This window comes from Pleurodeles waltl, chromosome 6 (genome assembly GCF_031143425.1).
Source record: "Pleurodeles waltl isolate 20211129_DDA chromosome 6, aPleWal1.hap1.20221129, whole genome shotgun sequence".
In the NCBI taxonomy this organism is placed as follows: Eukaryota; Metazoa; Chordata; class Amphibia; order Caudata; family Salamandridae; genus Pleurodeles; species Pleurodeles waltl.
The window spans coordinates 1,219,775,890-1,219,920,068 of NC_090445.1; positions in this window are offsets into that span (position 1 = coordinate 1,219,775,890).

Sequence of the window (144,179 nt, forward strand, 5' to 3'; positions counted from 1 at the left end):
TTCGACCCACAGGAGATTTCTTCTTGGCTTCCAGTGCAGGGTGAAGGCAGACAGCCCTCAGAGCATGCACCACTAGGAAACAGTCGAGAAAGCCGGCAGGATGAGGCGCTACAATGTTGCTACTAGTCTTCTTGCTAATTTGTTGCGGGTATGCAGGCGTCCTAGAGCAGTCAGCGGTCGATCCTTGGCAGAAGTCAAAGAGGGAACTGCAGAGGAACTCTGGTGAGCTCTTGCATTCGTTATCTGGTGAGATGCCCACAGGAGAGACCCTAAATAGCCCACAGAGGAGGATTGGCTACTGAGAAAGGTAAGCACCTATCAGGAGGGGTCTCTGATGTCACCTGCTGGCACTGGCCACACAGAGCTGTCCATTGTGCCCTCACACCTCTGCATCCAAGATGGCAAAGGGCTGGGACACACTGGAGGAGCTCTGGACACCTCCCCTGGGAGGTGCTGGTCAGGGGAGTGGTCACTCCCCTTTCCTTTGTCCAGTTTCGTGCCAGAGCAAGGCTGGGGGGATCCCTGAACCATTGTAGACTGATGTATGCAAGGAGGGCACCATCTGTGCCCTTCAAAGCATTTCCAGAGTCCAGGAGAGGCTACTCCTCCCAGGCCCTTCACACCTATTTCCAAAGGGAGAGGGTGTAACACCCTCTCTCAGAGGAAATCCTTACTTCTGCCTTCCTGGGACTGGGCTGCCCAGGCCCCAGGGGGGCATAAACCTGTCTGAGGGGTTGGCAGCAGCGGTAGCTGCAGAAGAGACCCCGGAAAGTTAGTTTGGCAGTACCCGGGCTCTATGCTGGAGACCCGGGGATGCATGGAATTGTCCCTCCATTACCAGAATGGTATTGGGGTGACAATTCCATGATCCTAGACATGTTACATGGCCATGTTCGCAGTTACCATGGTGATGCTACATATAGGTATTGACCTATATGTAGTGCACACGTTTAATGGTGTCCCTGCACTCACAAAGTCCGGGGAATTTGCCCTGAACAATGTGGGGGCACCTTGGCTAGTGCCATGGTGCCCACACACTAAGTAACTTGTCACCCAATCTTCACTAAGCGAGGGTTAGACATATAGGTGACTTATAAGTTACTTATGTGCAGTGAAAAATGGCTGTGAAATAACGTGGATGTTATTCCACTCAGGCTGCCATGGCAGGCCTGTGTAAGAATTGCCTGAGCTCCCTATGGGTGGCAAAAGAAATGCTGCAGCCCATAGGGATCTCCTGGAAACCAAATACCCTGGGTACCTAAGTACCATATACAAGGGAATTATATGGGTGTACCAGTGTACCAATCAGAATTGGTAAAATTAGTCACTAGCTTGCAGTGACAATTTTAGAAAGCAGAGAGAGCATAAACAATAAGGTTCTGGTTAGCAGAGCCTCAGTGATACAGTTAGGCACCACACAGGGAACAGATATAGGCCACAAACATTTGAGCACTGGGGTCCTGGCTAGCAGGATCCCAGTGACACATATCAAACACACTGACAACATAGGGTTTTCACTATGAGCACTGGGCCCTGGCAAGCAGGATCCTAGTGAGACAGTAAAAACACCCTGACATATACTCACAAACAGGCCAAAAGTGGGGGTAACAAGGCTAGAAAGAGGCTACCTTCCTACACCCCCCCCCCAAACAAAGGACAATAAGGCTAACCTTGGCCAGTTGAGTCTTTTTTGTCTAAGTGGTGATTAGTGGAGAGTAGCTCTGCAATAGATAGGTTACTCCCTTTATCATCCACTATATGGTTACTTCCCTAGCCAACAATGTGAAGTTATATTCTCAGGGTTCCTATTAGTATGTTTTAGTTTAGAGCAGTGGGAATTGTCAACTGGACCTATTTCAAATGATGAGAATGCCAGACAGGAATGCTGTCTCAGTAAAGCCATAGCTGGGCAAAAACGTTGTCCATATGGCTGTAAGAGAGAACAGGGTTGTTGTTTCTCTTGAGTTGGAACAGGGCAGGGATGCTGTCCTATAAGCTCCACATTAGGGTAGGGCTACTGTCCTAAGTGTTGTGAGGCAGTGCAGGGTTGCTGCACTAAAGTTTCTCTGGGAGGGTTGGAGGGATGCTCCATATTAACTAAAATGGTGCACTTTTTCTCACCAATATTAGTTACCCCACAGAGAGGTACTTCTACCTCAGGGAGTTCAGCTGTTCTAGCTGATGGTTCCCTTGGTACAGGTGCCACCCCAGGAGAGGTTCCTCCCACCACAGGAATGGTATCCTGAATGGCAGGGTGGGTGGGGGATACTTTGATGCCCTTTTTACCTGTTGTTGGAGAAGGATCCTGAGTTTTCAGGCCTTTTTCTCTCCTTTGCTTTTTCATTTCAGCTGAAATGAGAGGAAGCAATTCCTCAGGGATACCCAGCATGGCTGCATGGGTATTAAACTCTACCTCAGCCCAACCTGAGGCCTCTAGGTCATTACCTAAGAGACAGTCTACAGGTAAGCTAGGTGATACTACCACCTGCTTAGGGCCAGTAAGTCCACCCCAACTAAACTGAATTATGGCTAAGGGAAGAAACTTAGTGGAGTTGTAGACATCAATAATCTTGTACTGTTGTCCAATGATGTGTTGTTCAGGAGACACTAGGTTTTCAGTCACCAAAGTGATACTGGCACCTGTGTCCCTGTAGGCCTGAGCCTCAACACCATTTATTGAAACTGTCTGCCTGTACTTATCCATTGTAAGGGGACAAGCAGCCAGTGTGGCAAGGCCAATGCCACCAGGTGTGACAGAAACTGTCTTGGGACTGACTTCCCCAGTTTCTATGATGAACCCATAAGTGAACCCAACTATACCCTTATTGTGACTGTTGCCAGCAGTCCCACCACTATTACCACTACTGCTAGGGGCACTAGAGTTTGATGTATTAGTGGTGGTAGGCACAGGGGGTTTACCTGGACAGGACTTATCCCCTGGCCTATGGCCTTTATTTGTACATACAGCACCAAGGCTTTTTAATGTGTGTATGTTGTGAAGAAGAGGAAGAAGATGATTTATCCCCACCCCCTGAAGAGTGTTTAGGATTTGAAGAAGGATCTTTAGTTTACTTTTATCCCCATGCTTATCCTGTGATTTCTCACCATCTTTCTTCTTGCCATCCTTGTCACCTCCTGTATGAACTTTTCTGTTCACTCTTGTTCTCACCCATTTGTCTGCCTTCTTTCCCAATTCTTGGGGAGAGGTCAGATCTTAGTCTATCAAGTACTGGTGTAACAAATCAGACATACAATTGTTGAGAATATGTAGGAGGCTGGCCTGGCGTATAGTGGGTACCTTGTGGTACTTACACCCTGTGTCAGGTCCAGTTATCCCTTTTTAGTAGAATAGAGGTGTTTCTAGCAGCTTAGGCTGATAGAAGGTAGCTATGGCAAAACAGCTTAGGCTGAACTAGGAGACATACAAAGCTCCTACTATACTACTTATGTCATATAGCACAATATCATAAGAAAACACAATACTCAGAGTTACTAAAAATAAAGGTACTTTATTTTTATGACAATATACCAAAGGTATCTCAGTGAGTACCCTCAGTTAGAAGGTAAGTAATATGCACAAGTTACATGTACACAAATCCAAAACAGGTAAGTAATAGTAAGAAAAGTAATGCAAACAGTGTAGAATACAATAGGATGCAATAGGTGAACATAGGTCTAGGGGCAACACAAACTATATACTCCAAAACTGGAATGCGAATCACGAATGGTCCCCAGACCTATGGGAGCTTGTAGAGGGTTGCTGGGACTGTAAGAAAACAGTCAGGGTGTCCAAGATACCCCACCCCAAGACCCTGAAAAGTAGGAGTAAAGTACCTCTACTACCCCAATAGAACACAATAGTTGTGATAGGGGGATTCAGCAAGAACCACAAACACCAGCAAAGCACTGAAGATGGATTCCTGGACCTGAGGACCTGCAAGGCAAGGGGACCAAGTCCAAGAGTCGCGATAGTGTCCAGGGGGGGCAGGAGCCCAGGAAACCCCGGATGAAGGTGCAAGAAGGCTGGCTCTGGGTGGAAGAAGTCAAGGATTCTGCAACAACGAAAAAGGCTAGGAACTTCTCCTTTGGATGGAAGATGTCCCACAAAGTGCTGGAGGTTGCAGAAGTGTTTTCACAGAGAAATACTACAAACAAGCCTTGCTAGCTGCAAGGGTTGTGGTAGAGGTTTTTGGATGCTGTTGGGGACCAGGAAGGACCAGGATGTCGCCCCTTGCAGGAGGAGACAGAGGGGGCGTTCAACAACACAGAGAGCCCCTGCAGAAGCAGGCAGCACCCGCAGAAGTACCAGAGCAGGCACTTAGAAGATTTGTGAACTCTAGCTGGCTCAGAGTCACAAAGGAGGGTCCCACGACGTCGGAGTCCAACTCAGAGGGTTGAGCACTGCAGGACGGAGTGCTGGGGACCCGGGCTCAGCTCTGCACGAAGGAATCCTTGGAGAAGTGCACAGAAGCGGAGCAGCCGCAAATCACGCAGTACACAGGTTTGCAGTCTAGCGTGGGAAGGCAGGAACTTACCTCCACCAAACTTGGACTGAAGGATCACTGGACTGTGACGGTCACTTGGATATGGCTCCTGTGTTCCAGGGATCATGCTCGTCAGGATGAGACGGGACCCAGAGGACCGGTGATGCAGTCTTTTGGTGCCTGCGTTAGCAGGGGGAAGATTCCGTCGACCCACAGGAGATTTCTTCTTGGCTTCCAGTACAGGGTGAAGGCAGACATCCCCCAGAGCATGCACCACCAGGAAACAGTCGAGAAAGCCGGCAGGATGAGGCGCTACAATGTTTCTGGTAGTCGTCTTGCTACTTTGTTGCGGTTTTACAGGCACCCTGGAGCAGTCAGTGGTTGATCCTTGGCAGAAGTCAAAGAGGGAAGTGCAGAGGAACTCTGGTGAGCTCTTGCATTCGTTATCTGAAGAATACCCCCAGAGGAGAGACCCTAAATAGCCAGAAAAGGAGGTTTGGCTACCAAGAAAGGATGATTGGCTACCAAGAGAGGTAAGAGCCTATCAGAGGGGGTCACCTGCTTGCACTGGCCACTCAGAGCAGTCCAGTGTGCCCCCAATACCTCTGTTTCCAAGATGGCAGAGGTCTGGGACACACTGGAGGAGCTCTGGGCACCTCCGCAGGGAGGTACTGGTCAGGGGAGTGGTCACTCCCCTTTCCTTTGTCCAGTTTAGCGCCAGAGCAGGGCTGGGGGATCCCTGAACCGGTGTAGACTGGCTTATGCAGAGATGGGCACCATCTGTGCCCATCAAAGCATTTCCAGAGGCTGGAGGAGGCTACTCCTCCCCAGCCCTTCACACCTATTTCCAAAGTGAGAGGGTGTAACACCCTCTCTCAGAGGAAATCCTTTGTTCTGCCTTCCTGGGCCGGGGCTGCCCAGACCCCAGGAGGGCAGAATCCTGTCTGAGGCGTTGGCAGCTGCTGCAGTGGAAACTCTGGAAAAGCAGTTTGGCAGTACCCAGGTCCTGTGCTAGAGACCCGGGGGATCGTGGAATTGTCCCCCCAGTGCCAGAATGCTATTGGGCTGACAATTCCATGATCTTAGACATGTTACATGGCCATGTTCGGAGTTACCATTGTGACGCTATACATAGGTAGTGACCTATGTATAGTGCACGTGTGTAATGGTGTCCCCGCACTCACAAAGTTCGGGGAATTTGCCCTGAACGATGTGGGGGCACCTTGGCTAGTGCCAGGGTGCCCACACACTAAGTAGCTTGGCACCCAACCTTCACCATAGTGAGGGTTAGACATATAGGTGACTTATAAGTTACTTATGTGCAGTGAAAAATGGCTGTGAAATAACGTGGACGTTATTTCACTCAGGCTGCAGTGGCAGGCCTGTGTAAGAATTGCCTGAGCTCCCTATGGGTGGCAAAAGAAATGCTGCAGCCCATAGGGATCTCCTGGAACCCCATTACCCTGGGTACCTAAGTACCATATACAAGGGAATTATATGGGTGTACCAGTGTGCCAATGAGAATTGGTAAATTTAGTCATTAGCATACAGTGACAAATTTAGGAAGCAGAGAGAGCATAAACACTGAGGTTCTGGTTAGCAGAGCCTCAGTGATACAGTTAGGCACCACACGGGGAACACATATAGGCCACAAACTTATGAGCACTGGTGTCCTGGCTAGCAGGATCCCAGTGACACATATCAAACACACTGACAACATAGGGTTTCCACTATGAGCAGTGGGGCCCTGGCTAGCAGGATCCCGGTGAGACAGTAAAAACACCCTGACATATACTCACAAACAGGCCAAAAGTGGGGGTAACAATGCTAGAAAGAGGCTACCTTCCTACAAAAGGAAAAAGGGGAACCTCTAAAAATTGGAAGTAAGCGCCATAGTACTACAACGCATGTAGGGTAGTGAAATCTGGCTCAATATATGTAGTTAAATCTAAATGCAGGAGTGATTTGGTGGTGTGTATGGCAGTATATATCAGGGAGTGTGCCAAAGCCAAGAGACAGTTGAAGAATTCCCTTTGGAATGATCTACTTTGTGCCATGAAAGCCAAGTATAATAAAACATTTTGCAAAATAGATAGTTGCAACAAGAGCTAATGGTACCCGGAGGGAACTGCAGTCTTTTGTACACACAAAAGATTGTTTGCCTCACTTTAGTAATTTGTTTTCAGGTAGAGAGGATGCATGTTGAGGTGTCATAGATCTGACTTTTACTACCAACTGGAAGTTCAAAACACTCTTGAATTTGAGCTCAGTGAAACAGTAGATGCCATTAGGACAAGTCTGGCACACTGAGCACTTGGGCTTGACAGGATTCCTAATAATCCTTTTTTGTCCCATCCAGAACTGTGGTGGCCCTGTATAAATCATCTATCTAAAGCAATTGTGAAGGGCATGGAGATACTGTTATTGTGGCAGAGGGCCAAGATCATAGCATCTATAAGAAAGGCTGACCTAATGATCCGAGCGATTATTGGCCGATACGTTTGGTAGATGCACTACAGAAGATCTTCTGCAAACAGGTGTTAGTCTAGCTCTAAGAGTGGATGAAGGAAAATGATGTGTTGATGGACCTACAGGCGGGCTTTAGAGGTGGGTTTAGCACTACTGAACTCCAATTCAGACTTAACTGCATTTTTAGAAGACTGTAACAACAGGGGCAGATTGTTTGCCGCATTTGTTGATCTGCGTGCAGCTTTTGACTTGGTACCCAGGGGAAAGCTGTGGATGGTCTTGGATAAGATGCATATTGCCCCATAATTGTTGGCCACCCTGGTATGATTGCATGCAGAAAACTATGCACGAGTTTGGTGGGGGGAGCAAAACCAATTGACCGACCAAAGAAGGATAAGACGTGGAGTCAGACAAGGATGTGTCTTGGCCCCACTTTATTGTCATCATATATAAATGGGGCTGTGGAATGGGTGGACAGGGATGGGTGTGACTCTCCAAGAAATGCTGGGTGATGTGTGCTTGACCAGTTTTTTGCTGATGATACCCTTCTGCTCTGTAAAACTCCTCAGGGTCTGTAGCAGGTGGAGATTAATAGCTCGGGCGACTGAATGTATGATTTTTGTGCCCGCAATGTTAAAGAACTGCAAATACAATATGTATGTGGGCGAGGATCCGATTTAATTAGTTTCCAACTTTTTTATCTGGGATTTAGATTTGGCACTGCAAGCGCAAATGTCGCAGTTATCCCTTGTACAGTGTACAGTGAGCATAGCGAAGATTCACAAAAAGACAGTATCTAAATTAGTTGCCCAAGCCCTGGAGATTTACAGTGTTACTGCTTTAGAGCAGTGGTTCCCAATCTCTGTACCGTGGAGCCCCAGTGCGCCTTCAAAAGGAGCCAGGGGTGCCGTGCACCAAGGGTTTCTTATTTCGATTTGAAGAAATCATCGCTGGTTAACATCTAGACCGAAATTTGAGGTTGCAGTAAAAGCATAAAAGCTCTAAAGTTTTCCAGTAGATGGCAGCAGTGCATTATTTATAAAGAGTACAGCAGTGACTGTTACTAGTCCCTCCAGCCTGCAGCAGCGGTTCCTGCTCTCACCTGCATTTCAGCAAAAAGAGAGATGGAAGCCTCAACTGCTTCAGCTTTGGATGTGTGAGAAATGTGGGGATGAGGGCTGGCCGCAGGGCTCAGATATTCCTCTTGAAAGGTGCTAAGAGGCTTGCAATGCCCTTCTTCTCCTACAAGGTGTGAGAAGGTAGCCTCTTTCTAGCCTTGTTACCCCCACTTTTGGCCTGTTTGTGAGTGTATGTCAGGATGTTTGTCACTGTTTTCACTGTCTCACTGGGATCCTGATAGCCAGGCCTCAGTGCTCATAGTGAAAACACTATGTTTTCAGTATGGTTGTTATGTGTCACTGGGATCCTGCTGGTCAGGACCCCAGTGCTCATAGGTTTGTGGCCTATATGTATGTGTCACTGGGACCCTGTCACACAGGGCCCCAGTGCTCATAGGTGTGCATGTATATGTTCCCTGTGTGGTGCCTAACTGTCTCACTGAGGCTCTGCTAACCAGAACCTCAGTGGTTATGCTCTCTCATTACTTTCAAATTGTCACTAACAGGCTAGTGACCATTTTTACCAATTTACATTGGCTTACTGGAACACCCTTATAATTCCCTAGTATATGGTACTGAGGTACCCAGGGTATTGGGGTTCCAGGAGATCCCTATGGGCTGCAGCATTTCTTTTGCCACCCATAGGGAGCTCTGACAATTCTTACACAGGCCTGCCACTGCAGCCTGAGTGAAATAACGTCCACGTTATTTCACAGCCATTTTACACTGCACTTAAGTAACTTATAAGTCACCTATATGTCTAACCTTTACCTGGTAAAGGTTAGGTGCAAAGTTACTTAGTGTGAAGGCACCCTGGCACTAGCCAAGGTGCCCCCACATTGTTCAGAGCCAATTCACTGAACTTTGTGAGTGCGGGGACACCATTACACGCGTGCACTACATATAGGTCACTACCTATATGTAGCTTCACCATGGTAACTCCGAATATGGCCATGTAACATGTCTATGATCATGGAATTGCCCCCTCTATGCCATCCTGGCATTGTTGGTACAATTCCATGATCCCAGTGGTCTGTAGCACAGACCCTGGTACTGCCAGACTGCCCTTCCTGGGGTTTCACTGCAGCTGCTGCTGCTGCCAACCCCTCAGACAGGCAGCTGCCCTCCTGGGGTCCAGCCAGGCCTGGCCCAGGATGGCAGAACAAAGAACTTCCTCTGAGAGAGGGTGTGACACCCTCTCCCTTTGGAAAATGGTGTGAAGGCAGGGGAGGAGTAGCCTCCCCCAGCCTCTGGAAATGCTTTGTTGGGCACAGATGTGCCCAATTCTGCATAAGCCAGTCTACACCGGTTCAGGGACCCCTTAGCCCCTGCTCTGGCGCGAAACTGGACAAAGGAAAGGGGAGTGACCACTCCCCTGACCTGCACCTCCCCTGGGAGGTGTCCAGAGCTCCTCCAGTGTGCTCCAGACCTCTGCCATCTTGGAAACAGAGGTGCTGCTGGCACACTGGACTGCTCTGAGTGGCCAGTGCCACCAGGTGACGTCAGAGACTCCTGCTGATAGGCTCCTTCGGGTGTTAGTAGCCTTTCCTCTCTCCTAGGTAGCCAAACCCTCTTTTCTGGCTATTTAGGGTCTCTGTCTCTGGGGAAACTTCAGATAACGAATGCATGAGCTCAGCCGAGTTCCTCTGCATCTCCCTCTTCACCTTCTGATAAGGAATCGACCGCTGACCGCGCTGGAAGCCTGCAAACCTGCAACATAGTAGCAAAGACGACTACTGCAACTCTGTAACGCTGATCCTGCCGCCTTCTCAACTGTTTTCCTGCTTGTGCATGCTGTGGGGGTAGTCTGCCTCCTCTCTGCACCAGAAGCTCCGAAGAAATCTCCCGTGGGTCGACGGAATCTTCCCCCTGCAACCGCAGGCACCAAAAAGCTCCATTACCGGTCCCTTGGGTCTCCTCTCAGCACAACGAGCGAGGTCCCTCGAATCCAGCGACACTGTCCAAGTGACCCCCACAGTCCAGTGACTCTTCAGCCCAAATTTGGTGGAGGTAAGTCCTTGCCTCACCTCGCTGGGCTGCATTGCTGGGAACCGCGACTTTGCAGCTACTCCGGCCCCTGTGCACTTCCGGCGGAAATCCTTCATGCACAGCCAAGCCTGGGTCCACGGCACTCTAACCTGCATTGCACGACTTTCTAAGTTGGTCTCCGGCGACGTGGGACTCTTTTGTGCAACTTCGGCGAGCACCATTTCATGCATCCTCGTAGTGCCTGTTTCTGGCACTTCTCCGGGTGCTACCTGCTTCAGTGAGGGCTCTTTGTCTTGCTCGACGTCCCCTCTCTCTGCAGGTCCAATTTGCGACCTCCTGGTCCCTCCTGGGCTCCAGCAGCGTCCAAAAACGCCAAACGCACGATTTGCGTGTAGCAAGGCTTGTTGGCGTCCTTCCGGCGGGAAAACACTTCTGCACGACTCTCCAAGGCGAGGGGGATCCGTCCACCAAAGGGGAAGTCTCTAGCCCTTTTCGTTCCTGCAGAAACCTCAGCTTCTTCTGTCCAGTTGAAGCTTCTTTGCACCCGCAGCTGGCATTTCCTGGGCATCTGCCCATCTCCGACTTGCTTGTGACTTTTGGACTTGGTCCCCTTGTTCCACAGGTACCCTAGATTGGAAATCCACAGTTGTTGCATTGCTGGTTTGTGTCTTTCCTGCATTATTCCTCTAACACGACTCTTTTGTCCTTAGGGGAACTTTGGTGCACTTTGCACTCACTTTTCAGGGTCTTGGGGAGGGTTATTTTTCTAACTCTCACTATTTTCTAATAGTCCCAGCGACCCTCTACAAGGTCACATAGGTTTGGGGTCCATTCGTGGTTCGCATTCCACTTTTGGAGTATATGGTTTGTGTTGCCCCTATCCCTATGTTTCCCCATTGCATCCTATTGTAACTATACATTGTTTGCACTGTTTTCTAAGACTATACTGCATATTTTTGCTATTGTGTATATATATCTGGTGTATATTTCCTATCCTCTCACTGAGGGTACACTCTAAGATACTTTGGCATATTGTCATAAAAATAAAGTACCTTTATTTTTAGTATAACTGTGTATTGTGTTTTCTTATGATATTGTGCATATGACACTAGGTGGTACTGTAGTAGCTTCACACGTCTCCTAGTTCAGCCTAAGCTGCTCTGCTAAGCTACCATTATCTATCAGCCTAAGCTGCTAGACACCCTATACACTAATAAGGGATAACTGGGCCTGGTGCAAGGTGCAAGTACCCCTTGGTACACACTACAAGCCAGTCCAGCCTCCTACATTGGTTGTGCAGTGGTGGGATAAGTACTTGAGACTACTTACCACTCTTGTTATTGTACTTTTCATAAGAGAAAAATATACAAAACAAGGTCAGTGTATTTACACATAGCCAAAAAGTTTTGCATTTCCTCTTTTCACTCTTTTCTAAGTGCTGAAAAGTACTTCTAAAACTTTCAAAAAGTTCTTAAAAGTTTAAAAAGTTTTTTCTGTCTTTCCAAAAAGTTCTGAAAACTTTTTACTCTTTTTCTATCACTTTAACTCTCTCTAAAAAATGTCTGGCACAGGAAAAAATGTTGAACTGTCCAAACTTGCATATGATCACCTTAGCTGGAAAGGAGCAAGGAGTCTCTGCATAGAGAGAGGTTTGAGTGTAGGGAAGAATCCTTCCTTAGAACTGTTAATTAATATGCTTAGAGTACAGGATAAGGCCATAAGTGCCCAATCTGGTGAAAAAGTAGCTAATGGTTCTCAATCTGATCCAGGGACTCCCCCAGGAAAAGGTTCAGGAAAGAAACTTCTCAGCCTGCCCATTACTAGACAGTCTAGCATAGTTGGTACAGAGGTTGAATCACACCATACTGATGGTGTGCTCTCACATTATACTGGTAGCCAAGCTGTTAGGGTGCCCTCTGTAAGGGACAGGTCTCCTTCTGTTCATTCCCATCATACCTCTGTATCTAGAAATGTCCCTCCCACCCACCCTAATGACAGATTGTTAGAAAGGGAGCTCAATAGATTGAGAGTGGAAAAAACCAGACTGAAGCTCAAGAAGCAACAGCTGGATTTGGATAGACAGTCTTTAGAATTAGAGAAGGAAAGACAGAAGTTGGGTTTAGATACCCATGGTGGCAGCAGCAGTATTCCCCATAGTCATCCTGCAAAAGAGCATGATTCCAGGAATCTGCACAAGATAGTTCCCCCTTATAAGGAGGGGGATGACATTAACAAGTGGTTTGCTGCACTTGAGAGGGCCTGTGCTGTACAGGATGTCCCTCAAAAGCAGTGGGCTGCTATCCTATGGCTATCATTTACTGGAAAAGGTAGGGATAGGCTCCTTACTGTAAAAGAAAATGATGCTAATAATTTCCAAGTTCTTAAGAATGCACTCCTGGATGGTTATGGCTTAACCACTGAACAGTACAGGATAAAGTTCAGAGAGACCAAAAAGGAGTCTTCACAAGACTGGGTTGATTTCATTGACCAGGCAGTGAAGGCCTTGGAGGGGTGGTTACATGGCAGTAAAGTTACTGATTATGACAGCCTGTATAACTTAATCCTGAGAGAGCATATTCTTAATAATTGTGTGTCTGATTTGTTGCACCAGTACTTGGTGGACTCTGATCTGACCTCTCCCCAAGAATTGGGAAAGAAGGCAGACAAATGGGTCAGAACAAGAGTGAACAGAAAAGTTCATACAGGGGGTGACAAAGATGGCAATAAGAAGAAAGATGGTGAAAAATCTCAAGATAAGCATGGGGATAAGGGTAAAACCAAAGATCCCACTTCAAATCTTAAACACTCTTCAGAGGGTGGGGATAAAACAAATTCTTCCTCTTCTTCCCAACCTGCACACATTAAAAAGCCTTGGTGCTTTGTGTGTAAAAACAGAGGCCATAGGCCAGGGGATAAGTCCTGTCCAGGTAAATCCCCTGAGCCTACCACCACTAATACATCAAGCTCTAGTGCCCCTAGCAGTAGTGGTACTAGTGGTGGGACTGCTGGCAACAGTCAAGCAAAGGGTGTAGTTGGGTTCACTTATGGGTCCATAGTGGAAACTGATGTAATCAGTCCCAAGACAGTTTCTGTCACACCTAGTGGCATTGGCCTTGCCACACTGGCTGCTTGTCCCCTTACAATGGATAAGTACAGGCAGACAGTTTCAATAAATGGTGTTGAGGCCTTGGCCTACAGGGACACAGGTGCCAGTTTCACTTTGGTGACTGAAAACCTAGTGCCTCCTGAACAACACATCATTGGACAACAGTATAAGATTATTGATGTCCATAACTCCACTAAGTTTCTTCCCTTAGCTATAATTCAGTTTAGTTGGGGTGGAGTTACTGGCCCTAAGCAGGTGGTGGTATCACCTAGCTTACCTGTAGACTGTCTCTTAGGTAATGACCTAGAGGCCTCAGGTTGGGCTGATGTAGAGTTTTATGCCCATGCAGCCATGCTGGGCATCCCTGAGGAATTGTTCCCTCTCATTTCAAGTGAAATGAAAAAGCAAAGGAGAGAAGGCCTGAAAACTCAGGATCCCTCTCCATCAACAGGTAAAAAGGGTATCACAGTATCCCCTAACCACCCTACCATTCAGGATACTATTCCTGTGGTGGGAGAAACCTCTCCTGGGGTGGCACCTGTTCCAAGGGAATCATCAGCTGGCATAGCTGGACTCCCTGAGGTAGAAGTACCTCTCTGTGGGATAACTAACATTGGTGACAAAAAGAGCACCATTTTAGTTAACATGGAGCATCCCTCCAACCCTCCCAGAGAAACTTTAGTGCAGAAACCCTGTACTGCCTCACAACACTTAGGACAGCATCCCTGCCCTAGTGTGGAGCTCATAGGACAGCATCCCTGCCCTGCTCCAACTCAAGAGAAACAGCATCCCTGTTCTCTCTTCCAGCCAAATGGACAAAGTTTTTGTCCAGCTATGGCTTTACTGAGACAGCATCCCTGTCTGGCATTTCCATCATTACAAATAGGTTCAGTGGATAATTCCCACTGCTCTAAACTAAAACTTACTGATAGAAACTCTGAAAATACATCTTCACATTGTTGGTTAGCTAAAAAACTTCAAACAGGGTGGTTTACATCCCCACAGGGAAGTAACCATATAGTGGATGATAAAGGGAGTAACCAGTCTATTGCAGAGCTACTCTCTACTTATCACCACTTAGACAATAAAGTCTCAACTGGCCAAGGTTAGCCTTATTGTCCTTCGTTTGGGGGGGGGTTGTGTGAGAAGGTAGCCTCTTTCTAGCCTTGTTACCCCCACTTTTGGCCTGTTTGTGAGTGTATGTCAGGATGTTTGTCACTGTTTTCACTGTCTCACTGGGATCCTGATAGCCAGGCCTCAGTGCTCATAGTGAAAACACTATGTTTTCAGTATGGTTGTTATGTGTCACTGGGATCCTGCTGGTCAGGACCCCAGTGCTCATAGGTTTGTGGCCTATATGTATGTGTCACTGGGACCCTGTCACACAGGGCCCCAGTGCTCATAGGTGTGCATGTATATGTTCCCTGTGTGGTGCCTAACTGTCTCACTGAGGCTCTGCTAACCAGAACCTCAGTGGTTATGCTCTCTCATTACTTTCAAATTGTCACTAACAGGCTAGTGACCATTTTTACCAATTTACATTGGCTTACTGGAACACCCTTATAATTCCCTAGTATATGGTACTGAGGTACCCAGGGTATTGGGGTTCCAGGAGATCCCTATGGGCTGCAGCATTTCTTTTGCCACCCATAGGGAGCTCTGACAATTCTTACACAGGCCTGCCACTGCAGCCTGAGTGAAATAACGTCCACGTTATTTCACAGCCATTTTACACTGCACTTAAGTAACTTATAAGTCACCTATATGTCTAACCTTTACCTGGTAAAGGTTAGGTGCAAAGTTACTTAGTGTGAAGGCACCCTGGCACTAGCCAAGGTGCCCCCACATTGTTCAGAGCCAATTCACTGAACTTTGTGAGTGCGGGGACACCATTACACGCGTGCACTACATATAGGTCACTACCTATATGTAGCTTCACCATGGTAACTCCGAATATGGCCATGTAACATGTCTATGATCATGGAATTGCCCCCTCTATGCCATCCTGGCATTGTTGGTACAATTCCATGATCCCAGTGGTCTGTAGCACAGACCCTGGTACTGCCAGACTGCCCTTCCTGGGGTTTCACTGCAGCTGCAAACCTGCAACATAGTAGCAAAGACGACTACTGCAACTCTGTAACGCTGATCCTGCCGCCTTCTCGACTGTTTTCCTGCTTGTGCATGCTGTGGGGGTAGTCTGCCTCCTCTCTGCACCAGAAGCTCCGAGGAAATCTCCCGTGGGTCGACGGAATCTTCCCCCTGCAACCGCAGGCACCAAAAAGCTGCATTACCGGTCCCTTGGGTCTCCTCTCAGCACGACGAGCGAGGTCCCTCGAATCCAGCGACACTGTCCAAGTGACCCCCACAGTCCAGTGACTCTTCAGCCCAAATTTGGTGGAGGTAAGTCCTTGCCTCACCTCGCTGGGCTGCATTGCTGGGAACCGCAACTTTGCAGCTACTCCGGCCCCTGTGCACTTCCGGCAGAAATCCTTCATGCACAGCCAAGCCTGGGTCCACGGCACTCTAACCTGCATTGCACGACTTTCTAAGTTGGTCTCCGGCGACGTGGGACTCTTTTGTGCAACTTCGGCAAGCACCGTTTCACGCATCCTCGTAGTGCCTGTTTCTGGCACTTCTCCGGGTGCTACCTGCTTCAGTGAGGGCTCTTTGTCTTGCTCGACGTCCCCTCTCTCTGCAGGTCCAATTTGTGACCTCCTGGTCCCTCCTGGGCCCCAGCAGCGTCCAAAAACGCCAAACGCACGATTTGCGTGTAGCAAGGCTTGTTGGCGTCCTTCCGGCGGGAAAGCACTTCTGCACGACTCTCCAAGGCGAGAGGGATCCGTCCACCAAAGGGAAAGTCTCTAGCCCTTTTCGTTCCTGCAGAAACCTCAGCTTCTTCTGTCCAGTCGAAGCTTCTTTGCACCCGCAGCTGGCATTTCCTGGGCATCTGCCCATCTCCGACTTGCTTGTGACTTTTGGACTTGGTCCCCTTGTTCCACAGGTACCCTAGATTGGAAATCCACAGTTGTTGCATTGCTGGTTTGTGTCTTTCCTGCATTATTCCTCTAACACGACTCTTTTGTCCTTAGGGGAACTTTGGTGCACTTTGCACTCACTTTTCAGGGTCTTGGGGAGGGTTATTTTTCTAACTCTCACTATTTTCTAATAGTCCCAGCGACCCTCTACAAGGTCACATAGGTTTGGGGTCCATTCGTGGTTCGCATTCCACTTTTGGAGTATATGGTTTGTGTTGCCCCTATCCCTATGTTTCCCCATTGCATCCTATTGTAACTATACATTGTTTGCACTGTTTTCTAAGACTATACTGCATATTTTTGCTATTGTGTATATATATCTGGTGTATATTTCCTATCCTCTCACTGAGGGTACACTCTAAGATACTTTGGCATATTGTCATAAAAATAAAGTACCTTTATTTTTAGTATAACTGTGTATTGTGTTTTCTTATGATATTGTGCATATGACACTAGGTGGTACTGTAGTAGCTTCACACGTCTCCTAGTTCAGCCTAAGCTGCTCTGCTAAGCTACCATTATCTATCAGCCTAAGCTGCTAGACACCCTATACACTAATAAGGGATAACTGGGCCTGGTGCAAGGTGCAAGTACCCCTTGGTACTCACTACAAGCCAGTCCAGCCTCCTACACAAGGTAATCAATGAAGTGCCTGCTGGCCACATAAAGCCAGCGTCATCACTTTCTGAGCTGGACCAGTCGTGCCTGGTCTTTTACAGGATAATTTCAAGGAACAAATGTACCTTTTATAAAATTCTCCCTTTTTTCCTCTCACTCACTTTGGCTGTCTTGCGTTGAGGATGGGTCTCTCATTTCATGTCCTTGCACCAATAATTATGCAAAAGTATTTATTTGGCGTAATCAGCTTATTTTAGACATGACAAGCTGCAAAAGATAAATACTAAAGAAATGTACTGTAAAAGATATTAAATGTATAACCTCATAAATCCTTTTCTATAACACCTGAATGATTGATTGTGGGAGTGATGCTGTTGAACAAATTTCCATTATTTTTTTAACTTGAACTAAGACGATAAGAGAGCAAGGCATGATTAGTCCTTATCTTATTGTGTATTTTGGGTCCAACCTTCCTTGCTTTATAAGGCTGCTTAACCTCCTTAAAAGACCAAGCAACTCCAGTCACAGCTATGCCACCCCAGAAACTGAAAAGGCTGAACTATATACAGTGTCTCTTGATATGCAAGTGTAAATATTTTTTATTGTTCAGTAATGTGACATGGGGAAAATGAATGGTAGTGTGTAGAGACACTAAGTAGTTTGTTGTTTACCTGTCTCTGTTATGGAGAACCCAGTAGTGAGCCCACCTCTGTACCCCTACATGCCGTTCAGGTATGTCATCAGCCGTGGTAGTGACTTCAATTCACACACATTTCTCCTGTGGCATGGTCCAAACTATTTTGGAGTGAACCCACCTTTTTTAGGAATTTGAATGTGGTTGCCTGAGAAAGGAATTTGCTTCCAACATGAAACTGTGTACTTTATTGGAAATGTTTATACTGACTTTTTATTGTGTTCTGCTACCTAGTTTTGAGACACAATATGGTACCATCAGATTGGAGGCAATAAAGTGCCAAAAGAAAAAACTAGACAGCAGGCCTTCTCTATCAGTGCACCCAGGATCTGAAAGAACATTCCTGTCTCTATCAGGGTCTCACAACCCTGCTCAGGAACGACCAAAAGTCACACCTCTTTTTTAAAGAGCACCAGATCACAATGCAGTTAACAGTTCACTTCTCAGAGGACCCTTTGTCTTTCCAATCAGTCGTTGACACTGCAAGGGGCTCTGCAGTGGATAGGATGACATCTATGATTGTAATACCTTCATCCCAGTTATTTTCAGGGAGAAAGATGGAAGTACTCCTGACCCACCTACCAAAAAATGTAACATAACGGGGAGCCGCGGCCACTACCAGTAGGTAAAGGGAGCCGCAGGTTAAAACATTTTGGGAACCACTGTCCTATGGGATAATCATATGGTATTCTTGTGGATTAGAGATTACTTAGGCCAAGGAAAAAGGAATGTCTCTAAAGAGAGGAAGGAAGCGCCATAGTACAACAAAACATATAGGGTAGTGAAACCTGGCTTAACAGATGCAGTTAAAACGAAATGCAGGATTGATTTGATGTGGTGTAGGGTAGTATGTAAGAGGGAGTTTACCAAAGTGAAGAGACAGTGGGAGAATTCCCTTTGGGTTGATCTACTTTGTGCCATGAATGCCAAGGATAATAAAACATTCTGCAAAATAGTTGCAACGGGAGGTAATGGTACCCGGAGGGAATTGGAGTATTTTTACAAACTCAAGAATGGGGGGTCCACTATAGTAAATTGTTTTCCGCCAGGAACGATGCATGTTGGCATATCATAGATCCGACTCTGGCTACCACAATTGAAGTTCAAAACACTCTTGAATTTGAGCTCAGTGAAAGAGTAGAGTCCATTAAGACCAGTTTGGCATCCAGAACACTTGGGCTGAACAGGATTCCTAATAATATTTATCTGGCCCATCAAAAACTGTGGTGTCCCTATATAAATCATCTATCATGAGCAATTGTGAAGGGTGTGGAGATACTGTTATTGTGGCAGAGGGCGTGGAGATGGTACCCATGTATAAGAAAGGCTGACGTCATGATCTGAGTGATTATCGCCCAAATAGTTTGGTAGATGCACTACAGAAGATCTTCTCTAATCAGGTGTTAGTCCAGCTCCAAGAATTGATGAAGGACAAAGATGTGTTGACAGACCTACAGGTGGGCTTTAGAGGTGTGGTTAGTACGACTGAACATCAATTCAGATTTAACTGCACTTATTGAAAGACTATAACAACAGCATATTGTTTGTTACATTTGTTGATCTGCGTGAAGCCTTTGACTTGGTACCCAGGGGCAAGCTGTTGATGGTCTTGGATAAGATGGGCATTTCCCCATAGTTGTTGGCCATCTTGGTATGACTGCATGCAGAAAACTGTGCTTGAGTTAGGTGGGGGGAGCAGGGCCAATTAACCAACCCAATAAGCTTAAGAATGGAGTCAGAGAAGGATGTGTCTTGGTCCCACCTTATTGTCATCATAGATAATTGGGGGTGGGGAATGGCTGGAAAGGGATGGGAGTGACTCTCTAAGAAATGCTGGGTGAAGTGTGTTTGCCCTGCTCTTTGCTGAAGATATCTTGCTGCTCTCTAACACTCCTCAGGGTCTGTAGCAGCTGGAGCTCAATAGCTCAAAGAATTTATGATTTTTAGGCCTGCAAGGTTAAAGAACTGCAAATACAATATGTGTGTGGGTGAGGATCGGATTGAATTAGATTCCAACTTTGTTTATGTAGGACTGAGATTATTACCTAAATAAGTTTGCTACTGCAGGTGCAAAAGTCACAATTATCTCTAATACAGCATACAGTGAACATATCGAGTCTTCACAAAAAGATAGTATATAAATTAGTTGCCGCAGCCCTGGAGATTTACAGTGTTACTGCTTTAGAGCAGTGGTTCCCAATCTCTGTACCGTGGAGCCCCAGTGCGCCTTCAAAAGGAGCCAGGGGTGACGCGTACCAAGGGTTTCTCATTTCAAAGGAAAACATAATTGCTGGTTAACATCTAGACATAGGCCCTCATTCTGACCTTGGCGGTCTTTTCGCAAGACCGCCGAGTTACCGCCGCGGTGAAGACCGCCGACCGCGGCGGTATGCCGCTGTGCGCATTCTGACCGCTGGGAGCGTTCCGCCGGAAAACCGCCAGCAGCCACACTGGCGGTCGGCGGGAAAGTGGAGACTGGTCAACCTCCACCGCCACGCCAGCAGAACACCGCCCACAGAATTACGACCCACATTTCTGTGTGGCGGTCTTCTGTTGGCGGTCTTCTGTTGGCGGTCACCTCCCCATGGCTCCCGTCGCCTCCCGGAGGACCAACGCACAAGGTAAGTTGACCGTCCGTGAGGGGAGGGGGTGGGGGGGTGTTGTGTGATGTGGGCGTGCATGGGGGTGTGCGTGTGAGTGTGTAGAGGGGGTGTGTGAGTGCGTGTATGCGGGCGGGGGGTGCTGCTGTGTCTATGGGTAATGTGTGCTGTTCGGCAGGTGCGCATGTCTGCATGTATGTGTGCGGGTATGTGTCCCCGTTGTGTATGTGTGTGTAGGGGGTGTGTATATGTGCATGTTGGGGGTGTGTGCATGTCGGGGTGCATGTATGTGCATGTCGGGGTGGGGGTGGGGAGGGGTTCGTACCACCTCTGGGGGGTGGCAGGGGGGTGGAGGGTGTGGGGGGAGGACTCGGGTGGGTAGTGGGGGGTGGGGGAGACCCCTATCAGTGCCAGGGAAGGAATTCCCTGGCCCCGATAGTGCTTACCGCCATGGTTCGCACGGCGGTTCCCGCCCGCAAGAAACCGCGGCGGTAGGCAGGGTCATAATACCCTTGGCGGTCTTGGGACGACCGCCGGGCCGGAGTGCGCAAACTCCAGCCCCGCGGTCATGACCGCCGTGGCGGTCGGAGTGGAGAAGTGGCGGTCGGTCGCGGCGGGGACCGCCGCGGTCAGAATGCCATTTTTAATACCGCCGGTCTGTTCGCGGTCCGACCGCCGTCTCTCCGCCGACCGCCAGGGTCAGAATGAGGGCCATAAATTTGAGGTTTGCAGTAAAAGCATACAACCTCTAAGGTTTTCCAGTAGATGGCAGCAGTGCATTAATTATAAAGAGTGCAGAAGTGAATGTTACTTGTCCCTCCATCCGGCAGCAACGGTTCCTGCTCTGACCTGTATTTCAGCAAGGAGAGAGATAAAAGCCTCAACTGCTGCAGCTTTGGATGTGTGAAAATTGTGGGGATGAAAGCTGGGGGAGGGTTCAGATAGTCCTCTTGAAAGGTGCTCAAAGGCTTGCCCTGCCCTTCTTCTCCTATAAGGCAATCAATGAAGTGTCTGCTGGCTGTATAAAGCCAGTGTTATCACTTTCTGGGCTGGACTAGCCATGCCTGGTCTTTCACAGGAGACCTTCAAGGGAAAAATGTAGCTTTAATAATAGTCTCCTTTTCTTCCTCTCACTTTGGCTCTCTTGCATTCAGGATGGTCTCTCATTTCTTGTCCTTGCACCAATAATTTACACTAAAGTTTTTTGGCATAATAATCTTATTTTGGGAATGACAAACTGCAAAACACACCAACATACCAACCAAAGACATGTACTGTAAAAGATAGTAAATGTACAAATGTCTATTGTCCCATTCATAACTTCATAATACTTTTTCTAGAACACCTGAATGATTGATTATAAAAGTGATGCTCTTGAACAAATTAGCATTTTTGTTTTCATTTGAGATAAGAAAGCAAGGCAGGATTATTCCTTGTCTTGTTGTTTATTTAGGGTCCAGCTTTCCTTGCTTCATAAGGCTGCTTAACCTCCATAAAAGACCAAGCAACTTCAGTCAGAGATATGCCAGCCCAGAAACTGAAAACGCTGAACTCTATACAGTGTCTTCTGAAATGCGAGTGTAAACATTTTTTATTGTTCAGTAATTTGGCCTGGGGAGAAAATGAATGGAAGTGTGTAGAGACACTAAGGCCCTAATTACGACTTTGGTGGTCCTTTTCAAAAAGCGATGAAGCCGCGGGCACCATCATACCGCAAGTGCTGGCGGTATGATTAATGCCCTATTAGGAGTTTTCTGCTGGGCCAGCGGACAAAAACAGCGTTTCACCCACTGGCCCAGTGGAAAAATCACCCCAAAATTTGAGCTGGCTCGTAATCGAGAAGGCGGCAATGTTGAGGTGCGTCGGAAGCGGCAGCACCCATGGCGCATTTCACTGCCCGTAGTTTGGGCGGTGAAATGCGCGATCGGGCTGTGCATGGGGGCCTCTGCACTGCCCATGGCAAGTGCATGGGCAGTACAGGAGGCCCCAGGGGGCCCACTGTTGTAGTTTAGCAGCGATTAGATTAAGCATTAGCAGAAGACATCTTGTATTTAGTAACTATTGTGAACATTTCGCGGAATCCATTTTGTATTCATGGCAGCCATTTTCTCTGCCACATACTGCCATGTGCTCACCATGTGCTCTGTCCTACCTTTCTGTTAACTACTCTTGAAAATCTGCCTAGTGACAAGTTATATTTAGCATCTCCCACTTTCGCACATGCTCAGTAAGGTCTGCAGCTGTTAGTCCTTGAAAACTGTTAGCCCCTCCTACCTGTCAACTGTGCATTTCCACATGACCTTACATGTATGCAAGTCTTGCTTCTATAATTGTACCACCTCCTTTTAGCCCCTGCATGGGTATAAAAGGACCATGCTCTCTCAGTTCAGTGTGCTACTTCAAACATTACCGAAGGGTGCTGTTTGAACTGTAGTACCACCTCATGAGGTTTAATAAACTTTGTCTTTTATTTCAGTTTCTGTGCCAACTTCTTCCTACGTGGTCTGAGAACTTTGTGCAGAGAAAGGTGAACCCCTTGCACTAGTAGGCCTTGCTGAGGCTTACTTCAACAAATTGGCCCCCAAACAGGGACACATCGGCGACTCGGACGCCCAACGGATTGGTCGCGACGAAGGATTGGGATCTCGCTGCGGACGATCAATGCCTGAGGAGACACGAGTCTTGGCAACCACAGCGTTTTTCCCTTCTTTCTGATTTGATCATCCAGGTGGCGCCGGTCCTCGACTGAGATCCTTTTTGTTCATTCATCATCTAGTGACCATCTGGTCGATTTTAGAACTTGGCAGTTGGAACCTGGACACCCTGTGATTGGTAAGAGCCGTTTTACGGCACTTGCTGTGGGTTTTGATGCCTTTGTTTGGTAATGTAGTTTAGCATTACTTACTGTGGCTCTTGTGTTTTGGGTGACTAGTCAATTTGTGTCCTTTGAATTGATATATAAATTGCAATTTATATAGGCAGGTAATAAGGAGAATTTTCTCCAATTTAATTTTGATTTGAACGGCACCTTAAGTGCTACTTTGATTATAACATTGCATATTCTGCACTATTTTTTGGCATGCCTGTTTTTAGCGCACTTCGTAGGATGTGTTGCTTTTGTAATGGTACCAATTTGAGACTGGAAGAATCGCAACCAGCACCCCCAGAGGGGACGCCAAATGGAGATATGTATGTTAAACATGGTCTTTCTTCTATAATGTACAGCACATTATGGAATAAATACACTCGTGCGGATCCTGAGTTACGTTGGCCTATGCATGGGTCATTTGATTTGTGAAATATTTGGTATGTGGAACAATGTATGTGTAAGCGAAAGTCTAGGCAAGATATGTTTGACTGTGTACAAATGTGGGAGAAAGAAGTGCGTGGACGAGTGAAGCGTGAACAAGCCTTGCTTGAGAAAGAGCAGCGGAAGAATGTATATGTGAAAGCATTGGAAATGAGAAAGAAATAAATAAATGACTTAAAGGAGCTAGAAGAGAAAGAACGTAAATTACAGGTAACTGGCCAATACACAGTTAGGCAACCTCTCTATCCTATCCTTAATAAACCACATGATGATTTTTTGTTACTAGATCGCCCTCCACCTCCGTATGTTGTTCCTTCTGCCCCTCATGAGTTAGCTAAGGTCTCCAGTTCGGAGCAACAGAAGATGTGAGACAGTCGCTCTATGTTGCCTGCTGACCGTGCGTCTGAGCTTAGATCTATTGCTCGTAAAACAATTCGTAGCGTTGTCTCTGCTTCTGAACTTTTAGACAACATGAAAGGGTGGACGGAAAAGGAGCAGCTATATTTTACTGAGGCATTTGGCTCAGAAGTTATTGAACTATATCGGAAATATTCTGATGAGTTAGAGCCCGATGACGTAGCAGCTGATCATAAGCAAATCCGTGATGGTCTTTTTGTTTTCTCCCAGGTGGCTGATGCAATCAGGCGTTTGGTGATATTATGTGTTGTGGCAGTCCGTTTGCAAGAGGAGAAAAGGGCTGTGGACGTAGTTGAACGGACATCTCAGACCGGTGGGGTGCAAGCTTCCATCTTGGGAACAGATAAGACTATAATAGTTCACGCGAAACCAATGCGGGAGACCGCGCCTTTGTATGTTCCTCCTAAAGGATTGGATACAAGTGATGATAAAACTTCTGTTGATGCTAAGGGTTATTTTATTTATAATTGGGTGTATACTCCTTGGAATAGGGCAGATGTAATGGCACTTAAAACAGCATTACCTGATCTGCGGAAAAATCCAGCCGCCTTTTATGAGGAAGTTGAGGGAGCAATTAGTTCTTGTACTATGACTTTGGCTGACATTGATTTATTTTTTGGATTGATATTACCGCCAGATATGTGGAGAACTGTTCGTAAAATTGATGATCGTGTAGTTTTTGGGGCATCATGGAAAGAATTAGAACAGATGGACGAGGATATGGAACCTGCGAAAAAGCCATATCAGTTGATTCTAGATCTTCCTGCAGCCATATTAGTTAAGTTAAAAACGATTATTCCCCCTAAAAAGATAGATTGGACTGTTTTAGCGTCTTGTAAGCAAAAGGCAGATGAATCGGTCTCTGATTTCTTTACACGCTTTGAAGAAGCATTTCATGATTTTAGCGGCCAGTTATTGTCAGATGATACGGGCAGACATTTGTTTGTCGATAAATATGTTGCAAATCTGTTACCAGGAATAGCTAGTCATCTAAAAGCTAGTGAAAGTTCATGGACTACCTCTACTCCGGTTTCTCTTTTGACTATGGCTCAGTATTATGAATGTCAGGAATTAGAAGCAAAAGGTAGCAAGGATAAAAAGATTAAAGAATTAAAGACGAATGTTATGTTGGCTCAAGCTTATGGTCCGCCTTTTAGAGGTAGTGATAGAGGTGGACGTGGATCTTATGGTTCTTCTTACACTCGTTCGAAATTGTCTGTTGATCAGTGTGGTTATTGTAAGAAATTTGGGCATTGGGCTGCCGATTGTCCGACACTACGTGTTCAGTAGTGTTCACGTGGTCGGGGACAAATGAGAAATCGCTCAGGATATTCAGAACCTAGAAGAAGCACGAATGATCATGCTAGGGTTGATGCTAATGTACGAGGGCAGGATGGGTTTAGCACTTTTGATAGACGGAACCAATACCAGATGTCTAACCATGTGTAGCCTGATTTCCAAGATTCTGCTTATGCATAGGATTGCCTAGGATGGGGTAAGGAATCAGTTGAAGTTCCAGTAGATCAGAGGGGTCCCTATGTTACAGCACATGTTTTGGGTTCTACTGATCAGTTTCTGGTTGATACAGGAGGTACTCGTAGCGCCTTGTCTAAACAATTGATTCCAAGGGCTCCCCTGTCTGGCTTAACCATTACATCGATAGGTTTTGATGGAACACCTTCCCCTAGCCCATTGTCACAACCACTTGCATTCCATGTTGATAAATTTACTGCTCCATGTCCATTTATGCTTTCTCCAAATAAACCAGACAATATTGTGGGTCTTGATATGCTCAAGTATTTCAGGGCTACAATACGATGCTCTCCTGAAGGGGTGCGTGTTATTTTAAATGATAATCATCCTGTGATGGAAAGAGTTTGTCTTGTTAAAGAGGATATTGCATTAGCTTCACTCCCTAGTACTTTGTGGGCTACTTCAGATACTGATGTGGGACAAATGATTATTCCACCGGTACATATTAGTGTCAAGGAGGGAGCTGTATTGCCTCGTTTGCCTCAATACAAAATTTCACAGGAGGGCGACAAAGAACTCACAAGAATTGTGCATGATCTTATTGCAGTTGGAGTTGTTGAGGAAGTTCTGTATAATGTTTGTAACAGTCCGATTCTTCCTATTCTGAAAAAGGATACTGATACCAGGATTTACCAATTCATTATTGATTTACGAGAAGTCAATAAGATTGTGATACCACAATATCCTGTGGTATCTGACATCACGACACTTCTTACTTTGGTTCCCCCGACAGCAAATACGTTCTCTGTGATAGACTTGAAGAATGCTTTCTTTTCGATCGCTATTCATCCTGACAGCCGATATTTGTTTGGTTTTACTTTGAATAAACGATCATTTAGATTTTGCAGAGTTCCTCAAGGCTATACTGAGAGTCCAAGTATTTATAGTCAAGCGTTAAAACGACAACTTGATTCTTTTGTTTTGCCTGAAGGTGTGGCTCTCATACAATATGTCGATGATATTTTGTTGGCGGCTGATACCCCTGAGCAATGTGAAAAGTGCACTTTGTCCTTACTTTCTTTTCTTGCTTCACACCATCATAAAGTGTCACAAAAGAATATGCAGTATTGTAGACCAAAGGTAACCTATTTAGGTCACCTTTTGTCTAAGGAGGGCCGTGCACTTACATCAGATCGTATTCAAGCAATTTTAGACACACCAGTACCCTCTAGTCAGAAAGATGTTCATGCATTCCTTGGTCTTACTTCTTTTTGTAGGCAATGGATATTAGGGTTTTCACACATTGTCAAACCTTTGCTAGCACTTTTGACTAAAGATACTCCAATGCCCCTCCCATGGACAGATGAATGTGAGACTGCTTTCCGGCAGCTGCGACAAGCCCTTTGTTCAGCACCAGTGTTAGGTACTCCAGATTACATGAAGCCTTTTGACTTTACGTACATGAGAAAGATGGATGTGCATTGTCAGTTTTAGTACAGACACATGGCGATAAGCAGCGTCCCTGTGCATATTTTTCAGCAGTACTTGATCCTGTTGCTCGAGCATTGTCTGGGTGTTTTCGTTCATTTGCCGCAACAGCTGTGTCAATACGTCAGAGTGAAGGGATAGTTTTGTCACATAAGCTGTTGGTGTTAGTACCCCATGCGGTTGATGCTCTTTTAAATCAAACAAAGACACAACTTTTAACTAGCGCTCGCATAACAGGATATGAATTGACATTGCTGTCTCCTCACATTACACTGAAGAGATGTGCAACACTAAATCCAGCCACTTTGTTGCCATATCCGGTGACTCAGCCTCAGTCACAAGAAACACATGATTGTATATTCCTTACCGAAGAACAGACAAAGGGTCGTATTGATTTACAAGATACACCCCTTCCAGATGTAGACGGGGAACTGTGGGTTGATGGGTCTTGTTTGAAGTTGCCAGATGGTACGACCTCAGCTGCAAATGCAATCACCACAATACAGACGGTAGTGGAGACAGCTCGTATACCACAGAAGTCAGCTCAAGCAGCTGAACTAATAGCTTTGACACGAGCATGTGAGCTTAGTACTGACTTATGTGTGAACATTTATACAGACAGCCGCTATGCTTTTGGAGTGGCTCATGATTTTGGTTTGCTTTGGAAGGAGAGAGGCTTTCTCACATCCCACGGGATACAGATAATGCACGGAGAATTAGTGCATAACCTCTTGACTGCATTGACATATCCAAAGAAACTAGCTATTGTGAAATGTAGTGCACACAAGAAAGTGACCGATAAGATAGGGCAAGGTAATGCTCTTGCGGACCGCGTAGCACGTGAGACTGCAATGCAGCGAAGTACTACTTCTATGTATGTAGTGAAGTCACAAGCTGAACGTTGGCATAATGCTAGACAAGACGTATTAGATATACAGAAATCTGCTTCTGTGAAAGAACGTGAGCAATGGTCTGAAGAAGGAGAATTGGATGATGAGGGCTAGTGGCGGAATAAGCAGATGGATAAATGGAAATTGCCTATAGCTTTTGTACAACCTATGGTTCAGATGGCACATGGGCTGGCACATGTTGGAGCTTCAACAATAACGAAGTTGCTTATGCAAGTTTGGGAGCATCCAGAAATTTCCAGTACAGCTAAGAGAGTAGTACAGTCTTGTTTGATCTGTTTACAATACAATCCTGGAAAAGGGACACGTACTCCTGCGGGAGGGTTTGCTACACCAACTGCAACTTTTGAAGTTCTACAAATGGATTATATTCAGCTTGAACGCTGCAACAATTTAAAGTATGTCTTGGTGGTGGTATGTGCCTTCAGTAAATGGATAGAGGCGTATCCCACAAAGGATAATACTGCCATTACCACTGCGAAGGTGCTTTCGAAAGAATTTTTCCCTAGATTTGGTGTTTGCAGACTTTTATGGAATGATAACGGACCTCATTTTGTTGGGGAAGTTATTAAGTATGTCCTGAAAGGCTTAGGGATCAAAGAGAAGTTCCATGCGGTTTTCCACCCACAATCAGCAGGGTTGTTGGAAAGGTATAATGCTACTTTGAAGCTGAAGTTAGCGAAGATACAGGCTTCCACATCGTTAACTTGGCCGGATGCATTACCGTTGGCATTATTGTCTATTAGGTCAGTGCCACACTCTTGACTCTGCCTTAGCCCATACGAAGTGGTATTTGGAAGGCCAATGAACATTTGGGGAGTTCCTAAGCCAAATTCTGTATATGATGTACCTTGTGTCCTGATGAATGATTATTTGGCACAGTTAACCGACAATTTGGTTTCTGTTCATCAACAGGTTCGAGAAGCACTTCCTGACAGATCTACAGGTGAAGGCCATGAACTCCGACCTGGTGGCCAGGTGATGATTAAGTCCTTTGAAAGATCAAGCAGCTTGGAACCAAGGTGGCGAGGCCCAGAACAGGTGCTCCTTGCGACAAGGACAGCAGTTCGAGTAACGAACCGAAAGAATTGGGTCCATAGTACTCACTGCAAGAGAGTGCTACCTACCTTGGTGGAAAATGCTGTGCTGACTGATCATCGAGAGATTTTGACTACGGAGAAAGGCCGTGCTATATCACCTGACGAATCTGCAGAGGTCTTCCCGGACCATACGACTTCTGGAGTGTCGCGATATAATTTGAGACCAAGGAAATAATTTTTTGAAGATTTGTTTTTAAAAACTGGTTGAGTTACCACCCTGGGTTAGTGAAACGGAGAGCCAATGTGGCAAGGGGGGGGGGATCAGACTTGCATTAGAGTAGTGACACCCGTCTTGGCCCGTGGTGAAGAAATCAGCAGCTGCCCAGGGATAAGAGCTCCAACTATTGTTTTTAATACATTTCTGAAAGGGTCGATATCACTGTTGCTAAAATTACTAACAAACTGATCATTAGTACTATGGGGTTTGTTGTTGTTTTGGTGATTGTTGGACTTTTGCTTATGCAGGGTCATCCCCAGTCTTTTTGCCTCCTGCCTCCTATTTTTTTCTGATCTGTTGCTGTTGGCTTTTCAACTCTGAGCACTTTACCACTGCTAACCAGTGCTAAAGTTCATATGCTCTCCCTATAGATTGTATGTAATTTGTTTATCCATGATTGGCATATTTGATTTACTAGTAAGTCCCTAGTAAGGTGCACTAGAGGTGCCAGGGCCGGTAAATCAAATGGTACTAGTGGGCCTGCAGCACTGGTTGTGCCACCCACACAAGTAACCCGGTAATCATGTCTCAGACCTGCCACTGCAGTGTCTCTGTGTGTATTTTTACACTGTAAATTCGACTTGGCAAGTGTACCCACTTGCCAGGCCTAAACCTTCCCTTTTCTTACATGTAAGGCACCCCTAAGGTAGGCCCTAGGTAGCCCCAAGGGCAGGGTGCAGTGTATGGATAAGGTAGGACATATAGTAATGTGGTTTATATGTCCTGACAGTGAAATACTGCCAACTTCGTTTTTCACTGTTGCAAGGCCTGTCTCTCTCATAGGATAACATGGGGGCTACCTTTAAATATGATTAAAGTGTAGATTCCCCTAGGGAGTAGATGGACATGTGGAGTTTGGGGTCCCTGAACTCACAATTAAAAAATACATCTTTTAGTAAAGTTGATTTTAAGATTGTACGTTTGAAAATGCCACTTTTAGAAAGTGAGCATTTTCTTGCTTAAACCATTCTGTGACTCTGCCTTATTTGTGGATTCCCTGTCTGGGTCAGTTTGACAGTTGGGTTGTTTTTCACCTCGCACTAGACAGTGACGCAAAGGGGGCTGGGGTGTAACCTGCATTTCCTGATTAGCCATCTCTGCTAGGAAGGAGGGGTGGAGTGGTCACTCTCATGTGAAAGGACTGTGCCTGCCTCTGACAAAGTGGGCTCCAACCCCCTGGTGTGTGTCTGAGGCCTTGCCTGGGCAAGGCAGGATTTCACAAGTAGGTGTGAGTCCCCTTTGAAGAAAGGTGACTTCAAAGACTAAAATGGGTATAAGAAGGGCACCCAAATCTACAGACTTTAGAAACACTTCTGGAACCAAGAGGAACCTCTGCCTGGAGAAGAGCTGATAGCTGAGGAAGAAGTGCTGCCCTGCCTGTGACTGTGCTTTATGGAGCTTTCCTGCAGAGCTGCTTCTGCCAGAGTAAGAGGGCAAAGACTGGACTTTGTGTGCCTTCCATCTTGTGAACAAATCTCCAAGGGCTTGAGTTAGAGCTTGCCTCCTGTTGTTTGAAGTCTCAGGGACAGCAAAGACTTCTCTTTGCCAGCACCTGGAGTCTCTGGAGAGACTCCTGCCCCGACAAGTGGTGCCCTATCCAGTCCCTGGGCCCTTGAAAGGAAAGCTGGTGGAATCCAAGGAAATCGACTTCGGACGACTTCGGACCAACGCCGCTGCTGAATCCGGTAACGCCGCCTGCACCTGACGCCGTGACCTTCGCTGGAACGCGACGCTCTTCGCAGGCCCGACGCCGCAGCAGCCCCGCTGAAGTCCGCAACTCCGTGGGAGTCGCCGCACCACGTCGTGACCAACGCCGCTCGAAGTGCACGGATTCAACGTTTCGCACAGACGCCGCGATCCCCGACTTAGCGCATCGGCTTGTTTTCACTCTTCACCAAAGGTACTGTACTTGGGGGTTAACACGACTCGGTGTCCGGCGCTGCTGGTGTCGGCTTGTTGGGAACAACTCCGTCACTACGCAGTGTTAACATCTCATCGAAGCATTTTTGTTTCTAAGCGCTATTTTTAAGTTTAATCTCTACAAATTCATAACTTGACTTGTGTATGTTGGATTTTTGCCGTTTTGTTTAGATAAATATTTCCTATTTTTCTAAACCGGTGTTGTGTCATTTTGTAGTGTTTTCATTAAGTTACTGTGTGTGTTGGTATAAAAATACTTTACACCTAGAGCTCTGAAGTTAAGCCTACTGCTCTGCCAAGCTACCAAGGGGGTAAGCAGAGGTTAGCTGAGGGTGATTCTCTTTTACCCTGACTAGAGTGAGGGTCCTTGCTTGAACAGGGGGTAACCTGACTGTCAACCAAATACCCCATTTCTAACAGTGATTATAGCAGTAATCACTTGGTTTGTTGAAAAGAAGGCTCCTGTTCGTGAGTTTTTTGTTGCCACTACTCCAGTACCAGAGGATCACTATTACTTTACGCTTCCCTATCAGGAGCAGAAGCACCGTCAATCGTACTTCAATAATACTTTCATTCAGATGTTGCATCATACTCATAATGCTACAAATACTACTAACTGTTGGGTATGTGGAATGATACCTGCGCATCAAAAGAAAGGAGGAACACCTTTCATTCCTCTTCCTTTTTCACACAATGGTTCTTGTCAAGCTTGGTATACGCTTTTGTTTGCATCTGGAAAACGTACGGAGGGCGGACTTCTTTTTCGCCTTAATAAAGTATGCTACCAAGACAAAGATGGGTATCCCCAAGCCAAAGGAACTAAATGGGAATGGGAAGAGTATCAACCGGACAATGTTTCAATACCATATGTCTTCACAAATATAAGAGACTTTGACAAGAAAGAACAATTTGTGATTTCTGTTACAAAAACTAAAGCAGATTTATGTATACGTAGCATTGGGCGAATTCCAGTAGGGATGAGCGATTGTACCTTGATTTTAACTATTGAGGGTGTAAATAATAGTAGTTTTACAGCTTCACATAATACATATTTTGTTTGTGGTAACTATGGATATTACCAACTACCTGTTGGGTGGTCAGGTGTGTGTTATGTATCTTTTCTTTTACCCCCTGTGTTTTTGGCCCCTGCTTCATATCACCGAGATTTTAAACTGTTCAATGACATCGTTAAAAATAGATATAAAAGGGCAATAAGTACAAATGAGGTAGACCAAACGGATACTAGCCTGCAATAATATGTTGATTTTAATTTAGGGTTGTTCCCCTTTGTGGGTGCTGCGTTAAACAGTAGGAAAGTGAGACGATTGACTAGGGCTGTGGAAGCTGTTACCAATCAGGCAGCTCTGGCACTTGGGAATATTACTGAGGAGCTCCAAATTGCGAGGATTGTAGCGCTCCAAAATCGTACGGTACTAGATGTGATATTAGCTGACTGAGGTGGTGCATGTTGCATCATCGGTAGTAGTTGCTGTGTTTTTATTCCTGATCACTCACCTTCAGTATATGATGCAATATCTAAATTGCATAAAATTGCTGCAGAAATCCACACAGAGACTGGTACTTGGACTTTTTCTGGATGGTTTTGGGCTCTTGTTTCCGCCTGGGGCTGGAAACTACTGACTATCCTGTGTGTAATGATTGCAATATTTTTCACATGCTGTATCTGTATTCAGTGTGGTCCAATGTTCTGCTCCATGTGTATTACTGCTTGTATGCCTACCAAAAGAAATATTACAGAAATGAAAGCACAACATATGTTAGATAAGGAAATAGCTGAAATGATGAGCATAAATATACAAGATGAATATTTAGATTATCCTAGAAAGACGAATGTCTTCAGCTAATGCTGAAAGGGTCGTTTGTTGTAGTTTAGCAGCGATTAGATTAAGCATTAGCAGAAGACATCTTGTATTTAGTAACTATTGTGAACATTTCGCGGAATCCATTTTGTATTCATGGCAGCCATTTTCTCTGCCACATGCTACCATGTGCTCACCATGTGCTCTGTCCTACCTTTCTGTTAACTACTCTTGAAAATCTGCCTAGTGACAAGTTATATTTAGCATCTCCCACTTTCGCACATGCTCAGTAAGGTCTGCAGCTGTTAGTCCTTGAAAACTGTTAGCCCCTCCTACCTGTCAACTGTGCATTTCCACATGACCTTACATTTATGCAAGTCTTGCTTCTATAATTGTACCACCTCCTTTTAGCCCCTGCGTGGGTATAAAAGGACCATGCTCTCTCAGTTCAGTGTGCTACTTCAAACATTACCGAAGGGTGCTGTTTGAACTGTAGTACCACCTCATGAGGTTTAATAAACTTTGTCTTTTATTTCAGTTTCTGTGCCAACTTCTTCCTACATGGTCTGGGGACTTTGTGCAGAGAAAGGTGAACCCCTTGCACTAGTAGGCCTTGCTGAGGCATACTTCAACACCACGACAACCTAATTCTGTAGGAAAGTACCATCTTGTCTGGCATGTTACCCCCATATTTCACATGTGTTGTTTTAGTCTATGTGTCACTGGGACCCTGCCAGGCAGGGCCCCAGTGCTCATAAGTATGTGCCCTGTATGTGTTCGCTGTGTGATGCCTAACTGTCTCACTGAGGCTCTGCTAACCAGAGCCTCAGTGGTTATGCTCTCTCTGCTTTCCAAATTTGTCACTAACAGGCTAGTGACTAAATTTACCAATTCACATTGGCATACTGGTACACCCATATAATTCCCTAGTATATGGTACTGAGGTACCCAGGGTATTGGGGTTCCAGGAGATCCCTATGGGTTGCAGCATTTCTTTTGCCACCCATAGGGAGCTCTGACAATTCTTACACAGGCCTGCCATTGCAGCCTGCGTGAAATAATGTCACCGTTATTTCACAGCCATTTACCACTGCACTTAAATAACTTATAAGTCACCTATATGTCTAACCTTCACCTGTTGAAGGTTGGGTGCAAAGTTACTTAGGTGGTCATTCCAAGTTTGGCGGGCGGCGGTTTCCGCCCGCCAAACTTACGCCGCCACTTGGCCGCTCCGCGGTCAAAAGACCGCGGGGGCCATTCAGACTTTCCCGCTGGGCTGGCGGGCGCCCGCCAAGGGAGCGCCCGCCGGCCCAGCAGGAAAGGTCCTGCAACACAGGAGCCGGCTCAGAATGGAGCCGGCGGTGTTGCAGGGGTGCGACGGGTGCAGTTACACCCGTCGCGATTTTCACTGTCTGCTATGCAGACAGTGAAAATCATGCTGGGGCCCTGTTAGGGGGCCCCTGCACTGCCCATGCCAGTGGCATGGGCAGTGCAGGGGCCCCCAGGGTCCCCACGACACCCGTTGCCGCCATCCTGTTCCTGGCAGTAAAAAACGCCAGAAACAGGCTGGCGGGAAGGGGGTCGGAATCCCCATGGCGGCGCTGCTTGCAGCGCCGCCATGGAGGTTCAGCCCAGCCAGGGGAAATCTGGCGGGAAACCGCTGGATCCCCTTTTCTGACCGCGGCTTTACCGCCGCGGTCAGAATGGGCAGGAAAGCACCGCCAGCCTGTTGGCGGTGCTTTCCGTCGTTCACGGCCCTGGCGGGTTTTACCGCCAGGGTCGGAATGACCCCCTTAGTGTGTGGGCACCCTGACACTAGCCAAGGTGCCCCCACATCGTTCAGGGCAAATTCCCAGGACTTTGTGAGTGCGGGGACACCATTACACACGTGCACTGTACATAAGTCACTACCTATGTACAACGTCACAATGGTAACTCCCACAATGGTAACTCCGAACATGGCCATGTAACATGTCTAAGATCATGGAATTGTCACCCCAATACCATTCTGGCATTGGGGGGACAATTCCATGATCCCCCGGGTCTCTAGCACAGAACCTGGGTACTGCCAAACTGCCTTTCCGGGGTCTCTACTGCAGCTGCTGCCAATCCCTCAGACAGGTTTCTGTCCTCCTGGGGTCCAGGCAGCCCTGGCCCAGGAAGGCAGAACAAAGGATTTCCTCTGAGAGAGGGTGTAACACCCTCTCCCTTTGGAAATAGGTGTCAGGGGTGTTTGTGGCACACTGGACTGCTCTGAGTGGCCAGTGCCAGCAGGTGACATCAGAGGCTCCTTCTGATAGGCTCTTATCTCTCTTGGTAGCCAATTCTCCTTCCTAGGTAGCCAAACCTCCTTTTCTGGCTATTTAGGGTCTCTGCTTTGGGGATCTCACCAGATAACGAATGCAAGAGCTCATCAGAGTTCCTCTGCATCTCCCTATTCCTTCTGCCAAAGGATCGACCGCTGACTGCTCAGGACGCCTGCAAAACTGCAACAAAGTAGCAAGACGACCACTAGCAACCTTGTATCGCTTCATCCTGCAGGCTTTCTCAACTGTTTCCAGGTGGTGCATGCTTTGGGGGTAGCCTGCCTCCTCCCTGCACCAGGAGCTCTGAAGAAATCTCCTGTGGGTCGACGGAATCTTCCCCCTGCAAACGCAGGCAGCAAAAGACTGCATCACTAGTCCTCTGGGTCCCCTCTCATCCCAACGAGCATGGTCCCTGGAACTCAACAATTCTGTCCAAGTGACTCCCACAGTCCAGTAACTCCTCAGTCCAAGTTTGGTGGAGGTAAGTCCTTGCCTCCCCACGCTAGACTGCATTGCTGGGTACCGCATGATTTGCAGCTGCTCCGGCTCCTGTGCACTCTTCCAGGATTTCCTTTGTGCACAGCCAAGCCTGGGTCCCCGACACTCCTTCCTGCAGTGCACAATCTTCTGAGTTGTCCTCCAGCGTCGTGGGACTCCCTTTTGTGACTTCTCATGGACTCTGGTTCACTCTTCTTCCAGGTGCCTGTTCAGGTACTACTGCGGGTCCTGCCTGCTTCTGTGAGGGCTCCCTGAGTTGCTGGGTGCCCCCTCTGTCTCCTCCTCCAAGTGGCAACATCCTGGTCCCTCCTGGGCCACAGCAGCACCCAAAAAGCTCTACCACAACCCTTGCAGCCAGCAAGGCTTGTTTGTGGTCTTTTTGCGTTTAAACATTTCAGCAAGCTTCATCGCAACATGGCACATCTGTCTTCCAAAGGGGAAGTCCCTAGCTCTCTTCTTTCTTGCAGAACTCCAAGCTTCTTCCAACCAGTGGCAGCTTCCTTGCACCCTCAGATGGCATTTCCTGGGCTCCTTCCCACTCTCGACACTGTCGCAACTATTGGGCTTGTTCCCCTTGTCTTACAGGTACTCAGGTCCGGAAATCCACTGTTGTTGCATTGCTGGTGTTTGTTCTTCCTGCAGAATCCCCCTATCACGACTTCTGTGCTCTCTGGGGGTAGTAGGTGCACTTTACACCTATTTTTCAGGGTCTTGGGGTGGGCTATTTTTCTAACCCTCACTGTTTTCTTACAGTCCCAGCGACCCTCTACAAGCTCACATAGGTTTGGGGTTCATTCGTGGTTCGCATTCCACTTTTGGAGTATATGGTTTGTGTTGCCCCTATGTGCTCCTATTGCAATCTATTGCAATTCTACTTTTTGCATTACTTTTCTTGCTATTACTTACCTAATTTTGGTTTGTGTACATATATCTTGGTGTATATAACTTATCCTCATACTGAGGGTACTCACTGAGATACTTTTGGCATATTGTCATAAAAATAAAGTACTTCTGGGTATTGTGTTTTCTTATGATATTGTGCATATGACACCAGTGGTATAGTAGGAGCTTACATGTCTCCTAGTTAGCCTAAGCTGCTTTGCCATAGCTACCTTCTATCAGCCTATGCTGCTAGAAACACCTCTTCTACACTAATAAGGGATAACTGGACCTGGCACTAGGTGTAAGTACCTCTGGTACCCACTACAAGCCAGGTCAGCCTCCTACATTGGTTGTGCAGCAGTGGGATAAGTACTTGTAACTATTTACCACTTTGTCATTGTGTACTTTTCATAAGAGAATAATGTACAAAACAAGTTCAGTGTATGTACACCTAACCAAAAAGTTTTGCTTTTCTCCTCTTAAACTTCTTACAAAGTTCTGAAAAGTATTCTAAAACTTCTAAAAGTTTCCAAAAGGTTTTTAAAAGTTTTGTTCTCTGTTCTTTAAAAAGTTCTGGAACTTTTTCTTCCTTCTCACTATTTCTAAACCTATTACTATCATGTCTGAAGTAGAGTCAGCTCTTAAAATGGTCAATACTACTTATGACAATTTGAATTATAAGAGCCTAAGGAGTCTCTGCGTAGAGAGAGGTTTAGTGATAGGAAAGAACTCTACCAAAGAATTTCTATTTAACATGCTTATTGTGAATGATGAGTCCCAAGCAGGCACTTCAAATGAGAGTTTAATAGAAGGTTCCCAATCTGACTCAGGGGATCTCCTTGAGGGAGGTAGGGAGGGTTCTGACCAGGATTTGTCCTCTAAGAAGACACCCAGTAATGTTGGTATTAATGAAGGTTCACATCAGAGTAGGGAAGTCTTTATTCCTAGAGGCCAAGTTCCTAGGGTTCAGTCAGTTAGGGACAGATCCCCCTCTGTTGTTTCCAATTTATCTTCTGTGTCCAAGCATTCCCAACCCACCCACAATGAAGACAACATGTTAGAAAGGGAACTCAAAAAGTTGAGAGTTGAAGAGACCAGACTGAAGGTTAAACAGCAACAGCTGGCCTTAGATAGGGAATCTCTAGACCTGGAGAAGGAAAGACAGAGATTTGGGTTGGACCCCATGGTGGCAGCAGCAGTATTCCTGATAGTAATCCTGTTAGAGAGCAAGATTCCAGGAATCTGCACAAGATAGTCCCCCCTTACAAGGAGGGGGATGACTTCAACAAGTGGTTTGCTGAACTTGAGAGGGCCTGTAGGGTACAGGGGGCCCCTCAAAGGCGGTGGACTGCTATATTGTGGCTATCTTTCACTGGAAAGGGTAGGGATAGCCTCCTTACTGTTAGAGAAAGTGATGCTTACAATCTTGCAGTTTTGAAGGATGCACTCTTGGATGGATTTGGCTTAACCACTGAACAATACAGGATTAAGTTTGGAGACACCAGAAAAGAGTCCTCACAAGACTGGATAGACTTTGTTGACTGTTCAGTGAAGGCCTTGGAGGGGTGGTTACATGGCAGTAAAGTTTCTGACTATGAAAGCCTGTATAATCCTATTCTGAGAGAGCATATTCTGAATAACTGTGTGTCCGATTTGTTACACCAATATCTAGTGGACTCAGATCTGACCTCTCCCCAAGAATTGGGAAAGAAGGCAGACAAATGGGTCAGAACAAGAGTGAACAGAAAAGTTCATACAGAGGGTGACAAGGATGGCAAGAAGAAGGATGGTAAGTCTTCTGACAAGGGTGGGGACAAAAGTAAAAATGAGTCTTCATCAGACCCACAAAAATCCTCCAGTGGGGGTGGTGGGTCCAACCCCTCTTCAAATCAACCTAAAAGGCCTTGGTGTTATTTGTGTAAAGTCAAAGGCCATTGGACAACTGATGCCAGTTGTCCAAAGAAAAACACCAAACCTCCCACTACCACAACCCCTACTGCAAATTCTAGTGCCCCTAGTAATAGCAGTGGTGGTGGGAGCAAACTTACTAATAGCCAATCCAAGGGAGTAGCTGGGCTCACTATTGGTAATTTAGTTGGGGTTGGTCTTGTTAGGGAGACCACAGAGGCTCTGAAGGTGCCATTGATTTGGCCACCTTGGTTGCTTGTCCCCTTAATATGGATAAGTACAAGCAACTTCCCCTAATAAATGGTGTTGAGGTTCAGGCCTACAGGGACACAGTTGCCAGTGTTACCATGGTGATAGAGAAACTGGTGCACCCTGAACAACACCTACTTGGTTAGCAGTCCCAAGTGACAGACGCTCATAACAACACTCTTAGCCACCCCATGGCTGTTGTGAATCTCAACTGGGGGGGGGGGTGTTACTGGTCCAAAGAAAGTTGTGGTTGCCTCAGATTTACCTGTTGACTGTCTACTAGGGAACAGTTTAGAGACATCAGCTTGGGCAGATGTGGAGTTGGAGGCTCATGCAGCAATGCTGGGCATTCCTGGGCATATTTTTGGTTTGACAAGGGCTCAGGCCAAAAAGCAAAAAGGACCGGGTAACTTGGATCCTGGAACAATGGACCAAGTACTCCCTAAAGCTAGGGGTAGAAAGGGTAAATCCCTACCCACTATCCCTCCTTCTACAGATGATTCCCCTTTTGAGGAAGAGGAATTCTCTCCCTGTGCAGAACCTACACCAGAGGAGCTGGCAGCAGACACTGCTGAGCTTTTGGGTGCAGGGGGGCCTGCCAGGGAAGAGCTGAGTGTGGCACAGCACACCTGTCCCACATTAGAGGGTCTCAGACAGCAAGATGTCAAACAGCAGAATGGGGATGTCAGTGACAGTCATAGGGTGTACTGGGAAGATAACCTCTTGTACACAGAGTCAAGGGACCCAAAACCTGGAGCTGCCAGGAGATTGGTCATTCCCATGCAGTACAGAGAGTTCCTCCTAACTGTTGCACATGACATTCCTTTGGCTCGGCATTTGGGCCAGATCAAAACATGGGAAAGGCTTGTCCCCCTGTTTCACTGGCCTAGGATGTCAGAGGACACTAAAGATTTTTGCAAGTCTTGTGTGACCTGCCAAGCCAGTGGCAAGACTGGTGGCACACCAAAGGCTCCCCTTATTCCACTACCTGTGGTTGGAGTCCCCTTTGAAAGGGTAGGGGTTGACATAGTTGGCCCCCTTGACCCTCCTACTGCTTCAGGCAATAGGTTTATCTTGGTGGTTGTGGATCATGCCACAAGATATCCTGAAGCAATTCCTCTAAGGACCACTACAGCTCCTGCAGTGGCAAAAGCCCTCCTGGGAATCTTTTCCAGGGTGGGTTTCCCAAAAGAGGTTGTATCAGACAGGGGTAGCAACTTCATGTCTGCATACTTGAAAGCAATGTGGAAGGAATGTGGTGTAACCTACAAATTCACTACTCCTTATCATCCACAGACTAATGGACTGGTAGAGAGGTTTAATAAAACTCTCAAAGGTATGATAATGGGACTCCCTGAAAACCTCAGGAGGAGATGGGATGTCCTGTTACCTTGCCTTCTTTTTTTGCTTACAGGGAGGTACCCCAGAAAGGAGTGGGCTTCAGCCCCTTTGAACTCCTCTTTGGACACCCTGTAAGAGGTCCACTAACACTTGTGAAGGAGGGTTGGGAAAAACCTCTAAAAGCTCCCAAACAGGACATAGTGGACTATGTACTTGGCCTAAGATCCAGAATGGCTAAGTACATGAAAAAGGCCTGTAAAAACCTTCAGGCCAGCCAAGAGCTCCAGAAGCAATGGCATGACCAGAAGGCTTTTCTGATTCAGTACCAACCAGGACAGAAGGTGTGGGTATTGGAGCCTGTGGCCCCAAGAGCACTCCAGGACAAATGGAGTGGACCCCATCTAATTGTTGAGAAAAAGGGCGAGGTCACCTATTTGGTAGACCTGGGCACTGCTAGGAGTCCCCTTAGGATGATTCATGTCAACCGCCTAAAACCCTACTATGACAGGGCTGATCTCACCCTGCTCATGGCAACAGATGAGAGACAGGAAGAAGAGCGTGACCCTCTCCCTGATCTCTTTTCCACCACTGAAAATGATGCTTTAGTGGAGGGAGTAGTTTTGGCAGATTGTCTGACTGCAGAACGGAAAGACAACTGCATAAATCTCCTTGGACAATTTTCTGAACTCTTTTCAATTGTGCCAGGCACCACATCCTGGTGCGAACACACAGTTGATACTGGAGACAGCTTGCCTGTCAAATGTAAAATCTATAGGCAGCCTGACCATGTCAGGGACTGCATAAAACAAGAGGTTCAGAAAATGCTTGATCTAGGAGTGGTTGAACTTTCTGAAAGCCCATGGGCGAGTCCTGGGGTGCTTGTACCAAAGGCTTACTCAAAAGATGGAAAAAGGGAGATGAGGTTTTGTGTAGACTACAGAGGTCTCAATCAGGTAACAGAAACTGATGCTCACACTATACCCAGGGCAGATGCGCTCATAGATACATTGGCATCTGCCAAGTCTCTAAGCACCTATGACTGACTGCAGGGTATTGGCAGATCAAATTGGCTGAGGATATTAAACCTAAAACTGCATTTTCAACTACAGGAGGGCACTACTAATTTACAGTTATGTCCTTTGGTTTGAAAAATGCACCTGCCACTTTTCAGAGGTTGGTGAACACAGTCGTGCAAGGGTTGGAGGCTTTTAGTGCAGCACATCTAGATGATATAGCTGTCTTTATCTCCACCTGGGATGATCACCTGGTCCACCTTTGGAAAGTTTTGGAGGCCCTGCAAAAGGCAGGCCTCACTATCAAGGCCTCAAAGTGCCAGATAGGGTAGGGACAGGAGGTTTATCTGGGACACCTGGTAGGTGGAGAACAGATTGCACCACTGCAGGGGAAAATCCAGACAATCATGGATTGGGTTCCCCCTACAACACAGACCCAAGTGAGAGCCTTCTTAGGCCTCACTGGGTATTACAGGAGATTCATTAAAAACTATGGCTCCATACCAGCCCCTCTTAATGATCTCACAAGTAAAAAGATGCCTAAGAAGGTATTGTGGACTGCTAGCTGTCAAAAAACTTTTGATGAACTCTGACAGGCCATGTGCTCTGCACCTGTCCTAAAACTCCCTTGCTACTCCAAGAAATGCATAGTCCAGACTGGTGCTTCTGAATTAGGGGTTGGGGCAGTGCTATCACAGCTGAATACTGAGGGCCAGGATCAACCTGTTGCTTTTATCAGCAGGAAGGTGACCCCTAGAGAAAAGCGTTGGTCTGCCATAGAGAGGGAGAACTTTGCTGTGGTCTGGGCACTGAAAAAGTTGAGGCCATACCTGTTTGGTACTCACTTTATTGTTCAGACAGACCACAAACCTCTACTTTGGCTAGAACAAATGAGAGGTGAAAACCCTAAATAGTTGAGGTGGTCCATATCCCTACAGGGAATGCACTATACAGTGGAACATAGACCTGGGAGTACCCACTCCAATGCAGATGGACTCTCCAGATATTTCCACTTAGACAATGAAGACTCATCAGGTCATGGCTAGTCTTATTGTCCTTCGTTTGGGGGTGGTTTGTGTAGGAAAGTTCCATCTTGCCTGCATGTTACCCCCATATTTCACTGTATACATGTTGTTTTAGTCTATGTGTCACTGGGACCCTGCCAGGCAGGGCCCCAGTGCTCATAAGTATGTGCCCTGTATGTGTTCCCTATGTGATGCCTAACTGTCTCACTGAGGCCCTGCTAACCAGAACCTCAGTGGTTATGCTCTCTCTGCTTTCCACATTTGTCACTAACAGGCTAGTGACTAAATTTGCAAATTCACATTGGCATACTGGTACACCCATATAATTCCCTAGTATATGGTACTGAGGTACCCAGGGTATTGGGCGTCCAGGAGATCCCTATGGTCTGCAGCATTTCTTTTGCCACCCATAGGGAGCTCTGACAATTCTTACACAGGTCTGCCATTGCAGCCTGCGTGAAATAACGTCCACGTTATTTCACAGCCATTTACCACTGCACTTAAGTAACTTATAAGTCACCTATATGTCTAACCTTCACCTGGTGAAGATTGGGTGCAAAGTTACTTAGTGTGTGGGCACCCTGGCACTAGCCAAGGTGCCCCCACATCGTTCAGGGAAAATTCCCCAGACTTTGTGAGTACGGGGACACCATTACACGCATGCACTACACATAGGTCACTACCTATGTATAGAGTCACAATGGTAACTCCGAACATGGCCATGTAACATCCTTCTGATAGGCTCTTACCTCTCTTGGTAGCCAACCCTCCTTCCTTGGTAGCCAAACCTCCTTTTCTGGCAATTTAGGGTCTCTGATTTGGGGAATTCTTTAGATAACGAATGCAAGAGCTCACCAGAGTTCCTCTGCATCTCCCTCTTCACCTTCTACCAAAGAATCGACCGCTGACTGCTCCAGGACGCCTGCAAGACCGCAACAAAGTAGCAAGACGACTACCAGCAACATTGTAGTGCCTAATCCTGCCGGCTTTCTCAACTGTTTCCAGGTGGTGCATGCTCTGGGGGTAGTCTGCCTTCACCCTGCCCGATCAACCTACTAAACCAGCCAGATTACAACATATAACCAAGTGTCTCCTACACTTGTCAATATACTTCGGAGTCTTAGACCACGTAGGGTCCGTACATTATCAACATCCATGTGGACAATTTTTTAGCACAAAGCGCCACACATATATGAAGTTCAACGATTTCCCTACTTTCATACTACAGAGTACGCAGACTCCCTACTTCCCTCACATACGTCACAATTCACCTGCAATTTGCGTAAGCTGTGGAAGAGCAACCTATCACTTTCACACAATCACTAAAGCGCCGAGAACATACCCAACTCTATTTGCAGGATCCAGGATCTGGGAAAGTCATTTCTGGGCTTAAGGGGACATCATCCTTGCTACAATTGCTGTTTCAGAAAACAAAATTCATATCTCAAAAAATGAATAACTAACCAACGTTAAACTACTAGCATAACCACCTAACTAGTTCTCCAAGGAAACTAACCATCAAGCTGCTACCAGAAAACTGTTAGCGCGCCTTGTCCTTAGTAAGTAAACTTACAAGGGGACGTTTATAGGTCAATGAACCTTTTGATTTGCATGGAGTATCCTAGCTAGGCTAATCGTAATCACACTAATAATTAATACGCAATTCAAATAACATTAGTCATCAACATTAATGAATCAGAAACAATATCACCCAATGACCCTCCGGTCATGAATAACCACAACTCACTATACGTTTTAGTAGTTTTATTCCCTATTAGTTACAAATCTAATTCATGAAACCTTAATTCAACGTTATTCAGGTAAGTAAATCCATGTTAATTCGATAGAAGGCGCCAAAACATAGTCTAATCAAAACTTGCATCAGGATACATTCTAAAGCAGTAGCATAGGTCATCAACTGATACAAGAATTAATATGTCAACATGAGTAGCAGAGTTCAGGAAATCAGTTCATCAACCATTTGTCTCCGTATTGTCAATGTCATAAGGTAGAAACCTCACCTAACCCAGATTAGAATCGGCATGTGGGACTTCATGCGAAAACAGTTTAGAACATGAATTTGTAAAACATCTAAGAGAAAAACTATTAAAACAGCGCAGTTGGTACCTAGAAAGAAAAGGCACAAAAGTTAATTCAGTCACATTGTCATATCTACCTATCCTCGGTATGGATCAGCAACAAGTCAGTCTTCGTCCTCAGGTCCTCAATCGATCAGCATTGCATCAAGCTCTCAAGAGCTTGAGGCCAATGACAGAATCTCGAATCGCCTTGGCATCTCACTGTATCTGTCTCATTTCTCTTCTGAAGTTTCCCCCTTTTGTCATGGCATTATATCTTATTTGCCCAGACTATCCCCGCATATTTACTCCAAATCTATAAATTTTAATATTGTACAGTTCTCAGATTGTTGATTGGTCCACTTTGCAATGTCCTCATCATCCGGCTCGTCAGGTATCGAAAATGTTGCATCTTCTTCTCCAGTCAGTGTCTCTATTGTTCGAGTCCTGGGAAAGCACATTCTGAACGCTTTACACAGTAGTTGATACATTCTGGTTTCCATTGTCTCCTGTCTGTCGGTTCATGCAGAGGTTTCAGTTAAACAATTTAAACAATGAGCAGTTCATGGTTAGTCTGATTTGTCAGCATCTTTCATTTTAACATTAATATTCAGCTTTTGTACGAGGCCTGGCAAAACTAGGCCACGACTTTGGCTAAGTTAAGCTCTACAATATAATGCAGAACACAAGTTTTATCTCTCAATATGTCATACTACTATGTTATTTCTACACGTTTTTTATATTTCATATATGCTATTCATTTTATTCGTACATTCGTGAATCTTGGTGATCGCTCTCCGTGGGCACATTTTCCAAAGTGCACATTATTTTTCTACGTTAATCTTTTTCTACATTTTTCATTATTCAAAATACATAAACATTCATTAATACAATTTTAATTAATACATTTTGCTTTAACAATGGTAACATATTGGCCATCAAAACTAGGTAGCAGAGCACTGTACAAAGTCAGTATAAAAATTTTCCAATAAAAGTACACACTTTTATCTTGCAAGCAAATTCCTTCCTCTGGCAGGCACATTCTAAGTCCTAAAGAAGGTGGTTCACTCCAAAATAGTTTGGACCATGCCGTAGGAGAAATGTGTGTGAATTGGAGTCACTACCAGGGTTCATGACCTACCTGATGGGCATGTAGGGGGACAGAGGTGGGCTCACTACTGGGTTCTCCTTAACAGAGTCAGGTACATAACAAACTCCTTAGTTTCTCTACACACTACCATACATTTTCCCCTACACCAAATTATGTCCTGGGGTGCTTGTACCAAAGGCTTACTCAAAAGATGGAAAAAGGGAGATGAGGTTTTGTGTAGACTACAGAGGTCTCAATCAGGTAACAGAAACTGATGCTCACACTATACCCAGGGCAGATGCGCTCATAGATACATTGGCATCTGCCAAGTCTCTAAGCACCTATGACTGACTGCAGGGTATTGGCAGATCAAATTGGCTGAGGATATTAAACCTAAAACTGCATTTTCAACTACAGGAGGGCACTACTAATTTACAGTTATGTCCTTTGGTTTGAAAAATGCACCTGCCACTTTTCAGAGGTTGGTGAACACAGTCGTGCAAGGGTTGGAGGCTTTTAGTGCAGCACATCTAGATGATATAGCTGTCTTTATCTCCACCTGGGATGATCACCTGGTCCACCTTTGGAAAGTTTTGGAGGCCCTGCAAAAGGCAGGCCTCACTATCAAGGCCTCAAAGTGCCAGATAGGGTAGGGACAGGAGGTTTATCTGGGACACCTGGTAGGTGGAGAACAGATTGCACCACTGCAGGGGAAAATCCAGACAATCATGGATTGGGTTCCCCCTACAACACAGACCCAAGTGAGAGCCTTCTTAGGCCTTCTTAGGCCTCACCGGGTATTACAGGAGATTCATTAAAAACTATGGCTCCATAGCAGCCCCTCTTAATGATCTCACAAGTAAAAAGATGCCTAAGAAGGTATTGTGGACTGCTAGCTGTCAAAAAACTTTTGATGAGCTCTGACAGGCCATGTGCTCTGCACCTGTCCTAAAACTCCCTTGCTACTCCAAGAAATGCATAGTCCAGACTGGTGCTTCTGAATTAGGGGTTGGGGCAGTGCTATCACAGCTGAATACTGAGGGCCAGGATCAACCTGTTGCTTTTATCAGCAGGAAGGTGACCCCTAGAGAAAAGCGTTGGTCTGCCATAGAGAGGGAGACCTTTGCTGTGGTCTGGGCACTGAAAAAGTTGAGGCCATACCTGTTTGGTACTCACTTTATTGTTCAGACAGACCACAAACCTCTACTTTGGCTAGAACAAATGAGAGGTGAAAACCCTAAATAGTTGAGGTGGTCCATATCTCTTCAGGGTATGGACTATACATTGGAACATAGACCTGGGAGTACCCACTCCAATGCAGATGGACTCTCCAGATATTTCCACTTAGACAATGAAGACTCATCAGGTCATGGCTAGTCTTATTGTCCTTCGTTTGGGGGGGTGGGTTGTGTAGGAAAGTACCATCTTGCCTGGCACGTTACCCCCATATTTCACTGTATATATGTTGTTTTAGTCTAAGTGTCACTGGGACCCTGCCAGGCAGGGCCCCAGTGCTCATAAGTATGTGCCCTGTATGTGTTCCCTGTGTGATGCCTAACTGTCTCACTGAGGCTCTGCTAACCAGAGCCAGTGGTTATGCTCTCTCTGCTTTCCAAATTTGTCACTAACAGGCTAGTGACTAAATTTACCAATTTACATTGGCATACTGGTACACCCATATAATTCCCTAGTATATGGTACTGAGGTACCCAGGGTATTGGGGTTCCAGGAGAACCCTATGGGCTGCAGCATTTCTTTTGCCACCCATAGGGAGCTCTGACAATTCTTACACAAGCCTGCCATTGCAGCCTGCGTGAAATAATGTCCACGTTATTTCACAGCCATTTACCACTGCACTTAAGTAACTTATAAGTCACCTATATGTCTAACCTTCACCTGGTGAAGTTTGGGTGCAAAGTTACTTAGTGTGTGGGCAACCTGGTACTAGCCAAGGTGCCCCCACATTGTTCAGGGCAAATTCCCCAGACTTTGTGAGTGCGGGGACACCATTACACGCGCGCTATGTACAGCGTCACAATGGTAACTCCAAACTTGGCCATGTAACATCTAGCACATCTCTAGCACAGAACCCGGGTACTGCCAAACTGCCTTTCCGGGGTCTCCACTGCAGCTGCTGCCAACCCCTCAGACAGGTTTCTGCCCTCCTGGGGACCAGGCAGCCATGGCCCAGGAAGGCAGAACAAAGGATTTCCTCTGAGAGAGGGTGTAACACCCTCTCCCTTTGGAAATAGGTGTCAGGGCTGGGGAGGAGTAGCCTCCCCCTGCCTCTGGAAATGCTTTGATGGGCACAGATGGTGCCCATCTCTGCATAAGCCAGTCTACACCGGTTTAGGGAGTCCCCAGCCCTGCTCTGGCGTGAAACTGGACAAAGGAAAGGGGAGTGACCACTCCCCTGACCTGCACCTCCCAGGGGAGGTGCCCAGAGCTCCTCCAGTGTGTCCCAGACCTCTGCCTTCTTGGAAACAGAGGTGTTTGTGGCACACTGGACTGCTCTGAGTGGCCAGTGCCAGCAGGTGACGCCAGAGGCTCCTTCTTATAGGCTCTTACCTCTCTTGGTAGCCAATCCTCCTTCCTAGGTAGCCAAACCTCCTTTTCTGGCTATTTAGGGTCTCTGCTTTGGGGATCTCACCAGATATTGAATGCAAGAGCTCATCAGAGTTCCTCTGCATCTCCGTCTTCACCTTCTGCCAAAGGATCGACCGCTGACTGCTCAGGACGCCTGCAAAACCGCAACTAAGTAGCAAGACGACTACTAGCAACCTTGTATCGCTTCATCCTGCCGGCTTTCTTGACTGTTTCCAGGTGGTGCATGCTCTGGGGGTAGCCTGCCTCCTCCCTGCACCAGGAGCTCTGAAGAAATCTCCTGTGGGTCGACGGAACCTTCCCCCTGCAAACGCAGGCACCAAAAGACTGCATCACTGGTCCTCTGGGTCCCCTCTCATCCCGACGAGCGTGGTGCCTGGAACTCAGCAACTCTGTCCAAGTTACTCCCACAGTCCAGTGACTCTTCAGTCCAAGTTTGGTGGAGGTAAGTCCTTGCCTTCCCACGCTAGACTGCATTGCTATGTACCACGTGATTTGCAGCTGCTCCGGCTCCTGTGCACTCTTCCAGGATTTCCTTTGTCCGCAGCCAAGCCTGGGTCCCCGACACTCCTTCCTGCAGTGCACAACCTTCTGAGTTGTCCTCCGGCATCGTGGGGCTCCCTTTTGTGACTTTGCGTGAACTCCTGTTCACTCTTCTTCCAAGCACCTGTTCAGGTACTTCTGTGGGTGCTGCCTGCTTCTGTGAGGGCTCCCTGAGTTGCTGGGCACCTCCTCTGTCTCCTCCTCCAAGTGGTGACATCCTGGTCCATCCTGGGCCACAGCAGCACCCAAAAACCTCTACCACAACCCTTGCAGCTAGCAAGGCTTCTTTGCAGTCTGTCTGCATGGGAACACCTCTGCAAGCTTCATCGTGACGTGGGACATCCGTCTTCCAAAGGAGAAGTCACTAGCACTCTTCTTTCTTGCAGAACTCCAAGCTTCTTCCAACTGGTGGCAGCTTCCTTGCACCCTCAGCTTGCATTTCCTGGGCTCCTGCCCACTCTCGACACTGTCGCGACTATTGGACTTGGTCCCCTTGTCTTACAGGTACTCAGGTCCAGAAATCCACTGTTGTTGCATTGCTGGTTTTTGTTCTTCCTGCAGACTCCCCCTATCACGACTTCTGTGCTCTCTGGGGGTAGTAGGTGCACTTTACACCTACTTTTCAGGGTCTTGGGGTGGGCTATTTTTCTAACCCTCACTGTTTTCTTACAGTCCCAGCGACCTTCTACAAGCTCACATAGGTTTGGGGTCCATTTGTGGTTTGCATTCCACTTTTGGAGTATATGGTTTGTGTTGCCCCTATACCTATGTGCTCCTATTGCAATCTATTGTAACTCTACACTGTTTGCATTACTTTTCTTGCTATTACTTACCTAATTTTGGTTTGTGTACATATATCTTGTGTATATAACTTATCCTCATACTGAGGGTACTCACTGAGATACTTTTGGCATATTGTCATAAAAATAAAGTACCTTTATTTTTAGTACTTCTGGGTATTGTGTTTTCTTATGATATTGTGCATATGACACCAGTGGTATAGTAGGAGCTTTACATGTCTCCTAGTTCAGCCTAAGCTGCTTTGCCATAGCTACCTTCTATCATCCTATGCTGCTAGAAACACCTCTTCTACACTAATAAGGGATAACTGGACCTGGCACAAGGTGTAAGTACCTCTGGTACCCACTACAAGCCAGGCCAGCCTCCTACACATTCCACCAGTATTTCCATGGCAGTTTCTAGACATGGAAAGGCTGGCTGACCGTGGTGTATCAGCCAGGGTCATAATGGGTCTTATGACCTCCAGCCCCGTAACGAGGGCCTAAGTAGTTTGTTGTTTACCTGTCTCTGTTATGGAGAACCCAGTAATGAGCCCTCCTCTGTCCCTCTACATGCCCTTCAGGTAGGTCATCAGCTGTGGTAGTGAATTTAATTCACACACATTTCTGCTGTGGCATGGTCCAAACTATTTTGGAGTGAACCCACCTTCTTTAGGAATTTGAATGTGGCTGCCTGAGAAAGGAATTTGCTTCCAATATAAAGTTGTGTACTTTATTGGAAATTTTATACTGACTTTGTACAGTTCTGCTACATAGATTTGAGGCAGCATATTTTACCATAAGACTGGAGACAATAAAGTGAAAAAAGAAAGAACTAGATGGCACACTTTTACTATCAGTGCACCAAGGATCTGAAACAACATTCCTATATCTATCAGGGTCTCACAACCTTGATCAGGAATGGCCTAAAGTCACACCTCTTTAAAGAGCACCAGATCACAATGCAGTAACAGTTCACTTCTCCGGGAATCCTGTCTTTCCAATCAGTCATTGACACTGCAAGTGGCTCTACAGTGGATTGGATTATATCTATGATTGTAATACCTTCATCCCAGTTATTTTCAGGGATAAAAATTGGGGTACTCCTGACCCACCTATCAAACAAAGTAACATAACGGGCAACCACGGCCACTGCCAGTAGGTTAAGAGAGCCGCGGATTGTAGGAGGCTGGCCTGGTTTGTAGTGGGTACCTTGGGTACTTACACCTTATACCAGGTCCTGTATCCCTTATTAGTGAAGTAGTAGTGTTCTGGCAGTTTAGGCTGATAGAAGTAGCTATAGTAGAGCAGCTTATGCTGAACTAGGAGACATGCAAAGCTCATGTAATACCACTTATAGTTACACAGTACTTATACACAAGTAAATACAATACTCAGTGTTACCAAAAATAAAGGTAGTTTATTTGGGTGACACAGTACCTAAAATATCTTGGAGGCAATATTCCTGCTGGAGGTAAGTATTATACATAATATGTACACTAGACATCAAAATAAGGCAAGTCATTAGACATAGGATAGTGCAAACAGTAGGAACGGCTATAGAATGCAATGGGAGAAAATAGGTTTAGGGGCAACACAAACCTTATACTAAGAAAGTGGAATGCGAATCACAAACTCCCCCCAGACAAGTGTAGTGTGTGCAGAATCGCTGAGAGAGTAAGAATACAGTAAAGGTAAGTAAATTACCCCACCCCAGAGCCCAGAAAAGTACTGCAAGTTTCCTTAGGACACACTACACCTTGTGATTGGAATTATTGCAATAACCAACCAAGTCTGCAAACAACAATTGCTGGATTCCTGGACCTGAAGACCTGCAAAAGAAGGGGACCAAGTCCAGAAGTTGAAAAAAGTTCCAGGAAGGACAGGAGTCCCTGCCAACCCAGGAGAGGGTGCAAAAGAAGAGTCCCCAGTTGGACGAAGACTGTAGAAATGCACCCTAGGAAGATGCCAGTGGGTTCCTGCATGATGCAATGGATGTCCCACGACGTGAAGATGGATGCAGATATGATTTTGTGTTTGAAGTCGCCAACAAGCCTTGGTCACGATAAAATTGCATATTGCGTCAAAATGGAACTGGCTGGACCCAGGAGGGACCTTGGGGCTTCAACTCTGTGTGAAGAGGAAGATGGGTCTCTCAGCACTTCAGGGAGCCCTCAGGACCCAAGACAGCACCCACGGGAGTCGCAGGACATGGGGACAAAGGAGGTGCAAAACACGGTTGGTGCAGCACTACAAAGAAGGGTCCCACCCCGCTGGAGGTCAACTCAGTGATTCAACATCGCAGCACAGAGTGCTGGGGAACTGGGCCAGGCTGTGCACTAAGGAATTTTGGAAATAGTGCACAGAGGCCGCCGGAGGGGAAGAAGACGTAGTGCACAGGGGTACTGTCGTTCTCAGGGAAGGCAAGGTCTTACCTTCTCCAAATTGCATCAGCTGCACCTCAGGACAGTATGTGTCAATGGGGTCCACCCTCTGTGTTCCAAGGAGTAAGCTCGTTGCTGTGAGAGGAGCCCTAGAGAACCGGTCGTCGACTTAGAAGGTACCAGAGTGAGCAGGGGAGTGACTTCGTCACTCCACAGGAGATTTCTTCGGTACTTCTGGTGCAGGGTGAAGACAGGGAGTCCTCAGAGCGTGCACACTGTCGAAACCATTGCAGTTACTGGCTGGAGCTGAAGCTGCAGAAGAAAAGTATCCCTTGTGGATACTTTGTTGCTGTTGCAGCGGTTCCTGGAGCAGGCCGCGGTTGAGCCGAGGTCAGAGGATGAAGTAGTAGTTGCAGAGGATTCCTGCTGGAAACGTGCAAGTAGAATCTGAAGAGAACCTACAGGAGAGACCCTGAATAGCCCTGAGAGGGGGATTGGCTACCTTATCAGCTCACCTATCAGGAGGGGTCTCTGATGTCACGTGCTGGCACTGGCCTCTCAGAGCCCTCCAGAGTGCCCCCACGCCTTGCAAAGATAGATGGCTGAAGTCTGGGACACACTGGAGGAGCTCTGGGCACCACCCCTAGAGTGGTGATGGACATGGGAGTGGTCACCCCCCTTTCCTTTGTCCAGTTTCACGCCAGACCAGGGGACAAGGGGTATCTGAACTGGTGCAGACTGGCTTATGCAAGGAGGGCACCATCTGTGCCCTTCAAAGCAATTCCAGAGGCTACCCCTCCCCAGCCTGTAACACCTATTTCCAAAGAGAGAGGGTGTAACACCCTGCTCTCAGAGGATATGCTTTGTTCTGCCTTCCTGGGACTGAGCTGCTCAGACCCCAGGAGGGCAGAACCCTATCTGTGAGTGTAGGAGGCTGGTCTGGCTTATAGTGGGTGCCTTATGGTACTTACACCTTGTGCCAGGTCCAGTTATCACTTATTAGTAGAATAGAGGTGTTTCTAGCAGTTTAGGCTGTTAGGGGTAGCTATGGCAAAGCAGCTTAGGCTGAACTAGGAGACATGCAAAGCTCCTGCTATGCCACTTATATCATATAGCACAATATCACAAGAAAACACAATACTCAGAGTTAGTAAAAATAAAGGTACTTTATTTTAGTGACTATAGGGGTCATTCTGACCCTGGCGGCCGGTGACCGCCAGGGTCACCGGCCACGGGAGCACCGCCAACAGACCGGCGGTGCTCCGAAGGGCATTCTGACCGCGGCGGTTCTGCCGCGGCCAGAAAGGGTAAACCGGCGGTCTCCCGCCGGTTTACCGCTGCCCTTGGAATCCCCCATGGCGGCGCAGCTTGCTGCGCCGCCATGGGGGATTCTGACACCCCCTACCGCCATCCTGTTCCTGAGCAACTCAGAGAGCCCCCAGAGAAGCAGGCAGCTCCTGCAGAAGTACCGGAACAGGCACTTAGAATATCTGAGGACAGCGATTGACTCAGAGTCACAAAGGAGGGTCCCACGACATCGGAGTCCAAATCAGCGAGTTGGGCAATGCAGGATGGAGTGCTGGGGACCCAGCCTAGGCTATGCACAAAGGAATCCTTGGAAAAGTGCACAGAAGCCGGAGCAGCTGCAGATCACGCAGTACACAGGATTACTGTCTGGTGTGGGGAGGCAAGGACTTACCTCCACCAAATTTAGACAGAGGGGCCACTGGACTATGGGAGACAATAGGACCCAGCTCCTGTGTTTCAGGAACCATGCTCGTCAGGATGAGAGGGGACCCAGAGGACCGGTGATGCAGAAGTTTGGTACCTGCGTTGGCAGGAGGAAGATTCCGTTGACCCACTGGAGTTCTCTTCTTTGCTTCCAGTGCAGGGTGAAGGCAGACAGCCCTCAGAGCATGCACCACCAGGAAACAGTCGAGAAAGCCGGCAGGATGAGGCGCTACAATGTTGCTGGTAGTTGTCTTGCTACTTTGTTTTGGTTTTGCAGGCGTCCTGGAGCAGTCAGCGGTCGATCCTTGGCAGAAGTCGAAGAGGGAAGTACAGAGGAACTCTGGTGAGCTCTTGCATTCGTTATCTGAGGAATAGCCCAGAGGAGAGATCCTAAAGAGCCAGAAAAGGAGGTTTGGCTACTAAGAAAGGAGGCTTGGCTACTGAAAGAGGTAAGCACCCATTAGGAGGGGTCTCTGACGTCACCTGCTGGCACTGGCCACTCAGAGCAGTCCATTGTGCCCCAACACCTCTGAATCCAAGATGGCAGAGGTCTGGGACACAGTGGAGGAGCTCTGGGCAACTCCCCTGGAAGGTGCAGGTCAGGGGAGTGGGCACTCCCCTTTCCTTGGTCCAGTTTCGCACCAGAGCAGGGCTGGGGGATCCCTGAACCGGTGTAGACTGGCTTATGCAGAGATGGGCACCATCTGTGCCCATCACAGCATTTCCAGTGGCTGGGGGAGGATACTCCTCCCCAGCCCTTCACACCTATTTCCAAAGGGAGAGGGTGTAACACCCTCTCTCAGAGGAAATCCTTTGTTCTGCCTTCCTGGGCCTGGGCTGCCCAGGCCCCAGGGGCGCAGAAACTTGTCTGAGGGGTTGGCAGCAGCAGCAGCTGCAGTGGAGACCCCGGAAAGGCAGTTTGGCCAAACCCGGGTTCTGTGCTAGAGACCCGGGGATGCATGGAATTGTCCCTCCAGTACCTGAATGGTATTGGGGTGACAACTCCATGATCCCAGACATGTTACATGGCCATGGTCGGAGTTACCATTGTGACGCTACATATAGGTAGTGACCTATATGTAGTGCACGTGTCTAATGGTGTCCCTGCACTCACAAAGTCCGGGGAATTTGCCCTGAAATAATGTGGGGGCGCCTTGGCTAGTGCCAGGGTGCCCACACACTAAGTAACTTGGCACCTAACCTTCACCAAGTGAGGGTTAGACTTATAGATGGCTTATAAGTTACTTATGTGCAGTGAAAAATGGCTGTGAAATAATGTGGACGTTATTTCACTCAGGCTGCAGTAGCAGTCCTGTGTAAGAATTGTCTGAGCTCCCTATGGGTGGCAAAAGAAATGCTGCAGCCCATAATAATCTCCTGGAACCCCAATACCCTGGGTACCTGGGTACAATATACAAGGGAATTATGAGGGTGTTCCAGTGTGCCAATGAGAATTGGTAAAATTAGTCACTAGCCTGCAGTGACAATTTTAAAGCAAAGAGAGAGCATAAACACTGAGGTTCTGGTTAGCAGAGCCTCAGTGGCACAGTTAGGCACCACACAGGAAACACATATAGGCCACAAACTTATGAGCACTGGGGTCCTGGCTAGCAGGATCCCAGTGACACATATCAAACACACTGACAACATAGTGTTTCCACTATGAGCACTGGGCCCTGGCTAGTAGGATCCCAGTGAGACAGTAAAAACACCCTCACATATACTCACAAACAGGCCAAAAGTGGGGTTAACAAGGCTAGAAAGAGGCTACCTTCCTACACCCCCGCCCCCAAACGAAGAACATTAAGGCTAACCTTGTCCAGTTGAGTCTTTATTGTCTAAGTGGTGATAAGTGGAGAGTAGCCCTGCAATAGATTGGTTACTCCCTTTATCATCCACTATATGGTTACTTCCATGTGGGGATGTACACCACTCTGTTTGAAATGTTTTAGCTAGCCAACAATGTGAAGTTATATTCTCTGAGTTCCTATTAGTATGTTTAAGTTTAGAGCAGTGGGAATTGTCCACTGGACCTATGTCAAGTGATGAGAATGCCAGACAGGGATGCTGTCTCAGTAAAGCCATAGCTGGGCAAAAACTTTGTCCATATGACTGTAAGAGAGAACAGGGTTGCTGTTTCTCTTGAGTTGGAGCAGGGCAGGGATGCTGTCCTATGAGCTCCTCACTAGGGCAGGGCTGCTGTCCTAAGTGTTGTGAGGCAGTGCAGGGTTGCTGCACTAAAGTTTCTCTGGGAGGGTTGGAGGGATGCTCCATGTTAACTAAAGTGGTGCACTTGCTCTCACCAATATTAGTTATCCCACAGAGAGGTACTTCTACCTCAGGGAGTACAGCTGTGTTAGCTGATGAGTCCCTTGGTACAGGTGCCACCCCAGGAGAGGTTTCTCCCACCATAGGAATGGTATCCTGAATGGCAGGGTGGGTAGGGAATACTTTGATGCCCTTTTTACCTGTTGTTGGAGAAGGATCCTGAGTTTCAGGCCTTTTTCTCTCCTTTGCTTTTTCATTTCAGCTGAAATGAGAGGAAGCAATTCCTCAGGGATACCCAGCATGGCTGCATGGGTATTTCTCTTATCCAGGTGACTGACTGACACCTGATCTGTTCGATATAAGTCAATAAGGACGCTCAATGAAGGACCACACGCCAATTATGAACACAATTTAGCTTTACTAGAATTTCAGGTAAATGTAAGCATTCGGCACATCAACGAAGTAGAATGAACAATAGCAATAAAGAGCATCTATTTATATATGAGCACACAACAAAGACCATCTATTCATATATGAGCAGAGAGTTCATTGACATCTATTTATATATAAGCAAAGGATTCAATGACAGATATAAGATTTGATTAACTGTATACAAAACGCGTATTTCAATTACTGCAGCAAGCTCACAATAAGATGTTCAGGAAGCAAAATATAAACAAGCTGAATACTTCAGATTATAAACATAGTGCAGACATAATAATCAATCATAGTAATAGAGCAGAGAAACAAAGGCCTTTCATCCCTGGGTGGAACTTATCTTAGTACATGAAATGCTGGAAAGCCCTCTACCGCCCGCTTGGACCTCTCTCTCCCTCGAGCATCACGGTCTCTGAACAGCAAAACAGGGAGGCAGCACTGTGGGGGTGGTGATGGCAGCTTTCACAACCCCATCTGCGAGCTTCAATTCCCTCACCCACACTTCAGTGCTTAAATAACCTGAAGCTTGGATTCTATCCCTTTCTCGCATTTTCTAGCTATGTCATCAGCCAGTGTCCCTTGGCTGCTCTGCCGTTCCCTAGCCTTTGCTTTCATTCCATCTTTTTTCTGTACCCCCGTTCTCAAGGTTGAGACGACCTCCGTCTTTCTCTCCTACACATCCTGTTTCTTACACATGCAGCTGTGAATAATTTTATCTATGGAATGTTGGAAAACAAACTTGAAAACAACATCGTGGACTTTTCCACGTTGTTCATGTTTCAGCAGGCATCACGCTCATCTACACCGTTCAAGCTAACAATCGCGTCACAATGTCTTCCGCACCTTTCCCTATACTGATCACTCCACCCCTTAGATGAGGGCGACGCATGCGAAACAAAAACATTTATTTTGACGTTTCGCTAGCTAGGTTGCTACGAATACTTGTCAGCGTTATTCTAAGCGCCTGCATCTTAGTATAAAGCTGTTTTGTGCGTACATATGGTCTACATAGTATAGTAATTAGCATAACACAAACAATCAATTACCAAATTAACGGATGTAACACTATATTTAGCGTCTTTGTAGCTCCTGGTGCCCAGCCTAAGAAGATGTCATACCAATGGTGCTCAGTTACTTGCTGGATGCGTGAAGCAGTGTGCATAGGCTGCTTGGTGTCTATGATCATCTGTATGGCGGTATCCTTGGTATATTTAGCTGCTGTTGGACTTTTTGCCTTACGCAGGGTCATCCCCAGTCTTTTTGCCTCCTTCCTCCTGTTTTTTCTGACCTCTCGCTGTTGGCTCTAGGACTCTGAGCACTTTATCACTGCTGACCAGTGCTAAAGTGCAGGTGCTCTCCCATCTAAAGTTGGTATGATTGGCTTATACCTAATTGGCATATTTAATTTACCTATAAGTCCCTTGTACAGTGGTATCTCTATACCCAGGGCCTGTAAATTAAATACTACTAGTGGGCCTGCAGCGCTGCTTGCGCCACCCACTGAAGTAGACTTTTAAACCTGTCTCAGGCCTGCTAACGCAAGGCCTGTGTGCGCAGTTTTCTACCAAAGGGACCTGGCATCTAAATTTACTTGCCAGGCCCAGAACTCCCCTTTTACTACATGTAAGTCACCCCTAAGGTACGCCCTAGCTAGCCCTATGGGCAGGGTGCCATGTATGTAGAAAGGCAGGACATGTGCCAGGTTGCCTGGCCTGGGCTGGTAGTGACAAACAGCCTAACTTGGTGTCTCACGGCTGTGAGTGCTGCCTTCTCATAAGATTGCATTAGAAATGCCCTGCCTTATGTGTAAGGGGTATTGTCTGATTTATGAGGGGTAGCGTAGGCGTGTTTGGTATGGTTGTGATGGTGATAATAAATGCTGCTTACTAGTGTGGGTGTATTTTGTTATTACTATCACAGAAATGCCACTTCTAGAAAGTGCGCATTTATCTGTGCTTATGACTGGTGTTTTGCAGCTTGACTCCAATCCACGTCTGGGCAGAGTGACAGTTGGGGCTTTGTGCATACTTTTCAGACAGCCTGTACACAGGGAGGGTGGAGGTGTCACAGAGGTGCATCTGCATACTAAATAGTCTTCCTGGGCTGAGCGAAGGGAGAGGGGGGGACACCTACATTTGTAAAGGCTGTGCCCTGGCCTCACACAATAGGGTCGTTAACCCCCCCACTGATGTTTGGAGCCTGTGCTGAAAGGAGAGAGGGGGCACTCCCAGAACCAGTTGTAACTGGCTGGAACCTCCTCTCCCTACCACTGCAAAACATTGTAAGGACTGAGTATAAGTATAGGGGAAATTTCCCCACACTTTGGAGACTCTTGGAATCATCTTGGAACTGGACCCCAAAGGCTGAAGGGACTCACCAGGAACCGCCATGGACTGCTGCTGCTGTGCTGACATGTGACCTGCCTGGTCACTGTGAAGGACTTGCCACTTTCTGCCTTTCCCTTGTGCTGGCCTGTTGCTGGGCCCTCCAACTGAGGACCTTTTCTTAAGACTCTGCTCCCCAGGGGCAGGGTGCTGTGGCCCCTGACCCCTGCATCCATTTCTTCACGAGGGGTGCTTCTCCGTGGTTGCGGCTGCCATAATGCTGATTGCAGCATGCTTATGGAGCCTTGGGAGCTCGTAGGCTCCTTGCTGCATTGTGCCCCTTCACCACCGAAGCCCGGGCTTCAAGAGTGGCTTCGGTGCTTTGAAAAGCGCTCTTTTTGGATGCCTCGAATCACCGCCGCAGTCCGGGCGTCCGATATTTAGAGAGTGCGAGCCTCGCGCACTCTTCAGTGCCCCCGGGGTACCGTCCGCTCCCTGGAGCGCCCCTGGGGCACCAGCCGCCTCCGATCTTTGATAAGATCACTGCAGCAGCCCGGGAAGCTGGAAGAACACTCGCCCGCACCCGATGGAGGGGTCCTATCTTCTTGTGGCTTCAGACAGGACCAGGGGAAGACGCGGGGAGTGCCCCCTTCCCTCTGGCCTCTGCGTTAGGAGCAGGATGCTCCTTTTCGGCTGCTAGTTAAAACGGGCATTATTGCGGCCCCCCCCTTTGGTGGAAGGGCCAGTGGAGGCCCAGGGGGGCCCCCAGAGATCACGGGTCCCCAGAGGGGCCCGTCATTAAACCGCAGGGGGGGTGTGGCGCCCCCCTCCTGCCCTAAGTTGTTTTTGCTGGCTTTGGCTCCCCCCGTGAGGGCCTGTTGAGGCCCGGGGGGCCTCCAGTAGTCACGGTCCCCAGAGGGGCCCGTCTATAAGAGAGAGGAGGTGCATGTCGCCCTCCTCTGACCCCAGAGGATAAGGGAGGCCCCCGTTTTGTGCATAGGAGCGCCGGGGGCCCCATTGTTCGTCTTTCAGGCACTGGAGGTGCCTTCATCAAACCAGGTACTCTTAAAGAGACAATATAAATTCTAAGTTCTTGCTAGAGACTTTGCTAGTTTATATGTTGCCTACCTGTTTGATGTGTTTTTACATATGTATGCAAATGTTCCTTTTGTGGGCATGACTTGCTAATATGTTTTTCTAATTTGCCACATGTTTTCTAATGTTCCTACTATGGGCGTTTCATGATATTCTTATGACAAGTGCTTTAATGTGATAATGTGTTTCCTGACTACTGCTTATGTTGCAGAATATTGAGTAACCTGTGTGTTATTTGTGACTACTGCTAGTTCGCAGAGTAACTAATGTGTAACATTCTGACAACTGCTAAGGTAGCAGGATACTACTGTTATGTGATGTTGGTCTAATAATTACGTTGTGTACAATACAGTATATTTTCATATAATCTGGTGTTGTGTTTCCTTTGTGGTGGGGATATTGCGTCACATGTGTTGTGTGTGTTGTGCAAACGCTTTACATTTTGCCTCCGGGTTAAGCCTGACTGCTCGTGCCAAGCTACCAAGGGGGTGAGCAGGGGTTATCTTGGACGTGTAACTCCCTTGCCCTGACTAGAGTGGGTGGGTTCTGCCTGGCTGAGGTGCATACCCTAGCCAACCAGAAACCCATTTCTAACAGCTGCCATATCAAATTTAGCAAATGTAGCTTGTGCGTAGCACCTGATTGCCTCTAGTCTAGGTAGCTTAACAACAAGCGGGATGTTCTATTCTAACTGTGCTCGTATTTGCATCTGTAATGTGGTTGTGGTGAACTTAGTCGGCCGGTATAAGATGTGAGTGCTTATGTCAATAATGCTGGTAACATTGCACATACACATTACTTGCTCTCCGGTGTTTTGTACAAATCCATTAATAAGTAAGGGATGATTAGTAACGTAACATATACTCTCTGTCCCTATCTGATATAAGTCTGTGCCATTAATAGGATAAGATAACCATTCATATTCTCCTGGTATTGGGTAAAGGCATGGATCTAGCACCCGTTCAGTGTGGGTACATACCCACTCCTTAGACCAATCTGCACATCTAGTGGGATCTAAAGTGTGGTTTGTTTGATCAATCCACTTTTTGTCAGTGTGAGGTATCTACCATTCTTTACCTATCACTACGGGGAGCAATATCAAGGAGCACCATATTTCGGGAGCAAGATCACTTCTTGCTGTATCAAAATGAGCATAACACATTTCTCCCTCACAGTGAAACTCTATGGGCTTTACCCATATTTCTTCAGGCAAATGCAATTGTTGTCTCCAATATTCACCCTGAAGCTGTCCCCATTCCGCTTTAAAGTCTGTATAATATTGATTAACAATGCTTTACCATAGTATGCACTGGATGCCTTTGGACACTGTTTGTGTGTTTCGAAAGCTTTTTCCGAATTGTTCATAAGTGAAATTATGCCATTACCAATCACGATACAACCCACGCAGGACCTTCCATACTCCTTGTGAGTGTGTGGGCCCCCATTGAGAAATTACTTTTATGGCCTCTCCTGTACTATATCCTGTAGAAGATAGCTTATTCCTAATGGCTTCAATATCAAAATAATTCAGGGCCCCTACACCGATTCCGGTGGCCCCGGCTATCAAGGATCCTAGATCTCTTCTAATGCGTAACTTTGGCAAGGGCCATAACTGTGGTGTCCATGGTTCGCATAATGGATTATACTTTAAGACATTCCCCTTGGCAATATTTATCTGTAACACAATGCGGTTAATTATACTTGCATGCAGAGCTTGCTTACATCCTATTCTATATCAAACTATAGAAACGTTGCCTAAATTGCTAACCATGCGTCTTTCGGCTACATAAAACATGAAGGCTGGTGGTTTGGAATATCTAGCTCCTTTGGTTCCATTGTTCATTGTAACAACCACCATATGTCCTGGTAAAATACCTTGTTTGTCAAACCAATCATAGGGTGTACACGGATATGCCTGTGCTGATGTAAAAGGTACAATGGTATCACAATATTTCCATATCATATTTAGCGTATAATTCAAAGCCTGTACTGTTGCTGGTGTCCCCTGCAACTCGTTCAGTCCGTTGGCATGTCGGATTTGCAGTCCAGTTACCTTCCTGGTCACAGCTTTGGCAGCCATCCACTTGCCTCCAGGTACCTTCACGTTGCAAAATGAAACATTTCCCTGGTTGTCAGTTACGTTAGCGGCTTGAGGTGCACAAGTGACATGAAGGTCCGTATCGACATTCTCTGCTACATTCGGTCGAACCCAAACACCTCTTCCGGTTGTAATTATGACCACAAACAGGAACCGCATAATCGACTCAGATGTCATCATTTACGACCGTGGGGTAAGTCTCACTGCAGGTACAAACACAGGTACATTAGAGTTCTTTAAAAGTACAATATATATACTCCACACCCCTTGACTCAATATCTCTCCTGCCTCTGGCTTTTTCCCTGGATGGTGCACCCATACTTTTCTTACTGTGCTTCCAAATCCTCCCTCACCTCTCTGGGTGTTATTGGGGGGCAGATCTTTCTTCAATGTGGGGGGTGTACGCTTGTTCACAAATCAATTGAGTAAGTCTGTCATGTGCATGAGATGATACAGCAGCATCTCCTTGGTTCAACAATACTACTTTAACTTCTCCTCTATAATCTGGGTCTTTGACTCCCCCTAGCACCGACATTCCCTTGATGGCTAGGCTGGATCGAGGGGCAATTCTACCATATGTTCCAGGTGGTACTCTTTCTCCTATTCCTAGAGGAACAGTTTTCACCTGTCCTACAGGTATTTCTCCATCCTCTGGAGCAAACAGGTTCAGTCCTATACTGCCAGAAGTAGCCTGCAAAGGTAATCGAGCTTGAGGGTTTGTTTTCCAGACAATCATTCTATGGGTGGTTTCTTTATCATGCCCTGTCATCCGAATGAAAGGAGTCTGCTGCCCAACTGGTCTATTGTTCAATTCGAACAAGGCTTTGTCTAAATTGCTACTCCATCCTTTTAGAGTCTGATGCGCTGATAACTTTTTTAGATGTTCTTTCAACAATTCTTTATATCTCTCAATCATGCCTGCAGCTTGTGGATGATAACTAAGGTGCAAAATCCACTGAATTCCCTGTTCCTGCACCCAGTCCTGCACTGTTTTCCCTGAAAAGTGTGTGCCCCTATCTGGTTGGATCTCATCAGGTACCCCATAATGTTTTATCAGGTAGTTTAACCCTCGCAAAGTGGACTTCTGATCTGCAGACTTACAGTGCATACCCAACATAAGGCCAGAGTAGGTGTCCACCATGGTCAATACGTAACTTTTTCCTCCTTCTTTTGGTAGCGGCCCAATATAGTCCAATTGCCACACCGTAGCAGCTGCAGTTCCTCTTCTGATATGGCCGCTATGCTTCTTTTGCAGGGGCATTTGTCTAATCTGGTTGCATGTGGGGCACTCCTTTACTGCTTGTTGCACTTGTTCTTTATTAACTGGAATCTGTTGTTGCTGTGCCCATGCATAAGTGCCATTCTCTCCTAGATGTCCGGATGTTGCATGGGCCCAATTTGCTAAAGCAGCTTCAGCTTCCTCATTGATGACCACTGTTCGTGTTTTGGCCATCTGATCTGCGCTATTGGTGAATAGAGATGCAAGTGAGGTGTCCGATGGGCAATGGGCATCCACATGTCCCACATAGATTTGATATTTTTGCCCTTTCTCCCACATCTCTTCCCATAGCTGCTCGCCTCCCCAAATCGGGGTGCCTTTAATTTTGCATCCATCCTTGCGCCAAATCAGGCCCAGCTTACTAATCCTTGGTAAGTGGCCCAGCTGTCGGTGTACACAAATGTTTTCTCTCTGATGGGGGCCTGTTTGATCGCCGATGCTACCCCCTGCAGTTCTGCAAGCTGGCTTGATCCATTATCTCCTCCTCGCAGCAACAGCGTTTCTGTAGCAGGCTGGAATGCGACTCTTTGCCATTGCCTTTTTCCTTGATGGTACCGGGCAGTGCCATCTGTGAACCATGCATTTTGCTGTTCTTTTTCAGTGAGTTGTTCAAAAGGTGGGGCTGTTTTTAAATGGTGAGGATTCCATTTCAGAGGGTTCTGGTGAGGGGGCCATTGCCTGCAAGTACACTGCCCCTAGCATATCTTTTTGTAACTTTGACACTCCTGCTGGCCCCGGCTTTGCCCTCTGCTGCAAATACCATTTCCACTTTACGATGGTAGACTCCTGCGCCCTGCCTACTTTAGTGCCAACCCCTCCTTCTCTTATCCAGCCTAGTCAAGGGACCCGTGTTCTAAGGTAACCGGCCGGTCACCAGTTATGCGCTCTGTTTCCACTAATGCCCAATATGCCCCTGCTAGTTCTTTTTCTAACGGGGTGTAATTGCTCATGGATGGTGTTAATCTCTTTGACCAGAATCCTTGTGGCACCCTCTTTTTCTCCTGCCTCTGCCGTAGGCTCCACATCACTACATCATCCTGTACTATCATTTCCTGCTCAAACGGGTCTCCTTCTGTAATGGGACCTAACGCAAAATAGTTCTGTAATGCATCTTTTGCTCCCTCAAAGGCCTCTTGCTGTTCAGGTCCCCATTAGAAAGCGTGCTTTTTTCGTGTGACTTGATATAATGGTCTCAGTATTAATCCTAAGTGAGGTATATGTTGTCTCCAGAATCCCATCTAACCAATAAATCGTTGGGCTTCTGCCTTAGTTGTAGGAATCGTTAGCTGCTATACCGTATCAATCACTTTCTGTGGTATTCTTTTTACTGGCCCTGACCAAATAGCGCCCAGGAATTTCACCTCTTGTGCAGGGCCTTGGACCTTTTTCGGGTTAATAGCCCATCCCCTCTGCTGTAAGTACTCAATTAACCTTTCCAGTGTGTCTGAGACTTGTGCTTTGGTTTCCCCAGTGATCATGATGTCATCAATGTAATGTGCCAGTCGGGTGTTTCCTGTCGACAAGTTGGCTAAATCTCTGGCTTTTAGTCCATGACACAAGGTGGGACTATGTATGTATCCCTGGGGCAACTTCCTGAATGTGAATTGTCTGTCCTGCCAGCTTATTGCAAATTGGTCTTGACTGGCCTCATCAATGTCAATTGAGAAAAAGGTGTTTGCTAAATCAATTACGGCATGCCATTCCCCCACATCTTTACTCAACTGTTCCACTAGCTTGATGATGTCTGGGACTGTGGCTGCCAAGGGTGGAGCCACTTTATTCAGTTGTCGATAGTCGACAGTCATTCGATAGGTATCATCTGGTTTGTTTGCGGGCCATATGGGAGAGTTAAATGGGCTCACAGCCGGCCTTAGCACACCTGCATCTAGCAGCCCCTGAATGGTTTCTGAAATCTCTTTACGATCTCCAGGTATGCGGTACTGTTTATTGCACATCGGCTCCTTTGGAGGAGGCACATGTAAGGCTCCACTTTGCATGCCCAACCAGAACTGTCCTAGATTTCTTTATATGTACGCTCCTCACACCAAAAGTAAATGTTCCCTATTGTGTATCAATAGTTTTGCCTAGTAACAAATCCATGCCAATAATGTATTATGGTACTTCAGCTATTAATACCTCTGCCGAGAACGGGGGTCCTTTACCAATTGACAATTTGAGTTTAACAGGTTTGGCCTCGGTCTCTGCACCCCCGTAACTATTAATGATCACAACCTTTCCTGGCAGCCTCTTAGGGTTTCCATTTATCAAAGTTACTTCCGCACCTGTATCGAGCAGTGCCATAACATGTTGTGTTCCATTTTGCCAAAAATTAATAAGAGGTGCATATGGCCGCCTGTCCCCGGGGCTTACCTCTTGCACTGCTCTGCCTCCCAGGGTTTGGCCTGACCTTCATAATAAGGGGTCTGGGACTTGCCAGCCATCATTAGACAAGTCGGGATATAGAGTTGAGACAGGCACCTTCCTAGTTTTCCCTGATTGTTTTTTCCTTCTCAGACTCTTCCATTGGTGGTGCTGAGGGCTGCTTCTCATTAAAAGCCTCCTTCTCTTTCTGTCTATGCTGCAATGCTTTCCATTTATTAAGCAGTTAAGGGGTAGGCTTTCCGTCTATCTCCTCTTTCTTCACCCCAGCATTCAATAAATCTATCCACATTTGTCGTCTGGTCACTTTTATTGTAGACTCTCCTCCCTTATACTTATTGTCCTGCCCCACGGCTCTTGCTGATTTTTGCCTGTCAAGCCCTTCCAATTGTGCCATTAATAATACCACATTCCCCACTGGTCTTCCCTGAGTGGGTCCTAGAAGAGCCAACAAGGAACCTTTCATATGCGGAGGGGCATTCCTAATCAACCGTGCCCTGATCCCTGCTGTCACGGGTTCAATGTCAGGTCCTAAAAACTGTTGGGAATATACTGCGCTCTGCATCCCCATTTCTCGCAGTTGTTCATTTGCCTCTGAAATTGTATGCCAAGGGCCCCACCTCTCTTCCATATCTATAGCAGTTGGGCACAATTGCTTCACTCCTTCCATCAACCAACCCATTAGAGAGAAACCTTGTTGCTCCTGTGCACCTCGTAACCGTTGCCCAAACGTGGCATGTGTAGTTACTGATCCCATTTTCAGAAGTTCAGTTGGTGATAAATATGTACCATCTGCTCCAGTGTCCCACAATCTCACCAACCATTTAAACAAAGGCTCTGCAGGCATCTGCCTAAACATACGGGTTATCTCCAACAACTCACTCTGTGTATAATCTCTTACCAAACGAGAATTCTGTATTTGCCCACCATTCACTCCCTTTGATTTGTTTTGCACGAGTGGGCGAACCTCCATTACACTTCCTCTTCCACCTTCAAGTTCGCCTACACTTCCTTCACCACTTTCAACTCCACCTAGTTCTGCTACACGTACTTCCACCTCATCCTCCCAATTCCAGTCATCATCATTATCCGAGACTGTTCCATCCCAAGCATAAGGATCCCAGTTTTCTTTGCGTACCAATGTCCTCACTTGCACAGCTGAGGTTATTTTAGGCTTCTGCCTACTCTTCTGTTTTGCTACTCGTACTGCTAATGCGGTGCACCTTGCCTCCATTTGATCACCCTGTGTAGGAGGCTGGCCTGGCTTGTAGTGGGTACCAAGGGGTACTTACACTCTGTACCAGGTCCAGTTATCCCTTATTAGTGTAGAAGAGGTGTTTCTAGCAGCTTAGGCTGATAGAAGGTAGCTATAGCAGAGCAGCTTAGGCTGAACTAGGAGACATGCAAAGCTCCTACTATACCACTGGTGTCATATGCACAATATCATAAGAAAACACAATACACAGATATACTAAAAATAAAGGTACTTTATTTTTATGACAATATGCCAAAAGTATCTCAGTGAGTACCCTCAGTATGAGGATGCCAAATATACACAAGATATATGTACACAATACCAAAAATATGCAGAAATAGCAAAAGGAAGTAATGCAAGCAATGTAAAGTTACAGTAGATTGCAATAGGAGCACATAGGTATGGGGGCAACACAAACCATATACTCCAAAAGTGGAATGCGAACCACGAATGGACCCCAAACCTATGTGAGCTTGTAGAGGGTCGCTGGGACTGTAAGAAAACAGTGAGGGTTAGAAAAATAGCCCACCCCAAGATCCTGTAAGGTAGGTGTAAAGTGCACCTACAACCCCCAGAAAGGACAGAAGTCGTGATAGGGGGATTCTGCAAGGAAGACCAACACCAGCAAAGCAACAACAGTGGATTTCCGGACCTGAGTACCTGTAAGACAAGGGGACCAAGTCCAAGAGTCGCGACAGTGTCGAGAGTGGGCAGATGCCCAGGAAATGCCAGCTGAGGATGCCAGGAAGCTGCCACTGGGTGGAAGAAGTTTGGTGTTCTGTAAGAACGAAGAGGACTAGGAACTTCCCCTTTGGAGAATGGATGTCCCATGTCGTGAAGAAGCTTGCAGAGGTGTTCCCACGCAGAAAGACCGCAAACAAGCCATGCTAGCTGCAAGGGTCGCGGTTAGGGTTTTTGGATGCTGCTGTGGCCCAGGAGGGACCAGGATGTCGCCACTTGGATGAGGAGACAGAGGGGGCGCCCAGCAAGTCAGGGAGCCCTCACAGAAGCAGGCAGCACCCACAGAAGTACCGGATCAGGCACTTAGAAGAGGAGTGAACCGGAGTCCACCCGAAGTCAGAAAAGGGAGTCCCACGACACCAGAGGACAACTCAGAAGGTTGTGCACTACAGGTTAGAGTGTCGGGGACCCAGGCTTGGCTGTGCACAAAGGAAATCCTGGACGAGTGCACAGGAGCCGGAGCAGCTGCAAATCACGCGGTACCCAGCAATGCAGTCTAGCTTGGGGAGGCAAGGACTTACCTCCACCAAACTTGGACTGAAGAGTCACTGGACTGTGGGAGTCACTTGAACAGAGTTGCTGAGTTCCAGGGACCACGCTCGTCGTGCTGAGAGGGGACCCAGAGGACCAGTGATGCAGTCTTTTGTTGCCTGCGGTTGCAGGGGGAAGATTCCGTCGACCCACGGGAGATTTCTTCAGAGCTCCTGGTGCAAGAAGGAGGCAGGCTACCCCCAGAGCATGCACCACCAGGAAACAGGCGAGAAAGCCAGCAGGATGAAACGATACAAGGTTGCAGTAGTCGTCTTTGCTACTTTGTTGCGGTTTTGCAGGCGTCCTGAGCAGTCAGCGGTCGATCCTTTGGTAGAAGGTGAAGAGGGAGATGCAGAGAAACTCTGGTGAGCTCTTGCATTCGTTATCTGAAGAATTCCCCAAAGCAGAGACCCTAAATAGCCAGAAAAGGAGGTTTGGCTACCATGGAAGGAGGATTGCCTACCAAGAGAGGTAAGAGCCTATCAGAAGGAGCCTCTGAAGTCACCTGCTGGCACTGGGCACGCAGAGCAGTCCAGTGTGCCACAAACACCTCTGTTTCCAAAATGGCAGAGGTCTGGGACACACTGGAGGAGCTCTGGGCACCTCCCCTGGGAGGTGCAGGTCAGGGGAGTGGTCACTCCCCTTTCCTTTGTCCAGTTTCACGCCAGAGCAGGGCTTGGGGATCCCTGAACCAGACCTACAGTTCCATTCTCTGGGGGTTCTAATACCATGGGTCGAGTTTGAGTTAGCGCCAAGCACCCTCTACCAGCCACACTGGGCTGGCTTGGTGCAGATGTCAACGTTGCTGCTGGGTTTTACAGTGGGAACCTATGGAGACTGGGGGCACTCAGAATCAGGCCTGCTTCTAGGTAAGAAGCCTGAGCATTTGAGGCTCACTACCAGGTGTTATAATTCCTGCAGGGTGGAGGTGTGAAGCACAGACACAGTGTCGGCTTTGTTTCTGGCCTACGAGAGCACAAAAGCACTCACCCCATGGAGTCAGAAACTTGTCTGTTAGTGGTAGGCTGGTGCAGACCTGTCAGTCCTGCATTAAAGGAATGGGTAAATACAGGGAGCATCTCTAAGATGCCCTCTGGGTGCATGTTTCAATAAAACCAGCACTGGCATCGGTTTGGGTTTATTGTGCTGACAAGTTTGACACCAAACATTCTAGACTTTAGTGTAGCCATTATGGATCTGTGGAATTCATAATGACAAACTCCCAACCCATATACTTAATATGGCCCCACTGGACTTACAATGTCTAAGAATGGACTTAGACACTTAGGGGCATATTGATCATGCAGGTATGCCCTCACCTGTGGTATAGTGCACCCTGCCTTAGGGCTGTAAAGCCTGCTTGAGTGTTGACTTGCGTATACCAGAGGCAGTGGTTTGTGGGCGTGGCACACAGAGAGGTGCGATGTCGAATTTGCCTTTTTCTCACCACCAGCACGCACAAGCTGCAATGGCAGTGTGCATGTGCTAGGTGAGGGGTCCCCAGGGTGGCATACGACATGCTGCAGCACTTGGGGACTTTCCAGTTAACAGGTCCCTTGGTACCATGGGTACTTTTTACAAGGGACTTAACTGTGTACCAAGGGTGTGCTGTTGTGTGGACACAATGCTACAGTTTTGGGAAAGCACACTAGTGCTGGGGCCTTGTTAGCAGGATCCCATCACGTTCTGTCAAGTTATCACCAATATCAGACAAAAACTGGGGGGCAACCATGCCAACAAGGGCACTTTCCTATACAGATTCTCTGACTTTCTTCCATGACACAAAAGGAGTGTGCAACAAGACTGCAAAACCATAGACCTAAGAAGCACGACTGACGTGGTGCCAAACCTGCCTGCCTGCCTGCCTGCTGCACCTGGCCCTTGAGCAGCAACTGACCTGTCCTGCCACTGTAGGTTCCAAAAAACAGGGAGCGCTGTCCGTGCTTCACAAATCACCAAGAAGAACTCTTTTGGATTACAGGAGCTGCTGCCCTGCATCTGCAGGCACCCAAGGAAGAACTGTGAGGGCCAGGACTGCCAAAAACCCAACACTGGGCAACATCACTGCAGCTGAGCTGCCTAGCCCGAGTTGAAGTGGGCCAGCGGTGTCACCATGGTCCCCAGGCCATTCAGACACAGCCTACCCAGAGCTTGCCCTATGTGGACTTCCTGACAGCGTTTGCAGCCTGATTCTGCAGACCCTTAGCAACAGTGAGTGACCTGAAGACAAAGACCCCATGCCTCCGGACACCTCTGCACCCGTCTGCCCTGGACCTAGGAGAAGAGGACCAAGGCTGTCCCCACATCTCTCTGCCTCGTGAGACCTGAGGCCACTTGTTGGCTTGTTCGGACTAAACCCCAAGTCCATGCCTATAGACTGTTTGTGCGGAGCCCCTTGCAACCACAAGGAACTCCAGCACCAGACCTGATGCAAGAAAACACCACTGCACCTGCACCCCACAGCCTTAGGTGAAGTGGACCGGTGGTGTCCCTACGAGCCTAAGGGTCTCAAGGTTCGAAACCCACGTGGGTTCCTCTGATGTGGACTCCCAATACATCCCTCAAGCAACTTTGTGACCAAAGCGGTCCCCACAGACTTACATGGGGCACCTGACGCTGAGCTGTACCCATGCACCCAGCTGCCCGAGGTGAATGGTCCGTGTGGCCGAAGTCCAGGAGATTGGTCATGTAAGCTGCTTTACTATACCTGTATGCAGTGCTAGTTTTTTCTTCATAGGATAACTTTACTGCATCTGAAAAATGCACTGTATCAAGTTTTGCAAGCTGTAAAAATTCATAAATCAAAATATCAGAGTTTATATAAAAGTACATGTTATTTGTATAAATTGGTGTAGGATTTCTTTCAGTGTGTGTCTCACTTACCGTAGGAGTGGCTTGACCACACTACCCAAAAAGGGAGCATTTGGGATGTAATTTGTTCCTCTGTGATTCCTCTGATGATTGCTTTGACTTTTTGCGCAGTGTACCTCGTTTTGGTTCACTATATAGGCTGCTTCCTACAATACTCACATACTCATGCACCCAGTAATACACCCACAGAGGCACTCATGAACTCACACAGACCTGCTCAGAAAATCATGCAAGCACTCACAGACTCACTGAGGTACTCATGCGCACACTCACAGAGCCACTCGGACTCAGCGACTCGTGCACCAACTGAGTCTCTCAGACCCATTCAAAGACCGACAACTCCGCTCTGCTCACCTTGCCCTTGCCGCCACCCCTAGAATTGGTAACAACACAGCCAGAGGGAGATCCTTTTCCTACATCGCCGCACAGACCTAGAACACGCTACCTCGCCAACTCAGTCAGTCCCCCTTTGTAGGAAGCTGATTCTTTATATACTATATCAAAATGACATATAGTATGCACAGAGTCCAGGTGTTCCACAGAGGCTAAAGTAGATACTACAAATGCATTTGTTCTACACACAGAGACAATAGAAGAAGCACACACTTAATGACTGAACTACAGACCAATAGGTTTTTATATAGAAAAATATATTTTGTTAATTTATTTCTAGAACCACATGATTCTCTTTGCATGTAATTACATCAATAGATAAGTATTTCACATATATATCAATAATAATACTTTGAATGAAATTCATATAGCATACAGTTTTTGAATAAATGCCAATAAAGCTATTTTAAATGTTGACACTGCAATTTTCAGGACACATCCTGGGGGAAGAAACTAAAGCACAGTTTTAGAGGTAAGTACTTGACTTACAGTTTCAGTCTCCAGGGCTTAGGAAGTCCACAGCTGGGGGTTCAAGTGAACCCCAAACACCCACCACCAGCAACACTGGGCCAGTCGGGTGCAGAGGTCAAATTTGAGCCATTTTAAAGTGGGCTCCTATGGAGACAGGGTGCACTCTGAATCAGATCTGCCAGCAGATAAGTACCTGTTCTTTGGTGTGCAGACCTGGGGGTAGGAGAGGGAGAGTTAGAGGGGCACTGTTTGGGCCACAAGGAGGCATCAAACATGCACCCTCAGTGGCACTATGGCAGCTGGGTGCAGGATGCAAACAAGGCATTGAGTTTCCAATGGATCCTTAGGAGGAGACCCCGGGGGTCACTCAGAAGCTGCATGTAAGGACCAGGGGGTCGCCTAGAGCAAACCCGAAGCTAGACAGGGAGGAGGGCCACCTACTGAATGTACCTGTGCCGGAGGTCGGGTTCTCTGGGGGCTGCGGGTGCAGTGGTCTTTCCAGCATCTGTGGGAGGCTGGCCTTCTATGCAGTGTGCAAAACTAGGCACACTATGCAGTGGGTCCAGGCGACCACACTTTGGTTTCCAGGAGCAAAAATTAGACCACCTAATGGTACAACTTTTAAGGTAGCTGGTCGAGCAGTAAGCCTAATCCAGGAGATGTACTAAGCATTTGTTGTGCTTGCAAATCCAATCATGCAGCACATGCACTCAATGAATAACTGGAGACCAGAGTTTATCAAAAATACTTACGTTTTATGTAATTTTTAAGACCAAGATCTTTCAAATACTTTTTTAGATATTACTTTTAAAAGTTGTAATAAAGTTAGTCTTTCTGCGCATAATTACGCATCAATGTACAGTTACCATTCAAAATTGTACAATTAAGTTACCAGTCTCTTTTTTTTGCAGGGTGGTCGCAGCGGTCTGTAGGCACCTTGTGCCAGCCGGAGAGCCTCTTGCGGCTCCCGTTTCTGGTGGGAGCAGCGCTGAAAATGCTTTTGGCACAGGGCCACTTGGAAAAGATGGTTTCTGGGGGTCCCCCTGGGCTGTCGAGGTCGCAAGGGTTTGGGGATCTGTGGAGCACAGCTGGTTCCTTGTTGCGGGCGCAGAGCAGCCAGATGAGGGGTGAGATCCAGGAGCTGTGCGCAACTGAGTCCTTTTGGAGGTGAGTCTCTCTGGCTGCTTACAGGACACTGTGAGCATTCTGGTGATAGGTCCCAGGGTGGTATTAAAGTCCCTCTACAGGGGCTTCCTCCTGATCCTTTTTCAGCTCTTGGGGAGCTGGTTTGAGGTTGTCCCAGGGAATTGACGTAACTCGGCCACTGAAGGGCACAGTGCCACCAATCTTGGCACCCTTGTAGGTCACGTCCGGGACGGTAGTTAGTGTGTCGTGGGGTCCGGCTGCAACTTTCGGTTGTGGACATATCGGCCAGCCAGTGAAGTGACCTTCACTGGCTTATTGGATCTTGCTTGGTTTTTGAGTGGTGCCTCCACTCAAAAGGGATATCTGGGGTGATTCTTTAAGCCTGGAAATCCCCTGGGTTTCTTGGGCTCGGTCCAGTTTCCAACTCCTCCACAGCAGCGGTTTGCAGGCCCTGGGTGCAGCAGGCAGGGTTTGGCGCCTTTTCTTGTGCAACAGGTCCGTAGTTCTCTTGCTTTGGATCTTCTTTGGTGCAGGTCTTCTTTGTCCTTTGAAATCTGATTTCTTGGTCTAGGGATGTCCAATAAATATAGAATTTAGTGGGTGTTTTAGGAGAAACCTGGTAGTGTCCAATGGGACACTTACATATGGGTGGCTCCACCCACTTTAGTGACCACTTCCTTTGGGAAGGGTCACTTCCCTTAACTTGATTGGCTAGTTTCCTCCATTTCAAGATGGAGGAAACTGAATTTGAGGGTCCACTTCGCAGACAACACCTTAGAGGTGGTGCATGCTAGGTTAGGCCGCCACTCCTAATCTTTGTGTGGTTTCCCACCTTTTCTCACTCCAAAAGTGGGGGCTTGCAAAGTGGGAACCCCTCTGCTGCTAGCAGCAGGCCTGGAGGCTCGAGTTTCAGGGGCTGCAGCCCTTTGAAGCTCACTACCGGGGTGTTGCACATTCCTGGGGGAGTGGGTATTAGCTCCTCCACCAAGGAAGGGCATTGGTTTACAAACCAGGGAGACAGGGCTCTCCACCAAGGTTTGTATATGGACTGTGTGGATGTGGCAGGCTGGATGAAACCAGTCAGAAAATATGCCAGGATAGTTGGCTTTTGCAGGGGACACCTCTAAGGTGATCTCTGGGTACATTTTATTATAAATCCAGTACTGGTACCAGTTTGAATTTATCATTCAGAGTGGTTTGATACCAAACAACCCAGGGTTCAGAGTAGCCATTATGTAGCTGGGAAACTCGTGTTGGCCAGTGTCCAGCACATACATTAAAATGGCTGCTCTATTCACTCGTTATATCCCAGGTTTGCCAGGGACACGGTGGGAACATACTGCTCATTCAGCTGTGCCCTCACATATAGTATGGAGTATCCTGCCTTAGGGCTGTAAGGTCTGCTATAGGGGTGTCTTACCCATAGTTAATGCGGTGTACGGTGGACAGGGCATACAGGGAGTGTGCCAAGTCGAGTTTGTGTTTTAGGTTTGCAGCAGGAAACTCGGTCTGCTATGGCAGTGCTGTGTGTATCTTGATGCATGTCCCTTGAGGTTGGCACAATCAGTGCCGCTGCCACCAGGGGCTCATCCAAAATACCGCATGCCCTGGGTACCTAAGTACCTTTTACTAGGGACTTGTAGTGGTAGCTAAAGATGTATCCAATCACTTTTACAATGTTTTAGGGAAAGAACACTGGTACCGGGAACCTAGTTAGCAGGATCCCAGTGCACTCCAGTCCAAGTTGCATTCAGAAACCAGGCAAAAATGTGGGGGAGTACTGCAATAAGTTGCCAGTCTCTCACAGTGCGGTATATTCATCCAGGGCTTTTGCGGTCAGGGGTGGGGGTCATCGGTCTTTCCTCTGCAGGCATCGTTGTGGAGGGGTCGAAAGGTCAACCCAGGGGGGGCACTTGCTCACAATCGCCTTATGATTCTTTAGCTGGTTGGGCCATGTGGTCACCGGCCATAGGGTGTCTGGTGCAGGGTGGTCAGGACTCGCGTGTCTGGAGGGGTGCCGGAGTCCCTGGGTGTTTCCTTCTTGGACAGGGCCGCTGTCCACTGCAGTTCTTGGTCCTTTTGGGTGCAGGACAGCCTTATATAACTTGGTCGAGGTGGCTGGTCCCGCTGGATGCCTCACTGTTTTTGTGCAGGTTTTTTGAGGCAGGAGACGGGCTGTTAGGGCTAGGGCCAAGTCCGTTGTTGTTGTCTTCTCTGCTGGGGGTTCAGCTCAGCAGTCCTTCTTCTTTCTTGTCAGGTCAGCCGGAATCTCATGAGCTGGGTTCAGGGAAGCCCTTAAATCCTGGATTTAGGGGGGTTAAAGGGGTCAGAGGGCAGTAGCCAATGGCTACTGTCCCTGAGGGTGGCTACACCCCCTTCTTGTGTCCACTCCCTTTGGGGAGGGGGACGCAAACCTAACCCTATTGGTTCCTGTTCTCCAAACTAAGATGGATGATTCTGCAGGAAGGGGGGTTCACCTCAGCTCTGGACACCCTAGGGGTGGCCCTAGCTTTGGATGGCAGGGGGGGGGGTCACTCCTCCCTGCTTTCCATAATTTCCCTGCTGGACTTGCTGCCGAAAGTGGGGCTTTGTCCGTGTGCTGACAACTCCACTGGCACTGTAACAAGAGGCTTCAGCCTTTGAGGCTCACCACCAGATGTTACAGCTTCTGCAGGGGTGATAGTTGAAATGGCCCTTTTTGCAGGGTTATCCCCAAACGTTTTGCTGCCTTCCTACAATATTTTTCTGGTCCATTTTTGATGGTTTGTCTGTGCACTTCACCACTGCTAATCAGTGCTAAAGTGCAAGTGCTCCCTATAGAGCTTGTACCGTTGATTGGTTTATCCATGAGTGTCATATTTGATTTACTGGTAAGTCCCTAGTAAAGTGCACTAGAGTTGCCCAGGGCCTGTAAATCAAATGCTACTAGTGGGCCTTCAGCACATTAGTAGCCCTGTAACCATGGCACAGACCTGCCACTACAGTGTCTGTGTGTGCAGTTTTAAACTGCCAATTCGACTTGGCAAGCTTACCCACTTGCCAAGCCTAAACCTTCCCTTTTACTACATGTCAGGCACCCCGAAGGTAGGCCCTTGGTAGCCCCAGGGGCAGGTTGCAGTGTATGTTTAAGGGAGTACATATATGTAGGACGTTGACTCTGTATATACTATTTCAAGTTGAGAAATAGTGTGCACAGAGTCCAAGGGTTCCCCTTAAAGGTAAGATAGTGGCAAAAAGAGATAATTCTAATGCTCTATTTTGTGGTAGTGTGGTTGAGCAGTAGGCTTATCAGAGGGTAGTGTTAAGCATTTGTTGTACACACAGGCAATAAATGAGGAACACACACTCAGACTTACTCCAGGCCAATAGGTTTTTATATTGAAAAATATTATTTCTTAGTTTATTTTAAGAACCACAGGTTAAAGATTTACATCAAACACTTTAAATGCACGGTACTTTACTTACATACTTTAGGAACTTTGAATAAACACAATATCATGTACAGTCTTTGTAAAAATGGCAATAAGCTATTTTAAAAGTGGACAAAGTGCAAAAATCAACAGTTCCTTGGGGAGGTAAGTAAAGGTTAGTTTTGGAGGTAAGACCGACACTTACAATTCTCAAGTTTGGGGCATAGGCAGCCCACCGGTGGGGGTTCAAGGAAACCACAAAGTTACCACACCAGCAGCTCAAGGCTGGTCAGGTCCAGAGGTCAAAAAGGTGCCCAAAACACATAGGCGCCTATGGGGAACAGGGGTGCTCCTGATCCAGTCTGCCAGCAGGTAAGTACCCGTGTCCTCGGGGGCAGACCAGGGGGGTTTTGTAGAGCACCAGGGGGGGGGGGGGACAAGAGAAGGCACGCAAGGTACACCCTCAGAGGCACAGGGGCGGCCGGGTGCAGTGAGCAAAGCAGGCGTCGGGTTTTAGGTTGAAAACAATGGAGGGACCCGGGGATCACTCTAGCGTTGCAGGCAGGCACAGCGGGGGCTTCTCGGGACAGCCACCACCTGGGCGGGCTAGGCAGAGGGTCGTCTGGGAGTCGCTCCTGCACTGAGGTTCGATTCCTTCATGTCCTGGGGGCTGCGGGTGCAGTGTTGGTTCCAGGCGTCGGGTCTTTTGTTACAGGCAGTTGCGGTCGGGGGGGGCCTCTGGATTCTCTCTGCAGGTGTCGCTGTGGGGGTTCGGGGGGGGTCGTCTCTGGCTACTCAAAGTCTCACAGTCGCTGGGGAGTTCTCTCTGTGGTGTTGGTTCTCTGGATCCCGAGCCGGGGGCGTTGGGTGCAGAGTGTAGTGTCTCATGCTTCCGGCGGGAAATGTGCAGTCTTTGGAAGTTGCTTGTTTGTTGCAAAGAAGTAGCTGGTTTTGAACAGGGCCGCTGTTCACGGGAGGCTCTTGGTCCTTTGGTTCAGGGCAGTCCTCTGTGGCTTCAGAGGTCGCTGGTCCCTGTCGGATGCGTCGCTGTTGCAGTTTTCTTTGAGTCAGGAGACAGGCCGGTAGGGCTGGGCCAAAGCAGTTGTCGTCTCCGTCTTCTCTGCAGGGCTTCGGGTCAGCAGTCCTTCTTGTTTTAAGTTGCAGGAATCTAGTTTCCTAGGTTCTAGGGTGCCCCCAAATACTGAATATAGGGTTGTGTTTAGGTCTGGGAGGACAGTAGCCAATGGCTACTGTCCTGGAGGGTGGCTATACCCTCTTTGTGCCTCCTCGCGGTGGGGAGGAGGGCACATCCCTAATCCTATTGGGGGAATCCTCCAAACTCAAGATGGAGGATTTCTAAAGGCAGGGGTCACCTCAGCTCAGGACACCTTAGGGGCTGTCCTGACTGGTGGGTTACTCCTCCTTGTTTTCCTCATTATCTCCTCCAGTCTTGCCGCCAAAAGTGGGGGCAGTGACCGGAGGGGCGAGCATCTCCACTAGCTGGGATGCCTTGTGGCGCTGAGGCTCACCTCCAGGTGTTACAGTTCCTGCAGGGGGAGGTGAGAAGCACCTCTACCCAGTACAGGCTTTGTTCCTGGCCAGCAACATGTCTGGTCTGTGGCAGGCTGGCAAAAACTAGTCAGCCTATACTAGAAGTCGGGTTGGCATTCAGGGGGCATCTCTAAGATGCCCTATGGGTGTATGTTACAATAAATTGCACACTGGCATCAGTGTGCATTTATTGTGCTGAGAAGTTTGATACCAAACTTCACAGATTTCAGTGTAGCCATAATGGAACTGTGGAGTTCGTGTTTGACCAACTCCCAGACCATATACTCTTATGGCTACCCTGCACTTACAATGTCTAAGGTTTTGCTTGGCCACTGTAGGGGCATAGTACTTATGCCCTCACCTGTGGTAGAGTGCACCCTGCCTTAGGGCTGTAAGGCCTGGTAGAGGGGTGACTTACCTATGCCACAGGCAGTGTGAGGTTGGCATGGCACTCTGAGGGGAGTGCCATGTCGACAGTCATTTTCTCCCCACCAGCACACACAAGCTGTGAAGCAATGGGCATGTGCTGAGTGAGGGGTCCTCAGGGAGGCATAAGACAATGCTGCAGCCCTTAGAGACCTTCCCTGGCATCAGGGCCCTTGGTACCAGGGGTACCAGTTACAAGGGACTTACCTGAGTGCCAGGGTTGTGCCAATTGTGGAGACAAAGGTACAGTTTAGGGAAAGAACACTGGTGCTGGGGCCTGGTTAGCAGGGTCCCAGCATACTTTCAAATCATAACTTGGCATCAGCAAAGGCAAAAAGTCAGGGAGTTACCATGCCAAGGAGGCATTTCCTTACAACAACTGAGAGATTCCCCTGATGCTGCACCTACTGGAACTTCAGGTCTCACTGCAGACACCACATATGCCTTCTTGCATGATTTATCAGCAAGATGCAAGAGGCCATGAGGCCTAGCAGCCTCAAAGTCAATCTCACCGAACCCAAGATAGAGGCCAAAACATTGGTATAATAACCTGAATATCCTGGACGTGCTGCTCAGGAGGATTAGGCCGAAACTGTACAATGTCCAGAACACCTCGGATGGACGAGTGTTTCAGAGTGAGTCAGGTGTGACTTTGGTATGTTTATAGTGAACTCCAGCGAATGCATAGAGGTCTGCAGTAGTCTGTAAGTGGGAGAGGACAGTCTGGGGCAAGGGATGCCTTTAACAGCCAGTCATCGAGGTAGGAGTAGACTGAATCCCCTGACCTGCGCAGTTGAGCTGCGACTGCCGCCATCACCTTGGTGAACACCTGAAGAGCTACTGTAAACCACAGTTAAGGTCTGTGGGCAGGCAGGATGGGAATGTAAAAAAATATGCAACCCATAAGTCCAGTGCTACCAACCGGTCTTCTTGGTCTAGGGCAGACAAGACCTGAGCCAACGTGAGCATCTTTAATTTCTCCTTCTTGAGGAAGAGTTTGACGATTAGTAGGTCTAGAATAGGGCAAAGACCCTTGTTATTTATGGGTATCGTAAAGTAGCGTGAATACCAACCACTGCCTACTTCTGATATGGGGCCCTTTCTATAGCTCCCTTGGCTAAGAGCTGTAACTTCATGTCCGAGCATAGACAAATGATCCTTCACCAGCCGTTCATATGCCGGTGGTATTGGTGAGGGAAGGATTGAAAAGGCAGGACATAGCCCTTCCGAATGATCTGCAGAACCCAAACATCTGATGTAACAGACTGCCAGTGGAGGAGATGATGCTGAATTCTACCTCGAACTGGGCAAGCATGGTTATGCAGAATCAAACCAGGCGGACTTTGAGGTTGCAGCTGCCAGAGGCATGGTGGCAGACAGCTTCTGTCTTCCTGACCCCCTCGTTCAGAAGAAACAGCACCCACGTCCACCCTTAGCTTGTAGAGCCAGCACAGGATGGTGGATGGCATAGGGCTGGTGTAGTGGTACGCCCCTCCCAAGAGGGATGAAATGCAGACTGTGTATGAGTGGTTACTGAGAGGCCCAAGGACTTGGACGTAGCCCAACAGTCCTTGAAGCGCTCCAGCGCTGAGTCAGCCTTCTCGCCAAACAAGCCAGTCCAGTCGAAGGGCATGTTCAAGGTTTGTCTGAACATCCCTCGGAAAGCCAGATGTTTTCAGCCTGGCGTTGCACCATAAGTCTAGACTTGACGAAACTGCTCCTCCCAGCGTGTCAGTCGTATCCAGGACACACCTAATCTTGAACTTTGCTGTATCTCTCCAGTCTTTCACTGCTTGGGGGAGTTTGGCCCTGGCCGCCTCTGTGACCTGTGGCAGTCCTTGCGCAACCATATCCTCCCGTAAGGTATCTTAAAATCGGGCCAGTTAGTATGAGGTCTGCACTGACTTCAATGCCAGGCTGATGGAAGTAAACATCTTGTTCCCAAGCTGGTCTATCATCTTGGATCCCCTGTCCGGGGATGCCGAAGGGAATGCACCTGGTAAAGTAGAGGCTGGGACTACCATGCTGTAGGGAGCTGTGTTCTGTTTGCTGTACCCCTTCTTCCCCCCTCCAACTTTTTGCCTGGTTTTTAGATGCAAATTAGACTGACGTGCACTATGTTCCTGCTAAGAAGATCCTCGGTGCCAGTGTTCTTTGACATAAAACTGCACAGTTGTTTTTGCAATTGGCAGAACCTTTCACTATCACTCTAAGCCCCTAGTAAACGGTACCTCTGGAACCTTGGGCATGGGTTCCTAAAACAAGGACCCTGAGGGCTACAGCACAGATTGTGCCACCCTCGAGGACCCTGTCACCAAGTGCACACTGCACTGCCATTGCAGGTTGGTTGCTTGGTGAGGAATTAAAATGAGAAGATTATGGCACACAGCATATGTGCCGTGTCCCCTAACACTGCATGCACTAAATGCAAGTCACCCCTACGTCATGCTTTATAGCCCTGAGGTAGGGTGCATTATAATAAATGTGACAGCGTGAGCAGAAATGCCCCATTATGTCGTTGTTGATTCTCTGGCATAGCATGTGACCAGGGAAGCCGTTTTAGGTACATGCGCTGGACACCGGTAATTATGAGTTCCCCAGCTACATGATGGCTTCACTGAAGATAGGGATGTTTGTTATCAAACATCTTGTATTGATACACCCTCACTGAATCCTGTGATGAATATAATAATAAATGCACCCACAGGGCACCTTAGAGGTGCCCCCTACAAACCTACTGTAGGAAGCTGGCTCTGTCTGTACTATATCAAAATGAGATACACTGTGCACAGAGTCCAGGGGTTCCCCAGGAGGCTTGACAGAGGCAATAATAGATAATACTAATGCTCTGTTTGTGGTGTGGTCGAGAAGTTAGGCTTATCAGAGGGTAGTTGTAAGGGAATGCCTCCTTGGCATGGTTACCCCCAGCTAGGTCATCAGTGCTCCTGACATTGGTGGTGCACACGATCAACATTGACCCAATTCTTACCCACGATGACGCAGAGAAAGAACAGCGTCGGCCGACGCTGCTTCTGACTTTGATGTGGTTCTCACCCCAGATTGGGTTTGGACCCTTATTACTATGGGTACAAATACAAGGAAGCATAGGAGGGGACGCTGGGCCCTTTAGAATACCAGCTAGATAACCCTGATTTGGACTGGGCACAGGAATAGGGTGAGGCTAATGGTCTAGATACTTCTCCAGACGCTGGCATGCATTCTCCTCCTACCGTGGCTAAGGCGGAGGGAACCTCTTATTCTGTGGTGGTCAGTAGGGTGGCTGAGGTAATTGGCATGGAGCTGTCTACTGTAGCGGTCAGGACGAATCTCCTGATGAAGGTGCTTCAAGCTGGGGCTTCTACCTCCGAGCCGAGCCTCCCCTTCAATGAAGCCCTTATTGATGTCCTTCCGGGTACTTGGTCCAGACCCAGCACATGGGCTCCTGTAAACAGTAGAATCACGCGCCACCATCAGCCCGCTCCAAACAACCCTAAATTCCTGCCCCAACACCCCTCACCTGAGAGCCTTTTCATCCAGGCATCATTGTCATCTGGTGCATTACTTTCCACTCCCCCGGATAGAGAATCAAAGACCAACTTGGTAAGAAGATGATGTTTTCTTCCTCCAGTCTGGCGTTGAGGTCGGTGAGCACTGCATGCCTTTTGTGCTGCTTTAAACACTGCTTGTGGGATACAGTCATGCAAGTTCTGCTGCAGATCCTGGAGAAGGCCCAGGCTAACATCTCCCAAGCCATTGCTGATGGGAGATATGCAGCTAAGTTCACCATTCCCTGTGAAATGGACACAACCAATTCTCCAGGTAAATCGGTTGCGTTGACGGCAGCCTTGAGGAGCCATGCCTGGTTGAGGACATCTGTTTTTCCAGGAAATGTCCAACAGACCCTCATTGACATACCCTTTGATGGCACCTGTCTCTTTGGGGACAAGGCGGACTCAGCGCATGAGAGGTTTAAGGAGTGCCGGACTATGGCTCGATCCCTTGGCCTCTCGGTTTCACCTCACCACCAACAGTCTATATTTTGCCCCTTTCGTGGCCATGGAACGGGCTCCCTGTTGTGTCCCTTTTACAGCCACCGGGGATGCAGAATCCTGCGGGCTCCTGGAGCAGGAAAACAGAAGTTTGCCCACTCCACCCTGGTGCAGCCTCCAAACCTTCCTAGTCTGTACCCACCCTCATATACCAGTTGGTGGCAGGATTCGCATTCACCTGCCCCACTAGGAGACCATCACGACAGACAGGTGGGTTTTGCAGATCATCCAAAGGGGGTAATCCCCACCGGCCATGCCTCCATGTTACGGCCCCTTACCAGAGGATCATCTGGCAATTCTCTGCTAGGAAGTCATGGCTCTCTTCGCCAAAGGGGCCACAGAGAGGGTCCCTGTGCCAGAAGTAGGTTGTAGTTGTTATTCCTGCTACTTTCTGGTGCCCAAAAAAGACAAAGACTTATGTCCTATCCTAGACCTTCGGGCCCTCATTCTCTTCTGCAAGAAGAAGTTCAAAATGCTCACTCTGGCTCACGTCTTGTCTGCCTTAGACCCAGGAGACTGGATGGTAGCGTTACACTTGCAGGGTGCTTGTTTCCATATTCCCGTCCTGCCTGCCCACGTGTACTGTCTACGATTCCTAGTAGGTCACGAGCACTTTCAATTTACCGTGATCCCTTTGGGCCTTACCAACACCCCTCGGGTGTTCACGAAAGTGATGGCGGTGGTTGCAGCTCATCTGCGCAGGTTAGGGGTTTCGGTCTTCCCCTATCTCAACGACTGGCTGTTGAAGGCAGACATGCCCCAGAAAGTCGTCTCCCACCTTCAGACTAAGGCGAACCTTCTGCATACATTGAGGTTCACTATAAACATGCCAAAGTCTCACCTGACTTCCTCTCAGATGCTCTGTTTAATCGGGGCTGTTCTGGACACAGTGCAGTTTCGGACCTATCCTCCCGAAAAGCGAATCAAGGAAATTCATGCTATGATTCTGATGTTTCAGCCTCTATCCTGGCTTTCGGTGAAAACAACTCTGAGGCTGCAGGGCCTCATGGCATCCTGCATCCTTCTAGTGACACATGCCAGATGGCATATGTGGGCTCTTCAATTGGACTTGAAGTTCCAGTGGGCACAGCATCAGTGGAATCTCTCCGACATGGTCCAGATCTCGGAGGGCACTGTGAAAGATCTGCTGTGGTGGCTTTGGAATCTGGATCTCTTGCTTCCCCAACCGGATATCTCAGTAGTGACAGATGCCTCACTCCTAGGATGGGACGGCCACATAGGAGAGGTGTAGATCATAGGCCTGTGGTCTCATGCGGATTCTGGGCCCCACATCAACCTTCTGGAGCTCCGGGGAATCAGGCTTGCATTGAAAGCATTCCTTCCCTCTCTCAAAGGGAAAGTAGTCCAGGTGTTCACAGACAGCACTACTGCCATGTGGTACTGCAACAAACAGGGCGGAGTAGGGTCCTGGACCCTTTATAAAGAGGCTCTGTGATTCTGGAAATGGGATCCCTAAGCGTCAGAGCAGACAAACGCAGCCATTGAGTCAGTCGATCACGAATGACGTCTACATCTAGAAAAGATGCAAGGTCTCTTTCACAAATGGGGAGAGCCTTGGTTGGATCTGTTCGGCTCTGTAGAGAACACTCAATGTCAACTGTTTTGCATGTTGGAGTTTTCATGACTGCACTCGCTCTGCAACACTTTTAGTCTTGAGTGGATCTCGGGCCTCCTTTACGCCTTCCTGCCAATACCACTTCTGGTCGGAGTTCTGAAGAAGATCAAGAATGACCAGCCCAAGTAAGACCAAGTAAGCTCCAGACTGGTCACGGAGAGTATGGTATCCAGAGCTATTGAGCATGGCAACCGATCTTCCAGTCAGACTGCATATTCGGGAGGCACTTCTGGCACAGCAGCAGGGGATGGTTCTCCATCTGAAGCTGTCCAAACTTCGCCTTCCATGTGGAGATAGAGCGGCGGCAGTTGACGGCTTTTGACCTTCCACCCGAAGTCTGTCAGGTTATCTTGGCAGCCAGGAGTCCCTCCACCAAAACGGTATATGCTTGTCGGCATCAATTTGTGTCATGGTGTACAAACAAGTCTCTTGATCCCCCCCTCCCTGCTTCTTTCTCTGCAGTTCTTCTGTTCATCATATCTTTCACCCAGTAGGGCTCTGCATTGGCACTGTTTAAAGGTTACTTGGCGGCTATCTCAGCCTTCGTAATGTTGCCGGACCAACATTCTCTTTTTAAGTCTCCTCTTGTGAGTAGATTACTTAATGGTCTTACCCATTTGTTCCCCCCCTCCACTTTATCACACCTCAGTAAGACCTAAATATTGTTCTTACTTAGCTGATATGTGCTTCCTTTGAGCCGTAACACAGCTGTCCTGTGCAGCTCCTTATTCTTAAAACTGCATTTCTGATGGATACAACTACCTGTGGATTCCTCACCTAATGAATTCTCCCCATGCGCAGCATTCAACGGAAACTTCTCTCTCTAGCTCTGCACGTCGGTGAGGACGTCACAATTGCCCGACTCCATGCGGCTCCGCGTGACGTCATCGTGGCAATAAGAGGTCCTCGCCGCCGTGCTGACGTCAGGTCCCTTTTTTCTGTGCCTTTGATAACAGTTACTTTTCTGTTACCTGCATCGTTAGCTCTTCGGAAGGGATACTTTGTGTATTTCCAGGATGTTGGCTCCGAAAAAGTCAGGTTTCAAGCCCTGGAGGGAATGTGGAGGTCGCATGTCTGTGACTGATCCGCACAACGATTGTCTATGGTGCCTCAGTTCCGATCACGACGTCCAAGAATGCGGATCCTGCCAAAAGATGAATCCGAAGGCATTGAAGGAACGCAAGGCGAAGCTTTTCTTGGCAAGGTCCAAGAAGGAGAGGAAGCAGCACCATCGGTCCTCTTCTGGAAAGTCGTCCCATAAGAAGCGACGTCATCGTGACTCCCGACGTCGGTCCAGAAGTCGTCGGCGTCGAGGTCCCCATCGTCCCGACGCCACAAGTCTTAGGAAGTGAGTCCGACGGTGTACCCTCAACCTGCGATGCCGCAAACGTCCCCGGCGCCGTCAGTCTTTGAAGTTTTGGAGCCTCAAAGTCATCTGGCTTTGCCGGTGCATCCTGAACCTGAAGAGTCCAGCCTGGCACCGGCTCCACAGGCTTATCCTTCGTTCCCGGCTCCGGGTACGGATCCTGCGGCATTCCTCAATGCCATGTTCCAGGGAATATCAGCAGCAATTCCTCGAAGAAGGGGAGATCACTGATCCCCAGGGTGATTTCCCTGGGTTGGACACAGCAAGTGGTCTTGATACCTCTCCAGAGTATGATCTGGCCTCCCCTAGTGAATATACAGAGGAGGCAGCCTCTTACCACTCTGTTATTAGGAAGGCCGCAGCATTTCTGGATCTTCCTTTACCGACGGCGCAGATGAAGACCAACTTTTTGACTGAGGTTTTGCATCCTGCTACAGCCATGGCGGATCCTCTTTTACCATTTAATGAAGCCCTGATGGATCTGATCGAAGAGGTTTGGAAGAAGCCTGTTTCTTATTCGGCTGTTAGTAGGTCGGTGGCCAGGCGCTATAGATCTGCGCCTGGGGACCCGGAGTTTTTATCCAAACACCCTTCACCAGAGAGGTTGGTGGTGCAAGCATCCTGCTCTTCGAGGTCAGCCCCTGGTTTGTTTCCGGGAGTACCATCAGACCGGGAATCCAAGCGGATGGACCAATCAGCCAGGAAGGTGTTTTCTTCTTGCAACATGGCTCTAAAATCTGCCAATGCAACATGTATTCTGGGCAGGTATATCCATGCCATAATGGATGCGACGAAGACTGTACTTCCGGACATGCCCCAGGACTTGAGTAGTCTTCTTTCAGACGCTCAGGCGGTGGCTACGCAGGTTATTCAGACAGGGCTGGATACCACGGATTCTATTGCAAGAGACATGGGGACTTCCGTTGCCTCCAGACGGCATGCGTTGTTACGCACTTCCGGATTTTCAACAGACGTCCAGTCTACGTTGCTGGATCTGCCCTTTGATGGGGCAAAACTGTTTGGTTCAAAAGCGGACTCTGCGCTAGAGCGCTTTAAAGAATGTAGGGCCACAGCTAGATCTTTGGGTCTGCAGGCTGCTGCTACCCCATTTTGATCTTTTAGACGGCTGCGTGTTTTTGGAAGAGGTTCTTCCTTTGTGGGAGATCACAGCAGCCAGGGCAGCAGTCCTCCAGCCTCCCTTATCGCTCATACAGGGGGCGGGGTAGTGTCGGCACAAGAGGTACCACCCAGCAGCAGCACCCTTCCTCTTCCTCTTCCTCTGGAGGGTTACCTCAAGGAAAGCAGCCCTAGTCCTCTCACCATTGTTTCTCCTACCTCTCCGGTAGGGGGGAGGCTTTCACTCCTTCTTCCAATATGGGAGTCCATAACAACAGACTCTTGGATCATCAGTTTGGTGAGAAGAGGTTACGCCCTTCCCTTTAGGGGGATTCCTCCTCCCTTCCCTCCCCGTCCTTCCTTTTGTTCAGAAGATCATCTCCTGCTGTTACAACAGCAGGTTCTCTCCCTATTATTGAAGGGTGCAGTGGAGTTGGTTCCAGAGCAAGAAAGGGGTCAGGGGTGTTATTCCAGGTACTTCCTGATCCCCAAGAAGGATGGTCGTCTGAGGCCTATTTTGGACCTGAGGATTTTGAATTGGTTCCTCAAACAGGAGAAATTCTAAATGCTGACTCTATCACAGGTGCTTTTGGCGTTGGACAAGGAGGATTGGATGGTGTTGGTTGACTTGCAGGATGCTTATTTTCACATTCCAATTCTCAAGTCGCACAGGAAGTATCTCCGGTTTGTGGTAGGATCGCAGCACTACCAGTTTGCGGTCCTTCCTTTTGGTCTTACTTCCGCACCACAGGTGTTCACGAAGGTGATGGCAGTTCTTGCAGCACACCTCAGGAGGAAGGGAGTAGCAGTATTCCCTTACCTGGACAATTGGTTGATCAAAGCCGAGTCTCTGGGGCTTGTGCTGCGTCATCTGCAGCTAACAACCCAGTTGTTGTTCAGTCTGGGTTTTTCAATAAATGTGCCCAAGTCTCACTAGAGCCCTCTCAACGTCTCCTGTTCATAGGGGCTGTACTGGACACAACATTGAATCGCGCCTTTCCTCCGCCACAGCGGATACGGGACATTCAGGCGTTGGTTCCAATGTTTCAAGAAGGAGCAGTAGTTCTGGTCCTCAAGGTCCTTTGTTTGCTCGGTCTGTTCGCTTCTTGCATTCTGTTGGTCACGCATGCACGCTGGCATATGAGGGCTCTTCAGTGGTGCCTCCGCAAGCAGTGGTTTCAGCACAGAGGAGATCTCGGGGAATCGATAAGGGTCTCCAGAGACACTGCAGCGGATCTCCGATGGTGGGCTGTGGAAGGCAGCCTTTCTCAAGGAAAGCCGTTCTCGCAGCCAACTCCGGTGGCCACGGTGATATCGGATGCCTCCACAGTAGGGTGGGGAGGTCATCTGGAGGATCTGGAGATCAAGGGTCGTTGGTCTCCAGTAGTGCAGAGGTTTCATATCAATCTACTGGAACTGCGGGCGATTCGTTTGGCCCCCAAGGCCTTCCTCCCTTCCCTTTGCGGTCAGTCAGTTCAGATTCTGACGGACAACACGACCGCGATGTGGTATATCAACAAACAGGGGGATGTAGGGTCGTACCTTCTTTGCAGAGAGGCTCTGCGACTCTGGTCCTGGGCAAGGGACCATTGGCTTTGTGTAGTGGTAAAACATTTGGCCGGGGTACTAAACGTACGTGCGGACAAGCTCAGTCGCTTCTTCTCAGACGACCACGAGTGGCATCTGCATCCAAATCTAGTTCTTTACATCTTTCGGATGTGGGGTTTTCCCCGAATAGACCTCTTTGCCACTCGAGAGAATGAGCATTGTACGTCGTTCTGCAGCCTTCAGTATCCGATGCAAGGAGCGTTGGGGGGCGCGTTTCAGATGTCCTGGTGTGACCAGTTGCTTTACGCGTTTCCCCCCATACCCTTGATTCCTCAGGTTTTGAGGAAGATTCACCAAGACCGGGCCCAAGTCATTCTGATAGCTCCGGATTGGCCATGAAGGGTGTGGTATGAAGACCTTCTCCGACTCTCACTGTACCCGCCGCTCCGTCTCCCTCTCAGGGCAGACCTCCTCTGGCAGTCGCAGGGGCAGGTTCTACACCCCCACCTCCAGAGCCTGCACCTTCCTGCCTGGAGATTGAACGGGGCAACCTGAGTTCCTTTTCTCTCCCACCGGAGGTGGTGGATGTTCTTTTATTGGCCAGACAACACTCCACCAAGTTGGTCTATGAAAGTAGGTGGGTTAATTTTGTTCGTTGGTGTGGAGAGAAGAAAATTGATCCCTTAAGTGCCCATCTTTCAGATGTTTTGTTGTTTGCATTGTCATTGGCTCAGCGTGGTTGTGCTATGGCCACGGTTAAGGGCTATCTTTCAGCCCTTTCAGCTTTTTTTATATCTTACAGATCAGCCCTCCCTATTCAAATCTCCTTTGGTTGTTTGATTTTTGAGGGGGCTTACTAATAAGTTTCCTCCCAGGCCTTTTATTATGCCGCAGTGGGACTTTAATTTGGTGTTGACTTTTTTGATGGGCTCCCCCTTTGAGCCACTTCATTCCTGCCCATTAGGATATTTGTTTTTCAAAACGGTGTTTTTGGTGGCCATCACTTCGGCTAGACGTGTTAGCGAACTGCAGGCTCTTTCTGCTCACCCGCCTTTCACCACTTTTTATAAGGATAAGGTGGTTTTGAGGACCAGGGCGGCTTTCCTCCACCAGGGTGGTGTCTCCATTTCACTTGGGACAATCTATAACTCTCTTGACGTTCTACCCTCCTCCGCATCCATCTAAGGAGGAGGAAAGACTCCATTGTCTGGACCCTAAGAGGGCTCTCAGTTTTTATGTCGACAGGACGAGAGAGTTCCGGTTGGATGAACAACTCTTTATTGGATACGTGGGGAAGAGGAAGGGGAAGGCCGTCCACAAGAGAACTCTCTCCAGGTGGGTCGTTCTTTGTATTAAAATATGTTACTCATTGGCAAAGAAGGATCCTCCTGAGGGGATCAGGGCTCATTCCACCAGGGCCAAGTCAACCTCATCGGCTTTGGTCAGAGGTGTTCCGATGGTGGACATCTGCAAGGCTGCGACTTGGTCTTCCCTCCACACCTTTGTGAAGCATTATTGTTTGGATGCAGAGGTGCGGAGGGATGGCCATTTTGCGCGGTCGGTGCTGCAGGATTTCCTGGTTTGACCAGACGGACACCCTCCTCCGAGGACTCTATTCATTAGGTGAGGAATCCACAGGTAGTTGTATCCATCAGAAGAGCAAGTTACTTACCTTCAGTAATGCTTTTTCTGGTGGATACATTAGCTACCTGTGGATTCCTCACGGTCCCTCCGCCTCCCCGTTGTCTGCCTGGTCATACCAGGATCGCCTTGGGTGTGCACTTCAGTGCTTTAGTTTCAATGTTTCTACATATGTATATATATTTATAGTTCTAATTCAAGTTATTTTCAAGTTTGCAAACCATTCATGTTGGGATGTGCCCTTTTTTAAAGAATTGTGCAAAAGTTTTTAGATGATTGTCTATAAAGTTTATTCTTGTTAATCTTAAAGGGTGTAGATTGTCGATGTTCTTTATATGTTTCAAAGGCACGTCAAAAATGGCGTGAACTGACGTCAGCGCGGCGGCAAGGACCTCTTATTGCCACAATGACGTCACGAGGAGCCGCGTGGAGTCGGGCAATTGTGACGTCCTTGCCAACATGCAGAGCTAGAGAGAGAAGTTTCCGTCGAATGCTGCGCATGGGGAGAATTCATTAGGTGAGGAATCCACAGTTATCTAATGTATCCACCAGAAAAAGCGTTACCGAAGGTAAGTAACTTGCTCTTCTGGTTGCCGTGACCTCTGCTCGCTGGGTGAGTGAGCTTCAGGCTCGTTCTTCTAAACCCCCATTTTTGTCTGTTTGCCCTGACAAGGTGGGACTCCATACGAGGGCCTCATTCCTTCACAAAGTGGTCACGCCTTTTCATGAAGCCCAATCCATCACTTTCCCTTTTTATTCACTCCCACATTCTTCTCACGAAGAGGAGAAACTCCACCGTCTGGATGCAAAAAGAGCCTAGGCATACTACCTCAATCGTACCAAAGATTTCTGGTTGGATGATGAACTCTTTTTTTGGAGGGGTATGTGGGTACGAAGAAAGGGAAGGCGGTGCAGAAGTGTAATATCTCACGATGGGTGCTTCTTTGCATCAAAATGTGCTACGCTTATGGCTAAGAAGCAAGCCCCTGAGGGTTTGCGCGCTCACTCTACAAGAGCTAATGCTGCTACCACAGCGTTAGCACCTGGAGTTCCTGTCATTGATATCTGTCAAATAGCAACGTGGGCATCTCTGCACACATTTAAAATGCATTACTCTCTGGACAGTCAGGTCCGCAGAGACTGCTGCTTTGGTCATTCGGTCCTGCAGGACTTTCTAGTATGAGCTTAGATTCTCAGTCCACCTCAGAGGATGGTATTGCTTGGGTATCTATTCTAAGAAAAGAATCTGCAACTAGAAGTCTCTATCAGATGAACTAGTTACTTATCTTCAATAACAATTTATCTGGTAGAGACATTCTAGTTCCAGTTTCTTTACCAACCCACCCATCCTTCCTGCTTGCGAACTGATTTCATTGGACAGGGATAACCATTACAGGGCCTAAGTTTTGGCTCACCGTTCTTGGTGTTCTTCATGGCTCTGCGCTTTGGCGTCAAAGTTGTGAAAAGAAACTTGACGTCACTACGCTGAGGTGGCGCCTATATACGACCTCCTACTTCATCACGACACCAACGACAGACGTGGAGACGACTGCCACCACTTGACTGTGCACAAGGGTACTGCGATAATAAAAATCTCCGGATCCAGTCTGACGCCTGGGAGAAATCCAAAGGTAAGGAATTTGCATTTAGAATATGTCTCTACCAGATAAATTATTACCGAAGGTTATTCTGAAAGTTTATTATCATGTCAATGGAAAATGTTTGAAAATGACAGTGCACAATCATATCACTTTTTAGCATTATATTTTTTTAAACTGAGATCTTTAGCAAGAATTAATAAATATTTCTGCCCCCACCCTGATGACAATGATATTAGTGAACTAAGAGGCAAGTCAGGGTTCATGTGTAGCCTAATGTGGGCTACATTTGTAATATGCATGAAGCAAACGTTTAGCCTATTAAATTAAAAAGGTTTTTTTGTACAGCAGAAATGCTGAACTTTCATATTTGAAGGTACTCTCATATATGATAATGAAAAAATGACAGCTAAATAAAATATTGCCTAGGATCACACAACTTAACAACAGTGTGAGGGTCAAGTATATTACAGATAGGTCAGGGAGATTATTCAGTTTAATCGTTCTGCAGGCCGGGTAAGATATTTATGAACTTTTGATGCATGTGAAGGTTTGCAAGCTCATGTCAACAGATCTCAAGATTTGACCCCTGCGTTGGTATAAAGAGTTCTGTTACTGGATCTCTGCCAGTCTGCAGCGTCTGCTTCCTGCGCACGTTTATCAGACACTACTGGCAGGTAGGCCAGGTCCATAAAAATGAGAATTTTGCCCCTTTGGCCCATCAGGACTTCCTCCTTTGAAATTGGTCTGCAAACACACCACCGGAGATGGTATTGCTTGGGTATCGATTCTAAGGTTAGGTGTCTGCGGCTAGCATGATCCTCACCTCTGGTCCTGACACAGAATATAACATTTCCCAGCTTTAATAACAAACTTATCATTTTACTAACCGCTTCGCTGCCAGGCCTTTCCCCCCTCAGGTGCCAGGCCTTTTCTTGGCTATTCGGGGCAGTTCGCGCTTAGGCTTTCATTACTTTTTGGCCACATAAGCTACCCATGCCAAATTTGCTTTTTTTTTTTTTTTTTTTTTAGTTTTTTTTTTTTTTCAACTTCATAGGGATTCAAGAGGTACCCATAGTTTGTGGGTTCCCCTGGAGGAGAACAGGAATTTATCCAAAACACAGCGAAAATGTCCTTATTTGTTCAAAAACAATTGTGAAAAAGGGCTGCAGAAGAAGGCTTGTGGTTTTTTACCTAAAAATGGCATCAACAAAGGGTTTGCAGTGCTAAATTCACCATCTTCCCAGCTTTCAGGAACAGGCAGGCTTGAATCTGAAAACCACATTTTTGAACTCAAGTTTGGCATTTTACTGACACATACCCCATTTTTACTATTTTTCAAGCTTTGGCCTCCTTCCAGTTAGTGACAGAAATGGATGTGAAACCAGTGCTGGACCCCGGGAAGCTAAACATTTCTGAAAAGTAGACAAAATTCCGAATTCACCAATGGGTTTTTTGTGTAGATTCTACAAGGTTTTCCTACAGAAAATAACAGCTAAAATAAAAAAATATGGAAATGTAGGTGAAAAAACAGCCATTTCTCTCCACGTTTTACTCTGTAACTTTTTCCTGCCATGTCCGTGTTTTTTTTTTTTAAAGCAATATACCGTTACCTCTGCTGGACTCTTCTGGTTGTGGGTATATATAGGGCTTGTGGGTTCATCGAGAACCCTAGGTAACCAGAGACAATAAATGAGCTGCACCTTGCAATGGGTTTTCATTCTATACCTAGTATACAGCAATTCATTTGCTGAAACATAAAGAGTGACAAATAGGTATCAAAGAAACCTTTGTATTTCCAAAATGGGCACAAGATAGGGTGTTGAAAAGCAGTAATTATTTTCACATCTCTGAATTCCGGGTTCCCCATACCAGCATGTGAATTACAGGGCATTTCTCTGATAGACGTCTTTTTTACACACTGTCTTATATTTCGAAGTGAAAAATGTAGAGAAAGACAAGGGGAAATAACACTTGTTCTGCTATTCTGTGTTACCCCCCCAAGTCTCCCGATAAAAATAATACCTCACTTGTGTGCATAATCCTAAAACACACGACAGTAAGTGCAACATGTACACCACATTTTTAGATTGAAATCTGATGTGTTTTTTGGAAAGTGCCTAGCTGTGTATTTTGATCTCTAGCTCAGGCGGCACATAGGGAAACCCACCAAATCTGTGCATTTTTTAAAACTAGACACCTAGGGGAATCCAATATGGGGTGACTTGTGGGGCTCTCCTGAGGTTCTGTTACCCAGAATCCTTTGTAAACCTCAAAATTTGGCCCAAAAAACAATTTTTCCTCACATTTTGATTACAGAAAGTTCTTGAATCTGAGACGAGCCACAAATGTCCTTCCCCCCAGCGCTCCCCCAAGTCTCCCAATAAGAATGATACCTCACTTGCGTGGGTAGGCCTATTGCTCGCGACAGGAAATGCCCCAAAACACAACATGGACACAACACATTTTCTCAAAGAAAACAGCTGTTTTTTGCAAAGTGCCAAGCTGTGGATTTTGGTCTCTAGCCCAGCTGACACCTATGGAAACCTACCAAACCTGTGCATTTTTTTAAACTAGACACTTAGGGGTATCCCAGATGGGGTGACTTGTAGGACTCTCACCAGGTTCTGTTACCCAGAATCCTTCACAAACCTCAAAATTTGGCCCAAAAACACTTTTTCCTCACAATTCGGTGACCAGGTTCTGGAAGGTCAGAGGAGCCACAAATTTCCTTCCACCCAGCGTTCCCCCAAGTCTCCCGATAAAAATGGTACCTCACTTGTGTAGGTAGGCTTAGTGCACACGATAGGAAATGCCCCAAAACTCTATCTGGACAGATCAAAATTATCAACTTCGAAACTGCCTGTTTTTGTGGAAGGGCGGGGGGGCACCTGCGTTTTTGGTCCTGGGCTCAGCAGCCATACAGGGAAACCTACCAAACCCAGAAATTTCTGAAAACTAGATACCCAAAGGAGTCCAGGGAGGTGTGTCTTGCGTGGATCCCCCAGTGTTTTCTTATCCAGAGTCCTCAGCAAACCTCAAATTTAGCTATTAAAAAAAATAACATTTTCCCCACATTTCTGTGTGGGATCACCGCACCAGGGCCAATTTCCTACCACCCAAAAACATGTTAAAATTGAGGGGAAACCAAAGCAGGTCCAAAAGGGCAGTTTAAAAAAGAAAAAAAAGAGAAAAATTTAGGCTGACAAGTGGGGCAGAATTTTTATCAGTATAGATGAGACAATGCTGGGTGGTAATTTTTGTGTATTCCTGCAGGTTCCAGAAGGTTCCCTCATAAAAATGGGGAAATATGTGTGATTTCCAGCAAAGTTGGCGTTTTAAAGGGCATTGTGGGTAAGAAAATGGTGCAGGATGCATTGAAGCACACCACCCTGGACTCACCCAGATGTTTACTTTTGAAATGTGTCTAGGTCTTGTGGATTTTTCTACATGGGAGCATCCCACAGTCCTAAACGTACAGCCCTCACCCTTACAAGTGGGACAATTTTGAGTTAGCCAAGCTCTCATGGCCCAAATGTAAAACCAAAACACCAAATAATCAAATGTCCCCTTGCTTGCCGTGGCTTAAGATGTGTTAGTGTGCAGGGTAAGAGCTGAAAATCTGTTACCCCCTTCAGTTGGGGTGGGGGCATAACCATGCCCATACTAGTTGGTAGCCACCACCACACTTTCTTTTTCCTTTTGTTTTTTTTTTTGTTTTTTTAACTCCCTAGCATTTAGTAGTTTTTCTGTCCCCCCTCCAACCACTCCCCCCACCCATGGTTGAGGATTGAGGGTAATTGCCCCATCTGCCCACTGGTGGGCAGAACAACTTTGGCCCCATTTACTTAGGGTGGGGGTACGGACATACCCCTCTTATTTTAGAAAATACATTTCTCCGCTCATCTCTGGTGGGCTTTCTGCACCTTCTTGGGGGCAGATGGGCCTTCACAAAATAGGCAGAAATGGACTAAAAATAATATCGGATAGAGACTTCTAGTTGCAGATTCCTTACCTTAGAATTTTCCCCCAGACATCAGACTGGATCCAGAGATTTCTTCTTCGAATACACTTCTGCGTCGGTAGGTGGCGTCGTGGTCGCTGTGATGACATCTGGAGTAGTACATAGACGCCACCCTCGCACAGGGACGTCAGTTCTTTTCTTTCTGAACCACGCGCTGATCCATAGAGAGCTACCCTGGCTATTTTTTATGTTTTTGCCCGAATTCGACCGTTTTGTTGAAGTTTTTGTGTATGACTTTGGTTCGTCGAGATGTCCCCGAAGACCGGGTTTAAGGCTTGTGAGGACTGCCATCAGGCGATGTCGGTGAAGGATCCTCATTGCGTTGGTCTGTGGTGCCTCGAGCGCGACCACGACCCGAAGTCATGCTCCAAGTGTCGGGCCATGCACCCGAAAGCTATGAGTGAGCGTTCCCTAAAGCTAATGGCGGCCCTGCACTCGACTCCGCGTAGGTCCTGGTCTCGCTAGAGAGGAAGGTCTTGAGATCGGTCGCGGAGTCATCACCACTCGTCTTCTTCGAAATCCTCAGGTCAATGTAAGAAGAAGAAGTCTAAGTCCCATCGCTCTCCAACTTCACCCTGTCGCTCGGCCGACGTGGGACGAGCGTCCACGCACTAGGCCTCCATCCTCAGAGCCTGCGCCTGGGTCTACTCCGCGCTTCCCCGAGTTTGCCGGAGCCACCCCGCCCAACTAAAGGAGTTTTACGAGGCCATGCGCCTCCTCTTTCGGCGGGCCAACACTGATATGGTGCCTTCGGGCCCAAGGGGTTAGGCTGAGGGGGCTTTGGGTTCCGCGGCGGCGGATTCGGCCCCGGACACCAAGGTCACCTCCAGATCCGCACCGACGCTGGTCGCACCTTCGAGACCTTCCGCGGCGCCAGGTCAATTATCAATGCTCCCGACGTCGGTAGTGCCCACTATCGACGTTGCCCCAATTCTTATCCCAGACGACTCGGAGAGGCATCGGCCGACGGCACCATCGGCTTCGGTGGGGCCTATTCACCCAAGGTCGGATTCAGACCCTTTTTCCTATGGGTAAGCATATGGGGAGGAATTGGATGGGTCCCTGGACCATTATGAATACCAGGATGACCCTACTATCGACTGGGAACAGGATTTGGGCGAAGCCAGTGGTCTGGATACTTCTCCTGACGCTGGCATGCTGTCTCCTCCTACTGTGGCTACGGTGGAGGGAGCAACTTACAGTATGGTGGTCAGTAGGGCAGCTGAGGTCCTCGGCCTTGAGCTACCTACTGTGGAAGTCAGGTCTAATCTCCTGACTGAGGTGCTTCAGCCTGGGGCTTCTACTTCAGAACCCCTTTTCCCATTCAATGAGGCCCTCACCGATGTCCTTTTGGGTACATGGTCCAAACCCAACACATGGGATCCTGTGAACAGGACTATTGCTCACCACCATTGGCCTGCACCGAACAACCCAAAATTCCTGTCCCAAAACCCCACTCCTGAGAGTCTTGTTATCCAGGCTTCCACTTCTTCAGGCGCATTCCCTTCCGTACCCCAGGATAGGGAATCCAAAAGGCTGGAACAATTTGGCAAGAAGTTTTTTTCTTCCTGCAGCCTCGCACTGCGGTCTGTGAACACTGCATGTCTTTTGTGACGTTATACCCACTCCCTGTGGGTTACAGTTGCACAAGTCCTGCCGCAGATACCGGAGGAGGCCCGTGCTATCGTCTCCCAAGCAGTGAAAGATGGGAGAGACGCAGAAAAGTTCACTATCTGTTGTGGGCGGGATACGACAGACTTTCTGGGCAGATCGGTTGCAACGACAGTGGTCTTACAGAGCCATGCCTGGTTACGCACTTGTGTCTTCTCGGGGGATGTCCAACAGTCACTCATGGACATGCCCTTTGATGGCACCCGTCTCTTCGGAGACAAAGTGGACTCTGCCTTGGAGAGATTCAATGATTCCCAGTCTACGGCTCTGTCCCTTGGTCTTTCCTCCGCCACTCGCCCACCGCAGTCCGCTTTTCGTCCATTTCGTGGACACGGAAGGGGCACCCTGTCATGTCCTCAACCCAGCCACCGTGCCACGCACGCTGGGCAGCCTATGCATGGCCGAGGTCGTGGAATTCTACGTGGCTGTGAGACAGGGAACCATAGGTCTGTCCAGACCACCTCTGCCCCCCGCTGCAGTCTCCAAACCCTCCTAGTCCATCCCCTCACTCCCACCCAGTTGGGGGCAGGATCCGCCATCACCTGCCCCACTGGGAACTTATCACCACTGACGGGTGGGTTTTGCAGATCATTCGGAAGGGCTTCTCCTCCCCAACCTCCTTTCGAATCTGCAGCACCACACATGTCACCATCCTTCCATCATCTTCCAGAGGATCATTTTGTGCTTCTCCGCCAGGAAGCCGTGGCTCTCTTGGCCAAGGGAGCTATAGAAGGAGTCCCTGTGCCAGAAGTGGATTGTGGTTGTTATTCCCTCTACTTTCTAATACCAGTTCCAGTTTCTTTACCAACCCACCCATCCTTCCTGCTTGCGAACTGATTTCATTGGACAGGGATAACCATTACAGGGCCTAAGTTTTGGCTTGGTGTTCTTCATGGCTCTGCGCTTTGGCGTCAAAGTTGTGAAAAGAAACTTGACGTCACTACACTGAGGTGGCGCCTATATACGACCTCCTACTTCATCACGACACCAGCGACAGACGTGGAGACGACTGCCACCACTTGACTGTGCACAAGGGTACTGCGATAATAAAAATCTCCGGATCCAGTCTGACGCCTGGGAGAAATCCAAAGGTAAGGAATTTGCATTTAGAATATGTCTCTACCAGATAAATTATTACCGAAGGTTATTCTGAAAGTTTATTATCATGTCAATGGAAAATGTTTGAAAATGACAGTGCACAATCATATCACTTTTTAGCATTATATTTTTTTAAACTGAGATCTTTAGCAAGAATTAATAAATATTTCTGCCCCCACCCTGATGACAATGATATTAGTGAACTAAGAGGCAAGTCAGGGTTCATGTGTAGCCTAATGTGGGCTACATTTGTAATATGCATGAAGCAAACGTTTAGCCTATTAAATCAAAAAGGTTTTTTTGTACAGCAGAAATGCTGAACTTTCATATTTGAAGGTACTCTCATATATGATAATGAAAAAATGACAGCTAAATAAAATATTGCCTAGGATCACACAACTTAACAACAGTGTGAGGGTCAAGTATATTACAGATAGGTCAGGTAGATTATTCAGTTTAATCGTTCTGCAGGCCGGGTAAGATATTTATGAACTTTTGATGCATGTGAAGGTTTGCAAGCTCATGTCAACAGATCTCAAGATTTGACCCCTGCGTTGGTATAAAGAGTTCTGTTACTGGATCTCTGCCAGTCTGCAGCGTCTGCTTCCTGCGCACGTTTATCAGACACTACTGGCAGGTAGGCCAGGTCCATAAAAATGAGAATTTTGCCCCTTTGGCCCATCAGGACTTCCTCCTTTGAAATTGGTCTGCAAACACACCACCGGAGATGGTATTGCTTGGGTATCGATTCTAAGGTTAGGTGTCTGCGGCTAGCATGATCCTCACCTCTGGTCCTGACACAGAATATAACATTTCCCAACTTTAATAACAAACTTATAATTTTACTAACCGCTTCGCTGCCAGGCCTTTCCCCCCTCAGGTGCCAGGCCTTTTCTTGGCTATTCGGGGCAGTTTGCGCTTAGGCTTTCATTACTTTTTGGCCACATAAGCTACCCATGCCAAATTTGCTTTTTTTTTTTTTTTTTTTAGTTTTTTTTTTTTTCAACTTCATAGGGATTCGAGAGGTACCCATAGTTTGCGGGTTCCCCTGGAGGAGAACAGGAATTTATCCAAAACACAGCGAAAATGTCCTTATTTGTTCAAAAACAAATTGTGAAAAAGGGCTGCAGAAGAAGGCTTGTGGTTTTTTACCTGAAAATGGCATCAACAAAGGGTTTGCAGTGCTAAATTCACCATCTTCCCAGCTTTCAGGAACAGGCAGGCTTGAATCTGAAAACCACATTTTTGAACTCAAGTTTGGCATTTTACTGACACATACCCCATTTTTACTATTTTTCAAGCTTTGGCCTCCTTCCAGTTAGTGACAGAAATGGATGTGAAACCAGTGCTGCACCCCGGGAAGCTAAACATTTCTGAAAAGTAGACAAAATTCCAAATTCACCAATGGGTTTTTTGTGTAGATTCTACAAGGTTTTCCTACAGAAAATAACAGCTAAAATAAACAAATATGGAAATGTAGGTGAAAAAACAGCCATTTCTCTCCACGTTTTACTCTGTAACTTTTTCCTGCCATGCCCGTGTTTTTTTTTTTTAAAGCAATATACCGTTACCTCTGCTGGACTCTTCTGGTTGTGGGTATATATAGGGCTTGTGGGTTCATCGAGAACCCTAGGTAACCAGAGACAATAAATGAGCTGCACCTTGCAATGGGTTTTCATTCTATACCTAGTATACAGCAATTCATTTGCTGAAACATAAAGAGTGACAAATAGGTATCAAAGAAACCTTTGTATTTCCAAAATGGGCACAAGATAGGGTGTTGAGAAGCAGTAATTATTTTCACATCTCTGAATTCCGGGTTCCCCATACCAGCATGTGAATTACAGGGCATTTCTCTGATAGACGTCTTTTTTACACACTGTCTTATATTTCGAAGTGAAAAATGTAGAGAAAGACAAGGGGAAATAACACTTGTTCTGCTATTCTGTGTTACCCCCCCAAGTCTCCCGATAAAAATAATACCTCACTTGTGTGCATAATCCTAAAACACACAACAGTAAGTGCAACATGTACACCACATTTTTAGATTGAAATCTGATGTGTTTTTTGGAAAGTGCCTAGCTGTGTATTTTGATCTCTAGCTCAGGCGGCACATAGGGAAACCCACCAAATCTGTGCATTTTTTAAAACTAGACACCTAGGGGAATCCAATATGGGGTGACTTGTGGGGCTCTCCTGAGGTTCTGTTACCCAGAATCCTTTGTAAACCTCAAAATTTGGCCCAAAAAACAATTTTTCCTCACATTTTGATTACAGAAAGTTCTTGAATCTGAGACGAGCCACAAATGTCCTTCCACCCAGCGCTCCCCCAAGTCTCCCAATAAGAATGATACCTCACTTGCGTGGGTAGGCCTATTGCTCGCGACAGGAAATGCCCCAAAACACAACATGGACACAACACATTTTCTCAAAGAAAACAGCTGTTTTTTGCAAAGTGCCAAGCTGTGGATTTTGGTCTCTAGCCCAGCTGACACCTATGGAAACCTACCAAACCTGTGCATTTTTTAAAACTAGACACTTAGGGGTATCCCGGATGGGGTGACTTGTAGGACTCTCACCAGGTTCTGTTACCCAGAATCCTTCGCAAACCTCAAAATTTGGCCCAAAAACACTTTTTCCTCACAATTCGGTGACCAGGTTCTGGAAGGTCAGAGGAGCCACAAATTTCCTTCCACCCAGCGTTCCCCCAAGTCTCCCGATAAAAATGGTACCTCACTTGTGTGGGTAGGCTTAGTGCACACGATAGGAAATGCCCCAAAACTCTATCTGGACAGATCAAAATTATCAACTTCGAAACTGCCTGTTTTTGTGGAAGGGCGGGGGGCACCTGCGTTTTTGGTCCTGGAGTCAGCAGCCATACAGGGAAACCTACCAAACCCAGAAATTTCTGAAAACTAGATACCCAAAGGAGTCCAGGGAGGTGTGTCTTGCCTGGATCCACCAGTGTTTTCTTATCCACAGTCCTCAGCAAACCTCAAATTTAGCTATTAAAAAAAATAACATTTTCCCCACATTTCTGTGTGGGATCACCGCACCAGGGCCAATTTCCTACCACCCAAAAACATGTTAAAATTGAGGGGAAACCAAAGCAGGTCCAAAAGGGCAGTTTAAAAAAGAAAAAAAAGAGAAAAATTTAGGCTGACAAGTGGGGCAGAATTTTTATCAGTATAGATGAGACAATGCTGGGTGGTAATTTTTGTGTATTCCTGCAGGTTCCAGAAGGTTCCCTCATAAAAATGGGGAAATATGTGTGATTTCCAGCAAAGCTGGCGTTTTAAAGGGCATTGTGGGTAAGAAAATGGTGCAGGATGCATTGAAGCACACCACCCTGGACTCACCCAGATGTTTACTTTTGAAATGTGTCTAGGTCTTGTGGATTTTTCTACATGGGAGCATCCCACAGTCCTAAACGTACAGCCCTCACCCTTACAAGTGGGACAATTTTGAGTTAGCCAAGCTCTCATGGCCCAAATGTAAAACCAAAACACCAAATAATCAAATGTCCCCTTGCTTGCCGTGGCTTAAGATGTGTTAGTGTGCAGGGTAAGAGCTAAAAATCTGTTACCCCCTTCAGTTGGGGTGGGGGCATAACCATGCCCATACTAGTTGGTAGCCACCACCACACTTTCTTTTTCCTTTTTTTTTTTTTTTTTTTTTTTTTTTTTAACTCCCTGGCATTTAGTAGTTTTTCTGTCCCCCCCTCCAACCACTCCCCCCACCCATGGTTGAGGATTGAGGGTAATTGCCCCATCTGCCCACTGGTGGGCAGAACAACTTTGGCCCCATTTACTTAGGGTGGGGGTACGGACATACCCCTCTTATTTTAGAAAATAAATTTCTCCGCTCATCTCTGGTGGGCTTTCTGCACCTTCCTGGGGGCAGATGGGCCTTCACAAAATATGCAGAAATGGACTAAAAATAATATCGGATAGAGACTTCTAGTTGCAGATTCCTTACCTTAGAATTTCCCCCCAGACATCAGACTGGATCCAGAGATTTCTTCTTCGAATACACTTCTGCGTCGGTAGGTGGCGTCGTGGTCGCTGTGATGACATCTGGAGTAGTACATAGACGCCACCCTCGCACAGGGACGTCAGTTCTTTTCTTTCTGAACCACGCGCTGATCCATAGAGAGCTACCCTGGCTATTTTTTATGTTTTTGCCCGAATTCGACCGTTTTGTTGAAGTTTTTGTGTATGACTTTGGTTCGTCGAGATGTCCCCGAAGACCGGGTTTAAGGCTTGTGAGGACTGCCATCAGGCGATGTCGGTGAAGGATCCTCATTGTGTTGGTCTGTGGTGCCTCGAGCGCGACCACGACCCGAAGTCATGCTCCAAGTGTCGGGCCATGCACCCGAAAGCTATGAGTGAGCGTTCCCTAAAGCTAATGGCGGCCCTGCACTCGACTCAGCGTAGGTCCTGGTCTCGCTAGAGAGGAAGGTCTTGAGATCGGTCGCGGAGTCATCACCACTCGTCTTCTTCGAAATCCTCGGGTCAATGTGAGAAGAAGAAGTCTAAGTCCCATCGCTCTCCAACTTCACCCTGTCGCTCGGCCGACGTGGGACGAGCGTCCACGCACTAGGCCTCCATCCTCAGAGCCTGCGCCTGGGTCTACTCCGCGCTTCCCCGAGTTTGCCGGAGCCACCCCGCCCAACTAAAGGAGTTTTACGAGGCCATGCGCCTCCTCTTTCGGCGGGCCAACACTGATATGGTGCCTTCGGGCCCAAGGGGTTAGGCTGAGGGGGCTTTGGGTTCCGCGGCGGCGGATTCGGCCCCGGACACCAAGGTCACCTCCAGATCCGCACCGACGCTGGTCGCACCTTCGAGACCTTCCGCGGCGGCAGGTCAATTATCAATGCTCCCGACGTCGGTAGTGCCCACTATCGACGTTGCCCCAATTCTTATCCCAGACGACTCGGAGAGGCATCGGCCGACGGCACCATCGGCTTCGGTGGGGCCTATTCACCCAAGGTCGGATTCAGACCCTTTTTCCTATGGGTAAGCATATGGGGAGGAATTGGATGGGTCCCTGGACCATTATGAATACCAGGATGACCCTACTATGGACTGGGAACAGGATTTGGGCGAAGCCAGTGGTCTGGATACTTCTCCTGACGCTGGCATGCTGTCTCCTCCTACTGTGGCTACGGTGGAGGGAGCAACTTACAGTATGGTGGTCAGTAGGGCAGCTGAGGTCCTCGGCCTTGAGCTACCTACTGTGGAAGTCAGGTCTAATCTCCTGACTGAGGTGCTTCAGCCTGGGGCTTCTACTTCAGAACCCCTTTTCCCATTCAATGAGGCCCTCACCGATGTCCCTTTGGGTACATGGTCCAAACCCAACACATGGGATCCTGTGAACAGGACTATTGCTCGCCACCATTGGCCTGCACCGAACAACCCAAAATTCCTGTCCCAACACCCCACTCCTGAGAGTCTTGTTATCCAGGCTTCCACTTCTTCAGGCGCGTTCCCTTCCGTACCCCAGGATAGGGAATCCAAAAGGCTGGAACAATTTGGCAAGAAGTTTTTTTCTTCCTGCAGCCTCGCACTGCGGTCTGTGAACACTGCATGTCTTTTGTGACGTTATACCCACTCCCTGTGGGTTACAGTTGCGCAAGTCCTGCCGCAGATACCGGAGGAGGCCCGTGCTATCGTCTCCCAAGCAGTGAAAGATGGGAGAGACGCAGAAAAGTTCACTATCCGTTGTGGGCGGGATACAACAGACTTTCTGGGCAGATCGGTTGCAACAACAGTGGTCTTACAGAGCCATGCCTGGTTACGCACTTGTGTCTTCTCGGGGGATGTCCAACAGTCACTCATGGACATGCCCTTTGATGGCACCCGTCTCTTCGGAGACAAAGTGGACTCTGCCTTGGAGAGATTCAATGATTCCCAGTCTACGGCTCTGTCCCTTGGTCTTTCCTCCGCCACTCGCCCACCGCAGTCCGCTTTTCGTCCATTTCGTGGACACGGAAGGGGCACCCTGTCATGTCCTCAACCCAGCCACCATGCCACGCACGCTGGGCAGCCTATGCATGGCCGAGGTCGTGGAATTCTACGTGGCTGTGAGACAGGGAACCATAGGTCTGTCCAGACCACCTCTGCCCCCCGCTGCAGTCTCCAAACCCTCCTAGTCCATCCCCTCACTCCCACCCAGTTGGGGGCAGGATCCGCCATCACCTGCCCCACTGGGAACTTATCACCACTGACGGGTGGGTTTTGCAGATCATTCGGAAGGGCTACTCCTCCCCAACTTCCTTTCGAATCTGCAGCACCACACATGTCACCATCCTTCCATCATCTTCCAGAGGATCATTTTGTGCTTCTCCGCCAGGAAGCCGTGGCTCTCTTGGCCAAGTGAGCTATAGAAGGAGTCCCTGTGCCAGAAGTGGATTGTGGTTGTTATTCCCTCTACTTTCTAATACCAACGAAGGACAAGGGCTTATATCCTATCCTAGACTTTCAGGACCTGAACTACTTCCTCAAGAAGGAGAAATTAAAAATGCTCACCCTGGATCAGGTCCTGTCTGCCTTAGACCCATGAGACTGGATGGTAGCGTTGGACTTGCAGGACGCTTATTTTCACATCCCCATCCTGCCTGCCCACAGACGTTACCTACGATTCATGGTAGGTCACGAGCACTTTCAGTTTAAAATGCTCCCTTTCGGCCTTAACAGCGCCCCTCTGGTGTTAACAAAAATGATGCTGGTGGTTGCAGCTCATCTGTGCAGGTTAGGGGTCTCAGTCTTCCCCTACCTCAATGACTGGCTGTTGAAAGCGCCTTCGCCCCAGTCAGTCGTCTCCCACCTTCAGACTACGGCAAACCTCCTGCATAAGCTGGGGTTCGCTATAAACGTGCCGAAGTCACACCTGACTCCCTCTCAGACGCTCACTTTCTTTGGAGCTGTTCTGGATACACCGGAGATGGTATTGCTTGGGTATCGATTCTAAGGTTAGGTGTCTGCGGCTAGCATGATCCTCACCTCTGGTCCTGACACAGAATATAACATTTCCCAGCTTTAATAACAAAGTTATAATTTTACTAACCGCTTAGCTGCCAGGCCTTTCCCCCCTCAGGTGCCAGGCCTTTTCTTGGCTATTCGGGGCAGTTCGCGCTTAGGCTTTCCTTACTTTTTGGCCACATAAGCTACCCATGCCAAATTTGCGTTATTTTTTATTTTTATTTTATTTTTTTCCAACTTCATAGGGATTCGAGAGGTACCCATAGTTTGTGGGTTCCCCTGGAGGAGAACAGGAATTTATCCAAAATACAGCGAAAATGTCCTTATTTGTCCAAAATAATTGTGAAAAAGGGCTGCAGAAGAAGGCTTGTGGTTTTTTACCTGAAAATGGCATCAACAAAGGGTTTGCAGTGCTAAATTCACCATCTTCCCAGCTTTCAGGAACAGGCAGGCTTGAATCTGAAAACCACATTTTTGAACTCAAGTTTGGCATTTTACTGACACATACCCTATTTTTACTATTTTTCAAGCGTTGGCCTCCTTCCAATTAGTGACAGAAATGTGTGTGAAACCAGTGCTGGACCCCAGAAAGCTAAACATTTCTGAAAAGTAGACAAAATTCCAAATTCACCAATGGGTTTTTTGTGTAGATTCTACAAGGTTTTCCTACAGAAAATAACAGCTAAAATAAAAAAATATTGAAATTAAGGTGAAAAAAACAGCCATTTCTCTCCACGTTTTACTCTGTAACTTTTTCCTGCCGTGTCCGTGTTTTTTTTTTTTTTTTTTTTTTTTAAAGCAATATACCGTTACCTCTGCTGGACTCTTCTGGTTGTGGGTATATATAAGGCTTGTGGGTTCATCAAGAACCCTAGGTAACCAGAGACAATAAATGAGCTGCACCTTGCAATGGGTTTTCATTCTATACCGAGTAAACAGCAATTCATTTGCTGAAACATAAAGAGTGACAAATAGGTATCAAAGAAACCTTTGTATTTCCAAAATGGGCACAAGATAGAATGTTGAGAAGCAGTGATTATTTTCACATCTCTGAATTCCGGGTTCCCCATACTAGCATGTGAATTACAGGGCATTTCTCTAATAGATGTCTTTTTTACACACTGTCTTATATTTCAAAGTAAAAAATGTAGAGAAAGACAAGGGGAAATAACACTTGTTCTGCTATTCTGTGTTACCCCCCCAAGTCTCCCGATAAAAATAATACCTCACTTTTGTGCATAGTCCTAAAACACACAACAGTAAATGCAACATGTACACATCACATTTTTAGATTGAAATCTGACGTGTTTTTTGGAAAGTGCCTAGCTGTGCATTTTGATCTCTAGCTCAGGTGGCACATAGGGAAACCTACCAAACCTGTGCATTTTTTAAAACTAGACACCTAGGGGAATCCAAGATGGGGTGACTTGTGGGGCTCTCCTGAGGTTCTGTTACCCAGAATTCTTGGTAAACCTCAAAATTTGGCCCAAAAAATAATTTTTCCTCACATTTTGGTTACAGAAAGTTCTTGAATCTGAGACGAGCCACAAATGTAGTTCCCCCCAGCGCTACCCCAGGTCTCCCAATAAGAATGATACCTCACTTGCGTGGGTAGGCCTATTGCTCGCGACAGGAAATGCCCCAAAACACAACATGGACACAACACATTTTCTCAAAGAAAACAGCTGTTTTTTGCAAAGTGCCAAGCTGTGGATTTTGGCCTCTAGCCCAGCTGGCACCTAGGGAAACCTACCAAACCTGTGCATTTTTTAAAACTAGACACTTAGGGGTATCCCGGATGGGGTGATTTGTAGGACTCTCACCAGGTTTTGTTACCCTGAATCCTTCGCAAACCTCAAAATTTGGCCACAAAACACTTTTTCCTCACAATTTGGTGACCAGGTTCTGGAAGGTCAGAGGAACCACAAATTTCCTTCCACCCAGCGTTCCCCCTAGTCTCCCGATAAAAATGGTACCTCACTTGTGTGGGTAGGCTTAGTGCACACAATAGGAAATGCCCCAAAACTCTATCTGGACAGATCAAAATTATCAACTTCAAAACTGCCTGTTTTTGTGGAAGGGCGGGGGGCACCTGTGTTTTTGGTCCTGGGCTCAGCAGCTATACAGGGAAACCTACCAAACCCAGAAATTTCTGAAAACTTGATACCCAAAGAAGTCCACGGAGGTGTGTCTTGCGTGGATCCCCCAGTGTTTTCTTACCCAGAGTCCTCAGCAAACATAAAATTTAGCTATAAAAAAAAAAAAAAAAATCCCACATTTCTGTGTGGGATCACCGCACCAGGGCCAATTTCCTACCACCCAAAAACATGTTAAAATTGAGGGGAAACCAAAGCAGGTCCAAAAGGGCAGTTTAAAAAAGAAAAAAATATATATATTTTAGGCAGACAAGTGGGGCAGAATTTTTATCGGTATAGATGAGACAATGCTGGGTGGTAATTTTGTGTATTCCTGCAGGTTCCAGAAGGTTCCCTCATAAAAATGGGGAAATATGTGTGATTACCAGCAAAGTTGGCGTTTTAAAGGGCATTGTGGGTAAGAAAATGGTGCAGGATGCATGTGAAGCACACCACCCTGGACTCACCCAGATGTTTACTTTTGAAATGTGTCTAGGTCTTGTGGATTTTTCTACATGACAGCATCCCACAGTCCTAAAAGTACAGCCCTTACCCTTACAAGTGGGAAGATTTTGAGTTAGCCAAGCTCTCATGGCCCAAATGTAAAACCAAAACACCAAATAATCAAATGTCCTCTTGCTTGCTGTGGCTTAAGATGTTTTAGTGTGCAGGGTAAGAGCTGAAAGTCTGTTACCCCCTTCAGTTGGGGTGGGGGCATAACCATGCCCATACTAGTTGGTAGTCACCACAACACTTTATTTTTCCTTTTTTTAATTTTTTTTTGTTTTTAACTCCCTGGCATTTAGTAGTTTTTCTGCCCCCCCCTCCAACCACTCCACCCCCATGGTTGAGGATTGAGGGTAATTGCCCCATCTGCCCACTTGTGGGCAGAACAACTTTGGCCCCATTTACTTAGGGTGGGAGTACGGACATTCCCCCACCCTCTTATTTTAGAAAATAAATTTCTCTGCTCGTCTCTGGTGGGCTTTCTGCACCTTCTTCGGGGCAGATGGGCCTTCACAAAATAGGCAGAAATGGCCTAAAAATAATATCGGATAGAGACTTTTAGTTGCAGATTTCTTACCTTAGAATTTTCCCCCAGGCGTCAGACTGGATCCAGAGATTTTTTCTTCTAATGCACTTCCGCGTCAGTAGGTGGCATCGTGGTCGCTGTGATGACGTCTGCAGTAGTACATAGACGCCACCCTCGTGCAGGGGCGTCAGTTCTTTTCTTTCTGTACCACGCGCTGATCCGTAGAGAGCTACCCTGGCTATTTTTTATTTTTTTGCCCAAATTCAACCGTTTTGTTGAAGTTTTTGTGTACGACTTTGGTGCGTCAAGATGTCCCTGAAGACCGGGTTTAAGGCTTGTGAGGACTGCCATCAGGCGATGTCGGTGACAGATCCTCATCGCGTTGGTCTGTGGTGCCTCGAGCGCGACCACAACCCGAAGTCATGCTCCAAGTGTCGGGCCATCCACCCGAAAGCTATGAGTGAGTGTTCCCTAAAGCTAATGGCGGCCCGGCACTCGACTCCGCGTAGGTCCTGGTCTCGCTCGAGAGGAAGGTCTCGAGATCGGTTGCGGAGTCATCACCACTCGTCTTCTTCGAAATCCTCGGGTCAATGTAAGAAGAAGAAGTCTAAGTCCCATCGCTCTCCAACTTCACCCTGTCGCTCGGCCGACGTGGGACGAGCGTCCACGCACTAGGCCTCCATCCTCGGAGTCTGCGCCTGGGTCGACTCTGCGCTTTCCCGAGTTTGCCGGAGCCACCCCGCCCAACTAAAGGAGTTTTACGAGGCCATGCGCCTCCTCTTTGGGCGGGCCAACACCGATATGGCGCCTTCGGGCCCAAGGAGTTAGGCTGAGGGGGCTTTGGGTTCCGCGCCGGCAGATTTGGCCCCGGCCACCAAGGTCACCTCCGGATCCGCACCGACGCTGGTCGTACCTTCGAGACCTTCCACGTCGCCAGGTCGATTATCAACGCTCCCGACGTCGGTAGTGCCCACTATCGACGTTGACCCAATTCTTATCCCAGACGAGTCGGAGAGGCATCGGCCGACGGCGCCATCGGCTTCGGTGGGGCCTATTCACCCAAGGTCGGATTCAGACCCTTTTTCCTATGAGTACGCATATGGGGAGGAATTGGATGGGTCCCTGGACCATTATGAATACCAGGATGACCCTACTATGGACTGGGAACAGGATTTGGGTGAAGCCAGTGGTCTGGACACTTCTCCTGACGCTGGCATGCTGTCTCCTCCTACCGTGGCTACGACGGAGGGAGCAACTTACAGTATGGTGGTCAGTAAGGCAGCTGAGTTCCTCGGCCTTTAGCTACTTACTGTGGAAGTCAGGTCTGATCTCCTGACTAAGTGCTTCAGCCTGGGGCTTCTACTTCAGAACCCCTTCTCCCATTCAATGAGGGCCTTACCGATGTCCTTTTGGGTACATGGTCCAAACCCAACACATGGGCTCCTGTGAACAGGGCTATTGCTTGCCGCCATTGGCCTACACCGAACGACCCTAAATTCCTGTCCCAACACCCCACTCCTGAGAGTCTTGTTATCCAGGCTTCCACTTCTTCAGGCGCGTTCCCTTCCGTACCCCAGGATAGGGAATCCAAAAGGCTGGAACAATTTGCCAAGAAGTTGTTTTCTTCCTGCAGCCTCGCACTGCAGTCTGTGAACACTGCATGTCTATTGTGACGTTATACCCACTCCCTGTGGGTTACAGTTGCGCAAGTCCTGCCGCAGATACCGGAGGAGGCCCGTGCTATCGTCTCCCAAGCAGTGAAAGATGGGAGGGACACAGAAAAGTTCACTATCCGTTGTGGCCGGGATACGACAGACTTTCTGTCAGATCGGTTGCAACGACAGTGGTCTTACAGAGCCATGCCTGGTTACGCACTTGTGGCTTCTCGGGGGATGTCCAACAGTCACTCATGGACATGCCCTTTGATGGCACCCGTCTCTTCGGAGACAAAGCGGATTCTGCCTTGGAGAGATTCAATGATTCCCAGTCTACGGCTCTGTCCCTTGGTCTTTCCTCCGCAACTCGCCCACTGCAGTCCACTTTTCGTTCACTTCGTGGACACGGAAGGGGCACCCTGTCATGTCCTCAACCCAGCCACCATGCCACGCATGCTGGGCAGCCTATGCATGGCCGAGGTCGCGGAATTCCACGTGGCTGTGAGACAGGGAACCATAGGTCTGTCAAGACCACCTCTGCCCCCCCCGCTGCAGTCTCCAAACCCTCCTAGTCCGTCCCCTCACTCACACCCAGTTGGGGGCAGGATCCGCCATCACCTGCCCCACTGGGAACTTATTACCACTGACGGGTGGGTTTTGCAGATCATTCGGAAGGGCTACTCCTCCCCACCCTCCTTTCGAATCTGCAGCACCACAGATGCCACCATCCTTCCATCATCTTCCGGAGGATCATTTTGTGCTTCTCCACCAGGAAGTCGTGGCTCTCTTGGCCAAGGGAGCTATAGAAAGAGTCCCTGTGCCAGAAGTGGGTTGTGGTTGTTATTCCCACTACTTTCTAATACCAACGAAGGACAAGGGCTTACATCCTATCCTAGACTTTCGGGACCTGAACTACTTCCTCAAGAAGGAGAAATAAAAAATGCTCACCCTGGCTCAGGTTCTGTCTGCCTTAGACCCATGAGACTGGATGGTAGCGTTGGACTTGCAGGACGCTTATTTTCACATCCCCATTCTGCCTGCCCACAGACGTTACCTACGGTTCATAGTAGGTCACGAGCACTTTCAGTTTAAAATGCTCCCTTTTGGCCTTACCAGCGCCCCTCTGGTGTTCACAAAAATGATGGCGGTGGTTGCAGCTCATCTGTGCAGGTTAGGGGTCTCAGTCTTCCCCTACCTCAATGACTGGCTGTTGAAAGCGCCTTCGCCCCAGTCAGTTGTCTCCCACCTTCAGACTACGGCGAACCTCCTGCACAAGCTGGGGTTCACTATAAACGTGCCGAAGTCACACCTGACTCCCTCTCAGACGCTCACTTTTATTGGAGCTGTTCTGGATACAGTGCAATTTCCTGCTTATTCTCCCGACAAGCGAGTCCAAAACCTTCAGGCTATGATTCCGATCTTTCAGCCTCGGTCTTGGGTTTGGGTGAGACTGACTCTGAGGCTACTGGGCCTCATGGCCTCCTGTATCCTGCTAGTACACATGCCAGATGGCATATGCGCACTCTGCAGTGGGACCTGAAGTTCCAGTGGGCGCAGCATCAGGGAAATCGCTCGGACATGGTCCAGATCTCGGAGGGGACTGCGAAAGACCTGCAGTGGTGACTTTAGAATCCAAATTGGGTCAACGGCAGATCCCTCTCCCTTCCCCAACTAGATCTCTCCATAGTGACAGATGCGTCCCTTCTGGGCTGGGGCACCCACATGGGAGAGGTGGATATCAGAGGCCTCTGGTCTCCGGCAGAGTCGGGGCTCCACATAAAAATGCTGGAGCTCCGGGCGATCAGGCTTAGGTCGAAAGCATTCCTTCCCTCTCTCAAAGGGAAAGTGGTGCAGGTGTTCACGGACAACACTACCGCCATGTGGTACTCCAACAAACAACGCGGGGTAGGGTACTGGACCCTTTGTCAGGAACCACTACACCTCTGAACGTAGCTGGAACATCAGGGCATTACGCTGATGGTTGAACATCTGGCAGGCTCAACGCCAGAGCAGACAAACTCAGCCGCTGACACACAGTCGATCACGAATGGCGTCTCTATCCGGAGCTGACGCAAGGTCTCTCATTCAAGTGGGGAGAGCATTGGTTAGATCTGTTTGCCTCCGCAGAGAACGCGTAATGTCAGCTGTTTTGCGCGTTGGAATTTTCCAAGGCGGCACTCGCTCGGATACGCTTTTCGTCTCGAGTGGAGCTCCGGCCTCCTGTACGCCTTCCCGTCTAGCCCTCTTCTACCCAGAGTTCTCAAGAAAATCAAGTATGACCGGGCCCAAGTTATCTTGGTGGCTCCGGACTGGGCTCGAAGAGTGTGTTTTCCAGAGCTATTGAGCATGTCCATCTATCCTCTTCGGGCGGATCTTCTGTCACAACAGCAGGGGACGGTTCTCCACAGGCACCTGTCCAACCTCCGCCTTCATGCGTGGAGATTGAGCTGCAACAGTTGACTGCATTTGCCCTTCCACCCAAAGTCTGCAATGTTTCTTGGCAGCCAGGCATCCATCGACTAAAACTGTATACGCCTGTCGTTGGAATAAATCTTGTGGCATGGTGTACCAACAAATCCGTTGATCCCATTTCTGCCCCTCTGTCAGAGGTTCTTCTGTTCATTCTTTAGTCCAGCAGGGCTCTGCTTTGGGCACCTATAAAGGGTATTTGTCTGCCATTTCCGCCTTTCTTAGGCTACCTGATCAGCCCTCACTCTTTAAATCTCCTATTGTCAGTAGGTTCTTAAAAGGGCTCACCCACTTATTTCCTCCCACTCCATTTATCATACCTCAGAGGGATCTTAATCTTGTACTTTCTTATTTAATGTGTACCCCCTTTGAGCCAATGCATAATTGTCCCTGGCTGATCCTCACATTCAAACTGTCTTTCTGGTCACTCTCACCTCTGCTTGCAGGGTGAGTGAGCTCCAGGCGCTTTCTTCAAAGCCTCCATACTTGTCTGTACACCCTGACAAAGTGGTGTTACGCACTAGAGCTTCCTTCCTTCTTAAGGTATTTACACCATTTTATGTAGGCCAGTCCATCACTTTGCCTACCTTCTACACACCCCCACACCCTTCCCATGCGGAGGGGAGAGACTCCACTGTCTGGACCCAAAAAGAGCGTTGGCGTTCTACCTCCATTGTACTAAAGATTTCCGGGTGGACGATCAACTCTTTGGCTATGTGGGTGCTAAGAAAGGGAAGGTGGTGCAAAAGCCGATCATCTCTCGATGGCTGCTTCTTTGCATCAAAATGTGCTACACTTTGGCTAAAAAGCAACCTCCTGAAGGCTTGCGTGCTCATTTCACCAGAGCAACTGCGGCTTCCACTGCATTAGCACGCGGAGTTCCTGTCCTGGATATCTGTCAGGCAGCTACATGGGCATCCCTACACACGTTTGATAAGCATTACTGCCTGGATAGTCAGGTCCGTCGAGATGGCTACTTTGGTCGTTCAGTCCTGTAAGACTTTCTAGTATGATCTTTGTTCGCAGCCCACCACCGAGGATGGCATTGCTTGGGTATCAATTCTAAGGTAAGGAATCTGCAACTAGAAGTCTCTATCAGATGCCCAGGTTATTTACCTTCGGTATTTGAAATATCTGGTAGAGACACATTCTAGTTGCAGCTTCCTTACTGCCCACCCATCCTCCCCGCTCTGCGAAATGATTTCTAGGGACAGGGATTCCCCCTTTCAGGTCCTTAGATCTGGCGCACCAATCTCAGTGTTCTTAGCGGCTCTGCGCTCTGGCGTGAAAAGTCGTTAAAAGAAACTGACGTCACTGCGCGAGGGTGGCGTCTATGTACTACTCCCGACGTCATCACGGCGTCGGTCAATGCCTGCGGAGTCGACCGGTGCCACCTACCGACGCCCAAGGGTATTGCTCGAAGAAAAATCTCCGGATCCAGTCTGACGCCTGGGGGGAAATTCTAAGGTAAGGAATGTGCAACTAGAATATGTCTCTACCAGATATTTTGTTACCAAAGGTAAGTAATTTGTACTTTAGGCCATTTTGGAGCTTGCATAAGGGGTCGCTCCCCTTATCAATATAAAGGTTTAAAAAAAAAAAAAACTGGTTTCTAGTGGCTTCTGCACCCCTTCCCCCACCCCCCTGCCAAAAGGGGCAGATCGGTCTAATTAATATAGGCCAATCTGCCCCCTGGGGGCAGAAAAGTTATTTAATAAAAAAATTGCTTCATCCCCCCACCCGGGGGGGGGGGGGAACAACCCTTGCCGAAGGGGTCGCTCCCCTTCTCAATAGAAATAAAAAAAAAAAAAAAAAACATCCCTGGTGCCTTATGGCTTCTGCCCTCCATGGGGGCAGATCGGCCTATTTAATATAGCATTATGTCCATGGCAGTGAAGGGGTTAAGGACATGAAGGCAACACCTGCTTTAGCAAGAGGTTTCTGTTGTCCCGGTGACAAAGTTGATGCAGGATACAATTGGGACTTTCCTATGGTAGTAGTATGACTATTTTGCCATTATCAGGCTTTTGAATACTGTATTCAAGATTTAAGGTGACATTGCTATGTGCTTGCCCTCCACTTGAACGTTATATTGGTTCTGCATGGAATAGTTACAAGGTGTATTTTCTCTTCTAGGGAATGACTGCTCCAAACAGGAATGAACACGAAGGAACTGACCGTTTTTTTCGCACGAAGAAAGAGGGGACATAAACATGGACTATGTTATGAATATAGAGTTTGATTGGTTATGTGGAATACCCCTTCCCTAATATTTCTGTGAAATAAAGTTTTTTTTCTGATTGTAAAGGCTGCTGATTAATAAAATGGACAAAGGAAATGCATAATCCATGGCTCCGGTCTTGATATTGAATCATAGTTAATAATTTCAATAATTATCAAAAGTAAATGTGCTTTGCTAATGTGTCCCTCATTAGTGCTGACCTACCTTTAGTATTTTTTAGTGAAAGCTAACTACCCAACTGCATCTCCAATAACTTTTTTTAACCAATTTTAATTGCGTTTTCAATATCACAATCTTGAATACATTACATCTATGAAAGTTACATTATCATTAGTAAAATCAGCAATCCAGCTACATCGTCATTAATAAAATAGTATCACATCAGTATCAGCAGCAGTCCTTGGTTCAGTCCTTAAACAGCAACATTGGAAAAAACAAGTCATGTGTTGATGTTAACTCACATTCTGCCATTACCATAAGTGCTATTCAATCTTCCTATCTCAAGCAAGTACTGCAAACATTGAAAATCAACAGTGACATCCATGAAGCTATAATGGCCAGTAGGAAGCTATTTGGGGACATCAAAGGGTGTAACAGAAGGGTGTTGTCACTCACCCATGGACAGGCTGGATGGGGTTATGACGGAGGCGTGGGAATGTGGATAAAAGGGGATGGGGGAGGAGGGGGTTATGTCCCCACCAGGGTAGGTTTAAGTGACGGGCCACCAACTCTTGTTTGTATGTGTGCAAGTCAAGTAATAGTGCTTCACATTCCACAGTTCTGGGGTATTTGCGTAGTCCTCATGTTTCTTGCCTCCTGAGCTCCTCTCCCTGTCCCCACTTCAGTGTTGCCGCACACCAGTGGGCTGTATCTAGCAATACCTGGGCTTTCCAGTGCATGGTAATTAGTCTGCATGCTATCAGCAATGCTTGGCTTATAAACCGGTTAGCAGCTTTATCTGTTTTTGAGCATCTGAACAATCCCAACAGTGCAAATTTCATTGTGAACACATCCAGTCACCTCTCAGCAAGTTGGACACTGACACCCATAAGGTTACAGACTCTGAGCAGCTCCAGAACACGTGCATCGTGTCAGCACCTGCATGTTGGCATCTCGAGTAACCAGAGGAGGGCCCAAACATTTGGGACAGAGTTGCGGGAGTGAGGTCAGCTATATGCAATATATTATGCTGGATCTACTGAACTTGGTATTCCGCATCATCCTGGGGTATTTGAGTACTGTTTCCAGTCTTTCCTAGTCAACTCGCCACCTAAGCCCCACTCCCTAAGGACTACATTTAACAGGTTGTGCGCGGGGTATGCTAGTGCACAAACAAACCAGGTGACAAGTCTACAGCCTCAACCCATTATATACAGTGTGTGTATGAGAGGGTGCTTATGGGGTTTCAATGGAGCCAAAGATGGCAGCCGTGGAGTAACTTTGCTCCAGGACCTGAATGCTGCAATCAACATTAATCCTGCCATAATCAGGTGCCCAGGAGGCTCCCTCACCTCTTTCCCCAACACATCTGCATGTAAAGGAGCTGCGGGGCCGGGGAGGCGACCCTCCCGTCAACTGATTATGGCTACCCAGCCTGCAACAACATGAGCTGGCCTATCGCACGTCCCCTCTCTGCACCTGCCTACTGAGAGGGGACGCCTCATTGCAATGATCCACAGAGAGTGGTCATCAACTGGGCTGACTGCGGGCTTTGCTGATCCGGAAGGTGGAGGTGAGAGAGACTGGTACCGTTGCACTGTGTATGAAGACAGCCTCACACTTGTCGCCCACTTCCCCGCTCAGCACCCGAGCCCAGTGTGAGGGGGGTCACACAACCATGACAGTCCCCGGTGGGACAGAATACAACATGAATTTACAGAAGGACCCATGTCATCCCCAGACAGAGGTGAGGTACCCCACTGCTTCAGTGCAACCATGACGTGCATGCCTGGGGACCTAGGGAGGCCTGGGACCTGATTCCATACCCAGACGGTGGACTTGCCCTGGAGTTTAAACTAGTAAGAGAAAGTAGTGGAATGCGACTATTGACAGCAGGCCGATTCTGAGGTACCCCACTCTGTGGAGCAACTCCAGGGGATGCCAGCACTGGGAGAGCCACATGGAGGGGGTACTGCCTGCTCTTCAACATCACCTCCCCTTCCTTGATGATGCAGCTGTGGGACTGGGTGGCCCTGCTTGATGGCACTGTGGATTTAGAGGTGATGAGTCAGGTGACATCCAAGCTTCCCCAGCGAGTAAACGCACTCATCTCACCAGGCCCCCCAAAAGGCAGCCTTCAGGAGAGGGCTAGGGGCAGAGGGAGTGCATAGGAATCAGGATCATCCAGTGCACGATTGCAGCACGACACCCTCCCTCTGCTCCTAGACAGACTGTGGAGACCCGAATCAAGGGCAATCAACTTCGGTCCATGCTCACCCCAGGGTGTGCAATCCCTCCCCCCCTCCTCCCCCCCCCAAAGGACTAAGACAGTGCTGCATTAGATTGTCGACTGGCCAGAACCAACCTTGCATACCGTACTGGGGCATGCCCGGTACAGGTGGGAGGGGGAGGGTGTAGGGAGGCTGGCTACTACAAAGACCACAGCTGACACTAGCAGACTTTTACCCCACGGAACATGGTTGGAGTCATCCTGCATACAGTGATCCAGCAACGTACTGGCGCGGTAGACTGGGAACACACCATGGGTAAACCGAAATCACCAAAACCTCACCCCGTCCACCCTATCCCACACTCCATCATGGGGAGGAGCCTTGACACGGGGCAAAGACCTTCAGTTCTCCACAGGGCTTGGGTGCAAAACAGGCCACCATCCTACTCACCAATAAATCCTCTTGCCCATCAGTAGAAGCACACACAAAGGAGATATGTGTGGAATTTGGTCCCCTTCAGAAGGACCTGCGAAAACTGGCTTTCCCGTTCACCAACACAGAACGTAATATCACAGAGATGGTACCACAGCTGAAGACCCAAAAACAGACCACCCAAGACCTTCTGGACAAAGTGCACTTGTTAGGTACGTGCTGAGTCATGCCAGGCTAAAGCCAAGTGAAGCATGCCAATGGAACCCATGACCAGGTTGTGACCCTGCCATTAGCAGACTACCTGTAAAAACCAACGCCCACGGGTCTGGGGGCCCATCCACTCCTTTCTTCAACACTGTAGGCGGCTTTTTAATCAATTTGCTCCACACTATTAACAAGGGCTTCCTGAGACACCATACTGCAGTATCTCTCAGATTGCCAGCCTAACTCTAACAAATACACAGCTCGAATCCACTCATAAGGGGACAAACCTGGCTAACTGCTGGTGTGCCGGTCCCCTACAATAACAGAAATCACCCTGCCTATAGGCCGGGTATTACATTTGCAATCTGCCATTCTTCAGTATGTATCACTCTGACCTACACAGCTAACTGGCCACCCCTATAATATCTGTCACGTATTCAATGTAATAGACCAGGCCTCCCCACTATATACTAGATCAGCCTAATAGTCTGTATTGATTGACTCTTCTGGAGTACCTGTTTGCAACCCTATCATCCCTCGTTCTAGGTCCATACCTCCTAGCCTACAACAAACTACTAAACATAAGCCCCACTTCAAGGGTCCTACTGGGCTGCCTAATATTGCCCCCCTTTCCTGTTGGTCGTGGCGCAAAACAGGGTTGTCCCATCTCCCCAATCCTGTTCTCCATATCCATGTAGCCAATGGCGCACTGCCTCAGTTGGAAGAGCCCCGTTTTGGGGGATACAGCTGCACGGAGGAACTTGGTGTCCCTTTAAGCAAATTATGTTCTACTTTACATCCGAGACACGAAAATCGACACCTCCTGTTTGACATCTGCCTTTCAGGACTTCGAAGCGGTGACTGGGCTCCAAATTAAATGGGGAAAATTCTATACGTTCTTGTTCTGAGGTGAAACCCCACACCACCAGCATTGCCCCTACACCCTTAGCTTGGAAGTCCACAGCCTCCTGTTACCTGGGGTTCCACTTCACCACTTGCAGGAAGACTAATTTGAGGGCAACTCTGTCAGCAGCTCCCCAGAGCCCTCACCGGCAAGATTGCATTCTCAAAGATGATAATCCTTCCCCAATTGCAGTATTATTTTGTCAACTTACAAGGCTTTCCACCATGCCACTTCTTCTGTGATCTAGATCACTTGATGGGGGATACAATCTGGAATGATGGGTTGCCAGTGGTTCAGGGAGGTTTGAGGGGCCCCCTGTTTTGAGTCTTACTACCTGGTGGCACAGCTTGAGATCACAACTGATGATGCCCTGCTCCTTTCCTGGATGGTTGCCATGGAAATGTCTAACCAGAAACATTCGCCTAACAAACAAACCAGATTGCTCCATATGCCCCTAACATTGCAATACAGGGCCTCACCAGCGTGTAGGGCTCATTGACAAGAGAGCAGCTACCAGACTGGCAGGCACACTCATTTGACACAGTGGAAGACCTCTTCCGGGACGGTCAGCTTTTAACTTTTGACCAGGACTGTGTGATGGCCTGACAACCAGCTTGCCGACCGATGCACCTGGGCCGCCAACTAGTAATGTTCAAAATTGGGAGCCCCCAATGCCCCTTAGTCTATGGACAACTGTAGTTTACGGAGTGCAATGTGGCATCTCCCCTTGTTCCGAATGAAACTCCTTATGGCCAAGTGTAATGGATGGGATGAGCATCTGGGTGACACAGACCAGGAGGTTATAGAAAAAGTAAAGTAGCAGAGGGAGCATTACCATCTTAGATAGGGACACTCTACCTTGCAAAGTGCTCCAAAAAGCCATGTGGGGATGCGGGTTGCTGTGATTCTTATAAGGTTGCCATCTATTAGATACTTTGTCTCGTGATAGATGTTTATGCCAAGGTATCAAAACATGCGGGGCTCCTAACGCAAAGGATTGGAATCCACAATGAAATGCTGCTGGGGACAGTTCGGGTGCAGCATAAACAGGCATGATTTGGCGCAGGTCACCCCCAGGCCAGAAGCAACATGAAACTCCAGGGGTATGTCTTGGATATCAGCTATGCCCTCCTGTATGTTTCGGATGTAAAATAATACATCATCTGCATATAACAAGACTACATGGATCTCCCCAGACAATGGGATACTCCAGGAACGCCCCTGCTGTCGGAGCCTCAGGGATAAGGGCTCCATAGCAAGGCCAGAGAGCAGAGGGGACAGCGGACAGACTTGCCACATTCCTCTGCTCACTCAGAAACAGGGGAAGACACACTGGCCAATATTCACCCACACTGTGCGTTCAATGTATAGGAGTCAAATTAACGCATCTAGTCATCCCTTGATGCCAAAAGTAGTCATGGTCAAAAACAGGCAATATCAATCCACTATATCAAATGCTTAATGCAAGTCCAGCACCAAGCATGCAGCAAATGGCCACTGGACCAGAAGAAGGTGTATATTTAAAGTGGTGGTGGACCTCCCTGTGTGCACCAGACGTGGCATGTGTTCACACAGCCTTCCCGCTATAACCTTGTTCAGGATTTTATAATCAGACCTCAACTTAGAATGCGGGCATTAAGAGGCAAGCTCCATGGGGTCTTTCACAGGCTTGGAAAAGGATACTAAGAGAGATTTGCGGAGGGTTGGTGTAGGAAAGTACCATCTTGCCTGGCATGTTACCCCCATATTTCACTGTATATATGTTGTTTTAGTTGTATGTGTCACTGGGACCCTGCCAGCCAGGGCCCAAGTGCTCGTAAGTGTGCCGTGTATGTGTTACCTGTGTTATGACTAACTGTCTCACTGAGGCTCTGCTAATCAGAACCTCAGTGGTTATGCTCTCTCATTTCTTTCCAAATTGTCACTAACAGGCTAGTGACCAATTTTACCAATTTACATTGGCATACTGGAACACCTTTATAATTCCCTAGTGTATGGTACTGAGGTACCCAGGGTATTGGGGTTCCAGGATATCCCTATGGGCTGCAGCATTTCTTTTACCACCCATAGGGAGCTCTGACAATTCTTACACAGGCCTGCCACTGCAGCCTGAGTGAAATAACGTCCACGTTATTTCACAGCCATTTTACACTGCACTTAAGTAACTTATAAGTCACCTATATGTCTAACCTTTACCTGGTAAAGGTTGGGTGCTAAGTTACTTAGTGTGTGGGCACCCTGGCACTAGCCAAGGTGCCCCCACATTGTTCAGGGCCAATCCCCCGGATTTTGTGAGTGCGGGGACACCATTACACGCGTGCACTATACATAGGTCACTATCTATGTATAGCTTCACAATGGTAACTCTGAATATGGCCATGTAACATGTCTAAGATCATGGAATTGCCCCACCAATGCCATCCTGGTATTGGAGAGACAATCCCATGATTCCCCGGGTCTCTAGCACAGACCCGGGTACTGCCAAACTGCCTTTCCCAGGGTTTCACTGCAGCTGCTGCTGCTGCCAACCCCTCAGACAGGTTTCTGCCCTCCTGGGGTCCAGTCAGGCTTGGCCCAGGAAAACAGAACAAAGGACTTCCTCAGAGAGAGGGTGTTACACCTTCTCCCTTTGGAATAAGGTGTCAGGGCTGGGGAGTAGTAGCCTCCCCCAGCCTCTGGAAATGCTTTGATGGGCAAAGATGGTGCCCATCTCTGCATAAGCCAGTCTACATCGGTTCAGGGATCCCTCAGCCCTGCTCTGGTGTGAAACTGGACAAAGGAAAGGGGAGTGACCAGTCCCCTGACCTGCACCTCCCCTGGGAGGTGCCCAGAGCTCCTCCAGTGTGCTCCAGACCTCTGCCATCTTGGAAACAGAAGTGCTGCTGGCACACTGGACTGCTCTGAGTGGCCAGGGCCAGCAGGTGACGTCAGAGACTCCTTCTGATAGGCTCCTTCAGGTGTTGCTAGCCTATCCTCTCTCCTAAGTAGCCAAACCTCCTTTTCTGGCTATTTAGGGTCTCTGCTTTGGGGAATTCCTTAGATAACGAATGCAAGAGCTCATCAGAGTTCCTCAGCATCTCTCTCTTCACCTTCTGCCAAGGAATCGACTGATGACCGCGCTGGAAGCCTGCAAAACTGCAACAAAGTAGCAAAGACGACTACTGCGACACTGTAACGCTGATCCTGCCGCCTTCTCGACTGTTTTCCTGGTGGTGCATGCTGTGGGGGTAGTCTGCCTCCTCTCTGCACTAGAAGCTCTGAAGAAATCTCCCGTGGGTCGACGGAATCTTCCCCCTGCAACCGCAGGCACCAAAGAACTGCATCACCGGTCATCTGGGTCTCCTCTCAGCACGACAAGCGAGGTCCCTTGAACTTAGCAACTCTGTCCAAGTGACTCCCACAGTCCAGTGACTCTTCAGTCTAAGTTTGGTGGAGGTAAGTCCTTGCCTCCCCACGCCAGACTGCATTGCTGGGAACCGCATGTTTTGCAGCTGCTCCGGCTCCTGTGCACTCACCGAGGATTTCCTTCGTGCACAGCCAAGCCTGGGTCCCCGGCACTCTAACCTGCATTGCACGACCTCCTGAGTTGTCCTCCGGCGGCGTGGGACTCTCTTGTGCAACTTCGGGTGAGCACCGATTCACTCCACTTCGTAGTGCCTGTTCCGACATTTCGTCGGGTGCTGCTTGCTTCTGAGTGGGCTCTTTGTCTTGCTGGACACCCCCTCTGTCCCCTCACGCAATTGGTGACATCCTGGTCCCTCCTGGGCCACAGCAGCATCCAAAAACCCTAACCGCGACCCTTGCAGCTAGCAAGGCTTGTTTGCGGTCTTTCTGCAGGACTCTTCACGACGTGGGACATCCATCCTCCAAAGGGGAAGTTTCTAGCCCTTGTCATTCGTGCAGAATCCTCAGCTTCTACCATCCGGTGGCAGCTTCTTTGCATCCACAGCTGGCATTTCCTGGGCATCTGCCCACTCCCGACTTGATCGTGACTTTTGGACTTGGTCCCCTTGTTCCACAGGTACCCTCGTCTGGAAATCCATTGTTGTTGCATTGCTGGTGTTGGTCTTTCCTGCAGAATTCCCCTATCACGACTTCTGTGCTCTTTGGGGAACTTAGGTGCACTTTGCACCCACTTTTCAGGGTCTTGGGGTGGGCTATTTTTCTAACCCTCACTGTTTTCTTACAGTCCCAGCGACCCTCTACGAGGTCACATAGGTTTGGGGTCCATTCGTGGTTCGCATTCCACTTCTAGAGTATATGGTTTGTGTTGCCCCTATCCCTATGTGCCCCCATTGCATTCTATTGTGACTATACATTGTTTGCACTGTTTTCTATTGCTATTACTGCATATTTTGGTATTGTGTACATATATCTTGTGTATATTTGCTATCCTCATACTGAGGGTACTCACTGAAATACTTTTGGCATATTGTCATAAAAATAAAGTACCTTTATTTTTAGTATATCTGTGTATTGTGTTTTCTTATGATATTGTGCATATGACACTAGTGGTACTGTAGGAGCTTCACTCGTCTCCTAGTTCAGCCGAAGCTGCTCTGCTAAGCTACCTTTTCTATCAGCCTAAGCTGCTAGACACCCCTCTACACTAATAAGGGATACCTGGGCCTGGTGCAAGGTGTAAGTACCCCTTGGTACTCACTACAAGCCAGTCCAGCCTCCTACATTGGTTGTGCAGCGGTGGGATAAGTACTTTGCAACTAATTACCACTTTTGTCATTGTACTTTTCATAAGAGAAAAATATACAAAACAAGTTCAGTGTATGTACACCTAACCAAAAAGTTTTGCTTTTCTTCTCTCACTTCTTTACTAAGTGCTGAAAAGTACCTCTAAACTTTCAAAAAGTTCTTAAAAAGTTTTTAAAAGTTTTTTTCTGTCCTTTAAAAAGTTCTGAAAACGTTTTCTTTCTTTTTCTGTCCCTTAAACTTTTCTATTATGTCTGGTACAGGTCAAACTCTGGATCTGTCCAAGACTGCTTATGACCACCTTAGCTGGAAGGCAGCAAGGAGTTTCTGTGTAGAAAGAGGTTTAGGGGTAGGTAAAAATCCCTCTAGAGAACTATTAGTTAACATGCTAGTTGAACAAGATAAGACTTTTGTTGGCACTTCTGGTGAGAAATTAGCTGATGGTTCCCACTCTGATTCTGGGGCACCCCTAGCAAAAGAATTGAGAGGGAATCTTTCCAACCTGCCCCTTAGCAGGCCACCTAGCATAGCTGGTACTGATGTGAATTCACATCACAGTAAAAGTTTTGCTTCACATCACAGTAATAGTGTTGCTTCTCATCACAGTAGAAGTATCACTTCTGTAGGCCAGAATGTTAGTGTGCCATCTGTTAGGGCCAGGTCTCCCTCTGTTCATTCTCACCATTCTTCTGTTTCAAGACATGCCCAACCCACCCACCCAGATGACAGAATGTTAGAAAGGGAGCTCAATAGATTGAGAGTGGAACAATCCAGGCTGAAGCTCAAGAAGCAACAGCTGGATTTAGATAGGCAGTCCTTGGAAATAGAAAGAGAAAGACAGAAATTGGGTTTTGAAACCCATGGTGGCAGCAGCAGTATTCCAAATAGTCATCCTGCAAAAGAGCATGATTCTAGGAATCTGCACAATATAGTTCCCCCTTACAAGGAGGGGGGTGACATTAACAAGTGGTTTGCTGCACTTGAGAGGGCCTGTGTTGTTCAGGAGGTCCCTCAAAGGCAGTGGGCTGCTATCCTATGGCTATCTTTCAGTGGTAAGGGTAGGGATAGGCTCCTTACTGTAAAGGAAAGTGATGCCAATAATTTTACAGTTCTTAAGAATGCACTCCTTGATGGTTATGGCTTAACCACTGAACAGTACAGGATGAAGTTCAGAGAAACCAAAAAGGAGTCTTCACAAGACTGGGTAGACTTTGTTGACCATTCAGTGAAGGCCTTGGAGGGGTGGTTACATGGCAGTAAAGTTGCTGACTATGAAAGCCTGTATAACTTAATCCTGAGAGAGCATATACTTAATAATGGTGTGTCTGATTTGTTACACCAGTACCTGGTAGACTCTGATCTGACCTCTCCCCAAGAATTGGGAAAGAAGGCAGACAAATGGGTCAGAACAAGGGTGAACAGAAAAGTTCATATAGGGGGTGACAAAGATGGCAAGAAGAAGGATGGTAAGTCTTCTGACAAGGGTGGGGACAAATCTAAAAATGAGTCTTCATCAGGCCCACAAAAACACTCTGGTGGGGGTGGGGGGCCCAAATCCTCTTCAAATCAAAACAAAGAAAAGAAACCATGGTGCTATTTATGTAAAATAAAAGGCCATTGGACAACAGATCCCAGTTGTCCAAAGAAAAGCACCAAGCCTCCTACCACTACAACCCCTGCTGCTACACCTAGTGCCCCTAGTAATAGCAGTGGTGGTGGGAGCAAACCTACTAATAGCCAATCCAAGGGAGTAGCTGGGCTCACTTTTGGTAATTTAGTTGGGGTTGGTCTGATTAGGGAGACCACAGAGGCTGTATTAGTCTCTGAGGGGGCTATTGATTTAGCAAACTTGGTTGCTTGTCCCCTTAACATGGATAAGTACAAGCAACTACCCCTAATAAATGGTGTTGAGGTTCAGGCCTACAGGGACACAGGTGCCAGTGTTACCATGGTAATAGAGAAACTGGTCCACCCTGAACAACACCTACTTGGTCACCAGTACCAAGTAACCGAGGCTCATAACAACACTCTTAGCCACCCCATGGCTGTTGTGAATCTCAACTGGGGGGGGGTTACTGGTCCAAAGAAAGTTGTGGTTGCCTCAGATTTACCTGTAGACTGGCTATTAGGGAATGATTTAGAGACATCAGCTTGGGCAGAAGTGGAGTTGGAGGCTCATGCAGCAATGCTGGGCATTCCAGGGCATATTTTTGCTTGGACCAGGGCTCAGGCCAAAAAGCAAAAAGGACAGGGTGACTTGGATCCTGGAAGAATGGACCAAGTGCTCCCTAAAGCTAGGGTTAGTAAAGGTAAATCACTACCTACTATCCCTCCCTCTACAGTGGATTCAACTTCTGAGGAAGAAGAATTTCCACCCTGTGCAGAACCCACACCAGAGGAGCTGGAAGCAGACACTGCTGAGCTTTTGGGTGAAGGGGGGCCTGCCAGGGAGGAGCTGAGTGTGGCACAGCATACCTGTCCCACACTAGAGGGTCTAAGGCAGCAAGCTGTCAAACAAGCAAATGGGGATGTCAGTGACTCTCACAGAGTTTACTGGGAGGACAACCTCTTGTACACTGAAGCAAGGGATCCAAAACCTGGAGCTGCCAAGAGATTGGTGATTCCTCAGGAGTACAGAAAGTTCCTCCTAACTCTAGCCCACGACATCCCCTTAGCTGGACATTTGGGGCAAATGAAAACTTGGGACAGGCTTGTCCCCTTGTTTCATTGGCCTAGAATGTCAGAGGACACAAAGGAATTTTGTAAGTCCTGTGAAACCTGTCAAGCCAGTGGCAAGACAGGTGGCACTCCAAATGCACCCCTTATCCCACTGCCTGTGATTGGGGTTCCCTTTGAAAGGGTAGGGGTTGACATAGTTGGCCCCCTTGACCCTCCTACTGCTTCAGGCAATAGGTTTATCTTGGTGGTAGTGGACCATGCCACCAGATATCCTGAAGCAATTCCTCTGAGGACCACTACAGCTCCTGCAGTGGCAAAGGCCCTCCTGGGAATCTTTTCCAGGGTGGGCTTCCCAAAAGAGGTGGTATCAGACAGGGGAAGCAATTTCATGTCTGCTTACTTAAAGGCCATGTGGACGGAGTGTGGTGTGACATACAAGTTCACCACACCCTATCATCCACAAACTAATGGACTGGTGGAGAGATTTAACAAAACTCTCAAAGGTATGATAATGGGACTCCCTGAAAAACTCCGCAGGAGATGGGATATCCTGTTACCTTGCCTCCTTTTTGCTTACAGGGAGGTACCCCAAAAAGGAGTGGGCTTCAGTCCCTTTGAACTCCTATTTGGACACCCTGTAAGAGGTCCTCTAACACTTGTTAAGGAGGGTTGGGAACAACCTTTAAAAGCTCCAAAGCAAGACATATTGGACTATGTACTTGGCCTAAGATCTAGAATGGCTGAGTACATGAAAAAGGCCAGTAAAAACCTTCAGGCCAGCCAAGAGCTCCAAAAGCAATGGCATGACCAGAAGGCTGTTTTGGTTCAGTACCAACCAGGGCAGAAAGTGTGGGTCTTGGAGCCTGTGGCCCCAAGAGCACTCCAAGACAAATGGAGTGGACCCCACATAATTGTTGAAAAGAAGGGAGAAGTCACCTACTTAGTTGACTTAGGCACTGCCAGGAGTCCCCTTAGGGTGCTCCATGTCAATCGCCTGAAACCCTACTATGACAGGGCTGATCTCACCCTGCTCATGGCAACAGATGAGGGACAGGAAGGAGAGAGTGACCCTCTCCCTGATCTCTTCTCTTCCACAGAACAAGATGCTCTAGTGGAAGGTGTAGTTTTGGCAGATTGTAGTACTGCTGAGCAGAAAGACCACTGCATAAATCTCCTGGGTCAGTTTTCTGAACTCTTCTCTACTGTGCCAGGCACCACTTCTTGGTGTGAGCACACTATAGATACTGGAGACAGCTTGCCTGCCAAAAGTAAGATCTATAGGCAGCCTGACCATGTCAGACACTGCATAAAGCAAGAAGTGCAGAAAATTCTTGAACTGGGAGTGGTTGAGCACTCTGAAAGTCCATGGGCCTCTCCTGTGGTACTTGTACCAAAACCTCATTCCAAAGATGAAAAGAAGGAAATGCGGTTTTGTGTAGACTATAGAGGTCTCAACCAGGTAACCAAAACTGATGCTCACCCTATACCCAGGGCAGATGAGCTAATAGATACACTGGCATCTGCCAAGTATCTAAGCACCTTTGATTTGACTGCAGGGTATTGGCAGATCAAGTTATCAGAGGATGCAAAAGCAAAAACTGCATTTTCAACCATTGGAGGCCATTACCAATTCACAGTAATGCCTTTTGGATTGAAAAATGCACCTGCCACTTTTCAAAGGTTGGTGAACACAGTCCTGCAAGGGCTGGAAGCTTTTAGTGCAGCATATCTAGACGATATAGCTGTCTTTAGCTCCAGCTGGGATGATCACCTGGTCCACCTATGGAAAGTTTTGGAGGCCCTGCAGAAAGCAGGCCTCACTATCAAGGCTTCAAAGTGCCAGATAGGGCAGGGGAAAGTGGTTTATCTGGGACACCTGGTAGGTGGAGAACAGATTGCACCACTTCAGGGGAAAATCCAAACTATTATAGATTGGGTTCCCCCTACAACTCAGACCCAGGTGAGAGCCTTCTTAGGCCTCACTGGGTATTACAGGAGGTTCATAAAGAACTATGGCTCCATTGCAGCCCCTCTTAATGACCTCACATCTAAGAAAATGCCTAAAAAGGTATTGTGGACAGCTAGCTGTCAGAAAGCTTTTGAGGAGCTGAAGCAGGCCATGTGCTCTGCACCTGTCCTGAAAAGCCCCTGTTACTCCAAAAAATTAATTGTCCAAACTGATGCATCTGAATTAGGGGTACGGGCAGTCTTATCACAACTTAATTCTGAGGGCCAGGATCAACCTGTTGCTTTTATCAGCAGGAGGTTGACCACTAGAGAAAAGCGTTGGTCTGCCATAGAGAGGGAGGCCTTTTCTGTGGTCTGGGCACTGAAGAAGTTGAGGCCATACCTGTTTGGCACTCACTTCATTGTTCAGACAGACCACAAACCTCTACTTTGGCTAAAACAAATGAAAGGTGAAAACCCTAAATTATTGAGGTGGTCCATATCCCTACAGGGAATGGATTATACAGTGGAACACAGACCTGGGAGTACCCACTCCAATGCAGATGGACTCTCCAGATATTTCCACTTAGATAATGAAGACTCATCAGGTCATGGCTAGTCTTATTGTCCTTCGTTTGGGGGGGGGGGGGGTTGTGAAGGAAAGTACCATCTTGCCTGGCATGTTACCCCCATATTTCACTGTATATATGTTGTTTTAGTTGTATGTGTCACTGGGACCCTGCCAGCCAGGGCCACAGTGCTCATAAGTGTGCCCTGTATGTGTTACCTGTGTTATGACTAACTGTCTCACTGAGGCTCTGCTAATCAGAACCTCAGTGGTTATGCTCTCTCATTTCTTTCCAAATTGTCACTAACAGGCTAGTGACCAATTTTCCCAATTTACATTGGCATACTGGAACACCCTTATAATTCCCTAGTATATGGTACTGAGGTACCCAGGGTATTGGGGTTCCGGGAGATCCCTATGGGCAGCAGCATTTCTTTTGCCACCAATAGGGAGCTCTGACAATTCTTACACAGGCCTGCCACTGCAGCCTGAGTGAAATAACGTCCACGTTATTTCACAGCCAGTTTACACTGCACTTAAGTAACTTATAAGTCACCTATATGTCTAACCTTTACCTGGTAAAGGTTGGGTGCTAAGTTACTTAGTGTGTGGGCACCCTGGCACTAGCCAAGGTGCCCCCACATTGTTCAGGGCCAATCCCCCGGACTTTGTGAGTGCGGGGACACCATTACATGCGTGCACTATACATAGGTCACTACCTATGTATAGCTTCACAATGGTAACTCCGAATATGGCCATGTAACATGTCTAAGATCATGGAATTGCCCCACCAATGCCATCCTGGTATTGGGGAGACAATCCCATGATTCCCCGGGTCTCTAGCACAGACCCAGGTACTGCCAAACTGCCTTTCCCAGGGTTTCACTGCAGCTGCTGCCAACCCCTCAGACAGGTTTCTGCCCTCCTGGGGTCCAGCCAGGCTTGGCCCAGGAAGGCAGAACAAAGGACTTCCTCAGAGAGAGGGTGTTACACCCTCTCCCTTTGGAATAAGGTGTCAGGGCTGGGGAGGAGTAGCCTCCCCCAGCCTCTGGAAATGCTTTGATGGGCACAGATGGTGCCCATCTCTGCATAAGCCAGTCTACACCGGTTCAGGGATCACTCAGCCCTGCTCTGGCGCGAAACTGGACAAAGGAAAGGGGAGTGACCACTCCCCTGACCTGCACCTCCCCTGGGAGGTGCCCAGAGCTCCTCCAGTGTGCTCCAGACCTCTGCCATCTTGGAAACAGAGGTGCTGCTGGCACACTGGACTGCTCTGAGTGGCCAGGGCCAGCAGGTGACGTCAGAGACTCCTTCTGATAGGCTCCTTCAGGTGTTGCTAGCCTATCCTCTCTCCTAAGTAGCCAAACCTCCTTTTCTGGCTATTTAGGGTCTCTGCTTTGGGGAATTCCTTAGATAACGAATGCAAGAGCTCATCAGAGTTCCTCTGCATCTCTCTCTTCACCTTCTGCCAAGGAATCGACTGCTGACCACGCTGGAAGCCTGCAAAACTGCAACAAAGTAGCAAAGACGACTACTGAGACACTGTAACGCTGATCCTGCCGCCTTCTCGACTGTTTTCCTGGTGGTGCATGCTGTGGGGGTAGTCTGCCTCCTCTCTGCACTAGAAGCTCCAAAGAAATCTCCAGTGGGTCGACGGAAACTTCCCCCTGCAACCGCAGGCACCAAAGAACTGCATCACCGGTCCTCTGGGTCTCCTCTCAGCACGACGAGCGAGGTCCCTTGAACTCAGCAACTCTGTCCAAGTGACTCCCACAGTCCAGTGACTCTTCAGTCCAAGTTTGGTGGAGGTAACTCCTTGCCTCCCCACGCCAGACTGCATTGCTGGGAACCGCGTGTTTTGCAGCTACTCCGGCTCCTGTGCACTCACCGAGGATTTCCTTTGTGCACAGCCAAGCCTGGGTCCCCGGCACTCTAACCTGCATTGCACGACCTCCTGAGTTGTCCTCCGGCGGCGTGGGACTCTCTTGTGCAACTTCGGGTGAGCACCGATTCACTCCACTTCGTAGTGCCTGTTCCGGCACTTCGGCGGGTGCTGCTTGCTTTTGAGTGGGCTCTTTGTCTTGCTGGACGCCCCCTCTGTCCCCTCACGTAATTGGTGACATCCTAGTCCCTCCTGGGCCACAGCAGCATCCAAAAACCCTAACTGCGACCCTTACAGCTAGCAAGGCTTGTTTGTGGTCTTTCTGCGGGAAAACACTTCTGCACGACTCTTCACGACGTGGGACATCCATCCTCCAAAGGGGAAGTTTCTAGCCCTTGTCGCTCGTGCAGAATCCTCAGCTTCTACCATCCGGTGGCAGCTTCTTTGCATCCACAGCTGGCATTTCCTGGGCATCTGCCCACTCCCGACTTGATCATGACTTTTGGACTTGGTCCCCTTGTTCCACAGGTACCCTCGTCTGGAAATCCATCGTTGTTGCATTGCTGGTGTTAGTCCTGCAGAATTCCCCTATCACGACTTCTGTGCTCTTTGGTGAACTTAGGTGCACTTTGCACCCACTTTTCAGGGTCTTGGGGTGGGCTATTTTTCTAACCCTCACTGTTTTCTTACAGTCCCAGCGACCCTCTACGAGGTCACATAGGTTTGGGGTCCATTCGTGGTTCGCATTCCACTTCTAGAGTATATGGTTTGTGTTGCCCCTATCCCTATGTGCCCCCATTGCATTCTATTGTGACTATACATTGTTTGCCCTGTTTTCTATTGCTATTACTGCATATTTTGGTATTGTGTACATATATCTTGTGTATATTTGCTATCCTCATACTGAGGGTACTCACTGAGATACTTTTGGCATATTGTCATAAAAATAAAGTACCTTTATTTTTAGTATATCTGTGTATTGTGTTTTCTTATGATATTGTGCATATGACACTAGTGGTACTGTAGGAGCTTCACTCATTTCCTAGTTCAGCCTAAGCTGCTCTGCTAAGCTACCTTTTCTATCAGCCTAAGCTGCTAGACACCCCTCTACACTAATAAGGGATACCTGGGCCTGGTGCAAGGTGTAAGTACCCCTTGGTACTCACTACAAGCCAGTCCAGCCTCCTACAGTTGGCAGAAGTCAACCGTCCGTTTGGAACTCTTGATAAAGTTTGAGGAGTTTCAGGGTTAAATGGTGCTTGTAGGCTTTGTAGAATTAGATTTGGAATCCATCCCCAGTGTTTTATGAATTGCTGTGCCCCGCATGACACCGTCTTTTTCTCTCAGGACAGGGGTGCGTTAAGATCTTCCTTATCTAGTGGACGAAGGACTACTAAGTTCACAGACGCAAGAAAGTGACATATGGCAACCTAACTGTCCATAATAGAGGGTCATATGCGGTCTGATAATGCATAGTAAATGCCTTGTGAATCTGACTGATTTGTGACAACAATTGCTGGTGAATCCCTGATTATCGTGATCGGTGTGGGCAGGTTCATGCTGCGCAGGAGCCAGGACAATAAACATCTGCATACTGCTTTGCTTGGTACGCACAGATGTCGAGGTGTTGAAGTTGCTTACTCATTTGAGCATGTCTATGCAGTGCCTTAATCATTGCACCCAGCATTGTACAGTCAGCTTGGGCCGTAGTTTGCAGTGCACCCAGGGATGTCTAAATGCAGGACATGTCACTGTGTGGGCCTGCCTTCACCCCTACAACCGCATGGGTGCAGTGACCTCTGAGGATAACTTTCATCGCTTCCCAGTCAATTACCTTGGACACAGACATTCCCCAGTTGTTGGGTAGGCTATGGGAGAGTGTCTCTGCTGTTGTGTCACAGAATACCTGATCTCCAAGCATGGTGGGCTGTAAATGCCTAGTGGGAACCTGTGACCATGATGCACCCCACTAAAACTGTACCTGGAGGGGATTAAGGTCGGAATAGGTCCCCCAGATATTCTGCCCTTGATGCCAATAGCCTAGTAGCTGGGACACAGAGTATCCAATCGAATCGGATATGCAAAGCATGTGGGGGGGGGACGGGAGAATTATAGGAACATTCCCTAGAGTCTGAGTGCAGCAATCTCCATCAGTCCAACAAAGTCCAGTGTTGAAGCTTACACCGGGGAGTATGGGAGTGGTAGGTGGAATCAATCACGCTGTGGGTCAACTATAGACTTAAAGTCAATGATACAGGGGATGTGGGCCCATTTAGTGAATATGGAGAACAGATGTGAGAAGTAGGCCTGCTATGTTGAATGGGGGGCCCTAAATGCTACCTAACAAGACCATCCTCCCATCTAGTTGCCCCTCGACCAGCATGGGACCGCCCTTCAGGTAAATTTTGATTATTGTGAGCCTGAAGGGAATACCTGGTCTAACCAAGATTATGGCTCTGCAAGCAAAGCCAGAGTATGTGGTACAAAACATTTCCTTCTACAGCATTTTTTAAAATGGGCACCCTCCCCTCCCATGATATGAGTCTCTTATAGCAGTGCAATTTGAACTCTCCATCACCTAAGATACTGCTGAACCGCATGTCTGTTACGAGTGGAGCCCATACCATGGACATTCCACCTGATTATGCTAAGTTTAGACATGTCAGTATCCTAAGTGCAGAGGGTGTGGGCTCTGTATCGGATCATAAGCCACATCATCACAGTTATACACCAAAATATGAATGTCATACTTCCTAAAAAAGAATACATTATTACACCCCATAACTCAACAAACTGTAAAAACTAATTCCCTACCGTGAACAACCCTCAAACATTATGGTCACCTAAACAGTAAAAAAAAAAAAGGCCCATGGATGAAAAGGTCCTGCATGTTACCAGCATGGATCATGTTTGGCCGGGAGCTAGGCAAGGGGGGTAGCCAGGCTGTCTTCAGTTTCCACAGTGTGTAAGCAGTCTGCAGTTCTACTCACTCTGGCTCAGCTGGGATGACCTGTTACTACAATCTGATGAATACAGATTACTTCACCTGAGGTTCTTGTTGTGATATAAGCTCCTCTGCTGTTTCCCTTGTCAGCTCCTGCAGAGTTGCTGAGACCATGCTTAGACATCGGATATGACATCGTCTGAACAGTAAGCAAGGGGTGAATGCAGTCTACCCACAATGTAACCTCCAACCTCAAGTCTGGGCCTGTCCCTCCTTTGCCTGTTCTGGGGTGGATGCCCCTTTGAATCCAGCACCACCATGTTTGCGTGCCCAGTGCTTCTGGCGATGCAATGTTTGTGCCTCATGTTGTCGGCATGGCAGTGAAGGGAAAGCGGCTGTCTCAACCCAGTCCCAGGCATCCACTGGCTTGGTAAAGCAGTAACTTTTAATTCCAACCATGGTCTTCAGTTTAACTAGAAATATGAGGGAATAGTGGAGGTCAGCCTGCCTCAATCTGCACGTCACCCCCAAAAGGGAGCCCTGCGGCGCTGCACAGATATAATCCGGGAAAAGGAATACTGGCATTTTCGTAACAGAATGGCTTTGCTGTTCTAGCTCAGAGCCTGTGCACACCACTTGACCAGCAGCAATGTCAGCCCCTGCTGCACTCTACACCCAGTAATATATGTTGTAAGACCCGACTTACCCCACGTAGCAGAGGGGGACAGGCAGTCCCAGTGCTGAACTGGCAAATAATCAAGTGTGGTCACTATAGGCCCAGGGGATAAAATGGGTGGTAGCCAACACCCCCTTTTAGTCTGCACTCCTTCGTGAAGCCCACAGTGGGGTTGTTGGTCGAAGTTCAGGCCCACAGGGTCGCTGGGGTTCTCAGTAACTGGTATCAACCAAAGTCTGTTCACTGATGTCTGGTGCAACCTCCTATGCTACGGCAGTTCTATGTGAGATGCTATCTAAGGTCACCTACGCCCTGAACTCCCCCGGTATCAGGCCTTGCTGTGGCCAAGAGTTTTGAGGTGGCGGGTGGGTCGCAAAAGTGAAGCGGCCTGCTGAGTCAGTTAGCATGACACCAGCACACTCTGATCCCCAAACATTCCAATTCCTGCTTGGGAGTCAACAGCGGATGTGTCAATAATCCCCCACAACTAGTCTACTTTACCAGCAGAAAAAAGATGTGAAGGGGTACATGGTGGAGAGGTAAGCCAATGTATAATACCAAAGATAAATGATCATATTAGCTATTTCACGGTGGGATAAGCTTTCTTAAGTTTTAGGTATGTCTTGCCAAAGGGGTTCCAATTGCTTAGACGAAATGCCATCTGTAGTGGTAGTCTTCCTGAAAGTTTGAAATGTGTGGGTTTGAAGAGGTGTAGAGTGTTGAATGGCCCGGTATGTATTGGAGATTAGTCCTTTAGACCCGTCATATGCGCTCACTAATTTTTCAAGTCAGTATAGGGTATGGTAGCCCCAGAATAATTGGAGGGGTGCAATGCCCAATGATGCAGCTGGCAGTACTGTAGCCTTGTTGTTTCAGGGAGAGAGTAATAAGCCTTACACTGTTCAAATGATTTAATGGAGGCTCCCGCAAAGAGGTCCCTTAATTTCCTACAGTCCTCTGCCTCCAAGCTAGTAAATAATGGAGGCAGTAGCACAAGAGTGAAATCAGGGTTGCGTGCAATTGGAGTGTTGAAGGAGGGGAAGGTAGTAAGCCCTCACCTGATTCCCAATCTGTCTCATATGTCAAGTACCGTCCTAATGGGGGGTAGCTATGTAGGTGCTGAACAATGAAACATGCTTGGGTAGCCAGGCTAGAACCCAGAGGGGCCAGCAGTCCACTGACAGATCCATGTGGAACCAGTGTTTCTCACACTCGTGGACCACCTACTCAGAGATGCATTGCAAGTGGGCGGCCCAATAGTGCTCGAGCATATTATGGCAGGCTAGTACAGCACTTTCTGTAAGCTGCATTGGTACAGACTTACAGATCCTTGGATGCTTGCCATTCTTGATAAAGGAGCAGAAGTCCCTCTGTAAGCGAGTTGTCATCTTGGGTGATCAGAGTAGAAAGGGACCAAAAAAGGTGGAGGGCCTTATTTTTATGACATTGATGCATACCAGCAAAAAGACAATGTGGGGTTTCCAGCGCCTGAGATCTGTTAGAATGGATCTCCGTAGTTGCGGCCAACTGGCCTGCGTCCAAGGTGGCAGTGTGGGAGTTAGGTTAATACCCCAATATCTTATCGTGTTAAGAGCCCATTGGATCTACTAGGGCTTGCATGTCAGGGAGGTCCTTCTTGGGTATAGTTAAATTGAGCAGTATTCCATGTAGGTGCGTGTGCATGGATCCAGCCCCCCTCCATATACGCAAGACTCCATGTTCTCATAATTTACTCAATGATGGGTTGGCCACTAATTAAACCGGGCCCTTAGTTGAGTGAAACATGTCCAGTGCAGAGTTTCTTAGCAACATAAAAAACTCCAGTTGTCTGCACATACGATTCATTCTGCAATCTCATTTTGCACTTATCAGATACCATCTGTGACAGATGATTAGCCCTATAATAAAAACAAATTTTAGGAGACGCAGGCCTTCTGCCTCTGTGTGAGCCTATAGTTCAGTCTTCCGGGTCCTAGGCTTAGTCGATCCCCAATACGAATTGTTTTATCATTCTTTCAACACTCGTCAATAAAGATTTAGCAATTGTAAGCCACAGCATACCATGGACATAACTAAACCTTGATGAAAAGGTAATTTTTATAATCCTTCCATGACTTATTTTTTCCGGGGGGGCGGTCTCGATTTCTCTTTGCCATGTTCTAGCAACAGGGCATCAAAAACTCTGCCTAGAACCTTTCTGCCAGAGCGTCCATGTAATGTTAGGTAATAGGACCTTTGAGTATTGCAGATTTAGAATTTCAGAAGGCTCACTCAATAAGGCTCTGTAATGTACCCTGGCAGTCAGACTCACCGAAGAACAAAATAGCCATCTGACATGACATCATCATGTCGGAAATATTTTACAGATTGTCAAAAAAAGTGAGGCCTATTAATATTGGATGGACATAATATGTATATCTCCACGGACTTTCAAATTGGTTAGCTTCGACTGTAACCTGGCAATATCTGTACCCCAATCAGGCGGTTGACCATAGACATGATATATTTCATCTATACTTTAATTAGTGTTATCTACATGTTGATGAATAAAAAGCAGTTCTAATATGAAATATTTTACATTGGGTGCCATGTCTAGTAGAGTAGTGTGAAAGGTTGAGATATTCGTATATATGGAATTAACTTCCTTAAGAATCATGGCAACTGTGTATGTTTCTGCCCTTGAAAACAGTGGATCACCTTCAGCCATATTTCCAACACCTGTATTGACGTATGAAAGTTTACGGATAGACTCTAATCTGACATTTATATTTTTCTCCACAACAAGTTAAACTCTGATTTAACTTAAAAAGAGAACAAATAAAAACATTTAAAATGATATGACGCAAACACTTGTTCACCAATTAATGAAAATTATCACATAGTCTCAGCATCAGTTGCTACGAATACAGTTAACAGTGATATTGGAGGATTACCCACAGTCCAACCGTCATGATCTCTGAAGGTGGGGGCGTGAGGGGTGGTTAAAAACCCATTACAATCAAAGATGTATCTAAAAAAATGAAAAGAAAATATGTTTGGAGACCGCCCGCCTCAGACCAGAATTCCAGCCCCTTGGACTCTAATGGTCCTTCTCACTCACCCGTGGGAAAGATTGGAAGATCTGCCCTCATTATACCTCCAGGGAACACAAAGATTAAGGGACGCCAAAGGTGTTGCAAAACAAGCATTAGAAAAATCAACAGATCTCACATATGCAGGGGTGGGTCCTCCGTTAGGTCGGAGGAGCATCGCCCCCCACCAGCAGCAGCAGCTGCCAAACCTCTACAATACAGCAATAATGAACTATGTTTATTATTGTTGTATTGTAGAAGGGGTGGGGCCACGGGCCCTGACGAGCACAGAGGGGGAATACTCAGTACTCACCCTCAGTACGCATGTATGTTTAGCCGGCTGTCTCAGGCTGGGCAAACATACATGCGCACTAAGCTCTGTCCAATCCAGCAATGCAGTGCCGGGTTGGAGAGAACAGGCAGACTCTCGCAGTCTGCCTAGGAGCACCGTGGCTTGGCACTCCCCCAAATCTGAACACTTGTGTCATGATGGTAACGTTTAGATTGGCCGCAGGGCAGGCTGGGAGCCTGTGCCTGTTGCCAAGGAAAGAGGTGATGCTTGGTGGTGGTGATGGCGGTGGCGCATTCAGGTAAGTTTTTTTTCTTCAATTATTAATTTTTCTTCACCCCCGCACCAGCCGCCCCCGCCGCGCACTGCTCCTGCACATATGTAAACTATATTGATTTAGAAGGAGTGGAGTGGCATTGCATTGCATGGCACTGTGTGGAGTGGAGTGTAGAGGAGTGAAATTGTATTAAGTGGAGTTATGTTATGTTGCATGAAGTAGAGTGCACTGACTGAAGTGGAGTGCCTTGGCATGGGAGAAGTGTCATTTTGTGGCTTGGAGTGTAGTGTATTGTAATTTAGTGGACTGGCATGGTTTGAAGTAGCATTGCGCAACATGTAAAAGAGTAGCATTGTGTGGATTAGAGTAGTGTGGTACATTGTGGGATGGAGTGGCACTGTGTGGCTTGGAGTGTACTGGACTGGCATTAAGTGGTGTGGAGTTGCACTTAGAGGAGTGGAGTACAGTGCCATTGTGTAGAACAGGAGGCCTTTAAACTGGGAGGTGGGTTCCCCTGGGGGGCCTCAAATGATCCCAGGGAGGTGAGGCGCCAGGCTATGGCCAAGAGAAGCATTATGCTGAGAACCGTGCTGTGTCTTAAGCTGAATAAAATGCGCAGTACATGCCTGACCAGAATAGTATGGTTGGCATCATTTATTTGATTGCATTTTTTATAACAGTAACACAAGTTATCTGCAATATTTAAAAACGTTTAAACATTGCCCATTTAATAGAATAATTGTGAAAAAAATGGTGTGGGTGTGTGTGTCTGTGTGGGTGTATGTGTCTGTGTGGGCCTGGGATTAAAAAGTTTGAAGATCAATGGTGTAGGGTGGAGTGGCTTAGTGCTGGTGGAGTGGAGTTGGTATTGTGTGGTGTGGTATTAAGAGCGGTGTAATTGTGTGGTGTAGGGTGGCATTGTGTGGCTTGGAGTATAGTGGCATGGAGTGTAGTCATATTATGTGGTGTGAGGTGTGAAGTGGTGAGGCACTGAGTATAGTGAAGTGGCACTGTGTGGCTTACAGTTGCATTGAGTGGAGTGGAGCCATACTGGAACCCACAGATATGCATTGACTTATGAGAAAATGAGGAATAGCAATATTCCGGCCATAGACACAGAGGAGTACACCAATTACAAAAGAGGACTACATATTGGAATTTGAATAAGACACTATTAAGTCAATGCAGTAGCAGCAGGACAACAATAAAAGTGCAAAATAAAAAGCAAAGGGTGCAAAAGAAACACACAGACCCACCAGCCAAGACATAACCGACAACAAGCATCAAGTGACAGTGCCTAGGGGCTGAGCTGAGCAAAGAAAAGGGCAACTGCAGACCAAAAAGGGTGCTAGGAGATGGTGGGGCAGAGAAAGAGCCCTGCTAAACAACAAATAACAAGGCATCAACTGGACCAGCAAGAACAGCTAAGGTCACACAACCAAGGGCAAAAAGAGGCCTACCTCTCTATGTGAAGAAAGTTACATAAACACAAACCAGGCTTGGCTAATATTGAGACTCCAACAAGGTAAGTGCAAGAAATACATCCCTGCAAGAGTGATCTACACACTAATTAAATATACTATCATGAGGTGTGAATAAACTCTCATACAGCATGAGCATTGATACATTCAGACAACAGCTCAGCTATATAAGTAAAGATAGATGCAAATGAAGCACCTTGCAGCTGATGCAGGTCTCAAAGGAGTAAGTCTGTGTTGATTGCGGTAGATAGGATTGAGGTATATCAGGGTAGATTGCAGTAGAGTGGACTGAGATACACTGGAATGGGGTAAATTGAGGAAGAGTGGATTGGGGTATACTGGAGTAGATTGGAGTGGAGTAGTTTGAAGTGGGTTAGATTATAGTGGAATAGTGTAGGTTGGAGTGGAGGAGAATGGGGTATAGTGGAGTAGATTGAGGTGAAGTAGATTGTAGTGGAGTATACTGCACTAGACTGTAATGCCGTAGATTTGGGTGGAGTGGGTTAGATTGCAGTGGTGTGTGGTAAATTTTTAGTGGGATTGATTGGAGTGAAGTGGGGTAGATTGGGGTTAAATACAGAGTGGTAAAGGGGATTAGAGTGGAGTGGGCTACATTGTAGTGGAGTACAGTGAGGTGGATTGGACTGAAGTAGAGTGGGGGTAGGTTAACGTGGAGTGTGATACACTGGAGCAGAGTAGATTGGGTAATTTATAGTATGGTAGATGAAATGGAAGGTTTGAGTGGAGTGGCACAGATTGTAGTGAAGTGGAGTGGGGTAGATTGGGTTGGATTGAATTGGAGTGGAGTGGGGTAGAATGGTGTGGAGTGGAGTGGTGAACCGTGTCATAGAAAGTCTTACAGTGGAGTGTCTTGGAGTGGAGTAGCATGGCATGAAGTGAGGCTTGCATGGAGTAGAAGGGCATAGAGTGGAGCAGAGTGTTGCAGAGTGAAGTGATGTGGAGTGTTGTAGGGAGGAGTAGTGTAAAGTGGAGTGGTGTGGTGTTGCCCTACATAGGAAGCTTATGCCCAGATGTTTATCCTGTGGTCACTGTGCCACTGAATTCAAGCTAGCCTGGCCCATAGGTGGTGATACCCTGAAAACGGTCCCAGAATGCTTGTTTATGGTCCAGGGAGGATCTGGCCTGGCATTTCAGGCTGGACTGTTCCTTGAGGAGTAGGGTAAAAACTGCTTTGCATATGGCAGGTTCTAAACTGGGGTGATATGGTGGCATGGTGGGCAAAAAAAATGTTGTAATGGGATGCTGCCCAAGCGATTTCCATGGCCCGGGATTAATTCAAGGATTCCATCCATCACCTTGTCGTTTTTGCGTCCGGTCCAACAGCAAGCAATGGATAGGCTACAAACCCCAAAAGGTAAGCTATATATATATTGCAGAGGCAGTAAATGCACTGTGGGCAATGCAGACCTAAAAATGGGGAGGAGGTGACCCCTAAGACATCACACGTGTGGAATTCAGCTTCCCAGAGTCCCAATAAACATAAAAAGAAAAGGTAACAGGATATGTATAGTCTAACCCACTTGCTTTGGTCCAGGGGTCCCTCTGGGACCCCACCAGGGCTTAAAGGTATTTTGTTTTTAAATCTCTGCAAAATCTGCGGCTGGATCTGTAGATTTTGCAGAGGTTTAAAAAAATGGTCACCCAAGTTTCTCAGTTATTTTGCCCCAGGGTTGGCCAGGTCCCCAGGGCATTATGGCTTAAAAATAGGATGGGGGCACACAGGATCCCCCCTACTAGTGCTTTTAGAAACCCCAGAGACCACCACCTCCCCAGGGCTAAGCTTAGTAACTATGCAAGGGCTGCGCCTAGCCCCCACACCCTGGAGACCACCACTTCCCCAGGGCTACAAGTAAAATAATATGATATAGGTTAAATATAACTTGTGCACTCGCCGTGCGCTGATAATTAACCCAGATATTACAGCACTCATGACATCTGTTATAACAACATTGATGTGTGACCATGGCGGGGCGGAGGTTCTAGTTACTGTAGCACGGCTGGGTGTGTCGCACTGACTGTGGACTGTACGGCCTAATAGGGGAACAAAACCACACTGCAGCAAGCTGTACAGTTAACTAGTGCACCAATACCGTGCAGGTCGGGCACCTCTTTCTTTTATAACCTCCGCCCCGGACAACGTATGGTGTCACAGAGCAGGCAACATTGTAGGGGAGAGCCCGGGTGGTTGTCTACTTCCCCCCCATGTTTTAGTGAACTACTACGAAAACAATCACCCTCGAACAAGGCATATGAATAACAATAACAACCAGGGATACAAAAGAAAAGAGAGAAAGGAAAAGAAGATAACAGCAGGAGTTATTGGCTGTACACGGACACCAGTCACTTTTCTTTTAAACACATGAAGTCTCTTAAGACTTTGGCTGGGTTCAGGGTTGGGCAGCAGGTGGTACCTTTCACTTATCCCGCTCTGCTTCAGCCCTCGTGCGGGTCCCCGATCCGGGGAACAGGACCCTTCGAGATCTCTGCTGGGACCTCCATCAACTACTGGTCGGCATTCATCTGGAGAACTTGGCTGCGAAACATAGCCTCCTTCAAGCTCTTCGCCACTCTCCTCCAACGGGTCAGCTCCTGAATCGCCATCCCGAGGCTCAACCCTCCAGAACCACGACACATTCCGGGTCACCTGACGCCCCACTTTTCTGGCAGCAACGATGGTCCCAGCGATCTTCTGGACTATCCAGATGTCAGGTTCAAAAGGGGTACGGAACTTCCAACCTGCGTGGCGATCCTTCAGAATGACGGATTCCCCCACTTTTAGGTCAGAATGTTTCCCCTTCTCCTCTCGCTGGCCTAGACATTGGTCTGTTTTCGCTTCTCCTGCATCTTGAGTATATCCAACTCAGTGGGTTGCCACTGCTCATCAGCGTATCTGCAGTCCTGTGGTGGCGAACGAAACATCAACGCTGCCGGGGCACACCCCGTCGTGCTATGGGGTGTCTGCCGGTACGCCCTCAGGAATGCATGCAGGCATATCTTGGCGTTCTCTTGTTGACGTACTCCAATTTGTAAAGCACGGCTCAAGGTCCACATGAAGTGCTCAACATCCCCGTTTGCCATTGAGGGGTAATTCACCAGTGTGATATGGCGAACAAAACCTGAAACTCCTGGCTGTGAAATGGAGGACCATTGTCCATTGTTATGTCCTCCAGCAGACCCAGGAGAGCGAAAACCTTCTCCAAGACAGGATGGACGTGCTCAAATGCTGTGGACGTCACCAGTTCCACCATCGGGAACCAGGCGCACAAGTCAGTCATGACAGCCGTCAGCCAGCCATCAGGAATACTACCAAAATCCAGGCTTACCCGGGGCCATGGTCGAGTGTTGGGCGGTTTGGTCATCACTGGAGCAAGGACGGGATCTCGAGCGGTGATCGCACAGGCCTCACCTCTTGGTATCAGGTCAGCTACCATGGCATCCATCCTGGGGAACCACACCTTCTCACGCAAACAGGCCTTAGTCTTTGCTGTCCTCTGATGACCCTGGTAAGCTAATTCTACAACTCTAAGGTGTGGACTGCGGGGTATTACTAAGCGCTGGCCCTGGAGAGGAAGACCTTTCAGACTCACAGAGAGCTCCATGCCTCACCTTCCAAATACACTGCATCGTCTTGAGCTCCTCAGAGTCAAAATCGTGCTTCTTGTCAAGGAAACATTTCCATTACCGATTGGCTCAGCCGATGACTGCATCTCGGATTGAGGCGTCAGTGATCTCCGTCACCATCAGCGCTGTGGGACATGCTAGGTTCACAATCATGCTTACGAAACTCTCTGACCGTCCATCCTCCTCCTCTTCTTCTCCCTGCGAGCATGGCCGCAACGGATGGCGTGATAAGTAACCCACAGGATTGTTGACTACAGGCCAGTAGACAATGTAAAACCGGTAGGGCTGGACGAGCACCACCCACCTTTCAATTCTTGGCAGGGCAAGTCGGGCCGTGCCCGCAAAGAGGGATACCAGTGGTTTGTGGTCGGTAACCATCAAAAATTCGTGCCCTCAAAAATACAAGTTGAAATGCTGACAGGCCCATCGTATGGCCAGCGCTTCCAGCTCAATTTGCGCATACCGGGCCTCCGTTGCCAAGAGGGCCCTGTTGGCATAGGCCACTGGCGTGCACTGCTGGTGGCTCTGTCCTGCAGCAATACGGCTCCGAGCCCAATGGGGCTGGAGTCCACCACGACTTCCGTTCTCTTGTGCGGGTGGAAGTATGTCATGACCACAGAGTCCAACAGTGAACTTTTGACTGCTTGGAATGCCTTGTCCACTTCTATGCCCCACTCCCAGGGGGTGTTGGCCTTCGTGAGCTGTCGAAGAGGTTCGGCAAGTGTGGCCAGATTGGGGATGAACCGCCCATAGTTTGTTGCCATACCGAGGAAGCTTCTGACTTCAGTGGCGTTGCGAGGTAAGGCTGCTCCTTGGATGGCCTCTACTTTATTGGGGTCAACCTTCAGAACTTTCCTTGAAAAGATGGAGCCAAAAAAGTCAATGGAGTTGTGGTACAAGGCGCATTTCTTCCGGTGCAGCGTTAGTCCTGCTTCTGCTAACCTCTGGAGAGTGGCTCTCAGCTGTTTTTGATGTTCCTCTAATGTGTTGGAGAAAATTAAGATGTCGTCACATAGATTAATGACGCCGGTCAAACCGGACAGTGTCTCCCGTATGGCATTGTGGAAGATCTGCACGGCCGAAGAGCCCCCAAAGCTAAGGCACTTGTAACGTCACATGGGTTGAGAATGTGGTGACGTTTTCCGGCTTTCTGGGGTTAGCTCCCGCTGATAGGTCCAACTGGGCCCCGTTAAGATCCACAACAATATCGTTCATGGTGGGTGTGATGTGGCGTTCTCACTTTATGGCAATGTTGGGAAGGCGCACGTCCACACACAGGCAAATGGTGTCAGGCTGCTTAGGCTTTGGGGCGATGACGAGTGGCGACACCCAAGGCGTCGGGCCGGTCACCTTCTCTATGACCCCTACTCCTCAATTGTCTGTAGTTGACTCTCCACCTGGGGTCGTAAGTGGAAAGTCACCCGCCGGTGCCTTAGGGCAATGGGTCGTACTGTAGGATCGACATGTAACTGGAACTACTTTCCTTTCAGTTTTCCTGGCCCCCGAAACAACTCCGGGAAATGGACCAGCACTGCCTCAGCCAGGGAGTTGTGGACTTGCCGGGTGAAAAACACTAGCTCCAGGTCTTCCACTGTGTGGCATCGGAGAAGGGTTCCTTTCTTGCCTTCCAACACATGGCATTTGGCACGTGTCGGACATGGCATTTGGCACGTGTCGAACGGCGCTCACTACCAACAGTAACCTCTATTGCCCCTCGCCGGGGTAACGGGTCCATGCCCCTATAGGCATATATCTTGGTCCAGCCTGGTGTGAGCTCTGGTGGGGGAGATATCTTGCTGTATTGTTCCACATCCATAACGTTTACCGATGCCCCAGTGTCTATGAGCACAGTCACTGTCGTGCCATTTACCAATATGGTACACATGGTTGTTGGCCTCCACCTCTGGTCCAACCTGTCAGCAAACAAAACAACAAATATCTCCTTG